This window comes from Oncorhynchus mykiss, chromosome 8, assembly GCF_013265735.2.
Source record: "Oncorhynchus mykiss isolate Arlee chromosome 8, USDA_OmykA_1.1, whole genome shotgun sequence".
Classification (NCBI taxonomy): domain Eukaryota; kingdom Metazoa; phylum Chordata; class Actinopteri; order Salmoniformes; family Salmonidae; genus Oncorhynchus; species Oncorhynchus mykiss.
In genome coordinates this window covers 69,006,590-69,134,440 of record NC_048572.1, presented here as the reverse complement: position 1 = coordinate 69,134,440, position 127,851 = coordinate 69,006,590, and the positions used below count along the sequence as shown (strand labels likewise).

At 43.5% G+C, this 127,851-nt stretch overlaps 2 protein-coding genes and 1 long non-coding RNA gene across 5 annotated transcripts in view; all 3 read right to left on the bottom strand.

Moving 5' to 3' along the window:
* Positions 1 to 17,445: 17,445 nt before the first annotated feature.
* Positions 17,446 to 88,030, bottom strand: LOC110530428 (tensin-3). Of its 2 annotated transcripts, none has more exons than XM_036986060.1 (26): positions 87,928 to 88,030; positions 75,533 to 75,703; positions 75,028 to 75,078; positions 74,573 to 74,695; positions 73,287 to 73,351; positions 71,534 to 71,617; positions 70,695 to 70,807; positions 66,407 to 66,467; positions 64,857 to 64,932; positions 64,513 to 64,642; positions 64,278 to 64,343; positions 63,574 to 63,675; positions 52,257 to 53,531; positions 43,067 to 43,230; positions 42,454 to 42,586; positions 42,243 to 42,326; positions 35,376 to 35,517; positions 33,759 to 34,354; positions 33,437 to 33,523; positions 33,085 to 33,216; positions 20,828 to 20,923; positions 20,519 to 20,596; positions 19,328 to 19,408; positions 18,888 to 19,071; positions 18,633 to 18,701; positions 17,446 to 18,516 (listed from the first exon to the last, which is right to left on the bottom strand). In XM_036986060.1, exons 2-26 carry the CDS (start codon positions 75,680 to 75,682, stop codon positions 18,342 to 18,344), a joined length of 4,317 nt encoding a protein of 1,438 aa, XP_036841955.1. In that variant the 5' UTR covers positions 75,683 to 75,703; positions 87,928 to 88,030; the 3' UTR covers positions 17,446 to 18,341. The 2 variants fall into 2 exon arrangements, with proteins under 2 accessions (XP_036841955.1, XP_036841954.1); XM_036986059.1 differs by lacking the exon at positions 87,928 to 88,030 and adding an exon at positions 85,293 to 85,732.
* Positions 88,031 to 88,844: 814 nt separating this feature from the next.
* LOC110530427 (desmoplakin) lies at positions 88,845 to 115,241 on the bottom strand. Of its 2 annotated transcripts, none has more exons than XM_021613485.2 (24): positions 114,721 to 115,241; positions 113,276 to 113,360; positions 112,558 to 112,679; positions 112,199 to 112,340; positions 110,668 to 110,793; positions 110,508 to 110,567; positions 110,220 to 110,387; positions 109,802 to 109,906; positions 109,527 to 109,622; positions 109,234 to 109,359; positions 108,732 to 108,884; positions 108,399 to 108,553; positions 108,074 to 108,200; positions 107,577 to 107,763; positions 107,048 to 107,298; positions 106,569 to 106,750; positions 106,210 to 106,348; positions 105,768 to 105,961; positions 105,120 to 105,282; positions 104,892 to 104,975; positions 104,610 to 104,717; positions 104,113 to 104,211; positions 102,089 to 103,915; positions 88,845 to 92,922 (listed from the first exon to the last, which is right to left on the bottom strand). In XM_021613485.2, exons 1-24 carry the CDS (start codon positions 115,023 to 115,025, stop codon positions 89,701 to 89,703), a joined length of 8,226 nt encoding a protein of 2,741 aa, XP_021469160.2. In that variant the 5' UTR covers positions 115,026 to 115,241; the 3' UTR covers positions 88,845 to 89,700. The 2 variants fall into 2 exon arrangements, with proteins under 2 accessions (XP_021469160.2, XP_021469161.2); XM_021613486.2 differs by having other exon boundaries at positions 103,418 to 103,915; positions 114,721 to 115,232.
* A 12,591-nt stretch (positions 115,242 to 127,832) lies between these two features.
* LOC110529135 overlaps positions 127,833 to 127,851 on the bottom strand; it is a 1,363-nt gene continuing 1,344 nt past the window's right edge. Inside the window, exon 3 of the long non-coding RNA XR_002474334.2 lies at positions 127,833 to 127,851. This exon is cut by the window's right edge and continues 273 nt beyond it. This is a non-coding gene — a long non-coding RNA (uncharacterized LOC110529135).

The window sequence follows — 127,851 nt, the reverse complement described above, 5'->3', positions numbered from 1 at the left end:
TTTACTTTTTTCAAGGAAAAATGACTTTGTGTGTGTGTGTGTGTGTGTGTGTGTGTGTGTGTGTGTGTGTGTGTGTGTGTGTGTGTGTGTGTGTGTGTGTGTGTGTGTGTGTGTGTGTGTGCATGCATGCATGCAGGCTTGAGTCTGTGTGTGTCTGTTGTGGCCCCATTCCATATCAAAATCGCAAGCATTCAAATAGGTGTCAGGTCAAGGAACTGAATTTCACCTGACATTACTCCAAGTGTTATTGAGAAGATTAGGTCAGAAATACATTGATAATTTGTGAAAACTTGTAGTGAGGTTTAATATCCATAAACCATCGTCAACAGAACATTACAAACAAATGGGTCAAACAAAATCTGGTAATACCAGCATACACAGTACACAAGCACTACAAGAAACAATTACGGAAAAGGACATGGGGGGAGAACAGAGGGTTAAATACACAACATGTAATTGATGGAATTGGAACCAGGTGTGATGGAAGACAAGACAAAACAAATGGAAAATGAAAAGTGAATCAGCGATGGCTAGAAGGTTGGTGACTTCGACCGCCGAACACCGCCCGAACAAGGAGAAGGACCAACTTCGGCGGAAGTCGTGACAATACTGCATGTGAGCAATGTAAGTAGCTCTTGATTATTTGATAAAATAAATAATGTAAACGATACAGCTACACAGCTACATTATTATTTATTAAACTAATACAGGAAAGCCATTTATGTTTTTACCATGTACAATTGATCTATTGTCCCACATAGTCTACTAAACCTCTCATACTATCCACACCACATAGTAGTAGGCCTATGGAATATTGTGTAGTCACAAACCTAGTCTGGACTCGAGAATGTGTCGGCCGAACAACACCTGGACGGACCATCACAACTCTGAATGTTTTTCTTCCACCTTGCCTTTCAGGACATGTTTCTGGGGTTCTGAGGATGTGTGACATAGCTCGAGCAAGTCAGTAGGCCTACATGATAGTTTGTCATAGCACCTACAGTCAGTGGGTTTGTTTCAAACCATTTCACCACATATAACTTTGATATTCAAATAAGAGGGACTAATCTTCATATTGTATTTATACCTTCCGATACTTCACAATCCAGAGAGGTGGGTCCAGTACAGCCTAAGATGAAGATGTTCCCCAGAACACAGCAAGGACAGGGTCACAGGAAGAGGGCTTTTAATGCCACATGGTACAAATACTATTCATGGCTGAAATATTCACAAAGCCAGGACTTGGCACATTGTTTTGTTTACAGACACTTTCACTACCCAATGCCCCTCAATCTTTCTACACTTATTTCTCTGGTTTTGCAAACGAGAAAATAAATGATAGAATCGCCCCTGATTTCAGTGCCCTGCTCAGCCTGAGTAAAGCCAGCACTTGCCCAGCAGTTAGACGTGTTGTCAGCCAACTTTAGAGCCCAGCCCGGAACCAATTACATCAACCCTCAAGCTTCAGTACCAGTAAGTATAATATTACTCCTGGAGCAATTTACTGTGCTAATGGAGACTCTCCTCTCTACCTCTATCTCTACCCCTCTCTCTCTCTCTCTCTCTCTCTCTCTCTCTCTCTCTCTCTCTCTCTCTCTCTCTCTCTCTCTCTCTCTCTCTCTCTCTCTCTCTCTCTTCAGGCATTCAGCCAGTTCTTAGTTTAACTCAGACCACCCTGAACCCCAAGTTGTGCCAGTGACCAATATCTAAAAGTCAACTTTTAACTATTGTCTTAATGATAGCTGTTTGTTAGACTGAATATCAGGACTCTAAATATACTGGAATGTATCGTTTAGCTCAGCCCCCAAGTCTTCCACCTGTAAACTATGAAAATTACAAAACCTGATAGTCAATGTATGATCAACTTAGTAGATGATATCCTATGTAAATATTCATGTGCATCATTATAATAGTACTCAGTCTTTATCTTTTGTGTCTTCTTAATATGTCCCTTGAAATACTTGAATTGATGATGGTGACTTATCCTTCCACTTTGTGTTTTTAAAACACCCCTGAATATAGGGTACTAGGGGGTAACTAGCCCCCTGGGGTAACTGGCCCTCCCCTGTAATTCACATTAAGACCACAAGATGTCACCAAATTATTTTCTCAACACTTTCCCTGGCTGCCACTGCTCTTGCTCAACAAAAAATGTCCTCTCTGTCATCACAACTTTTGGATATATTTCAACAAAACAATTTTGTGGTAAGTTGTTCAAATTTTGGGGATATTTTGAAAAAGTTGTAATTATATGACGTTAGATTTATAATTGTTTTTTAAATATACAAGACGGAAAGCCTTAAGATAAATAATCCATTTGTTAAGAGAGAAAAATGTTGATGTTTTTTTAGTAAAGTAGTAGTAATATGTTGGATGAGTTTGTTGGGGGCAACTTACCCCCCCTTACTAGGGGGTAACTGGCCCCTGGGGGCTAGTTACCTCTTTATGGTTATGAATGTGTTTCTACCAGTTATTTAGACAATGACTAGCCCAGTTAGCGCTAATTTATGCTAACTTGCCTGCTAGCAACTTCGCCTTGCAGTAAATGCTAGCCAGCTAGATAGTTAGCATAAGATGCTAGGAGTGCTAGCTAGCAACTTTACTACCAGATCGTCTGACATAAATTTGATGTCATATACAGTGCATTCGGAAAGTATTCAGACCACATTACTTTTTTCACATTTTGCTACATTACAGCTTCATTCTAAAATTGATTAAATCATTTTTTCCCCTTAGCATTCTTTACACAATACCCCTTAAGAGTTTGTTGGGGGCAACTTACCCCCCCTTACTAGGGGGTAACTGGCCCCTGGGGGCTAGTTACCTCTTTATGGTTATGAATGTGTTTCTACCAGTTATTTAGACAATGACTAGCCCAGTTAGCGCTAGTTTATGCTAACTTGCCTGCTAGCAACTTTGCCTTGCAGTAAATGCTAGCCAGCTAGATAGTTAGCATAAGATGCTAGGAGTGCTAGCTAGCAACTTTACTACCAGATCGTCTGACATAAATTTGATGTCATATACAGTGCATTCAGAGAGTATTCAGACCACATTACTTTTTTCACATTTTGCTACATTACAGCTTCATTCTAAAATTGATTAAATCATTTTTTCCCCTTAGCATTCTTTACACAATACCCCATAATCACAAAGCAAAAACAGTTTTTTTTTTTTTTTTTTTTTTGCAAATAAACCAATTAGGCTGTATAATATATAATCTATATAATATCCAACAGTTGACAATGCATGTCGGAGCACGAACCAAGCCATGAGGTAAAAGGAATTGTCCGTAGAGCTCCAATACAGGATTGTGTCGAGGCACAGATCATGGGAAGGGTACCAAACAATTTCTGCAGCATTGAAGGTCCCCAAGGACACAGTGTACTCCATCATTCTTCAATGGAAGAAGTTTAGAACCACCAAGACTCTTCCTAGAGCTGGTCGCCTGGCCAAACTGAGCAATCGGGGGAGAATGGCCTTGGTCAGGGAGGTGACCAAGAACCCAATGGTCACTCTGACAGAGCTCCAGAGTTCCTCTGTGGAGATGGGAGAACATTCCAGGGCAACTATCTCTGCAGCACTCTACCAATCAAGCATTTATGGTAGAGTGGCCAGACGGAAGCCACTCCTCAGTAAAAGGCACATAAATCAAATAAAATATTATTTGTCACATGCGCCTGTAACTGGTGTGAAATAGCTATCTAGTTAGTAAGGTGCTCGCTAATAGCGTTTCAATCGGTGACGTCACTTGCTCTGAGACCTTGAAGTAGTTGTTAACATTGCTCTCTTACACGCTGAAAGACAGCAACCTTACAGGGAAATGCTTACTTACAAGCACTTGCAGTTTTAAGTGCTTACCATGCAGTTTTGAGAAACAAAATGAACAAATAATTAAAGAGCAGCAGTAAAATAACAATAATGAGGCAGAGGGTACCGGTACAGGAGGTACCGGTTAGTCAAGGTAATAATGGGGTAATAATGTTACAGCCAACTTGGAGATTGCCAAAAGGCATGTAAAGGATTCTCAGACCATGAGAAACAAGATTCTCTAGTCTGCTGAAACTAAGATTGAACTCTTTGGCCTCAATGCCCAGCGTTACATCTGGAGGAAACCTGGTACCACCCCTACAGTGAAGCATGGTGGTGGCAGCGATGTTTTTCAGCAGCAGGGACTGGGAGACTAGTCAGGATTGAGTGAAAGATGAACGGAGCAAAGTACAGAGAGGTCCTTGATGAAAACCTGCTCCAGAGCGCTCAGGACATGAAAGATGCTTCAACAAATTACTGAGTAAAGGGTCTGAATATTTATGTACATGTTTTATTTCAGTTTTTTATTTGGTATAAAGTTTCAAAAATGTCTAAACCTTGTTTTTGTTTTGTTATTATTGGGTATTGCGTGTAGATTGATGGGGGGGGGGGGCGATTTAATACATTTTAGAATAAGGCTGTAACGTAACAAAATGTGGAAAAAGTCAAAGGGTCTGAATACTTTCAGAATAGATATAGATAGCTTTCAGAATAGATATAGATAGCTTTCAGAATAGATATAGATAGCTTTCAGAATAGATATAGATAGCTTTCAGAATAGATATAGATAACTTTCAGAATATATATAGATAGCTTTCAAAATAGATATAGATAGCTTCCAGAATAGATATAGATAGCTAGCTACGTTTTAAGAGCGAGCTTTTCAATTGGCATCTCTTTCCCTGTTTTCAGTCACAGCTTGGGACTGAATTAGGTGTGAGTAGTGCAGGAGGTGTGCTCATGAGTTGTGCTCCAATTTTACTGGGGATCATTTTATTTGTGACCTATGTACAAATTAGAATCGTGCAATAGCAGAGCATAAGAGAGTTGCCACATCAATGGTACACTGAATTAATTAGTCAAGTTATTAGCTATATTCAATTACCATATTATATTCCAATTAATACATTTTTTAATGAATTAAAAACAACTAATGAAAACCATTTTACTCTTGAACGTCATTTTAAATACTGCTGGAATTTAAAATCTTGCATTATTCAAATCATATTTAGTGCAATTGTACATATGTATTTTATGTCAAAGGAACAACAAATAAATAACAAATAACATGAATGTGCAGGTGAGTTAAAGAGGGACCTCATAGTGGAGATATTAATGCTGACGTGTGCAACACCATTTCCCCCCAAAAGGCATTTAAATAATTAAAATAAAACACCTAGATTTAGCTTTTAAGTATGATTTACTAATGAATTTCTAAATAAAACTGATTAAATGGATTTTAACACAAATGTGTGACACCCTATCCCATAATCTTCTACCGGTAAATTTTATTTTAGAACAATTAGCCATTGTTCTTAGTGTGGACTAGTTTCCCCCTAATACCCTGTCCCTCAAGAGAGGCATACTAAGTCATGTCAAACTGTGGAGTATTGCAGGAAATACGTTTTAAAATGTCCCCCAAAAAACGGGGGAACACGCACGGACCACCCTCTACTGTTCCGCCCCCACATATCTACCCCACAATTTCGCCCTTGACCTACAAAGTAACCTATACCTTAAAAGAAGGACACCTTTCTGGCATAGCTGCGGGAGATAGATTCCTGCATAATTAGGCCTACATCTCTATATAATTTAAGCCCGATATTTTAGTTGGGAACAGATAAGAATTTCACCAGTAGGTTAAATTTCCAACATGTCTTCAAAAGAATAACAAACAGAAAAGAGAAAGGTGGGCTATTGCTTTGCGTTAAAAATGTTTCAAGTGTCAAATGAATTGGGAACAAGACGTGGCCTCCCGCGGACAGTTTACAGTCAGGTCTGAGTCTACAGCAGAGCACCACGCAGTGGAATGCCAAATATTTGTTTCATATGCTGAAGAAAGAGTGTTGATTTTCCTCCCTTTTCCCCGGTCAGTTTTTTTTGTTGAAGGATCTGTCGACTATCAAGCACCTGCGCATAGTCCGCATAGCACAGAAGGAGAGCGTTCATTTGGGCACCGGGTGAACGCATTGGCGGCTTGGGGTGGAATGTAGTCCCGCAGCACAGCCACTCAAAAAGGACGGAGTGTGAAGAATGCGCTTTTTCACACACAGGATATTACTATACACATACCCCGTTGTCAGAAGCAATCTCGGCCAACAACAACAGTCGCTCAAGTTCTAATCCAAGGAAATTTTCCACCGTTTTAAAACGATTTGGACAATTCAGTCCGTGATTTTTAGAGCACATGTACAGCAGAACTGCCCCTATTTATTTCCTACTGTAGAAGAGACCACTAGCAGCTGTAACTCTTAGTAGGAATGTAGGCCCTACTGCTGTATTCAAGACAGCTATAGACTGACTGAGGACTACTGCTATCGGTCAGTACCATCATCATCATTATCATCACCAACAACATTGCCATTCTCTGGCATACAATTTTCATAATCAAATCTTGATTCAAACAATGAGTCTGAATGCTGCCTGAGTCTGACTGTCTGAAGATACGATATGGGCAGGCTTGGAGCGAGTGTGGGGGATCTGCTGGGTGCTGAATGGCATTACTGCAGAGACTGTGAAATGAGCCCAAGAATCGGCAAGAAGTGCCAAAGCTCACAGAGAGGAAAGCACATAGTCCAATCAGCTGGAGCTGAGCCAAACATGCCTGACTAGGAAAGGGTTGTGTGTGTGTGTGTGTGTGTGTGTGTGTGTGTGTGTGTGGTGGGGGTTATCCTGCAGGAAGGAGTCTGTAGATCCCATGACGTCTGGTACAGTCACTGTTATTATTATTATAGCCCCGTGACCTTCTCACACATAAAGGATAATTGATTCTGCCTGAGTGCCTTTCAAATTCCCTCTCTTAACTGACCCAAATGTATAACTCTCTTAAAACTGTAGAGTACAAAACTGCAGCAGAAAAAATAAACTGTTACTCTAAGTTGATGTGGGTGCATACCTTGAGTCCTATACATTATGAGATGTTATAATGTTACTGTATTTCATTGCAGATAGAATTTTATTCTTTATTCAGCCAACCATTCCCTTCAATTTCAATCTCAGGCACACTACGAGTCTCAATATACAATCCAGCTGCAAGAATATCCAATCATCAGCCCAGTCCAAAGACTGTAAACAAACAGACAGATTACATACATTATGGCCACCATCTTCTGTGTGTCTATTTCTGGAGGCACTCCCTCTAACCCTCCCTTCCATCCCGTCTTGTTTTTGGAGCGGTCAATTTGTGTTATGCGAGGAGCAGCGACCCTGCCTGGTCCTGTTGTAGTTAGTCTGGTGTTGTCGTGGTCCCCTCCAGGAGGCCAGCCAAGGCCCCAGCCCATCTAGGCAGCCCAACCCAAGGCTTCAATTAGTCCAGAGCGATGGGGGAAGACGGTGGAGAGCGCGTGTGAGCACCCCGCCTGACAGTTTGCAGACCTGCAAGGAAGTGGGCTGAGATTGGCGCCGACCAGCAGCCGCTGACTTTGGGAACTGCAAAGACAGTGCTGTTCCCCATGCATGCACACACATGTGCACTGAACACTTATGATAGCCTAGATATGTAGTTTTGGACACTTACAGTTGAAGTCGGAAGCTTACATACACCTTAGCCAAATACATTTAAACTTTTCACAATTCCTGACATTTAATCAGAGTAAAAATTCCCTGTTTTAGGTCAGTTAGGATCACCACTTTATTTTAAGAATGTGTCATTTCAGAATAATAGTAGGGAAAATGATTTATTTCAGCTTTTATTTCTTTCATCACATTCCCAGTGGATCAGAAGTTTACATACACTCAATTAGTATTTGGTAGCATTGCCTTTAAATTGTTTAACTTGGATCAAACGTTTCGGGTAGCATTCCACAAGCTTCCCACAATAACTTGTGTGAATTTTGGCCCATTCCTCCTGACAGAGCTGGTGTAACTGAGTCAGGTTTGTAGGCCTTCTTACTCGCACATGCTTTTTTAGTTTTGCCCACAAATTGTCTATAGGATTGAGGTCAGGGCTTTGTGATGGCCACTCCAAAACCATGACTTTGTTATCCTTAAGCCATTTTGCCACAACTTTGGAAGTATGCTTGGGTCATTGTCCATTTGGCAAGTTTGAACTTCCTGACGGATGTTTTGAGATGTTGCTTCAATACAGTGCCTTGCGAAAGTATTCGGCTCCCTTGAACTTTGCGACCTTTTGCCACATTTCAGGCTTCAAACATAAAGATATAAAACTGTATTTTTTTGTGAAGAATCAACAACAAGTGGGACATAATCATGAAGTGGAACGACATTTATTGGATATTTCAAACTTTTTTAACAAATCAAAAACTGAAAAATTGGGCGTGCAAAATTATTCAGCCCCTTTACTTTCAGTGCAGCAAACTCTCTCCAGAAGTTCAGTGAGGATCTCTGAATGATCCAATGTTGACCTAAATGACTAATGATGATAAATACAATCCACCTGTGTGTAATCAAGTCTCCGTATAAATGCACCTGCACTGTGATAGTCTCAGAGGTCCGTTAAAAGCGCAGAGAGCATCATGAAGAACAAGGAACACACCAGGCAGGTCCGAGATACTGTTGTGAAGAAGTTTAAAGCCGGATTTGGATACAAAAAGATTTCCCAAGCTTTAAACATCCCAAGGAGCACCGTGCAAGCGATAATATTGAAATGGAAGGAGTATCAGACCAAGACCTGGCCGTCCCTCTAAACTTTCAGCTCATACAAGGAGAAGACTGATCAGAGATGCAGCCAAGAGGCCCATGATCACTCTGGATGAACTGCAGAGATCTACAGCTGAGGTGGGAGACTCTGTCCATAGGACAACAATCAGTCGTATATTGCACAAATCTGGCCTTTATGGAAGAGTGGCAAGAAGAAAGCCATTTCTTAAAGATATCCATAAAAAGTGTTGTTTAAAGTTTGCCACAAGCCACCTGGGAGACACACCAAACATGTGGAAGAAGGTGCTCTGGTCAGATGAAACCAAAATTGAACTTTTTGGCAACAATGCAAAACGTTATGTTTGGCGTAAAAGCAACACAGCTGAACACACCATCCCCACTGTCAAACATGGTGGTGGCAGCATCATGGTTTGGGCCTGCTTGTCTTCAGCAGGGACAGGGAAGATGGTTAAAATTGATGGGAAGATGGATGGAGCCAAATACAGGACCATTCTGGAAGAAAACCTGATGGAGTCTGCAAAAGACCTGAGACTGGGACGGAGATTTGTCTTCCAACAAGACAATGATCCAAAACATAAAGCAAAATCTACAATGGAATGGTTCAAAAATAAACATATCCAGGTGTTAGAATGGCCAAGTCAAAGTCCAGACCTGAATCCAATCGAGAATCTGTGGAAAGAACTGAAAACTGCTGTTCACAAATGCTCTCTATCCAACCTCACTGAGCTCGAGCTGTTTTGCAAGGAGGAATGGGAAAAAATGTCAGTCTCTCGATGTGCAAAACTGATAGAGACATACCCCAAGCGACTTACAGCTGTAATCGCAGCAAAAGGTGGCGCTACAAAGTATTAACTTAAGGGGGCTGAATAATTTTGCACGCCCAATTTTTCAGTTTTTGATTTGTTAAAAAAGTTTGAAATATCCAATAAATGTCGTTCCACTTCATGATTGTGTCCCACTTGTTGTTGATTCTTCACAAAAAAATACAAACAGTTCCATTTTTGTTTCATCAGACCAGAGGACATTTCTCCAAAAAGTATGATCTTTGTCCCCATGTGCAGTTGCAAACCATAGTCTGTCTTTTTTATGGCAGTTTTGGAGCAGTGGCTTCTTCCTTGCTGAGCGGCCTTTCATGTTATGTCGATATAGGGCTTGTTATACTGTGGATATACTGTACATACTTTTGTACTTGTTTCCTCCAGCATATTCACAGGGTCCTTTGCTGTTGTTCTGGGATTGATTTGCACTTTTCGCACTGAAATGCGTTCATCTCCAGGAGACAGAACGCGTCTCCTTCCTGAGCGGTATGACAGCTGCGTGGTCCCATGGTGTTTATACTTGCATGCTATTGTTTCTACAGATGAACATGGTACCTTCAGGCATTTTGACATTGCTCCCAAGGATGAACCAGACTTGTGGAGGTCTACAATATTTTTTCCTTAGGTCTTGGTTGATTTATTTTGATTTTGCCATGATGTCAAGCAAAGAGGCACTGAGTTTGAAGGTTGGCCTTGAAATACATCCACGGGTACACCTCCAATTGACTCAAATTTTGTCAATTAGCCTATCAGAAGCTTCTAAAGACATGACATCATTTTCTGGAAATTTCCAAGCTGTTTAAAGGCACAGTCAATTTAGTGTATGTAAACTTCTGACCCACTGGAATTGTAATACAGTGAATAATAAGTGAAATAATCTGTCTGCAAACAATTATTGGAAAAATTACTTGTGTCATGCACAAAGTAGATGTCCTAACCGACTTGCACAAACTAGAGTTTGTTAACAAGACATTTGTGGAGTGGTTGCAAAATAAGTTTTAATGACTCCACCCTAAGTGTATGTAAACTTCAGACTTCAACTGTATGTGTACATTGCATGCATGTTTGCATACACACGTGAGCACACGCATTTCCCAGGAATATTCACCTTACTCACACACACACACTGATACCCATGCACATGAATGCATAGCTTCAGGTGCGTAGCCTTTGTACTGTTGGTGACTTGCACATAGAGTTTTCACACAGACACAAATTCAGTGCTCTGCTGGTGGACAATGACAAGTCAGGCCCCATGCAAATCATAGGTGGTGGATGGAATAACTCCACTTGGCAGTCGTAGGACATTCAATGGTTCATTTATTTTGGACGTGTTGGTGGTCTGTGGTTGTGAGATGTGGTGTGTTGCCTACGTGGAAAGGAAAGAACCAGAGTTATTGTCATCACAGTGGGCTGCTGAAAGTTTCATAGAGTTATAATCGTCTTTGACAGCTTTGGCAATCAGCTGATTGGTTAAGCTTACTGTCTTTTTCTATAGGGACCCTGTTCAGATCATATACCTACTATTCCATACAAATCAAAGGCCGCCTATGGCTGGCTTTGCTTACAGCATGTCTAGGCATGAATTAGAATCAGGCAGGGGAGTAGTTGCGAAATTTACTTGTTATGTTATGTGATGACATAAACTGCTAAAACTACTGGAAAGGTAAGTTAGTCAGGAGACAGTTGAAACTTTGGAGCTTTGAAAAGGGAGGTAGAGTAGACTAAAAGAGAGTGCAAATCTAGGTTAAATGGCACAACCACCACACTACCTCTGATACTAGTTGAGAGCCGTATCCTTTGGGAGTGAGATAGAATCTCCATACACATACTGTACACACAAAAACACTCATTCACATGCACCTACACACTCACACATACAGTACATTAGGAAAGTATTCAGACCACTGGACTTTTCCACATCTTATTACAGTACAGCCTTATTCTAATATAAATAAAATATTTTTTCCTCAGCAATCTACACACAATACCCTATAATGACAAAGTGAAAACAGGTTTTTAGATTTTTTTTGCAAATGTTTCCATTGATCATCCTTGAGATGTTCTACAACTTGATTGGAGTCCACCTGTGGTAAATTCAATTAATTGGATATGATTTGGAAAGGCACACACCTGTCTATATAAGATCCCACATTTGACAGTGCATGTCAGAGTAAAAATCAAGCCATGAGGTCGAAAGAATTGTCCGTAGAGCTTCGAGACAGATCTCTGAGATTGTGTCGAGGCACAGATCTGGGGACGGATACCAAAACATTTCTGTAGCATTGAAGCTCCCCAAGAACACAGTGGCCTTCATCATTCTTAAATGGAAGACGTTTAGAACCACCAAGACTCTTCCTAGAGCTGGCCGCCCAGCCAAACTGAGCAATTGGTGGCGAAGGGCCTTGGTCACGGAGGTGGTCACTCTGACAGAGCTCCACAGTTCCTCTGTAGAGATGGGAAAACCTTCCAAAAGGACAAACATTGGGGCAAGGGAACTCTTCCAACAGGATAACGATCTTAAACACACCATCAAGACACCGCAGGAGTGGCTTCGGGACAAGTCTCTGAATGTCCTTGAGTGGCCCAGCTAGAGCCCGGACTTGAACACGATCGAACATCTTTGGAGAGATCTGAAAATAGCTGTACAGTGACACTCCCCATCCAACCTGACAGAGCTTGAGAGGATCTACAGAGAAGAATGGGAGAAACTCCCCAAATGCAGGTGTGCCAAGCTCGTAGCGTCATACCCAAGAATACTCAAGGCTGTAATCACTGCCAAAGGTGCTTTAACAAAGTATAAAGTAAAGGTTCTGAATACTGGTTCCACTTTGTTATTATTATGAGGGGGGAAAAACGTCATACATTTTAGAATAAGGCTGTAACGTAACAAAAATGTTGAAAAAGTCAAGGAGGCTGAATACTTTCCGAATGCACTGTATGCACGCACACACGCAGCACATACACGCACACACACAAACTAGCTCTGACACACTTCAATGCACTGCTCTGCTGTTCCTGCGGTGTCCACCTAATGTAAGCCTAGTCATGACTGAGCAGGTCTATATAATATTGGCGAAGTTGTGACCATGAGGGCAGTCAGTCGAGTCAATACATGTGCGTCCCAAATACACCATATTTCCTAAGGGGCCTGGTCAAAAGTAGTGCCATATGAATGGAGTAGGTTGCCATTTGGGACGCAAAAATAGTGTTGTCAAAGTGGAGTATGAGTTAGAGCGAGAGACTGGGAGTGATTAGAAGTCTTTGTTGTCTGGCCTGTAACACACTCCCCCATGCATACAGTCAGTAAATGGGTCACCACCTCCACTTTTAGCACAGTCAAGTGTAACACAACAGCAGGCCCACAATCCATCGGATACCATCCCAGTACCTTCTGTCCCTCCTTCCTACCCTGCTATGTGTTGGAGCTGTTGATCCTTGTTGTTCTGTTGGCAGGTCGGAAAAGTAATAATGAAACATTATGGGTTTTTTTCTTTTGTGATGACTGTAATATTACATTGCATATCTGTAATGGTAAACATTTAATCTAGGCCGACATTTGTTGCACGGTTATTGGTTGTATATGATTAGTAAAATCCTTTGATCTGCACACTGCTTTACATCTATATAACCTCTAGGGTAATGTATAATTCTAATACTATAGCTCCTGCAGAGTAGGGTAAATGGCATCCTGTAATCATAAAAAGGTATTTACATGACGCCGGGTGGCAAAGACGGCCCAAAATCAAACAGTGCATGGCATTGTGCAGTGATCCCAAAATTGAACTTTCTATTTCTGCGCCGCTACCTTTGTTCTTCCTCCGAAAGGGGACCTCCCTTCCCTCTTCATCCCCTCCTCCTCTCCTCCCTAATTAAACAACAAGTGAATGGAGGGAGGGAGAAGGGGAGCAGGGAGGAGGAAAAGTTCTATGGAACTGGGGCCACCACTTACCAATCCAGACTTGAAGAGCTCCTCCCAGAAACAGCCTTGTGCAAACATGTGAAATTGTTTGGCGGAGCTGGATTTATTATTACTGTACGTGTGACAGCCCTAATCAGTGTCTGTAACGGGCGCTTGAGCAGGTCAGAACACACAAGACAATGGCGGCGATTATGCCCTGCCCTGGTTGAGACTCATCAGTGGGGATTGGGTTTGTGTTTAGGGTCAGAAGGTAGGAGGTTCCAGAATAGTGGTGGTAGTTGAGGAATTCCCGGTCAGTATCCAGTGTATTCTGAGAAATTACAGTATTTCCTAGAATTGATTGAACCCAATATATTATGAACAAACAATATGCATGGAAATTCATCGAGAGGTCTCTCTCTCCCCAGTGTATTCTGTATTCTGTAATTATGATGTATGCTATTCTGTACAAGAGACTACTGGATGGATCTTATGAAAGGTGCACGTGTTGAACCCTGCGATGGTAACTTATGGACAATGTGCTCAATACATACAATGAGTGGGAATTTTTCTCTCTCTCTTTCTTTCTCTCTCTCTCTCTCTCTCTCTCTCTCTCTCTCTCTCTCTCCCTCTCTCTCTGTCGCTTTCTCTTTCTGTCTCTCTGTTAAATGAAAATGAGGATGCTATTATTACTTGTCTGAAATATTGCAATCGCACAATTTGTTCTCGTAAAACATCTACCTCCTCAGAGAATTCCCTTCTATTATTTTAGTATTGTCTGCTTCTCTGGACTTTGGATTCCCCAAATTCCTTTCTCTCTGTGGCCCACTCAGACTAAATAAGACACCTACACTCCCTTCCTCCCCTCCCCGGGAATTCTTCACTTTCACCACCTGTCCAAGGACAGTAGGGGGTTTCTCTCCCTTTCCACCTTCCCCCTCTCCTCCACTCTCCTCACCCTGCAATTTGTACCTCAGTCTCACCACCGGGCCAGTCAAAGACAGACCTGTCCAGACCTGCACCGCCCAGAGAGAGCAGAGGAACACGACCTGATTTCTCCAAGTGTTAAATGACATGTTCCTCTGTTGTCTTTAGGGTTGATCATCCAATCAGACAATAAACTGCCTTGTGACATCATCAACATTTGCACGATTTGCAGCGATAGTCTTGATGATCCAGGATCAACAGTGCAATAGACAATCCAGGACTGACACAGCACACAAGACGATCCAGGATCGACACAGTGCAGTGAGTGCACAAGACAATCCAGGAAGGACAGAGTCATATGACAATCCAGGACAGATCCTCTTCTAATCAATAATTATTTTAATACTGCTTTTGTGCAAGTGTGTATGTCTGTGCATTCTATTTTTGTGATCCAATCTCTCTTACCCTTTCTCCGAAGTGTTTCCTGTGCAGGTTAGCTGACATACCCCCTAGACGCGATTTGTAAAATATGTGTACATTTTTTAAATAGTTTTCTGATCTTTGTTATTTCTCTCATATATAGGACAGACACTTCAAGACAGACTATCTTTAGATTTATATCTGTTTTTCCATGTATGAATCTGTTCAATGTGTTTGTTTCTATGGGCTAATAGCAGTAAGGCCAAATTCAATGTTACATCAAATCATTTTTTTATATATATATTTGATAGCTAAAGGGGTCCTAAAATTCCAAATCTAATAGCTAATGGTACATGGTATGACCGTCTTAAAACAATCCCATATGTTAACTTAGTAGAACTCCCCTCCCCCCAGTTTAGACCCTTAAGGATTTGTGTGTTACTAGCACCCTCTTCTGGTTTCCTGGTGGAACAACAGACATACAAATCAGACATACTGCCAAACTCAACAAATCTCTCTCATTCTGTGGTACCTGAATTGAAAGTCAGATCTCTCTCTCTCTCTACTTTTTGAGAATAAATAAATGTACCAATGACATTACTTTTCCCTTTTGTTTATTTACATCTAACATTGAAAATGTAATTTCTAATATACAAATTAACTGTTCATGTCACTTGCTGCAGGATCAATATGACACTTCATTATTATTCCAAATGTGAGATAGTAAAGGTATTATGAGGTACAGACTGTAGATTATACACTACATTACCAAAAGTATGTGGACACCTGCTCGTCGAATGCCTCATTCCAAAATCACGGGCATTAATATAGAGTTGGTCCCTCCTTTGCTGCTACAACAGCCTCCACTCTTCTGGGAAGTCTTTCCACTAGAAGTTGGAACATTGCTGCGGAGACTTGCTTCCATTCAGTCACAAGAGCATTAGTGAGGTCGGGCGCTGGTGTTGGGCGATTAGGTCTGGCTCGCAGTTCTTCCACAGCAATCTCGACAAACCATTTCTTTATGGACCTCGCTTTGTGCACGGGGGCATTGTCATGCTGAAACAGGAAAGGGCCTTCCCCAAATTGTTGCCACAAAGGTGGAAGCACAGAATCGTCTACAATGTCATTGTATGCTGTAGCGTTAAGATTTCCCTTCACTGGGAAAAAAAAGAAAAAAAGAAGCCCAGACCATTATTCCTCCTCCGCCAAACTGTACAGTTGGCACTATACATTGGGACAGGTAGCATTCTCCTGGCATCCGCCAAACCCAGATTTGTCCGTCAGACTGCCAGATGGTGAAGCGTGATTCATCACTCCAAGTGTGTACGCATTTCCACTGCTCCAGAGTCCAATGGCGGCAAGCTTTACTGCACTCCTGCCGATGCTTGGCATTGCGCATGGTGATCTTAGGCTTGTGTGGGAGTTCTCGGCTATGGAAACCCATTTCGTGAAGCTCAGTTCTTGTGCTGACGAACAGTTCTTGTGCTGACGTTGCTTCCAGAGGCAGTTTGGAACTCGGTAGTAAGTGTTGCAACCGAAGACAAACTATTTTTACACACTACGTGCCTCAGCACCTGTTCTGTGAGCTTGTGTGGCCTACCACTTCACGTCTGAGCTGTTGTTGCTCCTAGAAGTTTTCACTTCACTATAACAGCATTTACAGTTGACTGGGGTAGCTCTAGCAGGGCAGAAATTTGAGGAACTAACTTGTTGGAAAGGTGGCATCCTATGACGGTGCCACGTTGAAAGTCACTGAGCTCTTCAGTAAGGCCATTCTACCGCCAATGTTTGTCTATGGAGATTGCATGACTGTGTGCTCGATTTTATACACCTGTCAGCAACGGGTGTGGCTGAAATAGCCGAATCCACTAATTTGAAGGGGTGTCCACATACTTTTGTATATAAAGTGTATAACTAGCGCATCATGAGAAAAATATGAAACAATACAATGAAAATGTACATAAACAATGACTGTATAATATTTCAACGAAGCCGTATTGGATTAGATGGTCCCTGTCCAGATTATTTGACATAAAGAAATAAGTGATCAGGAAAGTCAATTTAGACAAAAATGTGTTTTAAAAGTTGCGCTTGATTGAGCTCACACGGTGCATTGAGTGGGCAATGTTAATACAATTGCACTTTTCCATTTAGCTCAATAGTCACCTATTGTCCCAACACACAAAAAAATATGAATTCCAAATGAAATATATAATACAATTTTCCTCTAATGTATGTGTGTGTATATATATATATATTAACAATGAGACATTCCAATATATAGTTAGAGGCAATAATATACCACCAAAAATACAATTGAAAACAATTATTTGAGACTAGCCAGAGGAAAAACAAACAGTGATGTATCAATGTTTAAACATTCTTCCAGACAAAGTGTTACTGAATTAAGCAATAAAGGAGTTTGAAGTACAAGTAATGAACTAATTAGATAAACGAATCATATAATATATTAGGGTTTACACATAAAATAACGGTCTGTGGTTTAATTCATCCTAACACTCCCCATCCAGATCATAGCATTTGTGTGTATTTTAGTTTTGATAGCGGTTAAACTCACATACATTTCCAGAGCAACATCAAAGTTCAAGGGAAATGATTGGGATGGTAAAACATGAGTGTAGGGATGTTTGAAGTCAATAGATTACTTTTAAAATAGTATTTGTTGCATTTACAAAAAAAAAAAAAAAAATCATTAAGTATTTTTCATTACCCTTTTTAATAGCTTGAGTAATGCTTTATTTATATTGTTTCTTTCATTTTGGTTAAATATTAGACATGACAAACCCTTACATGCCAGGCTTCTAGGGTCCCCTTGAGCATAGTATCACACCATACAGAGCATGTTGAGAATAGGAATATGTAACTAACTTTAGTATAGTATCACACCATACAGAGCATGTTGAGAATAGGAATATGTAACTAACTTTAGTATAGTATCACACCATACAGAGCATGTTGAGAATAGGAATATGTAACTAACTTTAGTATAGTATCACACCATACAGAGCATGTTAAGAATAGGAATATGTAACTAACTTGTAAAGAGCTGGGATACATAAAACTGTAAACCCATTCAAGAGAGAAATGCAAACACCTGTATTAGTTCTATAACAATACATGAAATACACGTTATAATATGCCTGTTGTATTCTATGTTTCCCTGCATACACACCCCTAATGCTCATCATAACGAGAGTCTATTAGAAGATGAAGTCAAAGGAAGTTTGGAGTTTTCATTCGACTCAAGAAATATTTGATTGAGTCTCCTGTCCTGCTGATGGTCCACAGGTCCCTCTGTGCTGTGACTCAGAGTTTACTTGGATAGGAGGTGGAGTTGTAACTTACAAGTCTTTGCGTGCTCGTTATCAAGAGAAATCTATCCCATGTCCAGTTATCCATTGTTCGTTGTATCCCATTCTTAGGTGGTGGAAACATAGAAATAGAGACTCACAGAACTCATTCTAGTTCTGTGGGTGGAACTCTTTTCCGCTGCCTTCCAGTCCAACGTATTAAGTCCTTGGTTATGACCCTCAGGTTGTGGGTTGTACAATACAGTTTCCAGTTTTAGAAACAGCCCCATTAGCCAAACAGCTAGCAGCGTGGCAGGTCTACTTGGTCTTCTGGGAGCCAATCATCACCTTGGAGACAAAGTTGACAATGGCGCTGGCGGGCTGCTCGGGGTCGTGCTCGGCAAACAGGTGGCACACATTGTCCTGCCCACTGCCCGTCTTCCTCGCCACAAAGCCAAAGATCTTTGCTGAAGTGCAGCCATCTTTTTTCCACCTAAGAATGGGGAAAGAAGAACATACTGTCAGCAAGTTATCATACAAACAGTATAAGGTTATTAGCCCCACCGTACTATTATTTCAAATTATGTTTATTCTGGCATCTTTACTCACTTCCGATCTTGAGGGTCCAATGCACAGAAGATGACAGTGTTCACTGCATAATGCCTTCTGAAGAATAACCTGGAAAGAAGAGGGGGAGGAGGGAAAAAGATAAATGCATATTATTACTGTATATATATATATATATATATATATATATATGTATGTATCATTTTATATTAGCTTTAAACGCATTCCTAATGTGACCATACATATTATATGTGTGTTTGTGTCTGTCTTTCTGTCTGTGTATTCTCCATAACTCACTTCCTCTGGTTGTCGGTGAGGGTGATGCCCTGTGAGGAGACTTTGAAGTGGACCACGGTGGAGGTGGGCAGAGGGTCTGAACCCAGAGGGTCTGAGCCCAGCGTTACACTGGTGGCCTTCTGCACAGCCTGGTACCCCGTCAGAGACTCCATCTCCACCGAGCCCAGGAACCACACGTTACATGCTGCAGAGAAACACACACGTTACCCACTGATGAAACACACACTACACACTGAACACACACAGGAACCACACAGTACACACTGCAAGACCAAATACATGTTATCTACACAATCACTAAGGAACTGAGGTTGTTGTTGTTGCCCAATACTTCATTATGAGCCTTTAATATAATCCCCATTGATTCATCTAATAGTCATGCACCTGTATAAACATGTGCATAACGATGATTTGTGGTTAGTAAAGTATTTAAGCCCTACCTGCTCCTTGTTTGAGCAGCTCAGCAGCAGAGTTGGTAATAGATTGTGTAGTAGTATTCTCCACCATGTCTTCAAGAGGATCTATGGACATTGGGGGGAAACAAATATATACTATACAATGTAATGAAGAAAGTGATGAAGGAGGGATAAAGGAGGCATTGATATATCACTGAATTAATCTCTCTACTGGCCCTGCCACTGATGACGGGGGTTTATAGCTACCATGTAGAGGCAATCCATCTAAGTTGACAAGAGTTGCATGCACAGGCTAATAAATCACATCATTTACGGTACCAGTCAAAAGTTTGGACACACCTACTCATTCAAGGGTTTTTCTGTATTTTTACTGTGTTCTACATTGTAGAATAATAGTGAAGACATCAAAACTATGAAATAACACATATGGAATCATGTAGTAACCAACAAATCAAAATATATTTTATTTTTGAGATTCTTCAAAGTAGCCACTCTTTGCCTTGATGACAGGTTTGCACACTCTTGGCATTCTCTCACACAGCTTCATGAGGTAGTCATCTGGAATGGGGCGGCAGGTAGCCTAGTGGTTAGAGCTTTGGGCCAGTAACCGAAAGGTTGCTAGATTGAATCCCTGACCTGACAAGGTAAAAAAAAAACTGACGTTCTGCTCCTGAACAAGGATTCGATCTAATAAGAATTTGTTCTTAACTCCTTCAAGAGTTTTGGAAAAGCATTCCAGATGAAGCTGGTTGAGAGAAGAGTGTGCAAAGCTGTCTTCAAGGCAAACTTGAAGAATTTCAAATATAAAATTATTTTGATTTGTTTAACACTTTTTTGGTTACTACATAATTCCATTTGTGTTATTTCATAGTTTTGATGTCTTCACTATTATTCTACAATGTAGAAAATAGTAAACAATATAGAAAAACCCTTGAATGAGTAGGTGTGTCCAAACCTTTGACTGGTACTGTATATATATATCGAATCCTTGTATATATATATCGAATCCTTGTATATATATATATATATATATATCATTCTAAACTGCACTGCAATTTATAGCCCTGTCACATTTAGTTGCACAGAGAGAAGAGAGAGTAGTGTTCATTTAACTAGCTTTTCCACAGGACACAATATGTTTTGTCAAATACAACACTCTCTACTGTGTGAATGTAAAATCTGTTCTGATAATGATACTAAGAAGTAGTTTCCCACCTCTGTCAGGTATGATGAGTTTGCAGGGTAGGGCCAGTGGAGTGATTGAGTGCTGGCACACCAACGCTGTTAAACATCCTGGAAAACAAAAACAATAGAAAACATACTATAAACATCATAGCGATTTAGAGTTGTGATGAGCTTTCAACACAAGGTCTGAAGGGCAGTTGTGTTGATTATCCAGTAGAGGGAACTCTGAAACATTTCAAATTATTTCGCTGGTTACACAGAGTAACCAGCAGAGGTCCCCACTGTTTTACCACTGTCCTCAATCGTGTATATAAAGTGTGCTAGAGAAGAGACACTCACCAAAGTAGGGCTCATTGGGACAGCCCTTCAACCGAACTCCTTTCTGTGTACACTCAATCAGGAAGTGACGGACCAGCTCATTGGACAGATCTCCTCCTATCAGAGAGAGAGAGAGAGAGAGAGAGAGAGAGAGAGAGAACTTTGTGATACATAGTAATTTAATAAATGCTCATAACATGCGTATAACCCGTATCAATGCATTATACCTGTTGGCTGTAATCAGGGTTAGGGTTTGTGTTACCGTCGTCTAAGTTCTATTACCCCTGTTAACTCCTATTCCTGAATTCTAAGAGTTACATAACTCTTATCCAATCACAAGTGTTATTATGATTTAACAACAGTGTGTCCGAGGGGCATGAGGATCTGAGGAAAGTCCTCCAGTACAAAGGGACCTGAGAAAATCCTTCATCTGGAACCGGCACGGGATTCAATCTCTTAAGGAGTCACAAAGTAAAGCTGAAGGTGTGGAGAGGGACTGCGTCATAATGTTACTATAGGTGCTAGCCTGCTGCAAGCTTAGGGGGAGAGCGACACCAGAACAAAAGGAGAAAGGACTCAGGGCTCTGTGGGTTGTGCTCTGGGCTGGGCATAGGGGCACCAGTGTCGTTCAGTGTACTGTGTTTTAGGGACCACCCGCTGTAGATGTCTGACTGCAAACACTTTCCCTCGATTCTACATGTAAAATTGATGCACACTTGGAAATTATGGCCGGCACTCTGTTCACAGGTGCTAAGTACTCTCGGCCAGCAAACGCTATTGGTGTGTCTGAGGCCTTACAGGATTACTACGGTTGAGTCCGTTTCAGCGGTAACATGGACTCTTTACAACGTGATTAAACTTTGTTGCTCCTTGCTGAAACAAGCAAGGTGTTGTAGCAAACAAGTCTTTGGTTGCCTAGGAAACGCCCCCCTCTCTGCAGCAGCAGGATTCCAGGAGAGGAGCTTTAAAAAAAAATATATATACGTATATAAAAATGTAACACTTTTTTTTCCTTCTATTCAAACAATTATAACGGTGACCGTGGTCATTTGGCTGACCAATATGACCAATAACAATCATCCAAAATTCCATGAACGTCACAGCCCTAGTTAGGGTAGAAGTTTGGGGTAAAAAATATCAAGCTTAGTGTTCTGTAGGCCTATTCCTAGAAATACGTCTGAATATGACTTGAGATTATCATAATGATTTCTCTTTTCTTTAGAAGTCATTTTCAATTGAAATATAACCATATTCACATACCGCCCCAACAGATCCACAGATGACGCAATCTCAATCACACTCCACACCGCCCTTTACCACCTGGACAAAAGGAACACCTATGTGAGAATGCTGTTCATTGACTACAGCTCCGCGTTCAACACCATAGCACTCACAAATCTCATCACTAATCTAAGGATCCTGGGACTAAACACCTTCCTCTGCAACTTGATCCTAGACTTCCTGACGGGCTGCCCCCAGGTGGTAAGGGTAGGCAACAACACATCTGCCACGCTGATCCTCAACACAGGGGCCCCTCAGGGGTGTGTGCTTTAGTACCCTCCTGTACTCCCTGTTCATCCACGACTGCATGACCAAGCAGGACTCCAACACCATCATTAAGTTTGCTGACTACACAACAGTGGCCTGATCACCGACAGCGATGAGACAGCCTATAGGGAGGAGGTCAGAGACCTGGCAGTGTGGTGCCAGAACAACAACCTCTCCCTCAATGCTGATCGTGGACTATAGGAAAAGGAGGGCCGGACAGGCCCCCATTAACATCGAAGGGGCTGAAGTGGAGTGGGTCGAGAGTTTCAAGTTCCTTGGTGTCCACATCACCAAAGAAGTATCATGGTATGGCAACTGCTCGGCATCTGACCGTAAGGCCTGGGGCCAAGTTTCCTGCAATCCAGGACCTATACACTAGGCGGTGTCAGAGGAAGGACCAAAAAATTGCCAAAGACTCAAGTCACCCAAGTCATAGACTGTTTGTTCTCTCTGCTACCACACGGCAAGCAGTACATGACAGTACTGTGCAGCCGTCTTCATCGACCTAGCCAAGGCTTTCGACTCTGTCAATCACCATATTCTTATCGGCAGACTCAGTAGCTTCGGTTTTTCTAATGACTGTCTTGCCTGGTTCACCAACTACTTTGTGGACAGAGTTCAGTGTGTCAAATCCGAGGGCATGTTGTCCGATCCTCTGGCAGTCTCTATGGGGGTACCACAGGGTTCAATTCTTGGGACGACTCTTTTCTCTGTATATCAATGATGTTGCTCTTGCTGCGGGTCTTTCCCTGATCCACCTCTACGCAGACGACACCATTCTGTATACTTCTGGCCCTTCCTTGGACACTGTGCTATCTAACCTCCAAACGAGCTTCAATTCCATACAACACTCCTTCCGTGGCCTCCAACTGCTCTTAAACCCTAGTAAAACCAAATTTATGCTTTTCAACCGTTCGCTGCCTGCACCCGCACGCCCGACTAGCATCACCACCCTGGATGGTTCCAACCTAGAATATGTGGATATCTATTAGTACCTAGGAGTCTGGCTAGACTGCAGACTCTCCTTCCAGACTCATATCAAACATCTCCAATCCAAAATCAAATCTAGAGTCGGCTTTCTATTTTGCAACAAAGCCTCCTTCACTCACGCCGCAAAACTTACCCTAGTAAAACTGACTATCCTACCGATCCTCGACTTCGGCGATGTCATCTACAAAATAGCTTCGAATACTCTACTCAGCAAACTGGATGCAGTTTATCACAGTGCCTGGCTCCAGGTCATCTACAAGTCCATGCTAGGTAAAGCTCCGCCTTATCTCAGTTCACTGCTCACGATGGCAACACCCACCCGTAGCACGCGCTCCAGCAGGTGTATCTCACTGATCATCCCTAAAGCCAAAACCTCATTAGGCCGCCTTTCCTTCCAGTTCTCTGCTGCCTGCAACTGGAACGAATTGCAAAAATCTCTGAAGTTGGAGACTTTTATCTCCCTCATCAACTTTAAACATTTGATATCTGAGCAGCTAACCGATCGCTGCAGCTGTACATAGTCCATCGGTATTTAGCCCACCCAATTTATCTACCTCATCCCCATACTGTTTTTATTTTATTTACTTTTCTGCTCTTTTGCACACCAGTATCTCTACCTGCACATGTTCATCTGATCATGTATCACTCCAGTGTTAATCTGCTAAATTGTAATTATTCAATCCTATGGCCTATTTATTGCCTACCTCCTCATGCCTTTTGCACACAATGTATATAGATTATTGTACCCCCGCACATTGACTCGGTACCGGTATAGCCTGTATATAGCCTCATTATTGTTATGTCATTTTCTTGTGATACTTTTTGATTAGATTACATTTTTTTACTTTAGTTTATTTAGGAAATATTTTCTTAACTCTATTTCTTGAAGTGCATTATTGGTTAAGGGCCTGTAAGTAAGCATTCACACGAAAAGGTCTACACCTGTTGTATTCGGTGTATGTGACAAATACAATTTGATTTGATTTGAAATGGCATCGGCCATAAAAAAAATACATTAGTTCCAGGAAGCATGAACAAAGCTAAATATTGCATGACAGGCAATTTCTGAATTGAATTGTGGCTGTATTTCAATGTGCTTTATAAAACCTTAACTCTGCTGCTGAAAAAAACTGCATAAACCAGGATGAATTCCAATCTGGTCCATGTGGTCTAAGCTGGTCGGATGCTAGTCAAGCTGGTTTGACCAGCATGGTCTAACTGGTTCAGCTGGCCAACCAGCATCAGGGGCGGGCAACTACAGTCCTCGGGGGCCTGATTGATGTCACACTTGTTCTCCATCCCTATCGAACACAGCTGATTAATCAAAATTCATTCTAAACTGAAGATCACGATTAGGTGATTATTGGAGTCAGGTGTGTTAGCCGGGGCTTGGGAAAAACTGTGACACCAATCAGGCCCTCGAGGACTGGAACTGCCCACCCCTGCAGGTTATGCTGGAAGACTAACATGGTCTAGCTGGTCAAGCTGGTCTGACCAGCATGGTCTAGCTAGTTATGCTGGCAGACCAGCCTTCACTGTGTTTTCGCTGGTGACCAGCCCTTGTTGTGTTTTCACTGGTGAACAGCCTTTGCTGTGTTTTGGAAACAAATATAAACTGAAGCAAAACCAGCATCAAGTCAAGGCTTGCAAAGTAATTTCTATAAAAATTTAGCCGGAGTGGAATCCCATAATCTGCATTCAGAAAGACTGCCAGGGGTAGAAATATGGAAAAATAACCATAACTAAAACGTCTAAAATGGAACAACGATTTCAGTAACAGGTACAATAAATCCAACTAACAGACTGGATCAGTTTAGAAAAGTTTATGTTATTTATCTTTGTATAGCATGAGATAAATTATTTATTCATTAATTAATCAATAGGGGACTCAATAGGGGAGGGTTCGGGTGGGCATCTACATTGGGGGCGGCTCCGGTGCGGGTTGAAGTACCCACTCCGCTCGTGGATACATCATCCTCAATGGCGGCTCTGGTGTGGGGATCGTCGCCGGAAGCTCCGGACCGTGGCTCATCGCCCGAGGAACTGGACCGTGGACCGTCTCAGGAGGTTCCGGACTGTGGACGGTCGCCTGAGTTTTCGGACTGGGAACTGTCACCGGAAGCTCTGGACTGTGGATGAGCACTGGAGGCCTGATGCATGGGGCCGGTACAGGTGGCACCGGGCTGGTGACACGCACCTCAGGGCAAGTGCGGGGAGGAGGGACAGAACGTACTGGACTGTGGAGGTGCACTGGAGGCCTGATGCGTGGGGCCAGTACAGGTGGCACAGGGCTGGTGACACGCACCTCAGGACGAGTGCGGGGAGGAGGGACAGGACGTACTGGACTGTGGAGGTACACTGGAGGCCTGATGCGGCATTACTTGTACCGGAACTTTAACACACTTCTCAGGATGAGTACAGAGAGCTGACCCAGGTGGCTTTAAATCGATAACACGCTCCTTAGGGCAAATGTCGCGCATCCTCCACCAATTCAATAACTCTCTCATTTCTCTCTCCTCCACATTATCCCTCACTGACAGTCTCTGGTTCACTCCCCTCAACTTTCGCCGCCCACTCCTCGCTCAATCTGTCCCAATATTCCTCCTCGGTCTCTGACTCTAGACCTCAGCATCACAGACCACTCCGTGTGCCCCCCCCAAAATGTTTTGAGGCTGCCTCTCGGGCTTCCGTCGTGGCTGCGATACCCGGTGTCGTCGTTGTTGCTCCCTCGCTACTTCCGCCTGCTTCCATGACAGGCTTCTGTCTCCTGCCATAATCTCTTCCCACGTCCAGGATGTCCTCCACTCCTGGCATTCCTCCTGGGCTCACTGCTTGGTCCATTGTTGTTGGGATCTTTTGTCACGATCGTTACAATGAGTGGACCAAGATGCAGCGTGGTATGGTTCCATCCTCTTTATTTTGAAGTGAAACTCAAAGAAAACAATAAATGCAAAACGAAACGTGAAGCTGCTATAGTGCTCACAGGCAACTATACATAGTCAAGATCCCAAAAAGGGGAAATGGCTACCTAAATATGATCCCCAATCAGAGACAACGATAAACAGCTGCCTCCGATTGGGAACCATACCAGGCCAACATAGAAATATAATCACCTAGATGTCCAACCCCAGTCACACCCCGACCTAACCAACATAGAGAATAAAAAGCTCTCTATGGTCAGGGCGTGACACTTCACTTGGCATTTGAGCACCCCCACCCCTCCGCACTAACAAAATGTATAGTCACAGTTTTGTGTTTATATATTTATATATATAAAAAAAGGGTATTATTTGTGAGCCATAATTTTTATTACTTTGATTTCATTATTGGAATCCTCCAGGTTTATGCATTAATATGCACTGAAATGCATTGGCACCCTCTGTTGGTTGGTGGCCTTTACACTGGTGATTGAGTCCTCACTTCCTCATTCTATTGAGATAACTTTTCCTGAAACTAGCCAATTATCTCATGTCATAATTTCTTGTGTTTGACAGATTAGTTTCAGTTGAAGTCTCCCCATTATAAGTAATGAAACCACACTAGGTGGAAAGGATTTAACATGGAGGTGAACCTAACAAAATTACACTGCAGACTTTTCAAAGTTATACATTTATTTTTTTTCCTCTGGATGATTTCATTTGATTATACGATGGCTCAGATTTAGATACATATATGTTGCACTATTGAATCCTTGTAGTTAGATGTTTTAGTTATTTGTTTTAGAAAGCTCACTAGCTAGCCTAGCCTTACGCTAAATGCTAGTTTAGCCATAGCTTTTTAAAATTATTATTATTATGAACAATACAACAAATACAAAAACAGAAATATACAAACAAGAGTACATAAACCTAACAGGTATTACATGTCGAGATAAATGTTACATTTTCCAAAAAGTTTATGGTACATATTGTTTTTTTGTTTTTACACTTACTGATAATTTATGCTTAGCCGTTCATGTATTTTACTATTAGCTGTAACAAGGCTAGTGGGAGTTATTGTGGTCGATTGTGTACTATCGGGTAACATTTATGTTTACACTGTTGAGATGTGTTGGACAAACATACATACAATTTTATGGTTTTACATGGTAGATAGCATACCTTTTGCACTACTTGTGAGTGAATTGCCTTTATTTTGGTACAGATACTAATTAGTTGAATTGCAATTAATTAGTGCCTTCAGAAAGTATTCATAGCCCTCGAATTACTCCATATTTTGTTATGTTAAAGCCTGAATTCAAAGTGGATGAAGTCTCTAAGAGCTTTCCACACCAGAATTGTGCAACATGTGCACATTATTTTCAGAATTCTCCAAGCTCTGTCAAATTGGTTGTTGATCATTGCTAGACAACCATTTTCAAGTCTGTAACTCTGTAACTCGGCCACTCAGGAGCCTTTACTGTCTTATTGGTGTCTTATTGCTGAGCAGCTCCAGTGTAGATTTGGCCCTGCTGAAAGGTGAATTAATCTCCCGGTGTCTGTTGAAAAGCAGCTTTTCCTCAACTGTTTTGCCTGTGCTTAGCACCGTTCTGTTTATTTTTTATCTTGGAAAAACTCCCCAGTCCTTAACGATTACAAGCATACCCATAACATGATGCAGCTACCACTATGCTTTAAAATATGGAGAGTGGTACTCAGTAATGTGATGTACTGGATTTTTCGCAAACATAAAGCGTTGTATTCAGCACAAAAAAAAGTATTACTTTAGTGCCTTGTTGCAAACAGGATGCATGTTTTGTAATATTTTTTATTCTGTACAGGCTTCCTTGTTTTCACCACTGGTGGAAAAAGTACTCAATTGTCATACTTAAGTGAAAGTAAAGGTACCTTAATATAAAATGTGAAAGTCACCCAGTAAAATATTGCTTGAGTAAGAGTCTAACAGTATTTGGTTTTAAATATACTCAAGTATCAAAAGTAAAAGTATAAACCATTTCAAATTCCTTAAATGAAGCAAACCAGATGGCACAATTTATTTTTATTTTTACCTAAGTACTTTACACCACTGGTGTAGTAACTGTGGAGTAACTACAATACTGTTGCTCCATCCTCAGTTTTCTCCTATCACAGCCATTAAACTCTGTAACTTTTTAAAAGTCACCATTGGCCTCATGGTGAAATCCCTGAGCAGTTTCCTTCCTCTCCGGCAACTGAGTTAGGAAGGATGCCTGTATCTTTGTAGTGACTGGGTGTAGTGTATTGATACACCATGCAAAGTGTAAATAATAACGTCACCATGCTCAAAGGGATATTCAATGTCTGTTACCAATAAGTGCCCTTCTTTGCGAGGCATTGGAAAACCTCCCTGGTCTTTGTGGTTAAATCTGTATTTGAAATTCACTGCTCAACTGAGGGACCTTACAGATAATTGCATGTGTGGGGTACAGAGATGAAATAGTCCTTTAAAACTCACGTTAAACACTATCATTGCACACAGAGTCCATGCAACTTAATATGTGACTTGTTAAGCAAATCTTTATCCTGAACTGATTTAGGTTTTACATAACACAGGGGTTAAATACTTATTGACTCAAGATATTTTAGCTTTCCATTTTTAATTATTTTGTAAAAAAATATATATATATATACATATATACATTATTCTACTTTGACATTATGGGGTATTGTGTGTAGCCCAGTGACCAAAAACAATCTCAAGGTAATCCATTTTAAATTCAGGCTGTAATGCAACAAAATGAAAAAATAAAGGGGTGTGAATACTTTCTGAAGGCTCTGTATATGTACTGTCAAGAGACTGAACAAAGGATATGAAAGTATGTGAATGTACATTTTTCTACCAAGCATTGTTATGAACCAGATAATTGACCCTTTTTTCTTTTGGAAAAAATATGTTTATTACATTCTATTAATAAGATAACTGATCCTGAAACCAGGCAACTTTATCTTGTCTCATAATTTCTCCTGTTCTACAGGAAAAATATTAAATGTTTTTTATTACTACAGGAAATTTGCTTTAAAACTGCAATATTTTCTCAGCCTCATGGTAAAATGTGTAAATAGCCTGAGATTAGCTATAAAACTGCAAATTCGTCTTTCTCCCCCATGGCAAAAAAACTAAAGGATCAATTACAACAACAAAAAAAAATTGTCCAAGGAGGTTGCCCCCCCAGACAACAAATTGTTTGTGCGCGGCTTGCATGTAAGGCACACGTGATCTACCGGTGCACTGAACTTTTGTGTCGATCTGGTAAACAATTGGATCCTGACTAGCCTCCCAGTCCCTGTCGCGGAAAAACATCCCCACAGCATGATGCTGCTACCCCCATGCTTCACAGATAGGGACGGTGCCAGGTTTCCTCCAGACATGATGCTTGGCATTCAGGCCGAGGAGTTCAATCTTGGTTTCACCAGACCAGAGAATCTTGTTTCTCATGGTCCAAAAGTCTTTAGGTGCTCTTTTGGCAAACTCCAAGTGGGCTGTCATGTGCCTTTTACTGAGGAGTGTCTTCCATCTGGCCAGTCTACCATAAAGACCTGATTGATGGAGTGCTGCAGAGATGGTTGTCCTTCTGGAAGGTTCTCCCATCTCCATAGAGAAACTCTGGAGCTCTGTCAGAGTGACCATCGGGTTCTTAGTCACCTCCTTGACCAAGGCCCTTCTCCCCCGATTTTTCAGTTTGGCCGGGTGACCAGCTCTAGGAAGAGTCTTGTTGCAACCAAACTTCTCATGTATGAATGATGGAAGCCACTGTGTTCTTTTGGACCTTCAATGCTGCAGAATGCTACAGACAATTCCTTTGACCTCACGGCTTGGTTTTTGCTGACATGCATTGTCAACTGTTGGACCTTATATAGACAGGTGTGTGCCTTTATATAGACAAGTTGTAGAAACATTGCAAGGATGATCAATGGAATCAGGATGCACCTGAGCTCAATTTCGAGGCTCATAGCAAAGGGTCTGAATAAGGTATTTATGTTTTTTATTTTAAATACATTTGCAAAAATGTCAAAAAAACTGTTTTCGTTTTATCAATATGGGGTATTGTGTGTAGATTGATGAGGGAAAAGGTCATTTAATTAATTTTAGAATAAGTTTGTAACGTAACAAAATGTGGAAAAGGTGAAGGGGTCTGAGTACTTTCCGAATGCACTGTACATTGCCCATCCCCCACTGAAATGGACTCCAACATGGCTAGTTGCTGTTCAGCATGTGGACTTGTTTTAGTAGAAGACGCACACGAGCAAGAAAGGGATGGCCTTACTGCTGCTGGAAATTACTTGCAAGTAGCAACATTGGATATGTGCACTGATTACTGGTGTTATTGGTATAGCTAGAATGTGTAGTTATTTCTATAATGTTAGTAACATTTTATAAAACACTATTGTAGCCTGTGTATATTAGCCTAAAGAAAAGGATTAGGATAAGGAAGTTTGTAAACATGCATATAAACACACTTTTATTCAAATACACACATACAAGAACACGCACATATCTTATGAGTTCATTTTCTTGGTTGTTGGTGCATTGGGGGAGGGGGGTTCTTGGGGGTGGGGAATGGAATTAAAAAAAACATATATTTTCTTGTTTTTTTCTTAGGGGGGTGACTGTGGGAGGGGTCTTGGATGGTTGAGGGACAGCTATGGGGAACTGTAGGAGGATCCTGGAGGGTTTGCATCCCCATTTTTTTTTTTGTCCTTGTGGGAGATCTGTCGTCGTGCCCTTGAGCAGGGCATTGACCCTAGATGCTTCTGTGTATCGCACTGAATAGGAGTCTGTTGGATGACTGGTGTGGTGTAGTTGTTGCAAGCAAATTGTATGTTTTGGATATTCAATTAAAAAAAGACAAAAAAGAAAAGAAAAACATTTAAGAAAAGGATGAAGCGGGGACATAAGGCTCATTATGTGAACATAACATTCAGATTGAAGTATATTATAGAACACTATGTGTCTGACATGTATAATATGAAATCCTCTCATTTCTTTTTGTCACAGAAAATGTACAACTTTATCACTGGAGAAACTTGAATCAGAGACGGTAATCTACCAAGAGACTCAAATTAGCGATTACATTACTTCCTGTAATTCGCGTGTGCGCAATGAAGATTCTTGCAGAAGTCAATGGAAAAGTGTCGTGTTCTAAGCTACAGGAAGAAGCCTAATTGCGTTTTGAGTCAAAGTTGGGTATCTTGTTTTTCTAATTTGCCAAGCTCGGGGATTCTTCTGTTGACCTCTTTCCATTCCATGTCCAGTCTCATAAGCGATATAAACAAAATAGTGAATAACTTAAGAACACGTTTCGTGTGTCTTTTACTGAAAACATGTGGTTATGGTAATGTTCGGTGTTAGGGTTGGTTAATGCTCCAACACATTCATGAACATTACCCTGCACATATTGTGTAGACCTGTAGATATATTTGACTTCAGGAATGATGTTGAACCCTTGCTCGGATAAAACCTTTCTTGAATTAAACAATTGATCAGTCACTGTCACCCATACTCACCTATAGGTAAGCCTACTCTTGTCTGGCTGACTTTGAGAAAATGTAAACACAACACTATTTAGGATATCTAGTTTATTCAAATGGTATACTGACTCACTTTTTAAAGAAATCCTGAACATGCTGCAAAGCAATTGTGGTCTTACAGGGACCCTGTTTATAGCGTATGTGGCCTATCCAGGGCTTTAAAACAAATCTAGACATAACTACTAGACATTTACACACTTGTATTTATCTCAACTTTCATACTACACGAAGATAAATAGAGTACAATTTATAAACTAATCCAATCTGTTAGTTGGACTTAATGCACCTGTTACTGAAATTGTAACCCTGGCAGTCATTTTGATTGCAGATTGTGTGAATAAAAGTTAACATTTTTGGATATCCCCAGTCAGGCTGGATTCCAATAGGAATTAGAAATCACTTTGCAAGCCAGAATAATGTGATTTGATGCTGGTTTTGCGGGTGACCAGCATATGCTGGTATGCTGGTGACCAGCTTATGTGTCCAAAACACAGCAAAGGCTGGTCACCAGCAAAAAAACAGAAAATGCTAGTCACCAGCAGACACAGCAAAGTCTGGTTACCAGCAAAAACACAGTGAAGACTGGTCACCCGCCAAAACACAACAAAATCTGGTAACCATTGAAAACACAATGAAGGCTGGTCACCAGCCTAAGCTGGTTTATGCTGTTTTTTTTTCAGCGGCCATATGTCAAGTAAAGTAAGGCAACAAGTATCTCTGGAGAAAGTCCTGAAATCTGTGCAAGTTTATAAAGACAGCATGTCTATTGTTTGTCTTGAAACACTAGCTGCCACATCTAAGACTAGTTGGCAAAGAGAAGGGCTGCTTGGCTCTATCATGATACTGCCCAGAAGAGAGACCCAGAGCTAGGAGTTGTAGAGAGAGGGGCAGAGAGGTGACTATCATGTTCCCTCCATGGAAGTAAGGTCATAGGGGTGTAATAGTAGAGGGCTTTTATGGTGATTGTTATTGTTAGATTCCCAGGATGCTGCCTCTCAGTTGGCTCATTCCATGATACCCCTGTTCTACTGAAAGGTTCTGGAACTAGGGTGGAACCTGCCTGTAGGCACAGATCTAGGATCAGCTTATTCTCCAACAATTCTAATGATGACCATGGGTGAACACAAAACGGACTTAGGTCAGCATATATGTGCTTCGTCAATCATCATCCTACTCCCATTTCCTACATCAAACAGGCACCGCTTTGAGTCGAACCAAAGTTCCGCCCATTTATATATTTCAGCCAATGCCTACCTCTCTTGGTCTGCTGCAGGACTGAGGGAGGGGGTGTGGCCACCTTCATGGCCAGCCCATAGGCACCTCTGAAGGAGTGGCTGTCGCGTACAATGAAACACCCAGGCTCTTTGTCCTTCAGGACTGAGATAGCTGAGAGGAGGAGAGGAGGAGAAGAGGAGTATAGAGTAAAGGAGTAAAGGAGGAGAGGAGGAAGATATTTTAACAATGGTGTCATGGAGGAGTTTGCAAATTGGAGCCTCTGCTAAAACTGGACAAAATCACTTTCAACATGCTGAAGAGCTTCATGGAAATTCAGCAGACAAAATACAGTTGGTAGACAAGACAAGTATTTCCTCATGTATGTTTTTACCTTGGTCCCTGGAGATATCAGGCTTGTACCAGAATTTTGATGTGTCTTGCACAAATTTTACAGTCACCTGCTTGATGGCCAGGACATCTGGAAATACAGTATCACAAACAGACCAGAGGTTAGCCAATGCACAAAGACGTCAGGAATTCAAACACTAAGTTTAAAAGACATCCATATGTGGCAAATCCAAATTGACAGAGAACACTCACAGGGCAGTACCTAAAGGATACAGTACTGATTACCTTCTTTAAAGTATTGCACCAACCCAAGCCATTGGCTCATATAAGTGATTGGCTATTGACTGTGCTAGCTAGAGGGTTACCTGGCAGAGGTGAGGCAGTGCCCGGCATCTGTGCAGAGGCTGAGAGGTCAGGCAGGACATTGGGGAAGGGGATACTGAGGGAGCTCCCGCTGTGTGGGCTGGAGAACCCGCTGGGGGCTGGGGAGGCCGTGCCCAGGGAGTGCTCCCCGTCTGACGCCCTCCTCTTCTCGGGCAGCAGCGGAGGCAAGGCCCCCTGGGCCTGGAGCTGCTGGTGCTGCTGGGTCCGGATGGTGCCCTGCTGGTCCATGGAACCAGACATCAACATGCCCCTCTCCATGCCTCCGTTCCCCAGAAGAGGAGAGGCAGAGACTGGGCAGTCGGCGGTGCCGTAGCTCCCCAGGCCTGAGTCGTCCTGCTCATCAAAGCTGTGTGCGGGGCTGTGGGTGAGGGCATAGCGGGCCATGTGGCTCCGTTGGCTTCCCCGGGGGGAGCTGTGGGCGTTGGGGGCTGGGTGGGGGTGCATGGGAGGGGAGTGGTGTCCGTAGTCCAGGGACATGGAGTGGGGAGGGGGGTGCCTGGGGGTGGGGCAGGTGCTGAGGGAGGCGTGGCGGCTCAGGAGGGCTCTGTCCTCTGGCCAGGGCTGACCCATGGAGGGGCTGGAGAAACGAGGAAGAACACCAAAATTAGAAGATAATCAAAAACACAACTACAATCAAACTGTATGACCATAACGTATTTTCAGAACATGTAGCCTATAACCATAATTATACTGAACAAAAATATAAACACAACATGCCACAATTTCAATGATTTTACTGAGTTACAGTTCATATAAGGAAATCAATCAATTTAAATAAATAAATTAGGCCCTAATTTATGGATTTCACATGACTGGGCAGGGGAGGCCATAGGCCCACCCATTTGGTAGCCAGGCCCAGCCAATCAGAATGAGTTTTTCCCTACAAAAGGGCTTTATCACAGACAGAAGTACTCCTCAGTTTCATCAGCTGCCCTGGTGGCTGGTCTCAGAATATCCCGCAGGAGAAGAAGCCAAATGTGTAGGTCCTGGGCTGGCATGGTTACACATGGTCTGCAGTTGTGAGGCCGGTTGGATGTACTGCCAAATTCTCTAAAATGACGTTGGAGGTGGCTTATGGTAGAGAAATGAACATAAAATTATCTGGCAACAGCTCTGGTGGACGTTCCTGCGAACAGCATGCCAATTGCACACTCCCTCAAAACTTGAGACGTGGCATTGTGTTATGTGACAGAACTGCACATTTTAGAGTGGCCTTTTATTGTCCCCGGTACAAGAAGCACCTGTGTAATGATCATGCTGTTTAATCAGCTTCTTAATATGCCACACCTGTCAGATGGATTGATTATCTTGGCAAAAGGGAAATGCTGACTAACAGGGATGTAAACAAATTTGTGTCCAAAATTTTAGAGAAATATGCTTTTTGTGCATGTGGAAAATTTCTTGGATCTTTATTTCAGCTCATGAAAGATGGGACCAATGCTTTACATGTTGCATTTATATTTTTCTTCAGTATATATAAAAATCTGTGATTGGGTCCATAACCATCTACTACAGTAAATTGCAAGAAATTACCTTTGAATAAACATGAGCTAGGCTTCCAATAATTATGTGAAAGGCTTGTTTGTGATTGGCTATACCTGTCTGTCCGTTGGAGCGTCCCACTTGTGAAGGCAGAGCGAGAGGAGCCGAAGGACCTATGGCTGCTGGAGGAGGAGTCTGGTAGGCCCTCATCTATGGACTGGGGAAGGTGACCAATCATCTCTAAGTAACCGTGAGGCTCTGTGGGGGTGTGAGAGGGCATACATGACAAATGACACATATTGGATAAATACATTCAAGGACTAGGGCTAGAATGCACTAAACATATTTCACATACGCTGAATACAACCATGAAATTCTTACTTACAAGCCCTTAACCAACAATGCAGAAGAAAGAAGAAAATAGAAAAATAACAAATAGTCCGGGTAGCCATTTGATTAGCTCTTCTTAAGGAGTTTGCTATACCAGGCGGTGATGCAACCATTCAGGATGCTCTTGATTGTTCAGATGTAGACATTTTTGAGGATCTGAGGACTGAGGACCCATAACAAATCTGTTCAGTCTCCTGAGGGGGAATAGGCATGGTAGTGCCCTCTTCACAACTGTTTTGGTGTGTTTGGACCATGGTAGTTCGTTCGTGATGTGGACACCAAGGAACAGGAAGCTCTCAACCTGCTCCACTATAGCCCTGTCGATGAGAATGGAGGCGTGCTCGGCCCTCCTTTTTCTGTAGTCCACAATCATCTCCTTTGTCTTGATCACGTTGAGGGAGAGGTTGTTATTCTGGCACCACACGGCCAGGTCTCTGATCTCCATCTTATAGGATGTCTCATCATTGTCGATGATCAGGCCTACCACTGTTGTGTCGTCTGCAAACTTAATGATAGTGCTGGAGTCGTGTTTGGCCTTGCAGTGAACAGGGAGGGTGTGTGAACAGGGAGTACATTAGGGGTGAACAGGTAGTACAGTAGGGGACTGAGCACGCACCCCTGATGGGCCCCCGTGTTGAGGATCAATGTGGAAGATGTGTTGTTACCTACCCTTACCACCTGGGGGCGGCCTGTCAGGAAGTCCAAGATCCAGTTGTAGAGGGAGGTGTGTAGTCCCAGGGTCCTTAGCTTAATGATGAGCTTTAAAGGCACTATGGTGTGAATGCTGAGCTGTAGTCAATGAATAGCATTCTCATGTAGTTGTTCCTTTTGTCCAGGTGGTAAAGGGCAGTGTGGAGTGCCATAGAGATTGCGTCATCTGTGGATCTGTTGGGGCGGTATGCAAATTGCGGTGGGTCTAGGGTTTCTGTGATAATGGTGTTGATGTAAGCCATGACCAGCCTTTCAAAGCACTTCATGGTTACAGAAGTAGAAGTCATTTAGCTCATCTGGTAGGCTTGTGTCACTGGGAAGCCCGTGGCTGTGCTTCCCTTTGTAGTCTGTAATAGTTTGCCAGTCCTGCCACATCCGACAAGCTTTGGAGCCAGTGTAGTAGGATTCAATCTTAGTCCTGTATTGACGCTTTGCCTGATGGTTCGTCGGAGGGCATAGCGGGATTTCTTATAAGCATCTGGGTTAGAGTCCTTCTCCTTGAAAGTGACAGCTCTAGCCTTTAGCTCAGTGCAGATGTTGCCTGTAATCCATGGCTTCTGGTTGGTGTATGTACGTACGGTCACTGTGGGGACAACGTCATTGATGCACTTATTGATGAAGCCAGTGACTGATGTGGTGTAGTCCTCAACATGTTCCAGTATGTGATAGCAAAACAGTCCTGTAGCTTAGCATCTGCTACACCTGACCACTTCCCTATTGAGCGAGTCACTGGTACTTCCTGCTTTAGTTTTTGCTTGTAAGCAGGAATCAGGAGGATAGAGTGATGGTCAGATTTGCCAAATGGAGGGCGAGGGAGAGCTTTGTACGTGTCTCTGTGTGTGGAGTAAAGGTGGCCTAGAGTTTTTTTCCTCTGGTTGCACATGTAACATTAGCATTTGGAGATTTTTAGGGCCGTCCTCTGACACTGCCTCATTTAACATTAGCATTTTCTTATTTGCTTGTTTCAGACCGTCTATTGACCAACACTCCAAAAGAAATACAGATTCAATTTCTCCAAAACATCTGGATATCACATGAACAAAAACTGGGCAAAAATGCCTAAACTCATTACCTTAATAATTTCAGTCAAATAAAAGCGCTCTCACCCCAGGTGCAGTATAATAGAATACATCCAATACCAAACAGAGCAGTCAGCAGTGGTGTTAGTTAAATAATTTTCCAGTCAGTCAGTCAGTAAGTCAGTCTGCTTCTAGCTCAACAGTACAGCAGCCATTCATCGATCTGTTCAGTACGGAGCAGATTACTCTCCCTGGCAGGCCTTACTGCTGCCTGGCAGGCAGTGGCACTGAGTCAACAAATCAGACTAATTCATTCAAGCAGAAATTAAAAGTCCCCAGACATAATTGAGTAAAGCTTTTATTTAATCAATCATAGCTCTGGAAACCCTGACAGGTGTCTAGCCATTGAAATTTGACTGGTAAACTCATTGGTACACTCGCAATGGCTTCCTGGTATTGTGATGCAGTAATTAACATGGTAATGTACAATGTTCATTCAAATGATGTTAACTGATGTGGCTAATGCAATGGAATGCATTTTTTGTAATGTCAGTTGAGTTGAATCAACAAATCACAGCACATATTGATGGCTACACTTCCTTCTTTAACTTCCTGCTTTTACTTTCTTCTTTGCTCTTATGGGTTCACCTGCAATGGCTGCCATTCCAGCCATTATGCCGTCATTGACTTCAATTGGAACACCCGTTCTATTCATTCTATTTCTACCTTCAGAGTTTGTACTGTTAGGTGACATAAACTGGGACATGCTTAACACCCCGGCCGTCCTACAATCTAAACTAGATGTCCTCAATCTCACACAAATTATCAAGGAACCTACCAGGTACAACCCTAAATCCGTAACCATGGGCACTCTCTTAGATATCATCCTGACCAACTTGCCCTCTAAATACACCTCTGCTGTCTTCAACCAGGATCTCAGCGATTTTTGCCTCATTGCCTGCGTCCGTAATGGCTACGCGGTCAAACGACCACCCCTCATCACTGTCAAACACTCCCTAAAACACTTAAACAAGCAGGCCTTTCTAATCGAATTGGGCCGGGTATCCTGGAAGGATATTGACCTCATCCCATCAGTAGAGGATACCTGGTTGCTCTATTAAAAGTGCTTTCCTCACCATAAAACTGACTATCCTACCGATCCTTGACTTTGGCAATATCATTCACAAAATAGCCTCCAACACTCTATTCAGCAAACTGGATGCAGTCTATCACAGTGCCATCCGTTTTGTCACCAAAGCCCCATATACCACCCACCACTGCGACCTGTTTGCTCTCGTTGGCTGGCCCTCACTACATATTTGTTGCCAAACCCACTGGCTCCAGGACATCTATAGGTCTTTGCTAGGTAAAGCCCCACCTTATCTCAGTTCACTGGTCACCATAGCAAAACCCACCCATAGCACGCGCTCCAGCAGGTATTTAACTGGTCATCCCCAAAGCCAACACTTCCTTTGGCCTACTTTCCTTCCAGTTCTCTGCTGCCAATGATTGGAACGAATTGCAAAAATCTCTGAAGCTGGAGTCATATCTCCCTCTCTAACTTTAAGCATTAGCTGTCAGAGCAGCTTACCCATCACTGAACCTGTACACAGCCAATCTGTAAATAGCACACCCAACTACTTCATCCCCCTATTGTTACTTACCTCTTGGTCTTTGCACCTCTTGCACATCATCATCTGCACATCTATCACTCCAGTGTTAATGCTAAATTGTAATTATTTCGCCTTACCTCCCTACTCTTCTATATTTGCACACACTGTACATAGATTTTTCTATTGTGTACATTTGTTTATGTGTAACTCTGTGTTGTTGTTTTTGTCGCACTGCTTTGCTTTATCTTTGCCAGGTCGCAGTTGTAAATGAGAATTTTTTCTCAACTGGCCTACCTGGTTAAATAAAGGTGAATTAAAAATGTAATACAAATGTGCCTGCCCCCAGAACCTGAAACCACATGTTTCCAGTCCACAGATTCCATACAGCTCAGTGACTGACTGATGTTTCCATGGGTTCCCAGTTACCTCTATGGGAATGTGGAGGACAAGGCAGACAACGAAACGAGAGAGAGGGGTACTGGTTTATTTTTGTCCCTCGACCCTTCTTTTGACACAGAGGTACTTTCACCGGGGAAAGAAAATAGTTTTTGAGCCCCCCGATTCCTCGACCCTGCATAACCATGGTTACATGGCATGTCTGAATGCGGTGATTCTATACACGGTGCGTGCTTGGGCAAAGTGGGCACAGTGGGGCCACAGATCAGTCTGGGGGTGCTGTCACTCCCACAACCCCTCTGACACAGATCACCATGACAACAGGCTGGTGGGGGTCAAATAGGGACAAAGAGATGAACATGAAGGTCACCTCTATGAGTCTCACTTTGTGTGTGTGAGTGTAACCTCTGATATCATCACTGTCATGCCTCACCAATGACCCACAGCCACAACAGGATGGCAAAACTCTGCCAACTACTCAACTGGATTTGGAACAAAAACCCTCTTTATGACTTGTTTCAGAGGGAGGGAACCACAGAAGGGACCTATGCCATGTCTGATTATGTCTCTATACTCTAAAATAATGGTTTAAGATGTATGCCAGTAGATGATAAACCAAGACATCCCAATCTCTGAGAACAACCACATTTATAACTGGGCGTGTTCCACCACTGAGAAAAATCTAAGACCACAACAAGGCTACGCACAAACAACATGTTTTACTGTTTTAGTCATTCAAGGCTTCGCCACTATGTGCTATAAAAAAACGGTTTCTTTTCAGTACTGAAACCACACAGAGGTTCTCCAAACCGACCATGGGAGGAGAGAGACTTGTATGGAACCCCCAGGGAAAGGAGGCAGTCCATGAGAAGGCTTTGTTTAGTGCACTGCCTCCAACCACCACAAAATCCCCAACTACAGGCAGGGATCATACATTCGTTATGGAAAAGTGACCAGCAATGGTGCAATACCACAGGAAAAACAAAGACAACCAGATATAAACACATAAACATAATGTACACCTAAAGGGCTATGGTCGATTACATTCCGAGAGAAGTTCTCATGATAGTTAAAAGCAGTGATGAACAATGAACACACGTAAACCACTTACTTGAATTCAAACCCTCATCACTGGGATCTGTCTCCTAGAGCTATTTCTCTCACTCACTCTCTTTCTCTGACACTCACTTTCTGTCTTTAATAGAGTGAGATATGAAGTAAAGAGGGAGAGGAGGATGAGAGAGAATGAGTGGAATAGACTCCTTCACTTCTAATGTCTCCACTTCCCTACATAGACCACAAATCCATTGCTCCACTGTCCTATCGTGTGACTCCTCCAATCAAATGGCTTTGTCAAAGGTCAAGTGCCACATGATACATTCCCCTCACAATGGCCTGACATTTCAATATATCCATTCACTTTATGTAGAGACTAGTGGTATTTCTATGGATTGTTCTGTACTCTGAAAAAAAAAGTATATTTTGAGTACTGCTGTAATCAAATCAAATTGTATTAGTCACATGCGCCGAATACAACAGGTGTACACCTTACTGTGAAATGCTTAGTTACAGGCCCTTAACCAAAAATGCAGTTAAAGAAATAGAGTTAAGAAAATATTTACTAAATAAACTAAAGTAAATAAAAATAAAAGTAATACAATAAATACCAATAACGAGGCTATATACAGGGGGTACTGGTACCAAGTCAATGTGTGGGGGTACAGGCCAGTCGAGGTAATTTGTACATGGAGGTAGGGGTAAAGTGAGAATACGTGGACAACAAACAGCGAGCAGCAGCGGAGGGGGTGGGGGGGGGTGGCCATTTGATGAATTGTTCAGCAGTCTTATGGCTTGGAGGTGGAAGCTGTTAAGGAGCCTTTTTGTCCTAGACTTGGAGCTCCGATACCGCTTGCCATGCAGTAGCAGAGAGAACAGTTTATGACTGGGGTCTTTGCCAATTTTTTGGGCCCTCTGACACCGTCTAGTATATAGGTCCTGGATGGCAGGAAGAGTGGCCCCAGTGATGTACTGGGCCGTACGCATTACCCTCTGTAGCGCCTACTTATGAAAGCAGCGGTTCAAGCCTTTAGTTCGGTGAAGATGTTGCTTGTAATCCATGGCTTCCGGTTGGCAAATGTATGTATAGTCAGCGTGGGGATGATGTCGTCGATGCACTTATTGATGAAGCCAGTGACTGAGGTGGTATACTCCCCAATGCCATTGCATGAACACCGGAACATATTCCAGTCTGTGCTAGCAAAACAGTCCTGTAGCGTATTGAGTGAGTCACTGGTCCTTCATACTTTAGTTTCTGCTTGTAAGCAGAAATTATGGTCAGAATTAAGGCAGAATTATGTGTGTGGAGTGAAGGTGGTCTAAAGGTGAGTTTTTTTTCCTCTGGTTACATATGTGAACTGCTGGTAGAAATGAGGTAAAACGGATTTAAGATGGCCTGCTTTAAAGTCCCCGGACCGCTAGGAGCGCCGCTTCTGGATGAGCATTTTCTTGTTTGTTTATGGCCTTATATAGATCGTTGAGTGTGGTCTTAGTGCCAGCATCGGTCTGGGGTGGTAAAAAGACAACTACAAATAATATAGATGATAACTCTCTTGGTAGATAGCATGGTTTACAGGTTATCATTAAGTACTCTACCTCAGGCGAGCAATACCTCGAGACTTCTTTAATATTGGACATCGCGCACCAGCTGTTATTGACAAATAGACACACACCGCCACCCCTCCTCTTACCAGACCATTGAATTATGGAATATATTTCAACTTTTATCTCACTTCACTTGAATGAAGAATTAATTCATGAGAATGTTAGTGCTGCGATACACACAGCCATGACCTACCTTGCTCCATCCTGTAAGCTCCAAAGGATTGCATGCTGGGAGATGGAGATTGCCTCAGGTGAGGAAATTCCGGCATGTTTTTCACTGTGGAAAGATAGAAGAAGAGATTAGGTTTAGAATGCAGTCATTCAGCAATGATCACAAGCACGATCATATGCAATCGCACACACACCTTTGAAAAGAGGCCCAAGACAATGAAGGAGGCTCTTACCATAAGGTGTAGGGGGAGAGATGGGGAAGGCAGGAGTAGGAGGAGTCATGTCACTACCAGCCTCCACTCCGCTGTCCATCTCTGGACCTTGAGCTCTGTAGTCCACACTGTCACTCCTAATTAGCATGCCATGCTGAAACACACACACAGCAAAAACATGCGTGAACATCACAACATTTTACATAGCAAAAATGGTACACAGCAAAACACAGCACTTAATTGTGCACATCATGACAAGCAAGGCCATTTAAAATATTACATGACATTACATTTCATAACACTTTTCACAAAGTGAAAGGGAACACATTAAGTGTGTTCCCTCAGACCACTACTCAACTATCACATATTTACAATACAACATCTATGTGTACATGTGGGTAGAGTGCGTGTCTTATCATGTGTATGTGTGTCTGTGCCTGTGTGTGTGTCTCTTCACAGTCCCCGCTGTTCCATAAGGTGTATTTTTATCAGTTTTTAAAATCGGATTCTACTGCTTGCGTTCCATATAGCCATAGCTCTATGTAGTACTATATTCTGTATGGTCTGTTCTAAACTACAAGGTAATGACAGACATTGGGAGTCAGCGAGTCAGGGTTTCAGTATGTTCAGGTACCTGTGTGTGAGGTACGCAGGGTGAGTAGGTCCGTGTGCTCCTGTAGTCTTCCTGCACACCCCAACCTGAGCCACAGAACCCTGGGTGATCTGTGACATCACTGACCTGCCGACTCAGACTCTGCATGGCGTCCACTCTGACATCACCAATGGATGACGGGACGGCTGCTCAGACACACAAAGAAACAGAACGGAGGGTGAGAACTTGCCATTGATGCTGAACTACCCAGAGAGCACTACCACCTCAAGTCTATAGGAAATACATGCTTCTGAAGAATGTCAACCCTTTAAGCGATGTTAGTGACATGCAATGTGTGAAGCAATATCATACCAAAGACTTCTGGCTCTAACTTCTTGATTACACTCTCAAGTAGTTGTTATACCTCTCCAATACCTTCAACTGAAATAATATTGAGTATAGTTTAGTACTAGTGTCTGTGTCATTGTGAGTGGACAGCTGAGGTGGGGGGCAGACTTGTGACGGCCTGGGGTGACCCTCCGCTCAGCACCGGGGTGCTATTTTAAGGCCTCCCAGAAAGCCCTGTCATCCTATAGCCATGAGGAATGTTAATGTAGAGATGTACAGTTGTGGCCAAAAGTTTTGAGAATGACACAAATATTAATTTCCACAAAGTTTGCTGCTTAAGTGTCTTTAGATATTTTTGTCAGATGTTACTATGGAATACTGAAGTATATTTACAAGCATGTCATAAGTGTCAAAGGCTTTTATTGACAATTACATGAAGTTGATGCAAAGAGTCAATATTTGCAGTGTTGACCCTTCTTTTACAAGACATCTGCAATCCGCCCAGGCATGCTGTCAATTAACTTCTGGGCCACACCGATGGCAGCCCATTCTTGCATAATCAATGCTTGGAGTTTGTCAGAATTTGTGGGTTTTTGTTTGTCCACCCGCCTCTTGAGGATTGACCACAAGTTCTCAATGGGATTAAGGTCTGGGGAATTTCCTGGCCATGGACCCAAAATATCGATGTTTTGTTCCCCGAGCCACTTAGTTATCGCTTTTGCCTTATGGCAAGGTGCTCCATCATGCTGGAAAAGGCATTGTTCATCACCAAACTGTTCCTGAATGGTTGGGAGACGTTGCTCTCGGAGGATGTGTTGGTACCATTCTTTATTAATGGCTGTGTTCTTAGGCAAAATTGTGAGTGAGCCCACTCCCTTGGCTGAGAAGCAACTCCACACATGAATGGTCTCAGGATGCTTTACTGTTGGCATGACACAGGACTGATGGTAGCGCTCACCTTGTCATCTCCGGACACGCTTTTTTCCGGATGGCTCAAACAATCGGAAAGGGGATTCATCAGAGAAAATTACTTTTCCCAGTCCTCAACAGTCCAATCCCTGTACCCTTTGCAGAATATCAGTCTGTCCCTGATGTTTTTCCTGGAGAGAAGTGGCTTCTTTTCTGCCGTTCTTGAAACCAGGCCATCCTCCAAAAGTCGTCGCCTCACTGTGTGTGCAGATGCACTCATACCTGCCTGCTGCCATTCCTGAGCAAGCTCTGTACTGCTGGTTCCCCGATCCCACAGCTGAATCAACTTTAGGAGACAGTCCTGACGCTTGCTGGACTTTCTTGGGTGCCCTGAAGCCTTCTTCACAACAATTGAACCGCTCTCCTTGAAGTTCTTGATGATTCGATTAATGGTTGTTTTATTTGCAATCATACTGGCAGCAATATCCTTGCCTGTGAAGCCCTTTTTGTGCAAAGCAGTGATGACGGCACGTGTTTCCTTGCAGGTAACCATGGTTGACAGAGGAAGAACAACGATTCCAAGCAACCACCCTCCCTTTGAAGCTTCCAGTCTGTTATTCGAACTGAATCAGCATGACAGAGTGATCTCCAGCCTTGTCCTTGTCAACACTCACACCTGTGTTAACGAGAGAATCACTGACATGATGTCAGCTGGTCCTTTTTTGGCAGGGGTGAAATGCATTGCAAATGTTTTTGGGGGATTCAGTTCATTTGCATGGCAAAGAGAGACTTTGCAATTATTTGCAATTCATCTGATCACTCTTCATAACATTCTGGAGTATATGCAAATTGCCATCATACAAACTGAGGCAGCAGACTTTGTGAAAATGAATATTTGTGTCATTCTCAAAACTTTTGGCCACGACTGTACTAATGCACAGGATGATTACACACACACACACATGCACACGCACACACACACACACACACACACACACATTCTCTGAGGGCACAGCCGGAGGAGGTGTGTGTGTTGGTGTGTGCTTGTGCGTGTAGGTTGTTGTGACTGTCATTGTGTGTTATTTTGGACTTCATTTGCATATTTTTCTTAGTCAGTATTTTTATTTTTTAAATGTGTGTCTGTTTTTCTAAACCAGTATATTTCAGTTTGGCTCGGCATGCCTGTACCTTTACATTTAGCACATGTTCTTATCCAGAGCGACTTACAATTTGTGCATGCATCTCAAGATAGCTAGGTGGGACAACCACATACCAGTCGTAGTAAGTAGATTTTCCATCAACAAAGTAGTTATCAGCAAAGTCAGTACTAGTAGGTTATTTAAGATACTATTTGAAGAGGTAGGGCTTCAGGCATTTTCAGAAGATGGGCAGAACCTCCACTGTCCTGACGTTAGGAGAAAGCTTGTTCCACCATTAGGGTGCCAGGACAGAGAAGATATTTAACTAGGCTGTGCAGCAGCTGAACCCCTGTAGGGGTGGGAGGGCCAAGAGTCCAGAAGTGGCAAAATGGAGTGCTCAGGTTGGGGTGTTGGGTTTGAGCATAGCCTAACGGTAGGAAGGGACAGTTTCCCTTGCAGCTCCGTAGGCAAGCACCAGGGTCTTGAAGTGGATGCGAGCTTCGACTGGAAGTTTGTCTCTGTTTGGTGGGATGTCTTCATTGCCCTTTGGCTTGTAAACACTGTCATTTTTGGGGTGTTGCTATCTTTTTCTGTTTTTGGGAGACGTCACTTTGTAGAGACATAACATACGTTCCAAGGATGATATCATGATTTGGGTTAGGGTTATGTTATCCACTCAGTAAATGTTGTTGAATTATTTCTCTATTTCCTTTCTTTCTGCATTGTTGGGAAGGGCCCGTAAGTAAAAAAGGGTTAGGGTTATGTTATCCACTCAGTAAATGTTGTTGTATTATTTCTCTATTTCCTTTCTTTCTGCATTGTTGGGAAGGGCCCGTAAGTAAAAAAGGTGATTTGCTGCTGCTACTCTTTATTTTACTCTTATTATTATTATTATCTATCCTGCTGCCTAGTCAGATTACCCTGCCTTCATGTACGTACAGTGCCTTGCAAAAGTATTCATCCCCCTTGGTCCTTTTTCCTACAATCTGTCATTTGAATGGATTTTTATTTGGATTTCGTGTAATGGACAAACACAAAATAGTCCAAATTGCTGTAGTTTCAAAAAATTCTATAAAACAGCAAAAAAAAAAAGTGGTGCATTTATATGTATTCATCCCCTTTGCTATGAAGCCCCTAAATAAGATCTGGTGCAACCAATTACCTTCAGAAGTCACATAATTAGTTAAATAAAGTCCACCTGTGTGCAATCTAAGTGTTACATGATCTGTCACATGATCTCAGTATATATACACCTGTTCTGAAAGGCCCCAGAGTCTGCAACACCACTAAGCAAGCGGCACCAGCAAGCAAGTGACACCATAAAGACCAAGAAGCTCTCCAAACAGGTCAGGTACAAAGTTGTGGAGAAGTACTGATCAGCGATGGGTTATAAAAAATATCTGAAACTTTGAACATCCCACGAAGCACCATTAAATCCATTATTAAAAAATGGAAAGAATATGGCACCACAACAAACCTGCCAAGAGAGGGCCGCCCACCAAAACTCACAGACCAGGCAAGGAGGGTATTAATCAGAGAGGATAAAAAGAGACCAAAGATAACCCTGAAGGTGCTGTAAAGCTCCACAGTGGAGATTGGAGTATCTGTCCATAGGACCACTTTAAGTCATATACTCCGCAGAGCTGGGCTTTACGGAAATGACCAGAAAAAAGCCATTGCTTAAAGAAAAAAAATAAGCAAACACATTTGGTGTTTGCCAAAAGGCATGTGGGAGACTCCCCAAACATATGGAAGAAGGTACTCTGGTCATAAGAAACTAAAAGTGAGCTTTTTGGCCGTCAAGGAAAATGCTATGTCTGGCACAAACACAACACCTCTTATCACCCTGAGAACACCATCCCCAAAGTGAAGCATGGCGGTGGCAGCATTGTTTTTCATCGGCAGGGACTGGGTAACTGGTCAGAATTTAAGGATTGATGGATGGTGCTAAATACAGGAAAATTCTTGAGGGAAACCTGTTTCAGTCTTCCAGAGATTTGAGACTGGGACGGAGGTTCACCTTCCAGCGGGAAAATGACCCTAAGCATACTGCTAAAGCAACACTCGAGTGGTTTAAGGGGAGACATTTAAATGTCTTGGAATGGTCTAGTCAAAGCACAGACCTCAATCCAATTGAGAATCTGTGGTATGACTTAAAGATTTCTGTACACGAGTGGAACCCATCCATCTTGAAGGAGCTGGAGCAGTTTTGCCTTGAAGAATGGGCAAAAATCCCAGTGGCTAGATGTGCCAAGCTTATTGAGTCATACCTCAAGACACTTGCAGCTGTAATTACTGCAGAAGGTGGCTCTACAAAGTATTGACTTTGGGGGGGGGGGGGGGGGGGGGGGGGGTGAATGGTTATGCACGCTCCAGTTATCTGTTTTTTTTAATATTGTTTCACGTTTTTCACAATAAAAAATATTTTGCATCTTCAAAGTGGTAGGCATGTTGTGTAAATCAAATGATACAAACCCTCAAAAAATATATTTTAATTCCAGGTTGTAAGGCAACAAAATAGGCAAAATGCCAAGGGGGGTGAAAACTTTTGCAAATAACTGTATCTACCTCAAATACCTCATACCTCTGCACATTGATCTGGAATGTATTGCTACATTCTTGTGTATTTAATTCCTCTTGTGTAACTGTTGTTCTTTTATTATAATTTTTTTTTACCCAGCATCGTTGGTAAGGGCTTGTCAGCAAGCATTTCACGGTTAAGTCTAATCCCATTGTATTTGGAGCATGTGACAAATCCATTTTGATTTGATTTGAAGTACGACAGTAATTAGCCTATTTCAACAAAGAAAAGGAGTCAAATCACAACTCTATTCATGCATTTATAATTGGGCTTAAGTTGTACTGTGTCGTAGCTGTGTCGTAGAGTGAGTTTGCTTGTAATGTTCAGAAAGTTTTATGTGGAGTGTTTATGAGTGTGCCAGTGTTTGTGTATGTCTTCTATACAGCTGCTCTACACGTGTTATCTATAGCTACAGCAGGCATATCTGTCTGTCAAGATACAATTTGTGATTTTGCCCATAGATGTAAAACATTAGCATAACAGAGGTACCTTTCCAAGTCTTGTGTACTTATACAGTACAAATCTCAAATTTGGACCCATCTACTCATTCTAGGGTTTTTCTTTATTTTTGCTATTTTCTACATTGTAGAATAGTGAAGACATCAAAACTGTGAAATAACACATATGGAATAATGTAGTAACCAAAAAAGTAACAACAAATCCAAATATATTTTGTATTTAAAATTCTACAAAGAAGTCACCCTTTGCCTTGATGACGGCTTTGCACACTATTGGCATTCTTGGTATTTGGGGCTCCCGAGTGGCGCAGAGGTCTAAGGCACTGCATCTCAGTCCTAGAGGTGTCACTAAATACCAGGCTGTATCACAACCAGCCGTGATTGGAAGTCCCATAGGGCGGGGCACAATTGGCCCAGCGTCGTCAGAGTTTGGCCAGTGTAGGCCGTCATTGTAAATAAGAATTTGTTCTTAACTGACTTGCCTAGTTAAATAAAAATAAAACATTTATCTCAACAAGCTTCATGAGGTAGTGTTCCTGGAATGCATTTCAATTAACAGCTGTGCCTTGTTAAAAGTTTGTGGAATTTCTTTCCTTCTTCATGTGTTTGCGCCAATCAGTTGTGTTGTGACAAGGTAGGGGTGGTATACAGAAGATAGCCCTATTTGGTAAAAGACCAAGTCCATATTATGGCAAGAACAGCTCAAATAAGCAAAGAGAAACCACAGTAAATCATTACTTTAAGACATGAAGGTCAGTCAATTTGGAAAATTTGAAGAACTTTGAACATTTCTTCAAGTGCAGTCACAAAAACGATCAAGCGTTATGATGAAACTGGCTCTCATGAGGACCGCCACAGGAATAGGACAATGACCCAACACACCTCCAGGCTGTGTAAGGGCTATTTGACCAAGAAGGAGAGTGATGGAGTGCTGCATCAGATGACCTGGCCTCCACAATCATCCAACCTCAACCCAATTGAGATGGTCTGGGATGAGTTGGACCGCAGAGTGAAGGAAAAGCAGCCAACAAGTGCTCAGCATATGTGGGAGTTCCTTCAAGACTATTGGAAAAGCATTCCAGGTGTAGTTGGTTGAGAGAATGCTAGGAGTGTGCAAAGCTGTCATCAAGGCAAAGCGTGGCTACTTTGAAGAATCTCAAATATAAAATATATTTGGATTTGTTTAACACTTTTTTAGTTACTACATTATTCTTTATGTGTTTATGTGTATACTCTAAACCAACTCAATATACAGATATAGGATCATCATTTCATCCAGTTTGCTACAGCAGGAAAATCCTAATTCAGCAACAGGAAATGTGAATTATTATGTGGATTATAATTAATTGACATTTCTGTAGGGGTTGATACATTTTTCATTAGGGCAAATCAAGTCTGAAATTTCAAAGCGGAAATCACAAAGTTTAGAATCCTTTTTAAAGCTCAAATACACTACGTTTGCATTTCCTGCTGTGCGGAACAATTCTCAGCAACAACAGTGATCAAAATAAGGTGCTACATCTGTATATTGCCTTTTTGTAAATAAGCCAAACACAGCATGTTTCTGTACTGTGCTGTGTGTCAGTCTGGATGTTCCACTGTATGTACCGGATATGCACAGACAGGTACAAGTCTCTGAAATCAGATGGAAAATGCGATGCCTCCGGGCAGGCACACTTGTTCCTCTCTTGGAAATTCCAGAGCCCTGCGCTAACCTCTTTATGTGCCCCCTGGCTGCTCCAGGTACATATCTTAATGTCATTCACACTCTACTGACAGCCAGGTAGAAACAAAATGGTGGACCACAGTTCCAGAGCCAATGAACTGCACTGCATGCTTGTACTTGAGTCATCAACATTCACAAGTTCAACAACTGAGAAAACATGGCCAAGTTTGGTGAAATGAAAACATACAAAATATTTGGGGTTTTAGTAAGTGCGTAAGATTAAATCTGTACATTTGAATAGTTATCTGCAAGATACTGTAGATATCACTAATAGAGGGAAACAAACAAAAGTGAGAAAATGAAATTAGCTGGTTTCAGATTACAGACCAAAATACCGTGAACGTCTAAGGTCCAAAGCTGGTGGGAGACGTAGGCTACTTTTCAGTCACTGATAAGCGCTGAACACTCCTAGGATTCTATGGCACAGTGTTTCAGAATCAACGTTTATGTCCATGAACAAGGACATAATAGACCAATATAATATCCAGACTTCCAGAGGGAAATATTTGGCATCTGAACTAAAGATAAGGCAAGGTTTTTTTTTGTGGAAAACTATTGCAATGTTCAAAACATACAATAAGTAAGTAAGATAGAATATTCCTCCACTTCTTTTTTAATTATTTTAGATGGATAACAAGGGGACCTGCTGACACCGACAGCTGGAATATTCCCTTTAACATGAAGACACTATTTTCTGAAAGCAAGAAATATTAAGCTGATAAAAAGCAGCTTCAGTGAGCAAATGACAGGTAGGGCCTGAGAACGTGTGAGGAACTTTCAAAGACATTCCATGACAGCAGTATAGTGTCCCACATGCATGAATGTTCTAGAGATGTGTGAGCCTAGATCTACAGAGCTGATGACAGCCCTCTCTCTCCCTCTGATTCCTGAGTGAGATAGCTGTACACAGACAAGCCTCGACAATGCCCTCTGACTCAAAAACAAGCTGAAAACATCTGAAATGCTGTCAGGAACCCTGCTATTTACACTGGCAAACAACCCTCCAGGTGGGAGAGAGAGCAAAAGTGTGTTTTGGTAAAGTTAACACTATGTTGTAAGAGAAGTGAGGATTTCATGTTGAAGTTCTCCCAGAACAGATGTATCACCACATCTGACTGTCTCATTGATTTCCTACCACCACCATTGTTTATGAAGCTTTGCTATTTGCAGAGGTTGCGTTACATTTCCACCACCACCGCTATCATTACCACCAGTACTATTATTGAATCACCATTATCGTTTATTTCGTTGTGTCTCAAATCACACTCTATATGGCAATATTTTTCGTCAATTGGACGACGCTTTGCCGAGATTTGCAACACCAACAAACATGGAAGAGAGTGAATGTGACACAGAGCACGGAGACACGGAGCTCGTACTTAAAAGAGGGGCAACTTCGGTCGCATGGACGTGGTTTGGGTATAAAATTCTGACACAAACCAGGAAACCGTTCACTGCAAAATATGACGCAGGCCGGTGCCGACAACAGGCTCAAACACCACTAACCTATTTTACCACCTACACAAGAATCATGTGAAACAGTACAGAGAGAGTCTACGGATGAGACCCACAAAAAGTACAGTCAAGTGCTCAAAACAAACCCACGACTCAGACGTTGCAAGAGGCTTTTCCTGCGGCACACCGTATGGCAAAGAATCAGGAAGATGGAAGGAGATAACAGCAGCCGTTACAACTTACATCTGAAAAGACAAGGCCCTAATTTACACGGTCGTGAAACGGGGGTTTTGTGAGTTGGTCCTAACACTCGACCCAAGTTACCAAATGCAAATTGATATGTGACACGTATTAATGCCAAAATAACATGCAAAACAGGCAAGGCCCCCCAAAATATATTTTTATATATTAGGCCTATATTTATTTTGTTTGCAACTATACTTGAAGTGTTTTCTATTTAACTTTTTAGATTTTATACATTCATATTTTATATTTTGAAACATGCTTATTTAATCAATTGAATTGACAGAAAATGGCCATATCGCCCATCCCTAACCACCACCATTCATATCACCACACCACCACCACCACACCCAGAGCTTGCTGTCTGTCTTACCTGACTGCTGTGTGCTTTGCAGTGGGGCTGTACTGTTATCCATGAGTCTGTGACTGACTCCATTGGGGCAGCCTGTTGAGGTGGTGGTGGTGGTGGCAGAGCCATTCACGTGCATCCCTGTACCTCCGTTCCTCTTGACCGAGCTGGAGCGTGTGGGGACCGGCATGAACGTGGGGTCCAGGTCCATAATCAACTGGTTGAGCTGGTCGATGGAGTTATCAATGTCCACGGTCAAAGAGTTGAACTCCTCGTCTCGCTTGTTCTTGTTGACGACCGCAGGAGACTGCTCAGTGTGATTTTGTGGCAGGGCCATCACCGTTCTCTGGACAGCAGTGTCCATCCTCAGCACGGAGCTTTGTTGTGGCACTGTAGAGGCTGGTGGTTTGGGTGGGCTTCCCTCCTGCTGCTTGTTGTCCCCTGGGTACCTCTCCCTTTCCTCACCCTCCTCGGCCTGCAGGTAGGCATATTGATGGGCTGCTACCATCTGCTGCTGGCGCACCCAGGTGTGTGTGGAGTAGCTGCCCTGCAGGTAGACCTGCTGCTTGGGCATGGGAACAGTGCTGGCTGGGGTGGAGGCAGAGATCGAAGCACTCCTTTGGCCCAGACAGCCCCTCCGGGCCTCAGCATAGGCCCTCTCATACTCCTCCATGGCTGCAGGGGCTGGGTGGTGGTGCTGGGGCTGGTGGTGAGGCTGGTGCTGGAGCTCCTCTCCCCCGGGGCTGCCAAAGCCATCCGACAGCAGGGAATTCTGGCTGCTCTTGTGGCAGGACGATGACAGGGTTCCCAGGCTGTCCACACTGTGCAGGTCGTGACCCGACAGGAGGACCAGGTCATCCAGGATGTCCGTTTCCCTCTCCCTGGGGGGCCGCGGGTCTCCGACGACATGCACCTGGACTTGGACCAGTCTCTGGAAGGCCACCCCTCCTGGCCCTCCACCTCCGCACTCAGACATCTCCTCAAGCTCTCGGGAGGGTTCCTCCAGGCCGAACCCACTCAGCAGGCGCTTCAGCTGAGCCTTTTCCTGGCGGCTGGGACCCTGCTGGGACCTGGTGCTGGTGGTGATGGGAACTGGGGGTCGGTCGGTCCAGAGGGAGATGCTGGACAGGCCTGAGTCACTGCTGGCTGAGAGGGCGTGGTCGCTGTGGTCGGGGCTGCTGGTGATCGATGTGGCTCGGTGGGCTCCACGGCCCAGGGTCATGCTGGTGGATCCTCCCCCATTAGCGCTCCTCTTGGACAGGGCTGCTTTGTCCTGGGCCAGGCCCTGAGAGCGAGGCACTGGAACGACAAGAGATGGAGCGTCTTCAAACGGTCAGCTGGTATGGAGACACACACAGACATGACCACACATGGACACACACACATACAGGTGGATGACCACAAAGACGCTCACATGACCAAAAAGACGATCACGTTCTCACATACACAAATAAGTTCTTACATTCACAATCACATGGAATGAACAACAAGTACAGCTCCCTGATAAAAACAAACAGGGATACACAAACTCACACCCTTTGACACACAAACATTCAAATGAACACACACATTAACTCAAAAGTATGCCACATTTCCAGAGCTGGTGGACAATGAGTAGGCTACAGGTTGTAAGAACAACAAAGCAAGGGAATTATCAGCACTTCAACTGCACAGGACAAGAGTGTTCTCCTAGACAACAGTGCAGCACAGAATAGTTTCCCCTCAATCTCAAACCAAAACAACACAAACTAATCACAAAATCTAACCATTCTGATTAAATAAAACCACAAAAGTATCACCAACCAACAATGATTTAGGCTAGAGTTGATCCCACTCCAAGAACTCCCAAGTTCTAACCATCAGCCACATTATTTTGCGAATGAAAAAAAATACCTATAACTCTCATTCGTACATTGTGCTGTACGGTGTTCCTCATGTTTAGGTTATATAACTAACTGGTGATGAAAGCCAAGAAGCCACCCATCTGTCTCTCTGTGTGCTGATATAGGAGAGACAAAGTGATGTTTAGTCCCCAGTCAGTCAGTCACAGTGTTTGATCTCTGCATTCCTCACTGTGGGGTGATTTACCAACCCGTCCCCACTACCCTTTGACCCTCCAACATATGTCTAAACAGCCCAGTTAAACCCTGGGCAGAAAAATACAACCACAGTCAGAGATCAAAGCAGCACAGTCAAATCCATCGCTCTTGCTCATTCCTCGAATAGATTACTGAAGAGAAAATGAAAGAGTTCTAGCTAGCTAACAAGACAAGCAACCAGTGCTTACAGAATGCAGCTCAATGCATTAGACGTATTCCATGTGCAAGCGAAGGCTGTGTTGAAGTCGTGGGTAAAAGCACCATTCCACAATCAGTGTCACTCTCCTCTAGCTCAACAAAGGAGAGTTAGCAACATGACCCTGGTGCCTCTGTCTCAATCTGGTGGGTTAAGTACTTTCCTTTCAGTCAAGCCAATAGGGCTGTTGTAGGATCTGAATACCAGACACGCATGATAAAAGAGATACCCTCCTCCTCTACCCTGCCTTATGCTGGTTTACCCCTACACACATACACACACACACACACACACACACACACACACACACACAAACACACGCACACACACACACACACACAAACACACGCGCACACACACACGCACACGCACACACACAAGCACACACATAGGGTTCTCTTGAACTCACATCCGGCTCTCTACAGCAAGTCTCAGGCCTCCTCAGCAGGCTACATTCCAGGTCAGAACAGAACTCCTAGGAGAATTCCAACAGATCCCTCTACAACATTACAACGCAAAGGTAGTAACAATTCTGAAGACAGATGTCTCCCTCCTCTCTCTCGCTCTCTCCCTCTGGTGCCTCAGTATGTTACCCTCCCACTTCCCCCCCCCCTCTTCCTCTTCCCTCAAGGCCCCCCTTCTTCTTCAAAATCGAATGCAGACACAGCTCTTACCTTCTCCTTCACCGGCTGCAGGTAAATAAGTGCACGCAGTAGACAACTACCATCTCCCGCATAATAAAATTGAGAAATAGAGAAAAGATATGGAGAGCAGGAGGTGATAAATAAGGACTGTGAAGTTTAGCAAACAGATAGTAGGCTCCCACACACACATACTGGTCCTGCTAGCAGCGAGAAGGAAGGTGAGAGTATTTGCACTCCACACAGGGGGGACCTTGAGGAATGTAAACAAGTGGGGAGGGGCCATGGGGTGAGGGAGGGGCCATGGGGTGAGGGAGGGGCCATGGGGTGGGGGCGGGTTCGGTGCTGAGCTGTAACCCGAACTCGAGCCTGGCTGCATCAGGGGACTACCCTGCCGGGAGGGAGGACGAGGGTATGAGAGAGCGAGAGAGAGACCATATTAGAGACCCATATTTCCCTCAGATTACACAGATTCACAAAGATTTTGAAAATAAACTCAATTTTGATAAACTCCCATATCTACTGGGTGAAATACAACGGTGTGCCATCACAGCAGCAAGATTTGTAACTTGTTGCCACAAGAAAAGGGCAACCAGTGAAGAACCAACACCATTGTAAATACAACCCATATTTACGTTTATTTATTTTCCCTTTTGTACTTTACTATTTGCACACCGTTACAACATTGTATATAGACATAATATGACATTTGAAATGTCTTTATTCTTTTGGAACTTCTGTGAGTGTAATGTTTACTGTAAATTGTTATTATTTATTTCCCTTTTGTTTATTATCTATTTCCTCTTGCTTTGGCAATGTTAACATATGTTTCCCATGCCAATAAAGCCCTTGAATTGAATTGAGTTGAATTGAGAAAGAGAGAGAGAGAAGCAGAGAGGATCTGAGGAATGAAAACAACATTTCTTCTCCTCTCCTCCTTCCCGCTTTCTTTCACACTGTAGAGAGAAACTTCATTAGAGCAAGCCTGCCTTCTAGTTGGGCCCTCTGCTGTTTTTTTTAAACCTGCCCAGATAGCCAGGTTGTTTTTCTCTCGCTCTGGTGTATTATGAAATTACATGTCTGCCATCCGTGCTGCGTACAACACAGCGTGGAAACAGATGTGCCCTCGCCTCAATTATGGGGTTCAACAATTGTTTCTACTGTTTTTGTCTATCGTAAAACACACACTGTCATGGCTGAGGTTCATGGGTGGTTAATCAAGTATGGTCCCATCTGGTGGTCTTCATCTTTGACCCATTTCATCTATCCTAGACCTTCAAGTTTCAAGTTTTTATTGTCACTTGCACTAGTACAGTGAAATGCCTTTATTTCTTGCTAAAAAGAGCACCCGGCTAACTAGCTAGCCATTTCGCATTGGTTACACCAACCTACCTTTTGACCTCCTCCTTTTCCGCAGCAACCAGTGATCCAAGTCAACAGCATCAATGTAACAGTATAGCTTCCATCCCTCTCATCGCCCCTACCTGGGCTCAAACCAGGGACCCTTTGCTCACATCAACAACTGCCTCCCACGAAGCATCGTTACCCATCGCTCCACAAAAGCCGCAGCCTTTGCTGAGCAATGGGAACCACTACTTCAAGGCCTCAGGGCGAGTGAAGTCACCGTTTGAAACGCTATTAGCGCGCACCCCGCTAGTTTTGTTACGTGTGTGTGAGCAAATTATGTGTGTGTGTGCGTGTGTGTAAACGGGTGGGGTGGGGAGGATTGGAGGCATTGATCAAACAACTTTTGGATAGAAATTGTACATTTTCTTAGGTTATTATGGTGTTATAAAACACTTCACACTCAACAAGCATTAGGGCAAATGGGAATGTAGCTGCAAAACTGTTGCTCTGAAGCCAACTATTCTTAACCCCCAGAGGGACTGTTGTTGCTACACCTTTGAAATTACCCTACTCTTACTCTGCTCCATTCACATGACTGTTATTACCATCTGCCATCCCTCCTCCACCTCTCCTACTGTATGACAGGCCTGTGAGTCATGAAGCTTAATGACCATCATCATCCTCATTTCTATCCCTCCTGGCCAGGCCCTGGCCTAGCTGCCGTTAAAGGGAAGGTTGCACAATGTATTTCCACAAAATGAACAACGCAGATGGATTCAATTCCATCTAAACAGTCTTTAAGCAACAGTGTATAAGAAAAATATGTTATGCACTTCTATTTTTGCAATTTGAATTACATTGACAGTCAATACCAACAGTCAATTGCGGCTTTGATGTCAAGAAGGGAACGGCCTGATGGTAGCGGCAGTGCACTACAACCACTGTTTACCGGCATGCATGTTTGTCCGAAATGTGAGAAGTTTGACCGCTTTGTGAGGAGGGGAACCCCTGGTGCTTCGGTCATTTTGATGGCTACCAACAGTGGAAGAGTGGATTCACCATGAAGTTGAGGCTAAAAACCGGTTCTGAGCTCACAGTCAATGTAGGCTTCAAGTCCACTGACACCACCGGTGCTACTGCAGCATAACGGCTGGTGACTTCAATGATTGATGTGAATCAGGTAAGTACAGTTGAAGTCGGAAGTTTACATACACTTAGGTTGGAGTCATTAAAACTCATTTTTCAACCACTCCACAAATTTCTTGTTAACTAACTATAGTTTTGGCAAGTCGGTTAGGACATCTACTTTGTGCATGACACAAGTTATTTTTCCAACAATTGTTTACAGGCAGATTATTTCACTAATAATTCACTGTATTACAATTCCAGTGGGTCAGAAGTTTACATACACTAAGTTGACTGTGCTTTTAAACTGCTTGGAAAATTTCAGAAAATTATGTAATGTCTTTAGAAGCCTCTGAGAGGCTAATTGACATCATTTGAGTCAATTGGAGGTGTACCTGTGGATGTATTTCAAGGCCTACCTTCGAACTCAGTCCCTATTTGCTTGACATCATGGGAAAATCAAAAGAAATCAGTCAAGACCTCATGAAAAAAATTATAAACCTCCACAAGTCTGTTTCATCCTTGGGAGCAATTTCCAAACGCCTGAAGGTACCACGTTCATCTGTACAAACAATAGTACACAAGTAGGGACCACGCAGTCATCATACCGCTCAGGAAGGAGAAGCATTCTGTCTCGTAGAGATGAACGTACTTTGGTGCGAAAAGTGCAAATCAATCCCAGAACAACAGCAAAGGACCTTATGAAGATGCTGGACGAAACGGGTACAAAAGTATCTATATCCATAGTAAAATGAGTCCTATATCGACATAACCTGAAAGTCCGCTCAGCAAGGAAGAAGTCACTGCTCCAAAACCGCCATAAAAAAAGCCAGATTATGGTTTGCAACTGCACATGGGGACAAAGATCATACTTTTTGGATAAAAGTAGAACTGTTTGGCCATAATGACCATTGTTATGTGGATATATTATGTATTCTATTATGGATACATTATGTGGATATATTGAAGCAAAATCTCAAGACATTACTCAGGATGTTAAGGAGTGGCCATCACAAAGCCCTGACCTCAAGCCTATAGTAAATGTGTGGGCAGAACTGAAAAAGCGTGCACGAGCAAGGAGGCCTACAAACCTGACTCAGTTACACCAGCTCTGTCAGGAGGAATGGGCCAAAATCCACCCAACTTATTGTGGGAAGCTTGTGGAAGGCTACCTGAAACGTTTGACCCAAGTTAAACAATTTAAAGGCAATGCTACCAAATACTAATTGAGTGTATGTAAACTTCTGACCCACTGGGAATGTGATTAAATAAATAAAAGCTGAAATAAATAATTCTCTATACTATTATTCTGACATTTCACATTCTTAACATAAAGTGGTTATCCTAACTGGATTTTTACTAGGATTAAATGTCAGAAATTGTGAAAAACTGAGTTCAAATATATTTGACTAAGGTGTATGTAAACTTCCGACCTCAACTATAGGTACCAAAGTGGCCAAAGAGTTTTGTCGTTATATTGCTAGTAGATTATGAAAAACCAAGACTATATACAATGCATTCGGAAAGCATTCAGACCCTTTACCTTTTTCCAGATTGTGTTACGTTACAGAATTTTGTTACATTACAGCCTTATGGACATGATTTGGAAAGGCACACACCTGTCTGTATAAGGTCTCACAGTTGACAGTGCATGTCAGAGCAAAAACCAAGCCATGAGGTTGAAGGAACTCAGAGACAGGATTGTGTCAAGGCACAGATATGGGGAAGGGTACCAAAAAAAAGGGGAAGGGTACCAAGAAAACAGTGGACTCCATCATTTTTAAATGGAAGAAGTTTGGAACCACGACGACTCTTCCTAGAGCTAGCCACCCGGCCAAACTGAGCAATCGGGGGAGAAGGGCCTTGGTCAGGGTGACCAAGAACCCTGACCAAGAACCCAATGGTCACTCTGACAGAGCTCCAGAGTTCCTCTGTGGAGATGGGAGAACCTTCCAGATGGACAACCCTCTCTGCAGCACTCCACCAATCAGGCCTTTATGGTAGAGTGGCCAGACGGAAGCTACTCTACAGTAAAAGGTACATGACAGCCTGCTTGGAGTTTGGCAAAAGGCACCTAAAGGAATCTCAGACCATGAGAAACAAGATTCTCTGGCTGAAAGATTAAACGCTTTGGCCTGAATGCCAAGCGTCACGTCTGGAGGGCACCTGGCGCCATCTTTACGGTGAAGCATGGTGGTGGCAGCATCACGCTGTGGGGATTTTTTTCGGAGGCAGAGACTGCAAGATTAGTCAGGGTCGAGGGAAAGATGAACGGAGCAAAGTACAGAGATCCTTGATGAAAACCTGCTCCAGAGCATTCAGGACCTCAGACTGGGGCAAAGGTTCATCTTCCAACAGGACAATGACCCTAAACACACAGCCAATACAACGCAGGAGTGGCTTCGGGACAAGTCTCTGAATCACCTTGAGTGGCCCAGCCAGAGCCCGGACTTGAACCCGATCAAACATCTCTGGAGAGACCTGAAAACAGCTGTCCAGCAATGCTCCCCCCATCCAACCCAACAGAGCTTGAGAGGATCTGCAGAGAATAATGGGAAAACTCCCCCAATACAGGTGTGCCAAGCTTGTAGTGTCATACCCAAGAAGACTCAAGGCTGTAATCGCTTCCAAAGGTGCTTCAACAAAGTACTCAGTGAAGGGTCGGAATAGTTGTGTAAATGTGATATTCCCAGGTTTTTTTTATACATTTGCTAAAATAGATAAAAAAAAAACGTTGTAATTGTGCGGTATTATGTGTAGATTTCTGAGGGATTTAAAAAAAAGTCAAGCAGTCTGAATGCACCTGGCCATGCATAAGGAACTGTCCCACTCACACAGATCTAGCATGGGGTTTGGGGATGGAAGCTAGCTAGATAGAAACTACAGCAACTCCATCAATAGAATACGTTTTAAATTGTAAATTGTAAAATTCCAATCGGATTAATGTAATTCTTTATTTCAAGGTATGTCTTTATTTTTGCTAAACTGGCTGATCTTTATTGTCCGATATAACTTGCAGGATATCATGGTAGCCAATGTTTGAGTAGCACTCAGATTAGGATGTGGCTAGCTTTAGCTACCATCGGCCAACAACAGAGTTTTAGCCAGTTTGGCTATAGACTTTCAATGTCTAATATCTAACAGTAGGAGAAATGCTGATGTGCTGAACTGCTAATAAGTGATGTGTTTCAAGGCTGCTAGTGGTTAGCTAGTGGTTAGCTAGTAGGGGTAAGCCAGAGGTGTAAAAGGGCAATGAAAAAAGCCTGTGAGTTGTATGTGTTTTCAAAAAGAATTATACAGAATAAATAAATCACAGGATATGGTCAGATGTTCCCTTTATTCAGAGTGCCAAAACATTTTTTCAAAAACAATAGTAGGACTCTGCATGATGTGGGTCTTTACCGTCTTATGTGGACAGTTTCGCCCTGCTAGTGCTCCTCTTTATGTCACATTTCTGAAATATTTTCTTACATAACTTCAGTCAAATTCTGATCAAATATAAATTTCTCCCAAATTGCAAATGTAAAGTGATATGTCGTATTGGGACATTTAGTTGGAAGGATGAAGCAAATCAGAATGTTTAATGGCAAATTAATTCTGCAATCTTCCCTTTAAGGCCCAGTTTGAGGCCCAGCCAGACAGCCCTCAGCTAAAACATTCCTCATTAATCCAGCCGGCTTGTTAAATGGCTCTACTCTGACTCACTGACTCACTGACTCACTCACCGGGAGCTAGAGGCAGAAACAGAGTTGAGAGAGATGGGAGCCCTCAGTAGTGGAGAAGTCTACTGTGGTCTAGGCATTATCTGTGAATAGGCTCAAAGGCGGTTGTTGACACACCTGGTAATGATTACAGGGACACCCCCTGATTCATGTACACGGGAAGTGAGTTTCTAAAAAACAAAACAAACACTGGCTGGATTTGTTTCTGTTGATGGAGAGGACATTTACCCAGGAAAGAGTAGTTCAGTTTCCAGTAAGTTGTGTGAGGTAAAGTATTGTGTAAAAGAAAATCCTGGAAAGAAAATCCTGGTAAAGAAATCTATTTGATTGATACAATAACAACAGCTATATCAATAAGGATTTGTTTCTAAAGGACCTATTCTTATATCCCTCATTAAAGATCAATCCACCATGGTATACTAGAAGATCAACACAAATTTCAAATAGATTAGATTTAAAAAGCCATTGAAGTAAATGATGTTGCCTTTCCACATACATAACACTGAGGTGGTAAGCAGTCTTTAAAATGGCAAGAGTACTTCCTCCTTTCCTTAACCCACTGATTGTCAGCTAGTCAGAGGGACACTGGGAGCTGCCAATGGACTGGTAAGTAGCTGCTGAATTCCTGTAGAGCTCCCAGTCTTTCCTCTCCAATCTAGAGTTTACATGAGAAAACAAGGCCGTAAATATTCCACAGGAATGCCTCAAAGCAACACTTTTATTTTTTGTTTAGGCTGTTGTTGTATGCCTTTAATTAATATTTTAATTAAAAAAATGTGCTCTTTCATTACGCGCCCAGAGACTCTTGATCTAACACTTCAAACATAAAAGTTGTGTAGTTGAGTTAAAAAAAGCAATATAACAAATTGTCTTTATCATTAAATGGCTTCTATGGGTGTTATATATAAATGCTTATTGTATAACGGGCCTGGGTGGATTCATGGTTTAATGCCACCATATCGCTCTATTCTGGGAGGTTGTTGTGAATTCCGCGGTTGAGAAGAGAGATCTGGCAGAGCAGCAACCACCACAGCAAGGAGGGGACGCCCTGACTGTGTGTGTGTGTGTGTGTGTGTGTGTGTGTGTGTGTGTGTGTGTGTGTGTGTGTGTGTGTGTGTGTGTGTGAGAGAGAGAGCACACCCGCGCCTGCGTGAGTGGGTTGGTTGAAGCATGCCTATTAATTTGATACAACAACAACAACAGAATTCTCTGGGGAACTACCCGTTCTCTCTATGACCCCTGGCTTGCTGTATGCCCTATGGTAGCAGCACTATTCTGTCGCTAGCAAATAACAACCCAAAAGACCTACTGAAACATCTCACTAGAATTTTCCTAACCCTAAACCAAGCTGAGATTGACATTGCCATTCTTAGCAGTATGAGAATCTCTGTGCCTTCGGTTCATCAAAAGGATATGCTATCCTTCATATCCTCTGTTCGCCATAGTAAATAAATAATATTTCCATACAACTTGCCCTGGTGCAAATCTTTCTTATGAGCAATGGGTCCCACTGCCACATAAACCAGGCCAGTGACGACTGACTGTGTGTGTGTTAATGTAATCACGCTGTGGTCCCTATATGATACAGTACAGAATGAGGTGGGCCAACCAGAGCATAGGACTATGAATCTGTCAAGCTCTGCAGTACTGTTTACAGGGTTGCTGAGAGATCTGTTTCACTGGAAAAAATATTGCAGTTATCACCTCCCACTGGGCACGGACTGGTTGAATCAACATTGATGGCATGTACTTTCAAAGAAATTATGTTGAACCAATGTGGAATAGATGCTGAATTGACATATGTGCCCAGTGGGTTGGCTCTCTAAGGAATGATCCATTTGTTAATTTATAAAAAATAAGCACTGACTGAACCAAATGCGTTTTGATTGGTTTTACCTGGGTGTACCTGTGTTGGTAAAACTGGAGCTTGGTTAAGGAGTTGTTCCTGACAGGGACAGCCTACATGTGGCCCAGATATTTTACTGGTCAGAAAAAACACCCTAGTAATGGCACAGTGGACAATGTAAGCAGATAAATTCCTCATAAAACTCATAAAATTGACATGCTATACTACTGACCCAGATATGGCTTGGTAACTGGATGAACTTGTTTGTTAGTTATGGTGGATCATTTGATAGTAAGTTAGAGTGATTGTAAGCTTTATCTTCCACACTGTAATGAGGAGAAATAAGTCAGAGGGACTGCTGTTACCTTCCCCGTCATTGATGTTCTGGTAGGAGTCCCACCGTGTCAGAGGGTCGGCTGTGTTGTAGTCCACACTGACGTCTGCCCCGTTCTGCCAGCGCTCTGCACCTAGACCAATCAAAACCAAGGATTCACTCTGAGATGCTCTTATATGGTTCTTATATGGTCCAATCAACCGCAAGGGATCAGTGGGGCAATCTTCTAGGTTTAAACTTTTGAGGAACACTGTTGGAAAGAAGCCTTTTGTGTTTCTTTCCTAGAAGTGATTTGTGGCCGGAGTGTTTTCATCTTCCAACTGAGAGGTGAAGGAATGTTACTTTTTACTAGTTGTGTAGACCACACATGCTCGGACACATGCATGAGCTCACGCACGCACGCACGCACGCACGCACGCACGCACGCACACACACACACACACACACACACACACACACACACACACACACACACACACACACACACACACACACACACACACACACCCTCCTGTGGGGCTGGGAGGCAGGGCATGCTATGCTCTTTTACCTATCTGTCAGTACACACTTCACACTACATTTCCCCTCTACGGAATTCCACATCCTCATCTCGGCAGAGGGAAGAGGGGGAAGGAGGGGGGATTGAGGGGGAAGCTAGGTGGTGAAAGCACCATGTGTCTGGAGGTTTTCAAACCCTCCTGCTTTTCTAATTGGGTTAAGGAGTTAGAAAAATACCTGGGATCTTCTCCGGGCCCTCGGAGAACACCAGCTCTACTTTCCCGTAGTCAGGAAATCTAGGTTCTGCAGAGTCAACACAAAGGAATGCCGTGAGTGTGGCTGCGTTGTAACGCAACGGAAAGATGAATGATGCTGCATATGTGTTTTTTATAAAGGAAAATTAAGTCCAGCAGAGACATTCTCTAGGCCTTTCCAGGTGTGTGTGTGTGTGTGTGTGTGTGTGTGTGTATACCTTTATTGGCAGTCTCCATGTCCTCCTTCTCGAACATCAGGTTGTAGCCCTGCACTGCTCCCGTGTGGAACTGGAGCCGGAAGATCACCTCACGCTCCGAAGTGACATCACTCTTATGGTAACATTTCACCTGCAGAGACAGGGGGAGACAGGGTGTAACAGCAGTTTGTGTGGCTATTCATGTGACGTTTATCAAGTCAGTTGTTGGCATCTGCTATGTTTCTTACCATTTTAAATGTCTTCTGTTAATGTTATCTATCATGACTTCCATATTTATTTTTGTATGGTATACCCAATACATTCCAATACATATGTTATGTGATGCTATGAGAAGTTGGTCTTACCATTATGTCTCCCTTTAGCAGCTGAGCAGGTTCCAGACTGATGCATATCCTGTCTCTGTGTCCAGGCCCAATGTGACTGGGTAATAGAGACAAACAACCAATCAGAGAGAACATTCTATGACCAATCACTGACACTCACAGAAAGTGAATTAGTACAACAACCAATTATGCTTCAAAGAAAATGGTATCCCTTATTGTGAAACTAAATTGTAAAATGTGTGCTTACTAAACCCCTGAGGAGTAGGGGGTTTAAATGTGTGCTTACTAAACCCTGAGGAGTAGGGGGTTTAAATGTGTGCTTACTAAACCCCTGGGGAGTAGGGGGTTTAAATGTGTGCTTACTAAACCACTGAGGAGTAGGGGGTTTAAATGTGTGCTTACTAAACCCTGAGGAGTAGGGGGTTTAAATGTGTGCTTACTAAACCCCTGGGGAGTAGGGGGTTTAAATGTGTGCTTACTAAACCCCTGAGGAGTAGGGGGTTTAAATGTGTGCTTACTAAACCCTGAGGAGTAGGGGGTTTAAATGTGTGCTTACTAGACCCCTGAGGAGTAGGGGGTTTAAATGTGTGCTTACTAAACCCCTGAGGAGTAGGTGGTTTAAATGTGTGCTTACTAGACCCCAGAGGAGTAGGGGGTTTAAATGTGTGCTTACTAGACCCCTGAGGAGTAGGGGGTTTAAATGTGTGCTTACTAAACCCATGAGGAATAGGGGGTTTAAATGTGTGCTTACTAAACCCCTGAGGAGTAGGGGGTTTAAATGTGTGCTTACTAAACCCCTGGGGAGTAGGGGGTTTAAATGTGTGCTTACTAGACCCCTGAGGAGTAGGGGGTTTAAATGTGTGCTTACTAAACCCATGAGGAATAGGGGGTTTAAATGTGTGCTTACTAAACCCCTGAGGAGTAGGGGGTTTAAATGTGTTCTTACTAGACCCCGGAGGAGTAGGGGGTTTAAATGTGTGCTTACTAAACCCATGAGGAGTAGGGGGTTTAAATGTGTGCTTACTAAACCCCTGGGGAGTAGGGGGTTTAAATGTGTGCTTACTAGACCCCCGATGAGTAGGGGGTTGAAAATGTGTCCTTACTAAACCTCTGAGGAGTAGGGGGTTTAAATGTGTGCTTACTAGACCCCTGAGGAGTAGGGGGTTTAAATGTGTGCTTACTCAACCCCTGAGGAGTAGGGGGTTTAAATGTGTGCTTACTAGACCCCTGAGGAGTAGGGGGTTTAAATGTGTGCTTACTAGACCCCCGATGAGTAGGGGGTTTAAATGTGTGCTTACTAGACCCCTGAGGAGTAAGGGGTTTAAATGTGTGCTTACTAAACCCCTGGGGAGTAGGGGGTTTAAATGTGTGCTTACTAGACCCCTGAGGAGTAGGGGGTTTAAATGTGTGCTTACTAGATCCCTGAGGAGTAGGGGGTTTAAATGTGTGCTTACTAGACCCCGGAGGAGTAGGGGGTTTAAATCTGTGCTTACTAAACCCCTGAGGAGTAGGGGGTTTAAATGTGTGCTTACTAGACCCCTGAGGAGTAGGGGGTTTAAATGTGTTCTTACTAGACCCCGGAGGAGTAGACAGCTTGCATTCCCTGGTACACTTTCAGATATGGGCGACACACTTGAAAAAAGAGAAATAGAAAAGAGTGGAATTCAGCAGAAATAGTGGGGACCAAATGAACAAGTGTTATGATTAGGTTACCTTTTGAAATGGCATTGTATCAATGTACTGCATCATGAATTCATTAATGTTATGATATACTGTATCATGTATTAATTCATGTTGGTATCAAGTGACAGTCAGTCATAATTGCTAATGAAATGGCATAAATCCTTTCCCTCAAGCTTCTTGTGGGCTGTTACAGAGAACGCACAGGAAATCTGACCTGACAATTTGCGACTTGACAAATTGTGTCAGTCTCTAAGATGCTACTAGGCATATCTCTATGTAAGCGTCACGTGCGACATTGGCAGCCTCTCAAGCAACCTATAGGCATGTCACATGCAACATGTTCTGTATGTTTCCACTGTGGTCAACTGCTGTTCTAACAGAGGTTTGTACCAGTAGTTCCATCCAGTGCTTCATTTGTAAATTGAGCCGAGAGGGGGCTGACCTGGGTTGCTATTATAAATTAACATTTATGAACAAGTGAAATTAATATTTAATACATAAATAAATATTTATAATAAAGCATTGCATGCATATCATGGCTTTTGCGTGCTGGCATAGAGCAGTAGAGTAGAGGCGCTTGCAGAAGAGGGTGTGGGAGAAATGTAGCCTTTTACATCATTTTACATAGTTTAAGATGACTGGAGACTTCAGCATAATCTTTTTAAATACCTCACAAATTGAGAATCTGAGATCAATAAAAACAACCTGGTCTTGAATCCATCAATTGCCCAGGCCTGTATGTGTGGAAACACACATATTGTACAATATGGGGAGAAAATTATAGTGTAAAACAGCTTTCCAGTTTCACTGACTCACCCAATGATGCGCAGCGTTACAAGCATTTCGCTACACTCGCAATAACATCTGCTAACCATGTGTATGTGACCAGTAACATTTGATTTGATTTGGGCCGACCAACCAGTGCTCCCGCACATTGGCTAACCAGGCTATCTATCTTGTTGTGTCCCGCCCACCACCCACCACCCTCCAACCCCTCTTTTCCGCTGCTGCTACTCTCTGGTCATCATATATGCATAGTCAATTTAACCATATCTACATGTACATACGACCTCGGTCAGCCTGTCTAACCGTGGTCTGTATGTAGCCTTGATACTTTTATAGCCTCGCTACTGTATGTAGCCTGTCTTTTTACTGTTGTTTTATTTCTTCACTTACCTATTGTTCACCTAATACCTTTTTTGCACTATTGGTTAGAGCCTGTAAGTTAGCATTTCACTGTAAGGTCTACACCGGTTGTATTCGGTGCATATGACAAATAAACTTTAATTTGATTTGATTTTAGTTCACTCACCGGCGATGGCCGATGCGCTCATGCCAAAAGCCTATGTCTCTCTTGTTTTACTTTGTAAAACAACGTTGTTCGCTCAATAGGCCTATTTAAAAGTTGATCACATATCTGGTAGCCTACAGACAATACTCTTCTCTTTTCAGCAGAATCCATTTGCTTTCAAACCTGTGTTTTACCACAATGTTTGGCTATTTGAAATATTGCAAAAAGCCTGTTTTGGCTGCATGCTGTTCACTGACAGATTTGCCGCACGTTCCAGACTGTAGGCATGCCTTGTCATTGGGCTGCACACAATCTGCAGCTAGGCTATCAGAGCAGAGAGAGGGAGAGATGAGAACTGCAGGCGCGTGTCTATCAGAGCAGAGAGAGGGAGAGATGAGAATTGCAGGCGCGTGTCTATCAGAGCAGAGAGGGGGAGAGATGACAATTGCAGGCGCGTGTCTATCAGAGCAGAGAGAGGGAGAGATGAGAATTGCAGGCGCGTGTCTATCAGAGCAGAGAGGGGTAGAGATGAGAATTGCAGGCGCGTGTCTATCAGAGCAGAGAGAGGGAGAGATGAGAACTGCAGGCGCGTGTCTATCAGAGCAGAGAGAGGGAGAGATGAGAATTGCAGGCGCGTGTCTATCAGAGCAGAGAGAGGGAGAGATGAGAACTGCAGGCGCGTGTCTATCAGAGCAGAGAGAGGGAGAGATGAGAATTGCAGGCGCGTGTCTATCAGAGCAGAGAGAGGGAGAGATGAGAATTGCAGGCGCGTGTCTATCAGAGCAGAGAGGGGGAGAGATGAGAATTGCAGGCGCGTGTCTATCAGAGCAGAGAGACGGAGAGATGAGAACTGCAGGCGCGTGTCTATCAGAGCAGAGAGAGGGAGAGATGAGAATTGCAGGCGCGTGTCTATCAGAGCAGAGAGGGGGAGAGATGAGAATTGCAGGCGCGTGTCTATCAGAGCAGAGAGAGGGAGAGATGAGAACTGCAGGCGCGTGTCTATCAGAGCAGAGAGAGGGAGAGATGAGAATTGCAGGCGCGTGTCTATCAGAGCAGAGAGGGGGAGAGATGAGAATTGCAGGCGCGTGTCTATCAGAGCAGAGAGAGGGAGAGATGAGAACTGCAGGCGCGTGTCTATCAGAGCAGAGAGAGGGAGAGATGAGAATTGCAGGCACGTGTCTATCAGAGCAGAGAGGGGGAGAGATGAGAATTGCAGGCGCGTGTCTATCAGAGCAGAGAGGGAGAGATGAGAACTGCAGGCGCGTGTCTATCAGAGCAGAGAGAGGGAGAGATGAGAATTGCAGGCGCGTGTCTTTCAGAGCAGAGAGGGGGAGAGATGACAATTGCAGACGCGTGTCTATCAGAGCAGAGAGAGGGAGAGATGAGAACTGCAGGCGCGTGTCTATCAGAGCAGAGAGGGGTAGAGATGAGAATTGCAGGTGCGTGTCTATCAGAGCAGAGAGGGGGAGAGATGAGAATTGCAGGCGCGTGTCTATCAGAGCAGAGAGGGAGAGATGAGAACTGCAGGCGCGTGTCTATCAGAGCAGAGAGAGGGAGAGATGAGAATTGCAGGCGCGTGTCTTTCAGAGCAGAGAGGGGGAGAGATGACAATTGCAGACGCGTGTCTATCAGAGCAGAGAGAGGGAGAGATGAGAACTGCAGGCGCGTGTCTATCAGAGCAGAGAGGGGTAGAGATGAGAATTGCAGGTGCGTGTCTATCAGAGCAGAGAGGGGGAGAGATGAGAACTGCAGGCGCGTGTCTATCAGAGCAGAGAGAGGGAGAGATGAGAACTGCAGGCGCGTGTCTATCAGAGCAGAGAGAGGGAGAGATGAGAATTGCAGGCGCGTGTCTATCAGAGCAGAGAGAGGGAGAGATCACAGAAAGTGAATGTCATTCTAGTTCTGTGAGAGATACAGGTGTGCTTCTTTCTCAGCACAGCAATGGTCCATACAGATTACAATGTTGCGCAAACCATAAACCCGGTTCGGCCCAACACCAATCAATTCTTAGAATATCAGGTACGTTTTCACATTACGTGTTACGTGTTTTAGGTGGCAGGAGAATTACAGAGAAGGCATATTGAAATAACTCTGATTGATTTTATTATAATTTTTCACATTGCAAACAGTGACAATTATTTTTCATGCCAAGAGAGGAACTGACCCTGGCAAATGGGTTTCGGAACAAAAAGGTCAAAATTTGAGAGGTGCCAGATTCTGTTCTGTCAGTATCCGGCTCAAATTAGGTCACTGGTTCCATCTCAGGGAAGTCTTTGTTGTTGATTTGAAATATGTTAAAAAAAAAACATTTGTTTATGTAAAAAAAAAATGGGCGTGGATTCCCTTACTACAGACCATAAAGAAGTTATTCTGTGGTGCGTATTTACATATGTGCATGTGTGTGTATACATGTGTGCTTCAGTCCGTGTGAAAGGAGAGGTTCATTTAGCATGCAAGATCTCTGAGAATCCCACTTCTATCTAGATAGCCTCATAGGGATTTTATTGGTAGTTATTTGTCAGACTTTTAGCTTCTGCAGATGTAGGATTTTAACTTGAGCCAGTTTGCCACAGCAGGAAAATAATCCTGCAGCAACAGGAAATGTTAATTATTATGTGGATTATAATGAATGGACATTTTTGTAGGGGTTAATATATTTTTTGAAAGGGAAAATCATGTCTATAATGTCAAAGTAAAAACAACAAACTTCAGAAGTCGTTTTAAAACTCAGATACACTACATGTTTCGAATGTCCTGCTTTGTAGGAACGTTTTCTACAACATAGTGATCAAATTAAGATCCTACATCTGTATTGACTGAGTGGAATATTTGCATTTGTATCTCCTAGTCGGCCAATAGGTGAACAAAAGAGTGTTTTCAGTTACCTCCTGCAGGGTTGAAGTTGGGTATCCCATGAAGAATGATGCAATGCAGGAACAGTGGAGAAGCATTCATTTTCATCGACCCACTCAGGAGACTGTTCAGGATCCAAACATACCTGGCATGAAAGAATAGAAGAGATATAGTAATCCACACAATAGCTAGCTAGATGATCCTCACTAACTAAACCCCTTTGCATATAGGTTACAGTGGACAACAACAGATCACTTACAACCCTGACATCAATGGATAAGTCCATCCATGACAATTGCAACCCAGTTACTGAAGCACATATGGGAAAAGGACCGCTCTGAGATGCATTGAGCCTGTGTGTTTGTGATGGGAATATTCTTTATGAGGCGCCCACAGCATGACTGAGTCACAGGGAATCAGTGTGATGCAGCAAGATTAGATTGCACCAGGTCACCACAGGATCCCATTCTGTTTCAATTACACACAATGGAGCGACTATCACAGGCCCTTTTCTATGGGAATGGACAAACAAGACAAAGACATGCAATAGGTTTTATATTGGTCTTGGTGGGACTGGGACCTGAACTTGCTCTAACATGGGCAGAAAGGGGTGTGTATAGACCTGTGTGTGTGTGTGTGTGTGTGTGTGTGTGTGTGTGTGTGTGTGTGTGTGTGTGTGTGTGTGTGTGTGTGTGTGTGTGTGTGTGTGTGTGTGTGTGTGTGTGTGTGTGTGTGTGTGTGTGTAAAGGGATATGGAGGCATATGAAGGAGGGTGTGGGGAAACACCTTTACCTCACCATCCACATCACACAATGAGCATTTCCTCAGTACTAGAGAATAGATTAATATTGTGCCTGAGAAGAGGCCATACCTTTTCTGAGAAGGTGTCATCAATGCTGAGACCTTGTCGTCATAGTACTTCCTCATTGCAAAGCGGTCCAAGGCCTGATCAGCACTATGTGAGACAGACACAGACATGGTTTAGGCTTAAACACTGACTTACCCTCCTCCTGTTTAGGCTTAAACACTGACTTACTCTACTGTTTAGGCTTAAGCACTGACAGGGTAAACACTCCTGACAATGATGGTAAGTAAGCTTTAGTTAAGACCTTTAGTTTTAAAAAAGGAAACAGTGAACTAAACTGAACTGAGCGTAAGTCGTCAGCCTATACCAGAGACCCTCCTGGCTGACAGAGTGGAGGTACTCACACTGTAAACAAACATTGGCACTTATTCAATACATATTCTGTTTCTCTCTGACACGCACTCATGCACACGCACACACACATGCGCACACACACAAATGTGAGCATGCACACACTGACAGGGATGAAGAGAGAAAGTAACCAGACAGGAAGACAATCCAGAGTAAACAAAAAGGAGAGGAGGAGAGGAGAAAGAGGTCAGAGTGTGTACCCAGTTACTGCTGTACCAACCGGCGCTGGAGGCTTTTCACTAGAGGTCTCTTTCTCTGTCTTTTTTTCTCTTCCTCATCTGTCTCTCCATCTCTCTCCCTCTCCCACCATATATCTCCCTCTAAATCTCCCTGCCTCTCTCTGCCTCTCTCTCCCTCTCCCACCATATATCTCCCTCTAAATCTCCCTGCCTTTCTCTGCCTCTCTCTCCCTCTCCCACCATATATCTCCCTCTAAATCTCCCTGCCTCTCTCTGCCTCTCTCTCCCTCTCCCACCATATATCTCCCTCTAAATCTCCCTGCCTTTCTCTGCCTCTCTCTCCCTCTCCCTCACTTTCTTTCCTTCCCTCACCGTCCTCACTCTTTTTCTGTTCTGCTCTCTCTTTCCCCTTCCCTCTTTATCAGTCTCTCTCTCCCCTCTCCAGCCAGGCCTGGGCCAATGTGTACCCATATCACACGGGGGCTGTTTGCACAAAGGATCTCCATAAGACACACACATACACACACAAACACACACAGCACTTCCCTTCACCTTATGAACCACTTTCTCGCTAAATGTTTGCAGACGGTTCTTGACTTTAGGGATTAGCTGAGTTGCAGCTGATCTGGATATCCTTTCAGAGTGTAAATTACTTTCATCTTTGTTTGTGTAACTTTATCCACTTAGAGGAACTGCATGCGCTTGAGGGGAAATTATTTTCTACTCAAGTGCCTTACTGAAACTCATATTTAATTGCTAAATTAATTTCCAGGTCCATTCAGAGAAAATTACATTGACCTTTGTGATAAACGTCAGTTTCTGTCATAAGCTGACTGTCATGACTGTCTAGTATTGTCCATGTTGATTTAGAGTGTGTAATTCTGTAAGCGTGACTCATGACTTGTAGCTTGCCTTTGATCCCACAACCATAAGTATTGATTGTTTGACTCACGTTCTGAATGACTGTGGGATTCAGTGAAAGGGCTGAGTGGACCAGTAGTGGTCAGACAGTGAAATAGATTATCTTTGTTTCTAGGCCTATATTTATCTGAGACATTTGGTTGGAGTTGACAAGGAGTTTGGACCCAAACATTCAATCAGTGCTACTCACTCTCTCCTGAGGTCAGATATTTTGGTTAGAGTGAAGTCATATTTCACAATGCTAAACCTCAGTAAATGAAAATATTGATAAAAAGCTACGTGAGATGCCATTTTTTTGCAGCAGTTACCTGGCAGATATGTCAGTGAAAATCACAAACGATGAGATGACCACTCCAATTCTGCTTTTCCCACCCTGAAATACAAGACAAGAGACAAGATGTCAAATTAATTCATATTTGTGTGTCAATGCTTAGGCATAATCATTTGCAACAGTAACAGGTAGTGTTATTAGTGATTATAAATAAACAATAAAAACATTTTTTTACTCCACAGAACCATTACCATGACCCCACGCGCCAACCGGTAGTACCTTCTGCTGAATTCTCCCTGTGTTGGAATGGTGTGGGCATACCCCAACTATAGAATGGTGTGGGCATACCCCAACTATAGAATGGTGTGGGCATACCCCAACTATAGAATGGAGTGGGCATACCCCAAATATAGAATGGTGTGGGCATACCCCAACTATAGAATGGTGTGGGAATACCCCAACTATAGAATGGTGTGGGCATACCCCAACTATAGAATGGTGTGGGCATACCCCAACTATAGAATGGAGTGGGCATACCCCAACTATAGAATGGTGTGGGCATACCCAAACTATAGAATGGAGTGGGCATACCCCAACTATAGAATGGTGTGGGCATACCCCAACTATAGAATGGTGTGGGCATACCCCAACTATAGAATGGAGTGGGCATACCCCAACTATAGAATGGTGTGGGCATACCCAAACTATAGAATGGAGTGGGCATACCCCAACTATAGAATTGTGTGGGCATACCCCAACTATAGAATGGTGTAGGCATACCCCAACTATAGAATGGTGTGGGCATACCCCAACTATAGAATGGAGTGGGCATACCCCAACTATAGAATGGTGTGGGCATACCCCAACTATAGAATGGTGTGGGCATACCCCAACTATAGAATGGTGTGGGCATACCCCAACTATAGAATGGAGTGGGCATACCCCAAATATAGAATGGAGTGGGCATACCCCAACTATAGAATGGTGTGGGCATACCCCAACTATAGAATGGTGTGGGCATACCCCAACTATAGAATGGTGTGGGCGTATACCGGTCATTAAAAATATTAATGCGAGTTCACAGCTGATTGTACATGCTTGCTATTTCCTCAGCAGCATGAGGAAATAGCAAAACATTTGGAAATGGTCTGTTTGATCAGTGTTTTTTTCTCAAATGTATGCTTTGACCACAAATAGTATTAGACAAGTCAACAACATTATTTGGGTATGAGTTAACAGAATTTTAAAAAAGTTCTTTGGCCAGAAGAAAATAACTGAGAGATGATGAGAGGGTGATGACAGAGTGATGAGGATGCTGCTCACCCTGCAGTGTATGACCACCACGTGCAGAGGGTCAGCGTTGAGCCAGCCTTCCATGGCCTTACAAATTGTACAGATCTTATCCAGAGGAGGGGCATGCAGGTCAGGCCAGCCCGTGTCCAGAGTCTGCAAACACAAGGTAAGTCACACACACTCTGTTATAGATAGTTCTAATCAATAAAACCTCTATACAACCTAAACAATCTATTTAGCACGCACAGAGTCTCCAGAAATCCTAGAGACAGCCTTTCTAAATCCTAGGGTTATCTCGTTAGACAGTTGTTCAAACATATACGGTTGAGATCCATGTTGCCACTTATATCCATTGATTTAGCTATAGCAAATACAGCCGAGTCATTCTGCAGCTTGTTGATACCTGTATCTCTTCAGCACCTCGTGTCTTGCCCTATGTTTTGTTTATGTTGCACATTTGGAAAAAGACAGTATGGTTGCTTTACCTTAGGGTTCATTTTAGAGAGATCATGTCTCTTCTCCGACAGGTTGATAATCTAGAAAGAAAAAAGATATGTACGCATGAATACATACATTTATGTTGCAATTTTATTATATGCCTTTTATAACTATCTTATTAAAAAGTAACTGTTTCAACCGTTTTCACTTCCTCTTTCCCATATGAACTAAAGAAAGCTTCACAGCACTCCACACTAAATGGTTGAGCTGAGGTTAAAGTAGGCTCTTGTCCTGTCAACATCACTTCTCTAGAAACCACAAAATGTGCCAATGAGACAATGACATAGGGTGAATAACAGTCACACTTTAAACCAAATAAACAAAGCAAACTTTAGATAAACTTTAATGATCTCACTCTGATAGAAATCTGATGTCTGCCACAAGATGTCAGATAAGACAGAAAGGACTAGGTACTGTATCTCAATAGTCTATGCACTACAAGTGAGATGAAGAATGGTGTGAGACACATGCACGAGAGTAGTGTTAACTGACCAGGTAGTTATCTGCGTGCTTGGACTTGAGCATCCGTGTGACATCCTTCAGGTTGTGGAGGTAGATCTCTTCTGAGCATGTCCGAGGGAAGGACACGGCAATGATGCGCTCAGTCACGTAGGTCAGGTCAAGTTCGTATCCCTCATCCATTCTCACATCTGGGTCTTCTTCCTGTTGGGAGGGAGGGAAGGAGAGAGAGAGAGAGAGAGAGAGAGAGAGAGAGAGAGAGAGAGAGAGAGAGAGATGCCTCAGGGCCTGCAACACACTTTCCTCTGCCCATTGACAGGATGCATGTTTTCACTCTAGTCAATGTTTGATGAGCAAAGTCCTTGGTGTCAGCCATTGTGCTCTGCCACCCCACTGATACCTTTACAATAGGAACACAGGCCTACTGTAGATTGTATGACAAAGGAGGACGTATGTTTACATTTAACTGTCTGTCTGCACAGGTGCCACACTGACTGCCATTATGCCTCATGATAGGTTACTGCAGATGATGATGAAACACTATTTCCACTTCTATGTTCACTTTAGTTGTATTCCTAATTTCCATTTACTCCATGGAAAAAGTAACTGCTTTTGAATATGAAAACAAGGAAATAGTCACCAACTGATCATTCTCAAGTTCGCACAGTAAAAACAAGACAGACAGCAACAATGAAACAACAAAAAAACATGAAAACTCTGTTGTCTTCCAGTTTAAACCAGTCATGTGCTGTGTAGTCCTGAAATATGGCTTGTTCCTGTGACCTCATGGTCATGAACTTCCTGTGTAGCTGCTGGGGAGAGAGAAAGAGAGCGGGAGAGAGAGGCTTCCCCTACTCATCCACACATCTCTTATCTATCCATCTGTGATCTGTGTTTTGGCCTAGTGCTCTGTCTTTCCTGTCAGCTGGGAAATAGGGAAGTGATTCTTTAAACAACAGGCAGGCAGTTAACTGGCGCCCCTACGAAGACAATCCATCCAAAATACCACAATACAAATCCCAGCGTGAATTCTTCTAGGAATCATTTTCACATCATTATCATGTTCTATTTGTAGGTCATTCTATCAGTTTTATAATCTCAGTAACAACGAGAATCAAAGTAAGGAATCAAACAGAAAGACATTTCATAAATTCACAACACACATACAGATCAGTATTGATTTCACGTTAGTTACCACAGAGGCATAGCTTTGGCATGGCTGTGTAGAGCTAGAATTACGAAACAACAAAACTCTCAATATCTACGTGTCAGTCTATTGCATGCCTGACCTCTATCTAATCTAGACCAACAGGATGACCACAAATAGTCAGCTTGGAATGTATTTCTGCTCCCACCCTAACACCACACACTCCCAACGACAAAGGGATTGAATCGAAATGTCGTGTTTCAGTCCGGTCACCTGATTGTTTGTTGTGATCAACAGTGAAAAGGTCTGAATGTGCCAGTTACAGTTTTTTACAATCACTTTGGCACTGTTTTCGGGAACCTTGATGTCATTTTTCAAAACTCTAGACACAAACGCACAACTAATATTCAAAATGCACATTTTTCAAAGCTTTAACACTCTTTCTAATTGCTTGGATACAATACACATAACGCTAAGATCACTTGTTCATTGAACTTAAATCACCTGCTCAAAATGACACAACTTAACATCAAAGTATTACCATTTCAAAATGCATTTCATTACAATGATCCAACTATCAATTGATACAACTGCTCAAAATGATAAGGTACTGTTGCGTTACTCTTAATGCGTAGTTTTACGGAAACTGACAAACGATATTCCATGTTTAGATCATGAAGGTTTCAGGATAACGAGATCCATTGACACCAATTACCGTGGAACATGAACCAATTGTACTACATTATCTATGGATGTAATATTTCATCATCATTCTTTATCAGACACTGTTTCTATGGTCACATGTACCACTTTTCCAGACCATATTTTCATATTTGACATTACTGTACACTCACCGGCCACTTTATTAGGTACACCTATCTAGTACTTTTGCCTCCACAACAGCCTGAATTATTCACGGAATTGTACGTTAAGAGATGCCCTTCTGCACACCACTGTTTTAAACAGCTGTTATTTGAGCGTTTGTGGCCTTTCTGTTAGCTTGAATGAGTCTGGACATTTTCTTCTGACCTCATTCATGAACAAGGTGGTTTTGCCCACAGAACTGCCGCTCACTGAATGTGTTTTGTTTATCGCACCGTTCTCTGTAAACTCTAGAGACTGTAGTGCATAAAAATCCCAGGAAGGCAGCTGTTTCTGAGATGCTGGAATCACCATGTGTGGCATCAACAATCATACCACGGTCAAAGTTGCTTAGATTAAGCATCTTGCGCGTTCTAATGTTTGGTTGAACAACATCTAGAGCTCTCCACTTTATATACTCTATATATTGAGTTGCAGGCAGCCACATGATTCGCTGTTTGAATGTAACCGTCTTTGATGAGCTAAATCAGGTCTGTAGAGCTGATAGCATGACCTATGTCATTGTGTGGGATAATGTCAGGTTCCACCATGCTCAAATGGTGCAAGCATGGTTTCAGGCCCATCTACAATTTACCACCCTGTGCTTACCCTCATACTCTTCTTTCCTTAACCCGATTTAATAATTTTTCTTCACATGGAGGTGGAAGGTGCTGTATATGATAGGTGCCCTCACGAACAAGCCACCCTCTCCAGGCCATGGATGATGCATGCAATGACATCAAGGCAGACCAGTGTCAGGCCTGGATTCGCCATGCCCGAAGATTCTTCCCAAAATGTTTGGCTAATGAAAACATCCATTGTGATGTGGAAGAGAACCTGTGGCCAAATCCACAAGACAGGGTTGATGGAAATATAGAAGTAGTAATCAATCTTTTGTTTTGCTTTTTACAGTAAGCCAGGTGAGGAACACTGCAGTGATGTTTTACAGTAAGCCAGGTGAGGAACACTGCAGTGATGTTTTACAGTAAGCCAGGTGAGGAACACTGCAGTGATGTTTTACAGTAAGCCAGGTGAGGAACACTGCAGTGATGTTTTACAGTAAACCAGGTGAGGAACACTGCAGTGATGTTTTACAGTAAACCAGGTGAGGAACACTGCAGTGATGTTTTACAGTAAGCCAGGTGAGGAACACTGCAGTGATGTTTTACAGTAAGCCAGGTGAGGAACACTGCAGTGATGTTTTACAGTAAGCCAGGTGAGGAACACTGCAGTGATGTTTTACAGTAAGCCAGGTGGGGAACACTGCAGTGATGTTTTACAGTAAGCCAGGTGAGGAACACTGCAGTTGACCTTTAACTGTTTTTTATTTTTTTGTTGCTAATTATTTTTGTTTTGATTCAAAGAAACCTATGTTGTGATTTTATTGTATTTCATCAATAAATGTCATATTTTGTTTAGTGATTCCACTGTGTCTGTAGTATTCTCTCTACTAGTCATTTTACAGTGATGTATTTACATGTAGTAGCATAATGAAACATGTATCACATATTTTGTACTACAATATTTAATGATTGTACGAACAACTACACAGTGAAACTATAGGTATCTTGTGTGTGGGTGATCTAAATGAATGTTCCTATGGTATTTCATGAAAAATTAGTTATTTTAACCAATGATTCAGCAAGTGCAAGGTTTCTTTAACGATGTGAATGCACAATGCAATGTTTTTAACATTGGACAGCCTGTGTTACAAGTGATGGCCGTTTTGAGTTTTGTGTCTAGAGTTTTGAAAAAGGACCACAAGGTTCTGAAATTAGTGCCAAAGTGATTGTTAAAAACTGTAATCAAGTCTGAAGTGACTGCAGGCTAAAGGCAAACACTTTGAAGGACTCTGGAGAAAGGGTCCAGGACCATAAAACCAGGGGGCCGTGGACTACTGCACCCAGGGGCTTAAACCCCTCGGAGAAGAATGAAAAGGGACCGTGTGTGCGCGTGTGTGTGTGTGTGTGTGTGTGTGTTTGTGTGTGTGTGTGTGTGTGTGTGTGTGTGTGTGTGTGTGTGTGTGTGTGTGTGTGTGTGTGTAGGGGGTGTCACAAGGGTCTGCAGTTAGTGTAATAGCATGGTATGTCAATTTTCTCCGGTAGCTGCAGGAAACACTGTCTATCAGAAATGTATGAAAAGGTTGACTGGCCAACATTTGAGGGTTGTGTTTTCAGTGGCGGAGGGGGCTAGGTGAGAGGGAGATTGGACTGGACTGTGTTTAAGAAAGTGTCAGAGCATAGTTTCAGAGAGAGGAGATGGGTAACCTCCAGTACTTTACCTTCAATCCCCAAGCCATAAGATTGCTAAATAGAGAACAAAATGGCTACATGGACTACCTGACTTGACCCTTGTATTTTTACATTTCTTTGCACTGTCTCTATGCACACTCAAAGGACTCTACACACTCACGCACACTGACACTCCAACACAATAACACACAAACACACACACGCAAATGCACCCAAATACACACTTAATTTGCTCACACAAATAACATTTATACTGACTCTACACACACGCACACACACTCACACACAAACATAATATACACTGATGCTACTCTGTACGCCATATATCTTGATGCCTAGTCAACTTACCCCTATACATACAGTACTGTATCTACCTCTATCACTCCAGTATCCCTGCACATTGTAAATATGCTATTGGAACTGACCCTGTATGTGTGTTTTTGTTCTACCTTATGTTACTTTTAGAACTACATTGATATTGATGACTTTATTTTGGGTATGGAAAGACATTTCACTGTACTTAATAAAGTTATTCAAAACTCTGAGGTTAAAGCCTATTTGAGTTGAAAGTCTGTTTGAGGTTAAAGTCTGTGTTTGATAGTCGGCCCTTGATAAGGTATTTGATAGAATCAATGTGGGCAAAGTCTTCCTCATCCCACGAAGCTCTATGGAGGGTAGGCCTACATTATATTGACGTTTAATTATTTTATAAAGACTATCCTACTTTTTTAAATTATTATATACATCAAAACATATTTCAGAGTATACCTGATGACAAATCTACATTTCGATGTGAGCACAGATATTTTAAACAAGTTAGGGAAATCCACTCATCTATTTCATGTAATCCTAAAACTCCATCATTTTATTCTCAATCACATATCAATATAAATCATCCAGACATACTCTACACTGCGGTAGTTCCTTTCAACTAAACCTCTCTCTCCCATAGTCCCATTCTGTCTCTCACCAGTCACGTCAGGAAAACAGCAATGACTTGCCCCAACATGCACTACAGATCATTGCTCTTTAATTTACAAGGAGTGCTTTTGTTCCTGGTTCAGGGCATGGCGCTCGGCCACAAGGGCACAACACAACAAACATCCCAGGCAGCCGAGCTAAGGATCGGAAAGCACAGCCCACCCATGGCACAATGACTGGGAGTAGACAGTAGAGTAATGGCGGATGAGAAGGCGTAGGCCTAAGCTAAGCAGAGTGGTGTTTGAAAAGTAGGTTGCCAGCAGCAGGCTTCATAGAGAACAAGCTGAAACAGGTATACTAGTGTAGGTAAGGATTCTAGGGGATTTAGGTGTGTCTACTTTGGAACCCCTGGCTGACACAGCCCCTGGAGGTATGGGTAAATGCTGGCTGGGCTGTGGTGCGTGGGCGCTGTCAGCGAGGCTTAGCTGTATATAGATCACTCGGCACTGTGAGGCCTGGGACTGCGTCTCAATAGTCTCCAATGGTTTCCTTTCTTTCAGTCATCATGAAGGAGAGGTCTGAGGCGAAGAGAGGTACCACCTCAGATTATTGAAACACAGCCCTGATCAGTCCTGGAAACTACACCTCTCACCTGGCTGTAGTTGACACTGCATGGAATATTCCATCTTAAATTGCAGGGAAATTGAACCTTTATTTAATTAGGCAAGTCAGTTAAGAACAAATTCTTATTCACAGTGACAGCCTACGTAGAGGAAACACTGAGCGCTGTTGATATGCTGAGGATAAAATCCACCAACTAGTAATCAATGTTGGTCAGCCTCAGAGGATGGAAACGTGGCCCAATCATGTGAACAGTGACATCATGGTTGTTTTCATTTTTTAGCACATGTCGGTGACAACGGTTGACAAAAACTCAGCATTCTGGCCTGTCACAAATAATAAAGTCATCCAATTGGGATCATAGGATTGGACGACAGCAACAAAGTCCAATTAAGACATCCAAGTTTTGTTTGTATGTTGTTAGTCCGGTTGCTACACGTCTTCAGAATCCTCAGTTACGTTTTTCACGAAAGGCACATTCGGGTGATCATGATGGAGTGGAGACTGTGTGTATGTGTGACTGTGAGAGTGATTTGTTAAAAAACACCATATATTTGGATGGATATTGAAATTAAGCATTAGATGTGGATGAAACTCAAGAGAAGTGAAACAAGCATAAACTATGGCTGTTAAAGGAATGGAAAAACCGAGAGAGGGAGTCCTTGGTGTAGAGGGAAAAGGAGCAGCACATGAAACAGCTTAAGGTGAGGGAAGCAGTGTAATCCTTTAAAGACAGTGTCTAAAGCCACACGGAGGGGATAAAACTCACTCTGCAGCCATACAGTCCACAGTGCTTACTACCACAGCTGGCCATCTTTAGAAGTCCTAATCATTGTTTTATTGGTAAATATCATTCATATGTCCTGACTTACCAAGCAGGTACTATTTCACCAGCAGTGTCTGGCCAGAAACCAGATCAATAACTACAATAATAGCCATGTCTTACTAAATTAGGCATATTTCAATGGACCAGTAGATCAGTCAATAAATACGGGAGGTATTGAACAGGGAAAGAATGTAGTGAACAAAGTCCATGATTTAAAGATCAATGGGATAGTAGTTGGCAACAAATAGGCACCGTCTACTCAATCATTTGACTGCTCAGGAGTAGCCAATATTCCTTATTGGATGTAGGTTCACCACACTATTACTTTCTTAGGATATATTGCCAACATGTGATGGCCAACAATCACCCCTTGGCTGGCTCGTGGTAAGTTCCATTCCATGACTCAAAACATCAAATTTAGAAGTGTTCCTATTGGCTGGCCTTGGTTCATGACTGCCAGTTTGTGGCAGTGCAGTCCATTATTGGGTTAGTTGAGAATTCACCATTGGTCACATTAAAGCAAAATATGTTCCAGTGGTGAAAAGGAGAGCAGACGGATCTCCACCAACTTAACACTCCAGAAAAGAAACCTCCCAGTTCTCTCTGAACCAAACATTGTCAATAAAGTAGAGTCAGCCTCTCCACCAGGACCTAAAGTTAATATGGTATTAACAAGTCGAATGTGCCATACTTCCATTTATGAATAGTGGAATGAAGGATGAAAGCTAAGCAAACCAAATTTGATATTTCTGCAAGGGAGGATATGGCTCAGTACAGCCCAGCATGGGAGGACTTGGCTGTGCTGTGGACCAATGTAAAAACCAGCCACACATAGCCTACTGTCTCTCTGGGAGTCAGTGTGCTTGGTTCGGCAGCCAGGGAAACATTCATCTTCGACCCTCAGCCACACCAAACATGTTTTTTAACGTTTCAGGAAGTCCGGCTGCTTATGGGGAGACTGTAAAGGTGGATTTTTTTTAATAGGCCCTTGTCATATGTAATTTGCAACCCGTCATTTCACCTTTTAGTACTAGTAGGATCTCCGCTGGCTTTGGGTCACAGAGTTAAGGCCTCTGCAAACAAGCATATATTCAATGGAGCATTGGAATTCTTATATTGTTTCCAATGTTGTCTTTGTGTCTTTCTTGTCCAACTCTATTTTCCAGGGAGTGTACACACACAATATGGAAGGTTGGAATAGCTGAGCCTGCGCTTTCGTTTTGTATGGCTGAGGTTCAACTCTTCACCTCAACACTGCATGTTCTTTGCTTGTGGTGCGGTATATCGCCTCTCAGTGCTACTGCTAGTTTGCATAGACTGTGGGCTCCTGAAGGTATTTAGCATTCCAATCTGGACACCATCTAATAACCCACCCTAATTCCCATCAGTCAGTCGGACAGAGCACCATGCATGCTCTTATACCTGGCATGAATGGAAGCAGCAGCAGCAGCACACTTTAAACAGTCAGGGAGGATAACATCTCCCACAACAACATCATAGGCTGGATGGATGAAGTGGCTTTGGGGAGAAGAGGCCATAGTTTGTTCTGCCTGTTTCCTGTCTCGCTCGATGCATTTACGCTGTGGCTTTGAGGCCCATTCAACACCGAAGGGCCGAAATAAACAAAACGGTGGAATCTGTAGGGGGGAAAGCAGCAGGAGGGGGAACTGGAGAAAAGGGGATCTTTTTAATGCTGTTTATTTAGCAATTCTGGAACTCAAACATATAGTTGTGTCTCATTTTCACAGGATGTTTTGAAGGGAAATGAAAGCGAGCTGCTTCCCTGCCTCTGGCTGAATCTGTGTGCAGCAGCAGCACCCACCAGCCTCCTAAAGCACCACCTAATTACCACCTTCGTTCCCAAGGTCATAGAGGAATGCGTTCCAAAATGGATTACCCTCCCGTTTTCTCTCTCTCTCTCATTGCTCTCCCTCTCTTCACTCTGGCTAATGGCTTACATATGTGTGCTGTGCGGCTAGCTGCTCCTTTCTGTGACACTATACTGCCCCAGCAGCCCTCAGCCCTACAGTCAGTCCCTGCCCTGTGAAGAACCGAATGCCTTTTTCTACTTAGCTTACTGTACACACTCACTAGCCTTCTTCCAAACCACATTATCAGGGTCCTATTCATCCATCTCTCAGCTAGCTCTTTGTAATCTCTCTTTTATCAAAGGAGAGAGAGAGACAGAGAAGAGAATTGAACTCCCATGTTTTCTGTGTTCTTTCTACACTTGTCTCACAGTTCCTATTGATAGTTAAACATTATCTGTATGTGTGTGTTCTTATGTGTGTGTTCATGGTGCAGTAGAGCTTTTCTTCTGTTTGTTTTAAAGATAGATAGCTACAGGAAGGAGAGAAATGGAGATATCTAGACAGGTAAGGAGGAGGGTGTAGCCAATGTGAGGTAAGAGGGACTCTTGTACATGTCATCAACAATGGCTGCCTAAAAAGTGCAGCCCTGAGGCCTGGAATACCACGCAGCAGCTGTGGCTTGAAGAATATGTATATCTCTCTTTCTCTTTCCATCTTGTCTTCCTCCCAGCAGACCAGCCATTCAACAAATGTAGTAAAAAATGAAATGAAAAAGGAAATGCTGCAGACTCATTGAGGACTATGCTAGCTCTGAAAGGTCTCCAGCACAGCAAAGCCCCAACTATCATGGAGTACCAAACCAATACAAAAGAAAGCTTAACCAGTAGGACATTCACAGTGGCGCGATTCTCTCACTGTGTGAAAAGCTGCAGCCAAAGCTTGATGAAGAGATCATGTTTTTTTTAATTAACAACACTCACTGTATCATTCAAAGAAATCACACCCACACTGCACGTTGAGTTTGAATGACCCCCTTCTCTCTCGTCAGAATTCCGCATGGTCCCCCCCCCCCCTCGCTGACACACACACACACACACACACACACACACACACACACTCACAAGCAGGGCACAGAGCCAAAGTAAATAAAGACTAAGCAATGCCCCCATTTTATATTTTGAATGAATTCCACTGAATGAAATGTGCTTGAACCACAGGATAAAGAGAGAAGCATTGATAACATCACCAGACTGCATGAAACTACTCAAGAACTGATTTGAAGTACTAGCACAACACAAAAACCATCTCCCCTGCAAGTAAAACACTACAAACTACTTAAAACTCCAAACCTTACCGTTTCAAAACTGAAAGTAGGAACTTTTATTCTCTTTCTTCCTTTGAAATCCCTTGTCAGTCAGACACTGCTGAAAAAGAGGAGGGTGATAATGTCCAGGCAAAGAAGAGAAGAGAAGATGAGGTTTAGTTTAGGTCCCGTCACACAGGCTTAGAGGAGGCTGACTGGCTCATTCTCCTGTGCTGGAATGCGGTTGCAGGGTGATCAGAGGCACTTCTGTGAGCTCACTTTGTCCGGCTTTGCCGCCCCCACTGCTGCTCCCTCCCAGGCTGTTGCAGCTGAATCCTACTACTGGCTGTTGGCTTCTGTTGGCCTTGTTAAAATGGAAGCCCTACTCTGTTCCTGAACTGCTGCACTGCTCTGCTCCACTCAACCCCCAACACACTTCCTTCAGTCAGTGAAGGCTGCTAGGTGCTGCCGCAGACACAAGTCCTGGCATGGGATAGTCCTCCCACTGTGGCTGGGCTGGGGCTGCCTCCCTCGCTGATCCCTCCCTCTTCCACTCTCCCTCCCTCCTCCCTTTCCACCCACTCCACCTCTCTCTCACTCACACACATTCTCATACTGCCTCCATGTCTGCTTCAGTTTTTGCCAGAGCTGGCCAGTGGATGGACACACACACACGCACACGCACACGCACACACACACACACACACACACACACAAACACAAAAACAAACACACAAACACACGCACACACACACACACACACACACACACACACACACACACACACACACACAGAGAGAGTTTACAGGGGGGTGGGTGGGGGTGATGGAACAGGGGGGCACATTATACTGAACATTTGATCAGCTGGTTAAACAAAAATCATTGAAATCTATTCCGCTTAGTTGAGCCATTTGTTGAAGTGTCTGGAGCCCTCAAGGAAATGCACAACATGACCAAAAGTATGTGGACACCTTCTTGTCAAACATCTCATTCCAAAATCATGGGCATTAAAATGGAGTTGGTCCCCCCTTTGCTGCTACAACAGCCTCCACTCTTCTGGGATTTGCTTCCATTCAGCCACAAGAGCATTAGTTCGGTCCACTGATGCTGGGCGAATAGTGTTGAGGTCAGAGCTCTGTGCAGGCCAGTCAAGTTCTTCCACACCAATCTCAACAAACCATTTCTGTATGGACCTCGCGTCGTGGAGGCACTGTCATGCTGAAACAGGAAAGGGCCTTCCCCAAACTGTTGCCACAAAGTTGGAAGCGCAGAATCGTCTAGAATGTATGTATGCTGTAGTGTTAAGATTTCCCTTTCCTGGAACTAAGGGGACTAGGCCGAACCATGAAAAACAGTCATAGACCATTATTCCTCCTCCACCAAACTTTACAGTTGGCACCATGCATTGGGACAGGTAGTGTTCTCCTAGCATCCGCCAAACCCAGATTCGTCTGTCGGACTGCCAGATGGTGAAGCGTGATTCACCACTCCAGAGAACGTGTTTCTACTGCTTCTGCTTTGAGCTTTACACTACTCCAGCCGACGTCATTGCGCATGGTGATCTTAGGCTTGTGTGTGGCTGCTCGGCCAAGGAAATCAATTTCATGAAGTTCCCAACAAACAGTTCTTGTGCTGACGTTGCTTCCAGAGGCCGTTCATAACTCAGTAGTGAGTGTTGCAACCGAGGACAGACGATATTTACACGCGACACGCTTCAGCACTCGGCGGTCCCGTTGTGTGAGCTTGTGTGGTGTACCACTTTGCGGCTGAGCCGTTGTTGCTCCTAAACATTTCCACTTCACAATAACAGCACTTACCGGGGCAGCTCTAGCAGGGTAGAAATGTGACAAACTGACTTGTTGGAAAGGTGGCATCCTATGACAAGTGCCACGTTGAAAGTCTCTGAGTTCTTCAGTAAGGCCATTCTACTGCCAATGTCAGTCTATGGAGATTGCATGGCTGTGTGCTCGATTTTATACACCTGTCAGAAACGTGTGTGGCTGAAATAGCAGAATCCCCTAATTTGAAGGGTTGTCCACATACTTTTGTATATATAGTGTAGCTCTTACAAGGGTGACTTTCACGCTCATTATAATGTACAGTATATACACCATATACAGCTGGTAAAAATGAATAAAGATGGGACCACCATCAAAATATATAATTGACTATTGATTGTCATCTGTCAATAGATGTATAGTAAGTATCAGATGAGAGGTATTCCCTATGCAGCAATATTTGTTTGTGTTTGGTTTATTGTGTTTGTTTTATATGTATTTTCATCTATAGATCAGTCTAAAATACACCCATATGATCATTATAATGTTTATCCATCGGAACTGTTTATTTTTCTATGAATATTTGGCATATTATCTAGAATGAAGCCAAGTCAAGACGGCACATGAAGAACGGAAGTGGGTTACAGTAATACCAACCACTGGCACCACATTAAATGCAAGTAAGACAACAGACAAAATGTAAGTACATAGACCTACAGTAACTATTGGCAACAACAGCTATACCAACCCCCAGGACGTGTGACATGTTGACGTGGAAGAGAGTGCATAACCCGAAACTTACAATGAATACATTGTAATGACAGTTCATCTCTATAGAGTAGGTTGCAGTCGCCACAGGGTTTCAGAAGAACACATTTTGAACACTATTGAAATTCACTTAACTGTACCTCCTGTTGTGTAGCAGTGTTACAATGACCCGTGGCATGTTGGAGATGATTCAGTTCTTTGGTAGCTGACCTGAGGACAGTGGAATCTGGCTTACATAACAGCACTTTGTGAGTGGCGAACCTTGGTTACTGAAGGAGTGACCAGCTAATGATTGACTCTGTCCAAAATAAAGCCTGCCATTGTTCTAAAAAAACAGTCCTCATATCACCAGCCTACACACACACGGACATTTCTGGGTTGTTGTCATCTAAAACAGCTTCCTGTTAGTATATCATCTTATGAAAGGATTGTGTACATTTTCATTATATGGCTTATTTGCAGTTGTCAGTTAAGATTGTGTGGTAAATTTACACAGCAAAAAAATATTTAGAACAGTGTATGAGTGGTATGGGACTTGTTCTTCAATAACCCCATTGAGTTTGTGAGAGCGCAAGCCAACTCCCTGGGCAAACCGTCAATGATTAGCCGTTAGCACCATCTATGGGTGAACCCACTATTGGTGCATTTCCACAGAGGATTTGCCTGTGTTGGCTCCTGGGACTCACTGGGCCTGGGCCTCGGGGGACCTGCTCTGACTTGGGGCCAAGGCAAGGCCTGCTGGTGCTTTTCAGGCAGCATTTACATGACAATGGATAACAGTGTACATGGGTTTACACCTTCGACAGTGAACACCTCATAAAGCAACTGTTTTGATTATGCAAAGGTTGTTGATTCTGTTCTTCACTGTCAGTCCTACCTATGGAAACACAGGTAGGACTGGATAACATAAGAGTGTATACACTAGTGGAACACTGGTGTTACAGTTGAAAAGCAGCATTGCATTATCATAGTATGAGGGAATATTCTCCCTATTATTATGCTTCCGAAATCTCTATAGACTAATGATGGACCTATGAAGAACTCTACAGGACACAAATGACTGTTGGGAATTATAAACTTTTATTTTTCAATCATTTGGAATACAACATTATTTCATTCATAATGGTTTATTACTTGTTTTATAATTCAGCACATTGTGTTGTAAAATATATGCCATTATCAAGAAGAGTGGGGGTTAGTTTTTGGTCAAAAAGACTAAAATCACCAGCCATTCAGCTAAAAATGTGTTTAATTTACAAAATATTTTCACAAGTATTCCCACAAATAATGTTTTTAAAAACTGATTGTGTATCAATGTTATTTTCAAATATAATCTATTTTGGGGCTTAGTTGTGGTCAATTTGCAGTGTACAAATGATTCTTACTATTTTCCAAGGCAAGGCCATTCACTCCGACAAAAATGGTCCTGTGGCTTAATCTAGTTGCCTACCCCTGTTGTAGATGCTGTGAGTCAAGGATCTTTGAAACAGTAATTGATTCCCTCCCATTCAAAGTAAACAACAACCATGTGTCTACATAAAAACAAAGCTAAGTACAATTTAAAAGCCGTTTTTTTTGTTGGTAAAATGTTATATATTTCAACATTAAATTCCTTTTTACCCAAGTTTAAACAAATCTAAACATTGACATAGATCCAGAATGAATCCTAACAAAACATTCTAACATATTTCTCAATATACCCAGCCTTTATGCCCCCAACCAGATTTAGTTGACAGCACAAAACACCAACTAAACACAATTAATGAAAAATATACCACATCACAAATGTTAACCCCACCTAACCCACTTTCCATCTTCCATAACCATAATAAATGTGCCACATCACATAGGCAGTCTACTCCAATCTACTCCACACCCTCTTTTCTCTGTAAGTGTGTTTAATAATAGAACTGTCAGTTGGAGCTAAAGGTGGTGGAGGAAGAAGTTGTGAATGAGCTGAAACTGGAGGAGTAATCCACACTGGCCCTGCGAGAGCCACTCCTAGACCCTGTACGAGAGCCAGTCCTGGAGCCCGAACGGGAGCCTGGGTTGGACACGTTGTAGGGGCTACTAATGCCCTTGGAGGATATGGAGGAGGCCTGGAGCATCTTCATGCCTTTGCCTTCCTCCACCATGCAGCTATCCATGGCCTCCTTGTAGGAGATCTTCAGCTTGGTTTTGGGGCAGGTCAGGTTCTTGGCGTGGCTCCGCGTGTCCTGGAGCTTCTGGGCTCCACGACCGTCCAGCCAGCCTCGTCGGATTGCCTCCTCGATAGAGGTCTTCTGGCCCGTACCGGGCTCCAGCAGACCTCCTGTCAGGTATTGGAACTCCAGGAATCTCTGTCCGGCCTCATAAGGCAGCCATTTCTCCTTCATGGCCTCGGCCGCAGACATCTTCCTCTTGGTCTTCATGTCCTCAAAGCCCATAAAGGCCTTCTGGGCTGGCTTCAGCTTGGTGGCCATGTCATTGTCAATGATGCTTTGGTGAACAGCATCTTGTAGGTTGAGCCTCTGACCATTTGTGGGGTTGATGATGCCTCCAGTACACGCCTGGGCCTCCAGCAACCTCTGAGCTGTAATGGCGTCCACTAAGCCTCTCCGTAGAGCCTCCGGAATGGTGATCTTTTCCATCGTCTCAGTGTCAAAGATGGCCGCAACAGGGCTCCCTTCGTCAAACTCCTCTGGCGGGGAGAAGATGATGGAGATGTTATTGAAACGCTTGCGGACGGTGGGGGAAGAGGGGCGGGCCTGGGGGGGGCTGCTGCAGGTGGCCACATCCTCCATGTTTCTGGCGGTCATTGTCAACTCGCTGAGGTTGCTATTGCTGGTGATGAGGTCAGCGAACTGAGGGAGAGTCAGGGTTCCTGATCGGTACTGCTCCAGAGAGGTCTGGTCAATGATGCCACGGTCCAGGGAGTCCTGGATGTCATACTGGGTGCCTGTCTTCCTGTCCACCACCACCAGACGGGCTGAACCATCAGAAGCTGTGATTGTGATCTCCTCCCATTCACACTCCTGCTCTGAAAGACTTAGGAAGGTGTCATAGTCAATGAGCTCCTTATGGTAGGCTTCCCTCACGGTCATCTCTATTCCAGTGTCAGGGTCCACGATCACTACCCTCCTCTTACGGAGGATGGTATTCTGGCTGCTCTGCTGAACCGTCTGCTGGGGCTTGGTCTTGTCTCTCAGGGGTAGGAGAACCAGGCCAGTCTTGGGGTCTGTGATGCACCTCTCCTTCAGCTGCAGGTAGGTCAGGTTCTCTTGGGTGTTGGGGTCAAAGAAGCCCTTGGTGTCATCTCCTTCATAGGTCAGGATCTCATTCATCTCCTCGTCGAAGTAGCCCCTCTTGTAGGCGATGTCTACATCGATACGGTGGCTCTCCTTAGGGTCGATGATGCCACCGCTGGCTATCTGAGCCTCAAGCAGCCTGATCCCATGGCCCTTCTCAATCAGATCCTTCTCGATGGCTTGGAAGAGGGAGATGGTCTTGCCAGTGTGTGGGTCTTTGTATCCAGTGACGGCCCTCTCTGCAGACATCAGCTTGTCCTTGAACTCTTTGCCCACAAGGCCTCTCTTCCAGGCCTCATCCACAGTCAGGCAGACATTGTTGACAGGGTCGATCATGAAGCCAGAGGCAGCCTGGGCTTCCAGAAGCTCCAGGGTGGTTCCTTGTCTGAGCAGACCATCCTTCATGGCCTGGTAGAAGGTCATTGCCCTGTTGTTGGCTTCATCATAGATCCCTGCTATACAGTTAGAACCATGCAGATAGTTCTTGAGCTTGTCCTCGATGTCCTTACTGCTGAGCTTGCCCTGGTTCAGCTTTTGTACATCTGTCTCAGTCAGCAAGTTGGATTTGATCAGCTCTGTGACGGACACCTCTCCCCTGAGGCCCTGCACGGTCATGGGCTTTTCCGGGGCTGAGAGGAGCAGCATGCCAGAGGCGGGCTCAATCCTACACTTCAACATTAGGTCACTGTAGCTGATCTTCTTCTCAGTGACAGGATCCAGATAGCAGGCTGGCTTCTTGTTCAGAGCCCTGTAGAGGTCTTCATCAATCAGATTGCGGTCAAGGGCAAGGTCTTTGGGCAGGAAAACACTCAGAACTGGGTCTAGGATTCCTCCAACAGACTCCTGGGCCTGTAGCAACCGGAGGGCTGTCTCCTTGTCCAGACGTTTCAGCTTCAGAGCCTGTCCAATGGACAGCAGCTTGCCGGTGTATGGATCTTTGAAGCCTGCACTGGCTGCTTCAGCTGTCATGAGGGCGTCTCTATCGTCTGTGTCCACCACTCCTCTGGAGGAGGCAGCATCAACAGACATCTTCTCGTTAAACTTGGGGTCCATGATGTGGCCGGTGGCAGCTTGTGCCTCCAGTAGCATTAGGGCACTCTCTTTGCTCAGAAGGTTCTTGTTTTTGGCTTCAGTGATGGACATCCTGCCCTGGGGTCCTCTGACCATGCCTGCAATGACGCCTGTTCCCTTGAGGCTAAGCTGGATGTCGACGGCCACATCCTCCACGGTCCTCTTTCCCTTCAGCAGCTGCTCCAAGGTGGCCTTGCTGATAATGCCACAGTCACACAACTGGTGGGCGGTGACCTTACGGCGAACCCCATCGAAAACCAGTTTAGACGGGTCCACGGTGACCACCTTCTCGTCTGTCTGGGTCTGGATGCTCATGGAGTCAGGTCTCTGCTGACGCCTCCGCAACTCCTTCTCCAGGGCGTCTCTCTTCAGGGCCAGGTCTGACACCTCCCTCTCTGAACTCTGCAGCCTGCCCTTATACCTCTCCTCCACGGTCCTCAGCTCCACTATCATACGCTCCAACTCGCTCTTCAGCGAGAGTCTCTCCCTTTCCATTTTGCCCTTGTCCGAGTCGCTCTGCCTCATCTGGTTCTCCTTCAGTTCGTACTGGCTCTTCCAGTAGGTGAAGTCCTTTTGCATCTTATCTCGTTCTTCTTGGAGACGCTGTTTGTTGCGCAGCTCAGTCTCCAGGGAAACCTTGATGCGATTCAGTTCCTCTTTATAGTGACCCTGTTGGGACCTGTCCTGTTCCAGCTGCTTCAACTTGATGAGAAGGGCGTCCCTATCGGACAGGATTTCAGTGTAGTTGGTCTGAGACTTCTGCACAATCATGGAGGTCTGGATGGGAAACAGAGAACAAGACATATTGGTGACCAGTGTAATTTCAACAAAAAAAAGATGGGCATGCCATTGGTAGTCAATCCATCAGTCCCTGATAAAAAAATAAGCACACAACACAGGATATCTAAGGAAATATACTGAGTGTACAACACATTCCTAATATTGAGTTGCACCCCCTTTTGCCCTGAGAACAGCCTCAATTAGTCGAGGCATGGACTACAAGGTGTCGAAAGCTTTCCAAAGGTGATGCTGTCTCATGTTGACTCCCACGCTTCCCACAGTTGTGTCAAGTTGGATGGATGTCCTTTGGGAGGTGGAACATTCTTGATGCACACGGGAAACTGTTGAGAGTGAAAAACCCAGCAGCGTTGCAGTGAAAAACCCAGCAGCGTTGCAGTTCTTGACACACTCAAACCGATACGCCTTGCACCCACTACCATACCCCGTTCAAAGGCACTGAATGGCACACATATACAATCCATGTCTCAATTGTCTCAAGGCTTAAATATCCTGCATTAACATGTCTCCTCCCCTTGATCTACACTGATTGAAGTGGATTTAACAAGTGACACCAATTAGGGATAATTGCTTTCACCTGGATTCACCCGGTCAATTTATGTCATGGAAAGACCAGGTGTGTATAAAAATGTGTGAATTTCTAGCTAACATTTACAAATGTGGGAATAATGATTAATACATTGTGAGCATAGTGTTTGTAAATGCCTTATACATAGTTTAAAAATGCCCCATAAATGGTTAGCCAAAACCTTAGTGGATCAGAATCAGAATCATAGAAAACACTGAATCATCACATTCAGTGGGGTCCAAAATTAGTCGATCCCTTGATAAAGATGAGAAAAAAAGACTATAAAACAAATAATACCAATACTGAGCCATAGTGTGCGAAATATTTTTTGGGGAAATGCTATATTTCTGAGATAAAGAGATTTGTATTTACACAAAAAAAATGGTTCCCCTGTTTCCAATACTCCAGCACCCTCCCCTTGTGAGGTTAACAACACTGAGACGTTTTCTAAAATATTTTATGAGATTGAAGAATACATTGGGAGGCATCTTAGACCATTCCTCCATACAGAATATTTCCAGATCCTTAATATCCTTCGTCTCTGCTTATGGACTGCCCTTTTCAAATCAAACTTCAGGTTTTCAATGGGATCATGTCCAGAAACTTAGATTTTCTGTTCAATTAACCATTTCTTTACATTAGGGATGAGATATTTTCTGCATATGCATTGCTCTTTCAAAGGTCAAACTCACCGCTGGTGTGCATGGCCAAAGATCCCTATTTTCGTGCGATATGACCATTGCTCCATGTGTAACTCTGTGTTGTTGTATGTGTCGAACTGCTTTGCTTTATCTTGGCCAGGTCGCAATTGTAAATGAGAAGTTGTTCTCAACTTGCCTACCTGGTTAAATAAAGGTGAAATAAAAATAAAATAAAACATAGCGCCGGTTCAAATCCAAGTGCAAATGGCGTTTAGCAAACTCCAGGTGGTGCTTGGGTCAGATAACATGAAAATAGCACTTGTTAAGGTCAACGGCATTTTAGCAAAAAACATGGTTGCCTCTGCAAGGAGGCTGAAACTAGACCACAAGTGAATCTTCCAGCAAGACAATAACCCCAATCACACATCAAAATCCACAAACAAATTGTTAATTGACAACAAAATCAACAAGTATATCAAGGATCTGAAGGTATTCTGTATGGCGGAATGGTCTAAGATCCATCCCAATGTGTTCTCCAATGCTCAGTGGGGCTATCCTCGCAAGGGTAGGGAGCTGGATTATTGAAAACATGTGATCCAATCATTTTTACCCCTATCTTTTGAGAATTTTTTATAACTTCTTGATAAATAAAATATATTTCTATGAGCAATTGTATTAGTATAAAATATATACACTACCGCTCAGAAGATTCTACGGTGTATCTACAGTGTAGATATTGTTAATGTTGTAAATGACTATTGTAGCTGGAAATGGCATATTTTTTATGGAATATCTACATCTGTGTTCCAATAGCACGTTGTGTTAGCTAAACCAAGTTTATCATTTTAAAAGGCTAATTGATTATTAGAAAACACCTTTGCAATTATGTTAGCACAGCTGAAAACAGTCATACTGATTAAAGAAGCAATAAAACTGTCCTTCTTTAGACTAGTTCAGTTTCTGGAGCATTAACTGTAGACTAGTTCAGTATCTGGAGCGGGTGATGTAGGTAAACCCAGGCCTTGCATGTCCCCAGGCACCCTCATTTGTTGACTTCTGTGATCGAAAAAGCATTGGTTTCATGCATGTCAACATCAGAAGCCTCCTCCCTAAGTTTGTTTTACTCACTGCTTATGACACTCTGCCAACCTTGATGTCCTTGCCGTGTCTAAATCCTGGCTTAGGAAGGCCACCAAAAATTCTGAGATTTCCATACCCAACTATAACATTTTCCGTCAAGATAGAACTGCCAAAGGGGGCGGAGTTGCAGTCTACTGCAGAGATATCCTGCAAAGTAATGTCATACTTTCCAGGTCCATACCCAAACAGTTCGAACTACTAATTTTAAAATTGACGCTCTCCAGAAATAAGTCTCTCACTGTTGCCGCCTGCTACCGACCCCCCTCAGCTCCCAGCTGTGCCCTGGACACCATTTGTGAATTGATCGCCCCCCATCTAGCTTCAGAGATTGTTCTGTTAGGTGACCTAAACTGGGATATGCTTAACACCCAGGCAGTCCTACAATCTAAGGTGCCCTCAATCTCACACAAATCATCAAGGAACCCACCAGGTACAACCCTAAATCTGTAAACAAGGGCACCCTCATAGACGTTATCCTGACCAACTGGCCCTCCAAATACACCTCCGCTGTCTTCAATCAGGATCTCAGCGATCACTGCCTCATTGCCTGTATCCGCTACGGGTCTGCAGTCAAACGACCACCCCTCATCACTGTCAAACGCTCCCTAAAACACTTCTGTGAGCAGGCCTTTCTAATTGACCTGGCCCAGGTATCCTGGAAGGATATTGACCTCATCCCGTCAGTTGAGGATGCCTGGTCATTCTTTAAAAGTAACTTCCTCACCATCTTAGATAAACATGCTCCGTTCAAAAAAATTCAGAACTAAGAACAGATATAGCCCTTGGTTCACTCCAGACCTGACTGCCCTCGACCAGCACAAAAACATCATGTGGCGGACTGCAATAGCATCGAATAGTCCCTGCGATATACAACTCTTCAGGGAAGTCAGGAACCAATACACACAGTCAGTCAGGAAAGCAAAGGCCAGCTTTTTCAGGGCAGAAATTTGCTAACTACAAAAAGTTCTGGAACACTGTAAAGTCCATGGAGAACAAGAACACCTCCTCCCAGCTGCCCACTGCACCGAGGCTAGGTAACACGGTCACCACTGATAAATCCATGATAATCGAAAACTTCAAGAAGCATTTCTCAACGGCTGGCCATGCCTTCTTCCTGGCTACTCCAACCTCGGCCAACAGCCCCCCCCCCCCCCCCCCCCCGCAGCTACTCGCCCAAGCCTCCCCAGCTTCTCCTTTACCCAAATCTAGGTAGCAGATGTTCTGAAAGAGCTGCAAAACCTGGACCCGTACAAATCAGCTGGTCTTGACAATCTGGACCCTCTATTTCTGAAACTATCCGTCGCCATTTTTGCAACCCCTATTACCAGCCTGTTCAACCTCTCTTTCATATCGTCTGAGATCCTCAAGGATTGGAAAGCTGCCGCAGTCATCCCCCTCTTCAAAGGGGGAGACACACTGGACCAAAACTGTTACAGACCTATATCCATCCTGCCCTGTCTATCTAAGGTCTTCGAAAGCCTAGTCAACAAACAGATCACTGACCATCTCGAATCCCACCTTACCTTCTCCGCTGTGCAATCTGGTTTCCGAGCCGGTCACGGGTGCACCTCAGCCACGCTCAAGGTACTAAACGATATCATAACCGCCATCGATAAAAGACAGTACTGTGCAGCCGTCTTCATCGACCTGGCCAAGGCTTTCGACTCTGTCAATCACCATATTCTTATCGGCAGACTCAGTAGCCTCGGTTTTTCTAATGACTGCCTTGCCTGGTTCACCAACTACTTTGCAGACAGAGTTCAGTGTGACAAATCGGAGGGCATGTTGTCCGGTCCTCTGGCAGTCTCTATGGGGGTGCCACAGGGTTCAATTCTCAGGCCAACTCTTTTCTCAGTATATATCAACGATGTTGCTCTTGCTGCGGGCGATTCCCTGATCCACCTCTACGCAGACGACACCATTCTGTATACTTCTGGCCCTTCCTTGGACACTGTGCTATCTAACCTCCAAACGAGCTTCAATGCCATACAACACTCCTTCCGAGGCCTCCAACTGCTCTTAAACGCTAGTAATACCAAATGCATGCTTTTCAACCGTTCACTGCCTGCACCCGCACGCCCAACTAGCATCACCACCCTGGATGGTTCCGACCTAGAATATGTGGAGATCTATAAGTACCTAGGTGTCTGGCTAGACTGTAAACTCTCCTTCCAGACTCATATCAAACATCTCCAATCTAAAATCAAATCTAGAGTCGGCTTTCTATTCCGCAACAAAGCCTCCTTCACTCACGCCGCCAAACTTACCCTAGTAAAATTGACTATCCTACCGATCCTCGACTTCGGCGATGTCATCTACAAAATAGCTTCCAATACTCTACTCAGCAAACTGGATGCAGTTTATAACAATGCCATCCGTTTTGTTACTAAAGCACCTTATACCACCCACCACTGCGACCTGTATGCTCTAGTCGGCTGGTCCTCGCTACATATTCGTCTCCCGACCCACTGGCTCCAGGTCATCTACAAGTCCATGCTAGGTAAAGCTCCGCCTTATCTCAGTTCACTGGTCACGATGGCAACACCCACCCGTAGCACACGCTCCAGCAGGTGTATCTCACTGATCATCCCTAAAGCCAACACCTCATTTGGCCGCCTTTCCTTCCAGTTCTCTGCTGCCTGTGACTAGAACGAATTGCAAAAATCGCTGAAGTTGGAGACTTTTATCTCCCTCACCAACTTTAAACATCTGCTATCTGAGCAGCTAACCGATCGCTGCAGCTGTACATAGTCCATCGGTAAATAGCCCACCCAATTTACATACCTCATCCCCATACTGTTTTTATTTATTTACTTTTCTGCTCTTTTGCACACCAGTATATCTACCTGCACATGACCATCTGATCATTTATCACTCCAGTGTTAATCTGCTAAATTGGAATTATTCGCCTACCTCCTCATGCCTTTTGCACACATTTTTTTTCTACTGTGTTATTGACTTGTTTGTTTACTCCATGTGTAACTCTGTGTTGTTGTCTGTTCATACTGCTATGCTTTATCTTGGCCAGGTCGCAGTTGTAAATGAGAACTTGTTCTCAACTTGCCTACCTGGTTAAATAAAGGTGAAATAAAATAAAATAAAATTAACATTTGTGGGTTCGATTACAGGCTCAAAATGGCCAGAAACAAAGACCTTTCTTCTGAAACTCGTCAGTCTATTCTTGTTCTGAGAAAAGAAGGCCAGAAATTGCCATGAAACGGAAGATTTCGTAAAACGCTGTGTACTACTCCCTTCACAGGACAGCACAAACTGTCTGTAACCAGAATAGAAAGAGGAGTTTTATTTATTTTATTTTATTTCACCAGGTTAACAAGGTTGAGTTGAGAACAAGTTCTCATTTACAACTGCGCCCTGGCCAAAGTGGGAGTGGGAGTGCGAGGCCCTGGTGCACAACTGAGCAAGAGGACAATTATATTAGAGTGTCTCACAAGTCCTCAACTGGCAGCTTCATTAAATAGTACCCGCAAAACACCAGTCTCAACGTCAACAGTGAAGAGGCGACTCCAAGATACTGGCCTTCTAGGCAGAGTTGCAAAGAAAAAAACATATCTCAGACTGGCCAATAAAAATAAAAAATTAAGATGGGCAGAAGAACATAGACACAGGACAGGGGGAGATTGGAGAAAAAGTGCTACGGACAGACAAATCTATGTTTGAGGATTTCGGATCACAAAGAAGAACATTCGTGAGACTGAAAAAGATGAAAAGATGCTGGAGGAGTGCTTGACGCCATCTGTCAAGCAATAGTGGAGGCAATGTGATTGTCTGGGGGTGCTTTGGTGGTGGTAAAGTGGGAGATGTGTAAAGGGTAAAAGGTATCTTGAGGAAGGAAGGCTATCACTCCATTTTGCAACGCCATGCCATACACTGTGGACGGCACTTAATTGGAGCCAAATTCAGCCTACAACATGACATTGGCCCAAAGCACACCTCCAAATTATGCAAGAACTATATAGGGAAGAAGCAGTCAGCGGGTATTCTGTCTATAATGGAGTGGAAAGCACAGTCACCGGATCTCAACCCCATTGAGCTGTTGTGGGAACAGCTTGACTGTATGGTACATAAGAAGTGCTCATCAAGCCAATCCAACTTGTGAGAGGTGCCACACCCTGATCTGTTTCACATGTCCTTGTGGTTGTCTCCACCCCACTCCAGGTGTCGCCCATCTTCCCCATTACCCCCTGTGTATTTATACCTATGTTCTCTGTTTGTCTGTTGACAGTTCGTCTTTTTTGTCAAGTCAACCAGTGTTTTTGTTCTCAGCTCCTGCTTTTCCCAGTCTCTCCTTTTTTCTCGCCCTCCTAGTTTTGACCTTTGCCTGTCCTGACTCTGACGCCTGCCAGACCACTCTGCCTGCCCCTGAGCCTGCCTGCCTGCCGACCTGTACCCTTGCCCTTGCCCCGGCTCTGGATTGTTGACCTCAAGCTACATCCCTGCGCCTTCTTCTCCCACCACCTCAACGCCACGGAAAATAACTACAATTTGGGGAATTGTGAGCTTCTCGCGGAGAAGATGGTGTTGGAGGAATGGAGGCACTGTCTGGAAGGGGTGGAACACCCATTCATTGTGTGGACCGACCATAAGAACCTGGAGTATCTCCGCACCCACCGCCAAGCACCTCAACTCCAGGCAAGCCAGATGGGCCCTGCTGTTCAAATGGTTCAACTTCTCCTTCTCGTACCAGCCTGGATCCAAGAATGTCTTGCCGGATGCACTGTCCGCCGCTATAGCCCCACGGGTACCACCCCGGAGGCCGAGGCAATCCTTCCCACCTCGTGCCTGGCGATGGCACTCAACTGGGGTATAGGGAAAAAGGTCGGGGAGGCGCATGCCGTCAACACTGCGGTCCTGGAGGGGGCCCGTTGTGCCGGGCTTGCCTGCCACCCAGGCTCCCGTCAGTCCCTGGCCTTCGTGCCACAGTGCTTTTGGTGGCCTTCAATGGTTCCAGATGTCTGCGTGTTTGTCTCCGCCTGCACGGTCTGTGCTCAGAATAAGACTCCTCGGCAAGCTCCGACTGGTCTTCTGAAGCCACTGCCTGTCCCTCACTGACACTGGTCCCACATATCCCAGGATTTCGTCACAGGTCTCCACCCGTCTAAGGGCAACACTGCAATCCTGACTGTGGTTGACCGTTTTTCCAAGGCTGCTTACTTCATTCCTCTCCCCAAACTACCTTTGTCCAAGGAGATGGCCCGGCTCATGGTGCAGCACGTCTTCCAGATCCATGGACTACCCGTGGACACGGTCTCTGACCGGGGGCCTCAGTTCTCGTCCCAGTTCTGGAAGGTGTTCTGCGCCTTCATTGGGTCGTCGGCCAGCCTGTCCTCTGGGTTCCACCACTCCTCCATTGGCCAGTAGGAGCGAGCCAACCAGGATCTTGAGACTACTCTGTGCTGCCTGGTCTCCGCCAACTCCACCTCCTGGAGCCAGCAGCTGGTGTGGGTCGAGTACGCCCGCAACACCCTTCCCTGCTCAGCCACGGCAGCCGTCCTCAAGACCACCTTCAGGTATCGATGACAGGCGGATTGCCATCGGACCCTGAGTTGCCGGTATTGTCTCAGACAGAAGGTATGGCTATCCACCCAGGATCTGCCCCTCCGGGTGGAATCCCGCAAATTCTCCCCCCGGTTTATCGGCCAATTTCCCATTTCCAAAATTATTAGCCCCTCTGCTGTTCGTCTTCTGTTTCCCCGTACCCTTCGTATACAATACCACCTTTCATGTGTCCAGAGTCAAACCTATGTCTCACAGCCCTGAAGGTTTGACCTCTGGGCAGGGAGTTCCAGTACCTGGTTGACTGGGAGGGTTATGGCCTGGAGGAGAGGTGCTAGTCCCCACCAGGGTCCTCATTGTGGATTTTCAACGCTGACACCCTGGTCAACCAGGTATGCGCCTAGGGAAGGATGCCAGATGTTGCCCCTAGACGGGGGTGTACTGTCACACCCTGACCTGTTTCACCTGTTCTTGTGATTGTCTCCACCCCCCTCCAGGTGTCACCCATCTTCCCCATTATCCCCTGTGTATTTATACCTGTGTTCACTGTTTGTCAGTTGCTAGCTCCTGCTTTTCCCAGTCTCTCTTTTTTCTCGCCCTCCTGGTTTTAACCCTTGCCTGTCCTGACCACTCTGCCAGACCCTGACTGCCAACCTGTGCCTTTGCCCCACCTCTGGATTGTTGACCTCTGCCTACCCTGACCCTGCCTGCCGTCCGGTACTGACCCCTGCCTGCCTTGACCTGTCTATTGCCTGCCCCTGTTGGACTATTAAACCATTGTCAATTCGACGTGTCTGCATCTGGGTCTTACCTTGATTCCTGATAGGATGTGCTTCAGGAAGCATGGGGTGAAATCTCTTCAGATTCCCTCAACAAATTTACAACTAGAATGCCAAAAGTCTGCAAGGCTGCAAATTACTTGACGAAAGCAAATTTTGAAGAACACAATTATTATTTCAATTAAAAATCATTATGTATTACCATGTCAACATCTTGACTATATTTCCTATTCATTTTGCAACTAATTTCATGTATGTTTTCATTGAAAAGAAGGACATTTCTAAGTGACCCCAAACTTTTGAACGGTAGTGTATAACTTTTTTTGACCATTCACTATAGCTCAGTATTTGTATGATTTTTTTTCATTCATCCTTATTAAGGGATCCAATAATTTTGGACCCCACTGTAAATTATTTGAACTTAATCCTCCCAGTGCCACTCATTCGTTCATGCAGATTTGTTTGAATTATTTGGAATTTGCCCCTCAGATCAATCAAAATACCTCTATGGATTGCTTTTGGACTTTGTCCAAATCCGACTTTAGCTTTTCCCTCTCCTTGGTCAGGTCCTTGATGAGGGCTTGGAGTTCCAGTGTCATCTTGCTACTGCTCTGCAGCTGGACATGCAGGGATGAGATCTGGGCTTGGCTCTCTCCATCAACACTATCTCTGTTAAGTTTCAGTTGCTCTTTCTCCTGCTTCACTCCTCTCAGTTCCTCCTCCAGCCTCAGCCTCTCCTTGGTCAGATTCTGAGTAAGGCTCTGAAGTTTCTCAATCTCTGTGGTGGCATCATTGAGCAGCCGGCTCTTCTCCTCTATGGTTTTGTAGAGGCTCTCGTTGCGGAGATTGACTTCACGGACCTTCCCCTGCTCTTGGAAGAGCTGCTGTTGGAGAGCCTTTAACTCTGCAGATGCCAGTGCCAGGTGCTCCGTGGTGGCCTTGTGCTCCCGCAGGCTCTTATCCAGAGCCTCCTGGAGAGCCCTGAGCTCCTGTTCGTACTTCCTCCCTGAGGTGGAAACCTCTTCCTGCCTGGCCCTGAAGGTGTTGAGGGTGGTGGTGTGTTCTCTGCAGCTCTGGGTCATCTTCTCCAGCTCAGACTCAATCCTCTTCCTGCGGGTGAACTCATCCTGGGTTGTTTGCTTTTGCTTCTCCATCTCCGCTTCCAGACCGTCCACCATAGCCTGCAGGTCCCGGATGCGGCTCTGCAGCCTGGTGGCAGTTGTCTCAGCCTTGGTCCTCTCGTTGGTCTGCTTTTCCAGCTCCACTCGGACCAGGTGGATCTCCTGCTCTGAGATCTTGAGCTTGTTGATGACCTCCCGAGAGGTGGCATTACTGGTCTGCAGCTCAGTGTACGACTGCCTGAGCTTGGTGAGCTCAATCTCCAGGGCACTTCTCTTCTTGCCCTCCTCCTCCAGGTTGTGTGTCAGAAGAATGATCTGCCTGCTCTTCTCCTTGCTGCTCCTGGTGGCCTCGGCCAGCGCCTCCTTCTGCCTCAGCTCCTCCTCTCCTCTCTGGGTGGCCACAGTCTGGAGCTGTATCTCCAGCTCTCTCCTCCTCCTCGACTCCTCCGTCCCTGTAGACCTCTGCTGATGGGCCTCATCTTCTGCCTTCCTCCTCATCGCCTCAGTCTGAGTCACAGACAGTCTCAACCTCCTCAACTCCTCTTCAAGATCCCTTTTATCTGATTCTAGTCCCTCACACTGTAGTTTGAGCTCGGCCGTGTCCTCCTGTTTCTGCTGAGAAGCCTTGAGGATGGTGGTCTTGGTGACGTGGATCTCCGACTCAAAGGTTTGCTTAAGGTTGCTCATCTCCTGGTTGCACTGGGTTCTTACCTTAGAGATTTCCTGCTCCGCCCCACGCCTCCTCGTGGCCTCCTCCTCCAGCTGCATCCTCAGCCTCTCCAGCTCGCGCTCCTTGTCCTTCACTGCCTTCTCCAAGTCGATCTTGGACCAGTTGAGCTCGTCCAGCTCCTTCTGGCGCCGGCGCACGGCCGCCTCGTACTCTTCCTGCTGGCTTGTATAGCGCTCCTCAGCCAGCCTCTTCTTCCTCTTTTCCTCGTCCAGCTGGTAGGTGAGACGGGCCAACTTGTCGTTGAGCTCAGTCAGCTGGCTGCTGGTGTTGTCCAGGTTCTCCCTGGCCACGCTGACCTGCACAGCTGTGGTCCTCTTCACCTCCTCCATGGAGATGAGTTGTTCTTTAGACTGTGAGAGCTCCAGCTTGTACCGGGACAGGGCGTCCTCTAAGGAACGGTTCTTCTGGCTGTGGCCCCCGATGTCCTCCTTTAGACGACGAAGCTCCTCCTCCAGCATCTCAATCTTGGTGTTCCTAATCTGAGGAGGGAAAAAGTGTCGCAATGAGATAGTAGTTGACCAGAAAAACAGATTTAGGATCAGATTACCCTAATCCAATCGTAACCAGGGAAAGTCATATCACTAGAAATGTATAACGTACAGTCTTATTAGGAGGGAACACATATATTACATATTGCAAACCCATTATTCTTATGATTGTGCCTTCACACCCTTACCTTCAGTTCCTCCATGTTCTTGAGCATCTCCCCCAGGAACTTGTAATAGTCACTGGAGCGGGTCAGGAGCTCAATGTAGCGAGACTGGAGGTCAGCACCCTAGTGGAGTTAGTTATAGAGTTTATAAATAAACAAGCAGCCACAAAAAACAGCCACTACAACAGAGTTCATTGGAAACATTATTTGCCAAAATGTAGGATACTTTTTTAAATAGAGACAAATCTATCCAAAAAACAAGGATTACCACATTTGGATTAACATAATGGTAATGAATGGCCTTATGCTACCTCAGGCGTCATGATCCCATTTACCCACATTAGCAGGGTAAAGACCAGTCACTGTATTGATAAAACATCTAGGATCTGCCCCCCTGTCCATATAACCGTATTCATTATGCTCTAAAAAGATAAACTGATCCTACTCTGAGACGCTTTATGAATACAGCCCTGATATATTTTTAACACTGTCTACTGCTGTTGGACAGGTTGCTCCATTACCTCCTGTCTGACCACAGTGGCAGGGGACTGGAGCATGGTTCTCTTGATAGGGATGTTCAACAGGGTCTCCAGTCCTGCACTGTAGGAGGCCAACTGCAGCTCATAGTCCTGGAATGAAGTAGCACCATGTGTGAACACAGGCACTTAGCATTTGTATTGTACATGCTACAGTATGGAAGGGTTTTAGGTGCTGATGTGGTATTCAAACTGGTAAGATACTTTCAGTGACAACCACATTGAAGGTGTCGAGAGAATGACAGGCTGTGAAAGAATGGCATTCACCTTAATGGAGGCAGCGCAGGTGTCCGCATCCTTCTGTACATCCTCCACCTTTTCCTTCTTCCCTTTGATCTCACTGTGCAGCACCTGTCCATCAAACATACTGGGCTTGTCACGAGTGCATTAGAAACTATCAATCATACCTGAAACAACCAGTCAGTGTCTGTACTGTACAGAATTGCACAACAACAATAACAATATATATTTTGGGGATGCTGTGCAGTGGCCTACCTTCTGTTGGTTGAGGTGCTCCATGACAGCCTGGATGTTGCTAAACTTGGCTGTCTGCAGGGTGTCCTGGCGCTGTCTAGCGTTGTCTATCCACTGGTCAACCACTCCGCTGCTCTGCTGGAAATGTCTCAGCTGTTTCTCCTGCTTCTCCAGGTCCCACACTCTGATGAGAGAGGATGTAATTATGCCCCCAGCTTCTGGAATAGCCTGACAGAAGACCTGAGGAGGGCCGAAACTATGGACATATTTAAGAGATCTTAAAACACACCTTTTAAGATTTTATTTTCCTTAAGGTGCTTTTTAGTCATTCAATTTTTATTGTTATTCTTGTTTTTATCCTCTTAAGTGTGCTGTGTAGTAAATATAAAGGATTTTATTTTCATCGTTTTTTATTTGTTTTTTCCTGTGAAGCACATTGCATTGCATTCCATGTCTGAAATGTGCTGTATAAATAAAGCTTGATTTGATTTAGTGGAAATAATGAGGGAGAAGAGGAACAGTTAGTCCCATGGTCAATAGAGTTGCTGAGGATCCACTACATGGGCATAGAAGCGACATCAGAACTGAATACGTATCATGGCCTGGGTATTGCAGAGTTTGTGAGAGTGTATGTGAGAAGTGGCTGTTTAGAGATCTAAGGGTCCTCGCCTGCTGTCGATCTGGGTCTGGATGCGTCTCCAGCGGTCAGACATCTGGGTCACCAGATCAGCGTACTTGGACAGGTCCACATCACACTTGTGTAAGGAAGCTGAGATCTGACTGTTCACGTGGACTGCATTGGCCAGGTCACTCTCCATGGCCGTCAGAAGGTCTCTCTTATGTTCCAGGTCAGACTTCATTTGCTGTAGTGGAAAGAAAACAGGCAATGCTCAAGACACACTATTGGACACTGATACGAATCTTGCTGAAACATACTCCCTCTCACAGTTCTACAATACTAATACACAATTAGAATATTGAATTGCAAAAGCAGTATATACATATATTATTTGGCAATATTACACAGCTCACAATCAGAATTGATTGACAGATAGTTTATCTAACTGACAGATATGAATTGACAGCAGTGGTGATTGATGGTGTGTCTGACCTTGAGTGTAGCTCTGTAGCGCTCCAACTCGTTGAGATCCAGGGAGGTGGTCTCCTTCTCAGTCAGACGGGCCTCGTGGACCTTGATGACATCCTCAGCCTGGATGAGGCTCTGGTGCAAGTTCTGCAGATATGACAGTCTACCCAGGGAACACATACACACAGAGACCACGTCACAAAACCACTTCAATAAACAAGACCTTTCAACAGTGAAACAACAAACAACACCACAACAAACTACAACAATTTCACACAGGTGAAACATACCCTCAATAAACATTTGCTAAACAGTTTGTTTTCTCATCTACTTCTTAACATAGGAAGAAGACTAGGAGGTAGGAGCTCCTGTGAGAGCCGTACCTCTGGAGGTAGGCAGAGGACAGCCCCTGCAGATCTCCCAGTTTCTGGTTGAGGAGATCCAGCTCTTTCCTGAGGAACTTGGCCTGCTCCGAGTCTGCTGCCGTCCCCTCCAGCTGCTTCACCACCCTCTCCCTCAGTCTCAGGTACTCATCACGCACACCGTCCAGGTCATTGTGTATGCCCTGAGATTCAGGAACGAGGGTTAGTCCATCATATAGAAGAGTTTGCATTTAAGATGATTGACATTATTCAATGAGAAAGACACTGTGGCCATCTATTGGCTATCTTTGAACACTTTAAATGAATCCAATATTCAAATTGGATAGGATTGACCACACAGGTTCCCTTACATTGCGTTCACCTATCCAGTCATGCTATTTCATAAATTACATCAAAGACAGGAGGAAGAAATGCGAAGGTGTATGTTTCTCACAGGCCCATTTCATCTATTGAATGAATGATGAGATGCAGTTGCATACCTCCAGCTTCAGGAGGTGCTGTGAGCACTCCTGCACACTGTTCTCCCCCAGGGAAACATGGAGGTGGTGGCTGAGGCCTGATTCAGCCAGCTCCAGCCTGCGTCTGAGGGCTTGGAGGTCACTGAGCAGGGTCAGGCTCATGTTAGAGCCCTGGGTGGAGATGCTGGTCTCCTTCAATGAGGTATTGGTGATCTTGGTAGTGTTAGCTTTGATGGGCGGCTCAGGCTGGACCACCACCACGTTGGATTGATCTGTGAAATGAAATGGAACCAATTTGAATTTAGTGGACTGGCATCGAATTGAGTAGCCATACATATTCCTATTATAACTGACATCCAACATAATCTAATTGACTTCTTGGCAAACATCTGTAGCAATTGGGTCACAGTATCCACTGGTTATTATTCAATTAATTCCATTAACATTTCTGACTAATTCAGTTGAACTGATGCAGTTTGTAATGTAGATAGGGAAGGCGTTAAGCCATCTAAGAAGCTCCACTGGGTAGACTAGGCACCCTTGGACTCACTGTATGTAGGCAGCCCTATGACCAGTGTGTCGTAGTGGCTCTGGGCTCCAGAATACTGGCCCTCCATCTTCTTCTTCTCATCCTCTCCAAACATCTCAGAGCCGTGGCTGTTGCGGAGGAACTCCTGGTAGTGAGTCTCCAGACTCTTAATGATGTTACGGTACTCCTCAGGACGCATCTGGGACAGCTAGGAGAGAAAGTGATGGAGAGGAAGGAAGAGTGAGATTTACAACTACTGTGGGCTAAGAGGGCTCATTAAACATCTACTTACTTCTTGTTGTGGATGAAAAATAATGAGATGTTAGAGTTAAATAATGTCTAAATAAGACCAACACTTGAGATGTCTAATACTCAAACACAACGTTAAATATCTCCAAATGGTTGTGTTGTATTGCCACCTAAAACCTTTGTTCCTTGTTCATGTTGTGAGAGTAGCACTATTGATTGGTGTGACAGATTGTCAGCAGTGTAAGTCATAGTCTTGTTTAAGGCCTTACCATGGTGAGGGTGAGGGAGTTGATATGGTTGATGTCTTTGACACAGTACTGCCAGGAGATGAGGCTCTTGATGTTGATGTAGAGCTGATTCCAGATGCCCATGATAGCCTCATAGTACTGTTCATTCCTGCAATACACAACATAGGATCAGTTACTAATCTGTTTGTGTCATAACAGTGTAAAGTCAGTTGATATATTCTGACACCAGCATTTATTAAATTATTTGTAAGTACTGTAATGTCATTTTTATGGCACTGTTATTTAGTCCATTTAAATGGCAATAATGTCATAGTGCCAAGCAGTGTGGTTGTCGAGGGGGTCTTACTTGTTGGCCAGGCCGATGCTTAGGGGATTGGGCGGGGGGATGAGGAGACACACAGATGGGATCAGCATGTCCAGACCTCCAGGACCCGTCACGTGCCACTTGCTGCGCTGGGAGTTGTCCTTCAGGATACCCTCGTCCCCCTTTAAGATCCCTTTCTGTAGGACACACAGAACACATGCAAAACAGTGTAAACTCACTACTGTTGCGGATCTTCTCTATGCAAATGTTGTATGTGTGTGTTAGGGGTGGTAGTATTGTAAGAATTTATATAAGGGACATCAGTTCATGGGTTAACACTTTAAAATGTGTGTGTACGTATGTGTGGGTGCTGACCTGGTCCTGTTTGAAGTCACACAGGGCCTGCACTATAACAGCTGTGCTGCTCTTCTCTTCAGGGTTACGTGGTCTCAGCCTCACGATGCTCTTGGACTTATTCACCAGGTGCTTCACCTGCCTCTTATTTTCCATGACCCTCTCCTTCTCTCTCTGCATGGGGAAGCAAACACACAGGTCATGTAACGGTCACAGAAACAGGACGTGTCCTATACCTTTCCCTGAAGAATATGGTATCACTATTTTAAATAACTTTAAGCATCCTATATAGTTGTTATATACCCTATGACATTTGCATTATCTTGTTCACATTTCCATTTCTAAATCAAGCCATCCAAACAGGTGAGAGAACAAGTTATCCTCAATAATGAGTAGCAAGGAGGTCAAAGAGGGATATCTGCAAAAATGCTTGCTACTCATATCAAATATTTGTTGAAAATATGATAGTTGTGGGAGAGATCCCATCTGGAAACATTCTCATGTGTCATTCAGTGTTAGGTACCTCAAGGTTCTTCAGGAGCTCAGTGAGGTTCTCCAGAGGTGTTCCTTTATCACAGGTAAACTTCTTACGGATGATCTCATGGTCCTTTTGCAGCTTGCTGTAGGTCTCATTGGCCTCCTTGAAGAACTGCAGTAGAGAGGGAAGGTTAATATAACATGGGATACAGATACTGTGATCTGTGATCTGTGTGTGTGTGTGTGTGTGTGTGTGTGTGTGTGTGTGTGTGTGTGTGTGTGTGTGTGTATCTATGCACACTTTAGTGTTTATGCAAGTATGTCTACGTGTGTATTCACCTGGCTGTAGGCAGCGTTCTCCTTCAGGTGGACATGAATACACTTGGTGATCTGGAGCAGCCAGCTCCACTGGGTTTGCAGAGTGTCCATATAGGCCTGTGAAACAAACAACCCTATTAGTTAGTAGCAACTTCATGAATATTGTAGAACAAAATCATGTTACCACTTCACTGCTTAAAGGGGAGCTAAGCATACAATTATACAAATCCAGTAACTTTCCCAAAATGTTCCAAACGTTACTGGAATTCTGAAAATCTAGCTAAAGTGACTCTCACCTCTATCTTGTCTGAAGCTGGGTGATTGTTCTTCAGGAGACCATCCACTTTCTGCTTCAGTTTGTTCAGCTCCTTCTCTTTCTCCTCCAGGGCACTCATCAGTTTCTGGGAGATAAAGATAGACTGTCTGTGAGTAAACCTACAAAAGGACTACTACAGTATAGTTATACGTCCCAGATGGCCCCTATTCTTTATACAGTGCACTAAAAGGAGTGCACTAAATAGGGTATAGGGTGCCATTTGTGTCGCAGTCTAGGAGGCATATCTCCTCATGGTTACCAGACCTTGATATTCTGCTACTTCATGTTCATTCGTAAGTAGCAGAGTGAAAACAAGACTTTGGAAGTGCGATAACACGAGACTACAGTAGTAAGTGCACTGAATAGATACATTTCATGTCAGTATTGTAAGGCCTTACGGAGTAGCTCTCCTGTTTCTTGGGGATGTAGACGTCGATGTTCTTGTCTCCCCAGTTGAACACCAGCTCCTCCTCCTCTCTCTCGTTGACCCACATGATGGCCCTGGAGATCTCCTCGATGATGTTCTGCAGCTCTCTCAGCTGGCCCGTACGAGCAAATGACATTTTCTGACAGAGGAGAAGATGAACAAAGATGAGCCCAATGAGGCAAGTGAAAACAACTATGAAGAAAGAATGATCAAATAACTTTATTTTGTTAAATAGTTTGTTGTTAATACGGACTCATACCTGCAGACTGTCCCATTCTTGCTGCAGGGAATGGAGGCCACCCTTGTCATCCTTTTGGGCCTGAGTTAAGACACACAGACGATTAGTAGGAACAGAGGTTTTTCATGGCTATATTACCTAACCATGGAGCACCTGTTATAGTCAACTCTATAGTACGCACCATTTCATCCCTGGCGTGATCCACCTCATGGCTCCTCTGTATAGAGCTGTGTAACTTGTTCTGGCTGAGGATCTGCTGCTCGATGGTGGCCGCGTCGTCACCCCACGGAGACGTCTCGATCAAACGCTGCAGACAGACAGACAGATATACAGGCGATAGAGCTTACTCTATTTTCTCAACAACACTGAGTCAAAGTAAAATCATGGCACCAACAGTATGAGGTTTTGCCCGCGTTAACTCAATATGATACACAATAATAGCATTAGTATTACTGAATAACAACCTCTCTGCTTCAGGATTCATTAAAATAAGTACAATTTGGTGTCATGTAGTTAGCAATTCTATTGAGTATTTTCTGGTGAACACCAGTTCATACCAGCTGTCGGACAAAGTGATAAAGTGCTGGCGAAACCAATTATCCGTTTGTGTGGAAGGCTGAACAAATGTGTCCTTCCTAAGTCTATTCTCTAGATGGCAGTAAATAACCGTTAACTGATCAGTGTGTCTGTCATCAGCAGGAAACTATTCCAACTATTCCCCCTGTAGAGTTCACTCCAATCCACTCAGCTTTGATAAGAAAAAGGGTTGAGTTCTGCTCAGTAGCAACTGGCTGGGGGGTGGGTGGGTGGCCAACCACCTCCACCCTGGCCAACCACCTCCACCCCAGCCACCTCCACCCCAGGACTTTTTAAATTGTGGACAGCCTGAGGGAGATATGGTGGAGGGAGATATGTGTGGGGAGAGAGGCTATGTAACAACTCATATACAGTAGGGTCACTAGAGAGGCAGGGAGGGAGAGGGAAGGGGGGAGGGTGAGAGAGATGGGGGATGGGGAGAGAGAGTCAGGAAAGGTTTCACTCTTGCCAATACCTTTATTGACTCAATGTGATAGATAAGGAGACACAGTTCTGTACACAACATGCAGTGACAAAGCCAGAAAGACACAGAGGGAGTTGAAAAAATCTGAGCAAAGAGGAACAAAGGAAGAGCTTAGGTGAGATAATGATAGGGAAGGGGTGAGAGAGAGATTAAGGGATAGGGAGAGAGGGAGAGGCAGGGAGTGGTGTGTGTGAGTGAGTGAATTCGTTGGAAGCAAGGCGTGCAGGGTGTGTTCTCGTATGCATGTAAGTGATCAGTCATGTCCCATATTGGAATGAGTCAGTGGTGAGTGTCAGATTTTACACTCCTCTCCTTCTTTTCCCATGTTCCTGTCTCTCTTGGTAAGTCTCTGTTCCTGTCTCTCTCTCTCTTTCTGAGCGTCCATGTTTTGGCATTGTGGTGGTTTTGTGTTTCAGCAGGTCAGACTCTGCGATAAGATGGGTGTCATGCTTCAACCTCCCTTCACACACACACACACAAACACTCTCTCACACACACAATGTCCTACTGCTCTATACCGGTTTAGAGCTTGGAGATGGGGATGGTATATTGTCTAGGCGGTGAGTTCCAGAACAATGAATCCATCTGTTACACCCTATACAATCAACCTTTATGGGGAATCGCTAAATAAATTATGCAGGTTTTATAATACCTTCTGTTGGCCTATCCAGGACATGGCATCAGCGTAGGACCTCCCTCTCTCCTCCCAGCCAATGCTTCCTCTGTTCTGCCTCTGGGTTGTCCCACTGATGGAGGAGATGATCCCACTCTGCATGCTCTGGAGCTGCTGTACGCTGTAGGGAGGGAGAGACAGGAAGTGTCAGGCATGAAAGATAAGAGGAGATTTGTCCCATCTGTTTTTAAGCACAAATGTAAATGCAAACAAACATGCAAATGCATTTATCAAATACACACAAACACACACTCTCTCTTTCTCTCACACGTACACAAACACAGATGCACTCTTTCCGTCCCTCTCTAACTCTCTCTCACACAGACAGCTGTCCTTGCCTCCTGATGATGATGTCGTTGGGTTGTCTCATTTGCTGCAGCTCTATGGCACATTCATTCAGTTGGTCTATAGTCTCAGAGGACATAGTCATCAGCTTGTCCACCTCCACCGCTGGGCCACGCTGGGGGAGGACAATCATATGGTCAGTACAATAATACACACATACACAATCCAGTACTGTCAACATACCCACACTATCCAAAAGACTGCCCAGTAAGCTGCTACAGATCTGCTACCTTATTTGACCAGTTTCTCACAGCAGGAAAATAATCCTGCAGCAACAGGAAATGTGAATAATTATGTCAATTATAATGAATTGACATTTTTGTAGGGGCTGAGTGATCAAATGAAGATAGCAGACCTGTAAAAATGTCCCCTTCATGGACAAAAAAGGCAAAAAGAGGTATTTTCTATTGAGTAATTCTAGATGAGTGAGATATTATCAGCACAGCTGAAGACCACAGCTGCTACCAATGCTGCATCAACACAGATAAACATGTTTCTGTTGACATAGAAACATCCCAGACATCCATGAAAAAAATATGGCTTCATATTTGTAAGTGAAAAGATATGTCATTATGCTGAAGCTAAAACTATTTAAATTCTGCTCTTCCACAACCAAACATGGTCTTGTGTCAGTGTCTGTGTAAATGCAGTCATGCATGCTTAAGTGTGATTTCATCCATAACTATGCTTTGACCTATGCAGAGTACTTACTGCCTGGAGAATCTGCTGTACTCTCTGCAGGTACTCCCGACACTGGCCTTGCAGGATGGATGCTCTCTTTTGGATGCTCTGCACACTAAACATGACAAAACAAAGAACACCCCATCAAAGTTTGTTATATTGCATTATATTGCAAAACACAGCATCCATTATAATAACTTTCGTAATCTGCATCATACTAATATGAACAATATTAACAAGGTAGTTGATGATCATTCGATGACATCACTTCTTGAGCAATAGCTGGGTGGGGATCGAGTTAAGGTGTGTGTGTGTGGTGTGTTGAACATTTCGAACACGTTTCAGCTCTTGAACACAGCCCGATGGATCTTAATATATTGGCTCTGACCCAGAATATGTGTTGAGTAATGTCTGTGATTGTATTCTGGATAATGTAACCCAGGCTATTGAAACTCTATAGAATACTGTAGTTTTATCATCCAAACTTAATGTCAAACAGCACTTTATAAGGGTATAATGCTATGGATATATCATACTTTTGATTCCTCAAATCAAAGACCATTGATTTCAATGTATTAAATGTGTAATCATATTAATCATAATTAATATTTTTTTTAAATAAACAGTGGATTTTTTGGGGTATTTAATGATCTAATGATATAATGAAAATATATGCAGATAAAATAGACTGTTATTATGTATTTGACAAAACAGAGTTTCATTCATTTTCATTGTATATAATGTGTAATATAATGTGAATGGTCTATTCAACACTTATCTAAAACAGTCCAGGTTGATATTTACACTAGAGTCTGGCACTATAAGGTTCTATCTGAAAAAATATGATTCTCAGATAATTGGCTTTATAGTTCCAAACCCTATTGTTTGAATGGTTTAAGTCATTTAAAAAAAAATCTTGTATACTTTTGAATTTAACATCATGAAATGGGGTATTTATACATTTTGACAAAAATGCAGATTAAAACTTTATAATCTAAAACTCTCGTGTAGGTCTATTGGTCCAATGACATTTTTTGCCACAGTAACGGAATTATGCTGAGACTGGGTTCAAAGTATACCAAACCATACAACTCTATGCACAATGACTACTTTTAACGATTTACACAGAATATTTTACAAAAACACATTTACACGAAGAACTGTGCAGATACAAAGTTTGGTAAGAGAATTACGGTAAAGTGTCCCTCGGTTGTATTCTGTTACCAAACTTTGTGTCTGCACAGTTCTTTCTGTAAATGTGTTTTTGTAAAATGTTCAGTGAACATTGTTAAAAGTAGTCCTTATTTATGGTGGTTGGTTATGGTTAGTTAAACTTTGAATTCAATGGTTTTTGTTTGGTATACATTTTACGTGAAAAATCTGCAAATCTCGGCAATAATTTTGTTACCATGGAATTTCCCCTGTGCTTTATTTAGGCTAACTGTAATTATACATGTAAGGTACACATTACATACCTTGCTCCCCCTCCACCTCCGTAGCCCCCTCCACCTCCCCCTACGTAGCCCCCTCCACCATCCCCTCCGTATGACCCACCAACACCCCCTCCGTAGGCTCCTCCACCTCCACCTCCCCCCAAGGAAGATTTGGAGTAAGTTTGTGAATAGGTGTATCCATCTCCATATTCCTGTTGATAGCCGTTTCCACCGACGAAGACCTGGCTGCCGTCATTCCTGGGAATGGTGAAACTGCCGCTCGTCAGGTCTGGTCGAGAATTAGTCCTCCGAATAATGGTCGGAAGTCTACTTTGAGAGCCGTACATACTAATTTCCAGTCCTGTTTATGATTTGCAATTCTGTTAAAAAAGGTAAATGGTATTGAAAGAAATGTAGTCCTAAACGTCAATGGAGCTCGTCCCTGCGCTCACAGTCGACGACGTCTCCCGTTGCGCCGATATCGTACTACTGAGAACACGGAAGAGTGTTGTTTTTGGACGGAGACCTGTCTCAAAAGAAAAAACGCCCTTGTTACTTTTCGTCAGTGGACTAAATTTCTGGGTGGAGTTAACTTTCTCCTGCTGGGAATAGGACGGAGAGCTGTGCAAAGAATGAACTAATTTGTCACGCTCTTCACAAGATTATTGGGAAGGTCGGGTAACGATAATAACGGTCCTAAACCTTCCATACCTCAAGAATCTTGCGAAGAGCGTTATTGTCTTCACTCGACCTTCCCGACCTCAACAATCTTGTGAAGTTCTTTAATTCTTTAATTGTTTTGGTCTCTCCTTTTTCAAACGGATTGCTGAAATTGATATTAAGGGATTAAAGGCTACTGTGAAATTGTTGGGACAATATTCTCCTCTGTTTGCAACATTAGAAAGCAAAATACGATAATACGGGAAGTAATGTTTTTATTAGTTTAATCAATTCGATTTAGACATAGTGTGCAGCAGATGTCTGAGCAACAGGCTAATAAAGGGAAAGGAGAAGAGAGAAATGGAGGAGGTACACACCCAGTCTGAGTCAGAGGTTAAACTCTGCTCCAGTATGGGAGACTTGAACACATAGGTGTGTGCATGAGTGAGAGTGAGAGAGTGAAAGGGAGAGAGTGTCTGAGAAAGAGATAGTATAGTGGCCTTTGATCCTTTGAGCAGACAATAAATGAGCAATAGGCTATATCTGAACATAGTGTCAACATTAACTCAAAGACAGAAACTCCACACACGTGAATAGATTGTTCTATGCTGGAACAAGTGAAGTTGACCTGAAGTGAGTTACAATACCATCCATAGCCGTGTGATGTAGGGGTGCTGAGTAATCCAAATACAAAATAAACATTTATTGCTGCTGTATGAGCAGCCATTATACCGTCAACATTACGACAATCACATTCTCAATGTTATCGACCACTCCATCTATAACTTACAAATAGTGGCCAGACATTAACCTTATTGTGTGTGTGTGGGTGTGTGTGTGTGTTGACCAATCTCTATCTCTGTTATCTCCACACCCTTCTAGTAATTACTATAGTAAAGTTTAAGCCATTCATATCAGCATCTCATCAATAAATTACAATACTTTCAAGATGAAGAAACATCAGTCAATGCACCGACATGTTTAATTGTATTTTGTATAATATAATACATCATATCATAGAACGTGATCCTATTTTTTGCATCATGAGCTATATCTTTGATATGTAGGGAACAGCAGAATCCACTATTAGGATCTCTTATAGAACATTACAGTGTTTATGGTTTTCTCTCCTCAAGCACCAGTGATTAGAGGTCGACCTATTAATCGGAATGGCGGATTAATTGGGGTCGATTTCAAGTTATCATAACAATCGGTAATCGGCATTTTTGGATACTGATTACATTACACTCCACGAGGAGCCTGTGTGGCAGGCTACCAGTTACGTGAGTGCAGCAAGAAGCCAAGGTAAGTTGCTAGCTTGCATTAAACTTATCTTATAAAAATCAATCAATCTTAACATAATCACTAGTTAACTACACATGGTTGATGATATTACTAGTTTATCTAGCTTGTCCTGCGTTGCATATAATCAATGTGGTGCCTGTTAATTTCTCATCAAATCACAGCCTACTTTGCCAAACGGGTAATGATTTAACAAGCGCATTCGCGAAAAAAAGCACTGTCGTTGCACCAATGTGTACCTAACCATAAACATCAATGCCTTTCTTTAAAATCAATACACAAGTATATATTTTTAAACATGCATATTTAGTTAATATTACCTGCTAACATGAATTTATTTTAACTAGGGAAATTGTGCCACTTCTCTTGCGTTCCGTGCAAGCAGTCGGGGTATATGCAGCAGTTTGGGCCACCTGGCTCGTTGCGAACTGTGTGACAACCATTTATTCCTAACAAAGACTGTAATTAATTTGCCAGAATTGTACACAATTATGACATAACATTGAAGGTTGTGCAATGTAACAGCAATATTTAGACTTAGGGATGCCACCTGTTAGATAAAATACGGTTCCGTATTTCACTGAAAGAATAAACGTTTTGCTTTCGAAATGATAGTTTCCGGATTTTACCATATTAATGACCTAAGGCTCGTATTTCTGTGTGTTATTATGTTATAATTAAGTCTATGATTTGATATTTGATAGAGCAGTCTGACTGAGCGGTGGTAGGCAGCAGCAGGCATTCATTCAAACAGCACTTCGCTGTGCTTCAAGCATTGAGCTGTTTATAACTTCAAACCTATCAACTCCCGAGATTAGGCTGGTGTAACCGATGTGAAATGGCTAGCTAGTTAGCGGGGTGTGCGCTAATAGTGTTTCAATCGGTGACGTCACTCGCTCCGAGACCTTGAAGTAGTTGTTCCACTTGCTCAGCAAGGGCCGCGGCATTTGTGGAGCGATGGATAACGATGCTTCGAGGGTGGCTGTTGTCGATATGTTCCTGGTTCTAGCCCAGGTAGGGGCGAGGAGAGGGACGGAAGCTATACTGTCACACTGGCAATACTAAAGTGCCTATAACAACATCCAATGGTCAAAGGTATATGAAATACAAATGGTATAGAGAGAAATAGTCCTATAATCCCTATAATATCTACAACCTCAAACTTCTTACCTGGGGATATTAAAGACTCATGTTAAAAGGAACCACCAGCATTCATATATTCTCATGTTCTGAGCAAGGAACTTAAACGTTAGCTTTTTTACATGGCACATATTGCACTTTTACTTTCCTCTCCAACACTTTGTTTTTGCATTATTTAAACCAAATTCAACATGTTTCATTATTTATTTGAGACTAAATTGATTTTATTGATGTATTACATTAAGCTAAAACAAAAGTGTTCATTCAGTATTGTTGTAATTGTCATTATTACAAATAAATAAATAAATTGGCCGATTATTCGGTATCAGGTTTTTTTGGGTCCTCCAATAATCAGTATCGGTATTGGCATTGAAAAATCATAATCGGTCGACCTCTACCAGTGATGTGCATGTACATGTATACCTCTCATAGGTGTTACTGGAACACATGCAAAAATGCACATTCTCTGGTATGGATATGGGGGGGGGGGGGGGGGGGTGTAGACACCCCTCCATACCAGGACAGTAACGTTTCTATTTGGCAATGTACAGTATTTCACCCAGCACTGTATGCACAAACAGAACCAGGCCATTGTTCTTGTCTTGAAGGGGCCAAACACACAGACACACCCAAGAGACACATCCTGTTTGCTTGGTTTTTTCAGCAGCAATGGAATGATCATGTTTGCTTTTCTCCTTTCTTTCTCTCCTTAGATGTGTAACAATCCCTACTGCACCAACAACAAACCCCAGAACGAGACTGAACATGCCGGTTACACAAACATCATGTGTATAGTGTAAATTAACTGTTCTGAACACAGGGCAGAGAACCACCTATCTATCATCACCTAACAGAGACTGCAGCTGAGGCAGGATGAGACTTGTGTCACTCTGACTAACTCCCTCCAACAGACTGGGGTTGGCATCATCAGATAGTTAACAGAAATATGACAATGGGTTACAATTATCATGTCCATGCCTCATTTTTGTATGTGTTGTTAATGTCTAATTCTATAGTATGGAAAGTTGGAAAGTGTGAGTGTAGAGGGATTCTGTTGCATTGTCAGAGTTTATGAATCTCTTGCAGACTCTCTCAGTGGTGACTAAACAGTACAGTTGGTGTGACACAGGGTTGGGCCTTCATGTCTGCTCCCTCCCTCACCCACCTCTCTCGTTGTCATCAAGGGGGGTGTGTTTATTTGAATACCCTGTGTTAACCTCTTACCCTCTCTCAATCTCCTCTTACCTCTTGTAGTCCAGTGCATAGGTGAAATAATCATCAAACTTGGTACACTAATACTAGATAACTTAAGGAACATTCTAAAGTCTAGGAAGCCTGCCAGTCAACCGGGGTGACTACTTTAATACAAAGGCTGACATTTGAATTTCCTGTTAGAAGAAAATAGTTTAAAATCATTCCAAACAATATCAAATTACTTTGTGATGATATCTACCCACTAAATAAACCCCACAGATAACAATTAGGGGGAGGGGTTAGGTTTAGTAGTTTAGTATGATTTTGAATGGAAATACATTTTAGGTCCCCCACAAGGATAGTAAAACATATGCTGTGTGTGTGTGTGTGCGCACGTGTGTGTGTGAGAGAGAGAGTGAGAGAGCATTCTACACAGCAGTAAAGTTGGAATTGACAGCACTGTGTGAGCCTGAGGCAAATCTACAGTGCTTTCCAGCCGATCATTAATCACCAACCTAGCTGGTGAGTGTTTCCAGTTTCTAACACACACACAAGTCAACTCATGCCCCTATGGGGCGGCTCCCTGCCACACCTGAAATTGTTGCCACAGTGACAAACAAGCAGGTTTGAATGAGACAGCTGGTTTTGCTATGTGAAGGCAGGTCAGGTTTCTATTGGCAGACACCCATGTGACTGGCTACATTGACAGGACCAAGTTTTGTGGGAAAAGTTTGGTAATGCAGCATATTAGGGATATTGCACAATATGAACAGTTTTGATGAAACATTTGCTCTTTGAATAATTGTATTTTTGTGGAACAGGCTATTTTGTCATAAAAACTATGCCCAGAGTCACTTTGAGTAAGAAAATTACCTTGAAAATGCATGTGCTACATTACAGGTACATTTTTAAATCTATGTCTTTGATCTTTGTGTGAGTAGGATCCACATAATAATTCCCATCCCACGGTTGACAGTAGTGTTGTTGGTTAGGTCTGCCAGTGGAGGTCAGCCGTGTATCAGTTAACACGATACTGCAAGATACAACATTGTCTGTAGACCTTCAGTAAGTGGCTATGTCCTAGGAGCTTGGAGAGAGCTGGAGTTGTGGCAGACTGGTACTAAATGGAGCCTAGTGGTGTTTATTTCGTTTGAATCCCAAACAAAGAAATAAGTGTAATTTGCATTCTCTATCTACATTTAACGTAAATCAAATCAAATGTTATTTGTTACACACGCCGAATACAACAGGAAATGCTTACTTACAAAACCTTAACCAACAATGCAGGTTTAAGAAAAAATGAGTGTTCAGTAAAAAAATATTTAAAGAGCAGCAGTAAAATAACAATATACAGGGGGTACCTGTACAGAGTCAATGTGCGGGGGCACCGGTTGGTTGAGGTAATTGAGGTAATGTGTACATGTAGGTAGAGTTAAAGTGACTATGTGTAGCAGTGTGATGTTGTTCCCCTAGATTATGCACAAAATTGCACACAAGGACCAATTCAAATAGGCCAGGTCAAGAGGGGATGTTAATCATTTGCTAATAATAATAATATTTCAGTGTTTAAAAAAATAATGTAATTACAGCTGCATTGATAATGTTATTTTTTTGGTGTACAACACTTTTTTCATATCAAAATTGTACATACACGTGATAGTAAAAGTGTTGTATATTTTGGTTTGGCCCATCGCGGGTTATCTGTATTTCCATACCCCCTCATTGTTCTCTTTTGCCTGACCTTCGGCTAGCAAGTTGCGGGAGAGCTGTGACTGCGCCAAGGGCTAAAGTATTGTGTGTTGTCTCTTCGTGTGCATGGCAAATAAAAATAATCCAACCAGCAGACCTACAGTTGTGGCAGTGTCCTAATTAAAAGTACACAACGCAGAACGAACCACGCTACAAACTGGTGCCACGACTTTCGGACTGGTCAGCTCAAGCCGACCACCGGAGCTGTGCATGGGGAGGAGGTGCGCGATTTGCGCATGCACACGTGTTGATGGTTTGCTATAAGTGAATATATATTGTAAATAGTGAAGATGAATGTAGCATATTCACTAGATACTGGTATTTGTGTTTATTTGCATGTTTTGAAGGAATTTGTTCATTGCATTTTTTTTGTATTTGAATGCAGTAAATTACATTGTATTTTAGTGCTCTATTGAGCGGAGGAAGATTCTCAAGTCCATAAAATGAGTTATGCTGGGGATTTTAGTGTGACTAGAGGGATTGGTGTCCTTGCATTTACACCATTTGTACAGTCAGCTCCTGGGAGTAGAGTGTTTGCTAGTCCTGAGTTTACAAGCACTGGGAGGGGTAGGCTGTTTACTCCACCTGACCAGGGTATCCCATTCCTGTCTTTTGATGTACCATCATCCCCAGTCCTCAGTAATAATGGGACACCTCAGAGTCAGTTTAGTGACCTTATTAAGCAGATTGGTTCAGAGATAGGAGAATCTATCAGAGCGGGTTTACTGCAGCCAGGTGCTTCAAGTCTTTCTCCTGCCCATTCCCCTCACCTACCCCAGCAGTTTCCCATGCCTGAGCAATGTGGGTCAACTTTTATTGATGCGTCCAAGCTGAATCTGGTTGTGAAGTCAGATGTTAGTGCTCCACCTTTCTTTAGGGGTGATGGCTCAGATAAGTACTCTGTCCTGGAGTGGGATGAGCTGATGGGAGTCTACCTAGAGAAGAGGGGTTGCACTGGGTCTGAGAATGTTGGGGAGGGCACGGGATCTGACCAAAGTCTGGATGTGTAACAACCCTGTTGTCACAAGGCAGTGTTCAGTGTTCTCAAGCAACACTTTGGGGATACTATCTGCTCAGGTATGCCATTAGCTGATTTCTACTCAATCAAACCATACGCTAATGAGGGTCCACTAGATTTCTGGATTAGGCTTAACAAAGCTGCAGAGGCAGCTGAACAGTACCTTGTAAGCGAGGGTAGAACCTTGCCCAATCAGTGCTCAGAGTTGGCAGTCATGTTTGTATGCAACTGACCTGATATAGAGTTGGCCCAAGTGTTCAAATGCAACCCCCTTCATGACTGGACAGCCAGTGAGGTGCAGGATTCTTTGGATGAACTGTTAAGGGAGCGTAAAGCATGTAGAACACAACTTTCACAGCAGGTGGCTGCTGTCTTTGACTCCACCCAGGAGGAAGTGGATCCTGTGAGCAGACCCAATGTGTCATCTTTTTCTCTATGTGGCCGTGAACCAGAACAGGCCCCATCTGTATCTGATGGTGGGACATTAGAGAAAGTTTTGACTTTGTTAGAGAAGGCTCTTATCAGCAATACTCAGTCTGTGAACAGAGGGCCCCGTAAACAGTTCCCCAAACGTCAGCGTGAGTGCGCTGTCTGTGGAAGCACTAATCACTGGACTAAAGCTCACTGTCAGATGCACCAGCTGTGTTCCAAGTGCTTCTCTCCAGGCCACATGAGCTTTGACTGTAGTGAGACTGGGCAGTGACAGAGCCCTGGATGTGGACAGACTGGCAAGGCTCAGGAAAACTAGAAAGCCTCCATTCTGAGGAGGGCAATGTGAGGCAGTCTAATTTCTCCTCCACTGATGATGATACCCAATCTGTTTATTCTTATTTTTGTGAGTCAGTACCCAAGAACAACACAGTAATTTTTCAGAACACAATGAGAAATACTCAGAATGACAGTTTGTTTTACACCACAGTGCTAGTACAGGATAAAGTTGAGCTGAAGGGGATGTTCGATAGTGGGTCCATGGCTACTACTCTGCACGCAGATATTGTACTTCGATTGAGAGAGGCAGGAATGGTAGAGGGGAACTTTCTAGCTCCTTCAGACATCATCCTTGTGGGTTGTGGTGGGACGCAAACTAGCCCAGTGGGTATGTGTGACTTAAAAATACAGCTTTATGGCTTCAGTTATGTAGTCCCAGTGCTTATTGTAGATGGGCAGGTTGATGAACTCATTGTGGGCACTAGCATGTTGAAGTCTCTGATTAGGCAGTTCAAATCAAATGACAGCTACTGGCAGGTGGTGGATATGCCAGGTCCTTCTGGCCAGTGTGATATCAGCTACTGGCGGGTGGTGGGTACGCCAGGTCCTTCTGGCCGGTGTGATGACAGCTACTGGCAGGTGGTGGGTACGCCAGGTCCTTCTGGCCAGTGTGATGACAGCTACTGGCGGGTGGTGGGTACACCAGGTCCTTCTGGCCAGTGTGATGACAGCTACTGGCGGGTGGTGGGTACGCCAGGTCCTTCTGGCCAGTGTGGTTTTAGCCACAGACCCTGCTAAGGTTCAAACCATTTTAAATGTGACTGAGAGTGAGATGATGGAAGCTGATGGTGTCACTCCATCTCCTAGACAAATCTGTTCTTTCCTTGGTATGGTAGTATACTATCAACACTACATTGAGAATTGTTCCATGGTTGCTAGGCCATTGTTTCAGCTGACTACAGGTCAGAAGAAGCCTAGGAGAGGCAAGGGCAGAAAGAGTCTTCGTCCCTCTCGCAGGCTCACTGCTGCAGATTGGACTGCCAAATGTCAACTTGCTTTTGAAGCTTTGAAAGCAGCACTAGTTGACCAGGCACTGCTGGCTCATCCAGATTTTTCTTAGCCATTTTTACTTTCTGTTGATGCATCTACTAGTGGTTTGGGAGCTGTACTATCCCAAGTGCAAGATTGGAAGGCCATAGCCAGGCCAATAGCCTTTGCTGGTAAATCTCTTAATCATGCACAATCCAAGTATCCTGCTCACCGGCTGGAATTTCTAGCCATGAAATGGGCCATTCATGATAAATTCAGCAATTGGCTGCGAGGGCATAAGTTTACTGTGTGGACCGACAACAATCCACTCAAATATATTCTTACAAAGCCGAGACTTGATGCATGCAAGCAGAGATGTGTTGCAAAGCTGGCACCCTTTGATTTTGATATCCTGTACAAATTAGGGCCCAAGAATGTCGCTGCTGATGCTTTGAGCAGAGAGCCATTTGTCCGCTCCAAAGTTCTGCACCGACTGACTAGAAATCCATATGATGTCCTGCTGGAGGAAGCCAAAGGTCTTTGAGTGGATGATGTACAAGACATGTTCCCGCCTCTCCTGTGAGCAGCCCAAGGCTGGCTGTAGAACGTCTATGGGTTGGTTTCCTGTGAAGAAGTGTCTGCTGTCCTCCATGCCCACCGCCGATGGGATGATGGTGCCACAGTGAGGGCCATTTCACATGTGCAGCATCTTGAGAAGTTGATGTCCATGGGTCAGAGCCCTTTACCTGTCCTTACACACAAGGTGCTGTATGATAACCAGTCACTGGATCCCATCATCAGCAGAGTCATGTTCTTTGTAGATAGAGGGTGGCGCCCATCTAGGAGAGAGCGAATCCTTGAAGCTAAAGAAACAGTTTATACTCTAAGACAGTGGGGAAAACTCACCACGCGGTTAGGGATTCTGTATCGTGTCTCAAAACACCCAGTGAGTAAGAAGAACATATTCCAGTATGTCATACCTGTGTCTTTGAGAGGCCTTGTGCTGAAGGGAGTTCATGATGATGCTCGTCATCAGGGTCAGCAGTGCACATTGTGGCTTACGAGACAGCGGTTTTACTGGGAATCTATGGAAAAAGATGTCAAGGAATACGTGGCCCACTGTAAGAGATGTGTGTTGAGTAAAGCACCTGAGCCTGAAGCAAGAGCTCCACTTGTCTCCATTGTGACAACAGCACCTTTAGAACTTGTGTGTATTGATTTCCGGACTGCAGAAGATTAAAACAACAAGTCTTGATGTGTTAGTAGTGACTGATCACTTTACTAAGCTAAGACTGTTGCTTGTGTTCTCTGGAATAATTTCTTCTGCATTTATGGGTTCGCTGATTGTATCCATTCTGACAGGGGTGCTAACTTTGAGAGTTCCCTTATTGCAGAATTACTTCAGTTATCTGGTGTTGAAAAGTTCCACACCACACCTTATCATCCCATGGGTAATGGTCAAGCAGAACGTCTGAATCGCACACTGAGTCGGATGATTAGAGCTCTGCTAGCTAGGTCCAAGGCTAAATGGCCTCAGTTGTTGAACACATTGACTTTCTCCTATAACTGCACTGTTCACGAGACTACTGGGTATCCGCCCTTCTTCTCGATTTTGGACGGACCCCTAGGTTGCCGGTAGATGTTATGTTTGAAAGTGTGCTGTTGGATGGGGACACAGTAGATGTGGATAAGTATGTCCAGTCTCTGGATGGGGATCTGAGAGAGGCACTGGCCCAGCAGCATGCCAGTAAGCAACAAAAGAGACAAGACCGTCTACAACAGACGGTCTAAGGGTCACTCGGTGCAGAAGGGAGACAGAGTTCTACTTGCTAACAAGGGGGAGAGGGGCAAGAAGAAACTGGCTGATCGCTGGGAGAGTGTGGTGTACATAGTTGTTGCGAAGAACAGCTCACTGAGCACATATCGTATCCAACAAACTACCACTGGACTCATCAAAACTGTGCATAGGAACCTGATTATGTCAGTCAACTTTCTGCCTTTGCCTTTCTGGGAGGAACCTGAGCGTCACGGATCTCTATCGAGTAGTGACGTGATCTCTGAGATGTCTGCAGAGTCCAGCCAAATGGATGGGAGTGATGCCAGGACTGTCCACTGGGTAGCAGGACTTCCTGAGTCTTCTGGGAGGATACTCCAAGAGGATGGTGAAGTCCCAGCTGATGGAAGTGAGGTGGAACAACCGTATGAAGTCCGCTTTAAGTGAGGTGTGCTCACCAGAAGTGGACCAGAGAGATATCCCCGAAGCCTACAAGAGTTCTGATTGCGAAACTCCATTCCGTGTGGATGATGCTGTGACAGATAATGTTACCTTGGTTGAAGATGCTTCGTCAGTGTGGTCTGTGACAATCTACCAGGAATCTGATCAGTCGTCTGACATTACTAGCGTTGAGTCTGTAACTGAAAATGTGCTGGCTCCGGATATGCGGATCTGTAGTACTCCCCATCCTGAGGTTAGACCTCTGAGCATGGTTAGTGCTGTCTGTGATGTTCCTGCTAGGTTTTTGGGTGAGGGTGTTCGGACTAGACTAGGTAGATTTATTAAGCCAGTGAATAGGCTAATCCAAACTATGTCTACACAGGAAATGAAACAGTTCTTGGTTTCTCAGTGACAGTAGGATATTGCCTACCTTTTCTTTTTTTGTATATATGTAGTAATCTAAGCGTGTCTTAGAATGATTTGTGGGTTTGTCTAATATATTTGACAATTCATGTAACTTTGTGTGTAGTCACACTACCCTATGTAGTATCTGAGCTGTTGCCATAAAAGGCAGTGAAGCAACCAGTCGAGAGCAATGCTCTTGGTGGTGCAGCTTCATAAATGTATGTACTGAAAAATAATGTGGAACCAAAATAATAATGAAAAAGCATCACATTTTGGGGACAGTTCCACCAACAAAACCTCTACCTGTCAATAGTAGGCCAACGAATTACCGTTCAAACTTTTTGTGTAAACTAGAAAATGGCAATGCTGTAGTGACACACAGTAACCATCAGAGAGTGCCACTAAATCAAAAGAAAGTAGAAGGGAGGTGAAATTGGGGAAACATTAAAGGGGGACTGCACTTCCTGATTTGGCCTGGTGTTAGATTTGGTGTTAGTCTTTGGCCAATTTGCGTCAAGCTCATATTTTCACATTCCATGCAAATTATTTTTGTGGCAAACTTGCGGCAATTTGTGAACTTCTGGGAAATAATTTGGGGAAAGTAGAGTCGAACATTAAACTCTTTGCTACAAACTCATGACTATGCAAATTAGATCAGTTTTTTTGTTACTTTGTGTATTAACCCTCCTGCTGTGTTCCGGTCGAATTGGACCGTTTTACAAGTTCTCTCTGAAAAATGTACTTCATTTGATCTGATTGTCATAAGGTTCCATGACTTTCTCCAAATAGGTGTACAAGGTCAAAAATGACTGGTCATTAGAAATGAATGGGGGAGACCACAACTAGTGTATAAAATTGAGCTCAGGCACATGCCCCTTCATCAGACGGACACACTTTCTCTCCCAGACTCCCGCGTGCATGTGTGTTTGAGCACACACACACACACACACACCTCACTCCCCTTCGTGGTTTCCATGGCAACCCCCACGGGAACCTTTCCCTGACGGGAACCACACCTGTTGGCATTCTCACAATATTCTTTCAATAATATATAGAACTTTTCTCGCAGATCTGGTATATAAAGCTTTTTTGAGGCCTTTCTCACAATTCATTCTGTGGCAGCACAATGACCAAACAATATACTGTATGTGAGGCTCTTGATAATTTCTTTGATCATGACACTGGTGAGAAGGATAATCTCCTTGTTAAACTTTGACACAAATTAGTCTGTGATAAATAGAACAATATGTTACATCTGAGTATTTGTTATAGTCAAAATAATCCATACATTATGCTTTCTTTTTTTTTTTTACACAAAAACAGGTTGTATGAGCTCAGTTCAATGAGGCCATAAATAGCAAATAGAAGTTCAAAACTTGTAATGTTCACAAGATCTTAATTTGATTTTAAAAAATGAACACAACATTAGGTGATAACATATGTGTTATTATGGATTTATAATCAGCTATAATGGGGTGGTCATTTTGGACTGGGAACACAGAATGAATTAACAGGAAACGAACACAACAGGAGGGTTAACATTGAAATGTTGTATCTACATAAACCAAATCACATAACTTTAAATATACTTGCTTCTCACAGAGAAAACTTAACTAAATGTACTAAATATACAAACAATGTGTATTCAATGTCTTAACAGATACAAAATATATCTAATACAACTTGAAATCAGCATGCTAATGAAGAAAAGAGCAAAGACTGAATATTTCCCAAATAAATTGTTTATTTAATA

Excerpts from the sequence above, each read along its gene's own strand:
- LOC110530428 (XM_036986060.1), bottom strand. The coding sequence starts at position 75,682 with ATGGATGAGGGATACGAACTTGACCTGACCTACGTGACTGAGCGCATC. Across the intron at positions 34,355-35,375 it reads ACGCTCCAACGGACAGACAG|CCCCTCCATGGGTCAGCCCT; the intron begins GTATAGCCAATC and ends TCGTTTCTCCAG. Across the intron at positions 18,517-18,632 it reads TTGGACCCTCAAGATCGGAA|GTGGAAAAAAGATGGCTGCA; the intron begins GTGAGTAAAGAT and ends CCCCATTCTTAG.
- LOC110530427 (XM_021613485.2), bottom strand. The coding sequence starts at position 115,025 with ATGTACGGCTCTCAAAGTAGACTTCCGACCATTATTCGGAGGACTAAT. Across the intron at positions 112,680-113,275 it reads TACAGCAGATTCTCCAGGCA|CGTGGCCCAGCGGTGGAGGT; the intron begins GTAAGTACTCTG and ends GTCCTCCCCCAG. Across the intron at positions 108,201-108,398 it reads AGCATCGGCCTGGCCAACAA|GAATGAACAGTACTATGAGG; the intron begins GTAAGACCCCCT and ends TGTGTATTGCAG.